This window comes from Narcine bancroftii, chromosome 12 (genome assembly GCF_036971445.1).
Source record: "Narcine bancroftii isolate sNarBan1 chromosome 12, sNarBan1.hap1, whole genome shotgun sequence".
NCBI classification, from domain to species: Eukaryota; Metazoa; Chordata; class Chondrichthyes; order Torpediniformes; family Narcinidae; genus Narcine; species Narcine bancroftii.
Genome location: NC_091480.1, coordinates 87,963,297 through 88,107,475, shown reverse-complemented (window position 1 = coordinate 88,107,475; position 144,179 = coordinate 87,963,297). Strand labels below are relative to the sequence as shown.

At 41.9% G+C, this 144,179-nt stretch overlaps 2 protein-coding genes, 1 long non-coding RNA gene and 2 other non-coding genes across 8 annotated transcripts; 2 read left to right on the top strand and 3 right to left on the bottom strand.

Annotated features, from left to right (window-relative positions):
- Positions 1–49,810: 49,810 nt before the first annotated feature.
- Positions 49,811–49,882, top strand: trnaq-uug (transfer RNA glutamine (anticodon UUG)). Its single transcript has one exon. It is a non-coding gene; the product is annotated as a tRNA-Gln (tRNA).
- Positions 49,883–51,209: 1,327 nt separating this feature from the next.
- On the bottom strand, positions 51,210–51,281 carry trnaq-uug (transfer RNA glutamine (anticodon UUG)). Its single transcript has one exon. It is a non-coding gene; the product is annotated as a tRNA-Gln (tRNA).
- A 7,446-nt stretch (positions 51,282–58,727) lies between these two features.
- On the bottom strand, positions 58,728–79,090 carry tut1 (terminal uridylyl transferase 1, U6 snRNA-specific). 2 transcript variants are annotated; one of them, XM_069904646.1, is made up of 10 exons: positions 78,870–79,090; positions 76,481–76,671; positions 74,178–74,387; positions 72,388–72,502; positions 71,110–71,240; positions 67,835–68,061; positions 66,295–66,404; positions 65,689–65,811; positions 65,048–65,140; positions 58,728–63,097 (listed from the first exon to the last, which is right to left on the bottom strand). In XM_069904646.1, the coding sequence occupies exons 1-10, from the start codon at positions 78,943–78,945 to the stop codon at positions 62,019–62,021; spliced, it is 2,355 nt and encodes a 784-aa protein (XP_069760747.1). In that variant the 5' UTR covers positions 78,946–79,090; the 3' UTR covers positions 58,728–62,018. The 2 variants fall into 2 exon arrangements, with proteins under 2 accessions (XP_069760747.1, XP_069760748.1); XM_069904647.1 differs by lacking the exon at positions 74,178–74,387.
- On the bottom strand, positions 78,973–81,485 carry LOC138746678 (protein qua-1-like). Its single transcript, XM_069904968.1, has 2 exons — positions 79,126–81,485; positions 78,973–79,027 (listed from the first exon to the last, which is right to left on the bottom strand). Exons 1-2 carry the CDS (start codon positions 81,483–81,485, stop codon positions 78,973–78,975), a joined length of 2,415 nt encoding a protein of 804 aa, XP_069761069.1.
- A 521-nt stretch (positions 81,486–82,006) lies between these two features.
- On the top strand, positions 82,007–113,842 carry LOC138747247 (uncharacterized). Of its 3 annotated transcripts, XR_011347389.1 has the most exons (5): positions 82,007–82,416; positions 87,821–87,889; positions 96,793–96,921; positions 97,643–97,800; positions 111,884–113,842. It is a non-coding gene; the product is annotated as an uncharacterized lncRNA (long non-coding RNA). The 3 variants fall into 3 exon arrangements; XR_011347390.1 differs by lacking the exon at positions 111,884–113,842 and having other exon boundaries at positions 82,007–82,424; positions 97,643–97,823; XR_011347388.1 differs by lacking the exon at positions 111,884–113,842 and having other exon boundaries at positions 82,010–82,416; positions 97,643–97,823.
- The last annotated feature ends 30,337 nt before the right edge of the window (positions 113,843–144,179 follow it).

The window sequence follows — 144,179 nt, the reverse complement described above, 5'->3', positions numbered from 1 at the left end:
ATGATAACCCTTTCATTCCTGGAATTATCCTTGTGAAGGATCTCTGAACCCTCTCCAACATCTGTTCATAAATTGCACTATGGGAGATAGTTGTGTTTGCTGGTGGAGGCCGTTATTGTTTTATTTTTAAGTAGAGGTTGGATCATAAAGGGAAAGGTTATGGGGAGAAGGCAGGAGAATGGGGGTTGAAAGGAAAAATACATCAGCCATGATTTGAATGGTGAAGCAGACTCGATGGGCTGAATGGCCAGATTCTGCTCTTCAGTCTAATAGTCCGTCATGTGTATTCTTCGGGACTCATCTGTTTCGCTCCATAGATAACAGCAATTTAATTCAATGCAGGCTTTCAACTCAGGATGAGGTTTTATCTTAAGCAAAGCAAAATCATTCCTATTGACAAATGAAGCTTTTGGCCATCAAAGTTAAGATACAGAAACAAACTGCTTTCAGAAGAAATAATCTGACACTAATCCATCAGGGGGTTGTGATTTTTCTCCTCAGAGTTTGAAAGGATTTTGTCTCGTTCTTCAATGTTTTTGCCTCTGCAAGGTTTGTGGTGGACATTGGCCTGAACGTGCAATTTGAAACTGGTGGTGTAGGTGATAAACTAATATTAGACATTAACATAGAACATTACAGTACAGGCCCTTTGGCCCACGATGTTGTGCCGACCCAAATATACCTACCCCTCCTCCAAAAAAACATGAACCCTTCCCTACACCCCCCCCCCCAAAAAAAAAAACACGAACCCTTCCCTATCTCATCTTTTTCTTTCAAACATACGCGGCTTGGTATGCATACTGTTGGTGATTTCTGGCAGCATGAATCCAAATTCCAGGGCTGGAGTACTTAACACTTTAAGTTTATGCAAACATCTGAGACCATTTTTGAGAGACAGCTACATGCCTGTTGAATTATGGTTGTTGCAGAACTCAACGTTTTCCCACAGTAAAGTTTCCTGAGGGTTTGGTTTCATTTATTTTTGCCATTTCCTCTAAGGTACAGTCAGATATTCCCGTGATTGCTCTCTGTACAAAACTTGCAGTGAATATTGCATCGATTCAACAGTAGAGAAACTCTATGTAGAATTTTTAAAATAATGATTTGCACTCCATCATAGCCTTTCTTTCTTTCCACATGGTGACTTTACCTAAAGCAGTAAACCAATTGGCTCCTGTGTGAATCAAGTCCTCCCTTTCCACAGTCATTAGCTTCCTCAATATATTTTAACTCCTTACTTTAGTATGGGCAAGCAAACTTAAATTCTTGGGAGTCACTCTCTCAGAGGATCTTTCCTGGATCAAACACACTACAGGCATCATAAAGAAACCACGTCAGCGCCTCTACTTCATCAGGACTTTGCAGAGGTTTGGTATGACACCAGAAACCCCAGCAACTTTCTACAGATGTGTGGTGGAAAGTGTACTGACCAGCTGCATCACGGCCTGGTGTGGGGACATCAATACCCCTAAATGTAAAGACCTGGAAAAGGTAACGGACACGGCCCAGGACATCACAGACAAAACCCTCTCCACATCTACAGTGAACGCTGCCATCGGAGAGCAGAAGCAATTATCATGGATCCACATCACCCATCACATGTTCTGTTCTCGCTGCTGTCATCAGGAAAGAGGTCGAGGTGCCACAAGACTCACACCACCAGGTTCAGGAACAGCTACTACCCGTCCACCATCAGACTCCTCAATGACTCATTTTTGTACTGAATTAGTTTTTATTTTTTTCCTCTCTGTATTACAGTTTGTTTACATTTCTTTATTCGTTTCCATGTGTGCATTGAGTCCAGTATTTTTTTTGCATTACCGATAAGTGGTAATTCTGCCTCACCCACACGAAAAAAAGCCCTCACAGGCATGTATGCACACTGACAGTAAATCTAAAATATGAAATCTGCAGTGTTCGCAACTCCATTTCAGGAAAGGGTCTTTCCAGGAGAATCAAATCCACAGCCAGCGAATCAGGGAACCAAGTAGGATTTACTGAAATTTGGCTTGATGTTTGCAGACCTGATTTTTAAAATTATTTTGAACAAATGAACTCAGTTTATTTGAGTTGAAATTTGTTTAGAATTTAGAATCACTGACCATGGATCAAGCAGCTATACAAAAAAAGAGATCTCCAGCAAAATTAATTAAACCAAAATACGCCCAACTAGTTTTTTTTTCAACCGCGATTTTGAAGCCAAGCTCAAGTTCCCGCAGTTCCATTACTCACAGACCAAATTAATAAGCAAACTATGTGTCGGCTCTTCTCAGACCAAAGTCAAACAGATTCATCTGAACCACCAAGATGGGAGGTAGTGAGACCAGCCTATGGAAGTACCATATACCACCAAGAAAAGGTGTAGACTAACACAACATATTACTAGCTTTCTTCCCCCCTCCCCCCCCCAACTCCCGCCCCACCCCAGGCACAACAGATGTGGAAATATATAAGGGGTAGGCTTGAAGAAATCCAGACAAAATATAAATTTTACATAAATCATAAAGAACTTGAGGATGTTAGATTTGCCTTTTCTTTTTTGTAAAGTCACATTTTAAGTAATGCTGTGGCGTTGCACGTAATCTGGAGTTGGGTAGGTGAGCATTTCTTCACAGAGACTTCACAGAAATCCCAGCCCCTATCACAGGTCATGAAAAGAGCAATTATTTACAGAATAGCAATTTCCTGTCTTTTGGGGATGGGAAAAATGTTTTTAAGCTACAAAATTTAGCTTTTTTGGCAATAAATAACGTCAGTTCCCCCAATAGGGTCACAGTTCACAGATGTGGACTATGCCCAACCCCTCAGCATTAAGACATCGTCAACTCCAGCAATAGCCATTAAAGAGAGAGATCCAGTCTTCGGGTGAATGGGTTGGGGGCAGAAAATAGTGCAGCGGGTGGGATCCAAAGCTATGAATATTACAAAGGATAGCTGTCTCCTAAAACGTGAGAGTGAAATTGGAAACCACAAATAACTTTAAAATGTAAACTACTGAACATTCACTCCACCCCAGACAAAATGAGGCCCACTTCTGTTTCCATATCGGCCTTTATGTGATTTATAACCCTCGGAACCAAACTTAAAGAAGCTGTGCACTGCTATTAAATTTAGAATGGAACAACAGACACTCAGCCAGGAACATTCCTGAGTTCTGACTCATTACAGGCACAGTTACTCCCATAAACCTCCTGAAGAATATACAAAAAAAAGTAATTGATCATTTGAAGGAATAGCTACAACACTTAGCACATAAGTCACTGAACGACTCTTCGACGTGGCAGACAGGATTTCCTTTTATAGTCTAATTATTTTCCCCATTTTCAAACTATTCAATTTCTTGAACTTTTGGTGACTGATAAGTTCTGTGGTAACTGTTCCAGATGGGAGAGGCAGACAATATAAGCAAGCCGCAGATCCCTTTGCAGCTTGCAACCCAGATGCTGTTTCGTGGAGTTGTGGCAGGAGACTTGAGGGGGGGGGGGGAAATCAATGGATTTCTCATTTCCCTTTCTATCTGGAGTCAGACACATTAAGAATTGATCGTAGTAATTAATAGATTTAATTTAACATCCAACTAGTTGGCCAACTGACATTATTAATCAGGTATACAAAACATTGCATTATCATAATATTCCCAAGATCTCCACCACCCAGGCCATGTCCTCTTCACTCTGCTACCATCAGGAAAAAGGTACAGGAGCCTGAAGACGAGCACTCAGCGGCAAAAGAACAGCTTCTTCCCCACTCCTATCAGATTTCCGAAATGCCTTATTTTGCCTTTTTTTCTTTTTCTTGCATTATTTTATTTATTTTGAAATTTGGTTTATAGAAATGTTTGCACTGCGTCGCTGCCGCAAAACAATGAATTTCGCGACATGTTCATGACAATAAATTCTGATATTTGCCTCTTTCTTCTCCTGTATGAGGCAGCTTTAAAGAAGTGTAATCTTTTTGAAAAGTCAAAATTTGCATTGACATTTTGCCAAGCATGTGAAACCTTAGGCAATTTTTAATGGTAATGAGTTGATTATCATATACCTTGTACAATGTTCAAAGTACTTGCTGCAGCCGACTTCATTAAGGATCTACAATTATATACATTAAAAGAAATGTTAAAAATACAAAAGATAAACAGATAATATCCTGTATCGTGTAAGAAAAAGACGTGTGGTGTTACATTAGTGCAGACAGTCTTTGTAGTGGTATCGGAGTATTTTATGATTAGGGTAGTAAGGGGAGGTTCAGGACCCCGATAAGTAATGGAAGGAAACCTAGAGCTGCTGGATTTCAGGCTTCTCTACCTTCTTCCCAAAGTCAGCAGCAAGGAGAGTTTGTCACCATGGAGATGGGGTCCATTATGATGGTGGCTCCCTTTTTGAGGCAACACTTCCTATATGTGTCCTCATGTACAGGAACGCTCTCTATATTAAAAGAATCATCGTTATAAATCCTAGGTGTTTCTGGACTGATGCCTTCTATTAAGGTGGCTAGGATATTTTGGCACCCACATTTTGGTGCCCAGATTTTGGCACTGGACATTTTGGCCTGCCGGCCCACTCACTGTCTGCTGCCTGATTCCGTCCAGCTGCACTGCCTGAAACCCTGGTGATGCAGAAACTCTCCCCCCACCCCCCCCCCCAGGAAAATGCTCCCCTGGCAAACAAGGGATTTTCATAGCTTATCCTGCAATATATTATTAATGACAACTACTATTGTTATCGCTATTGCCACCAGGGGAGCTGTTTCCTGGAGGGAGGGAGTTTCTGCAATGACAGGGTTTGCCGGGCTAGCACAAAACTGTGGGCACCAAAATGACTGAAGGATTACAAAAGCCTTTTTTCTTTCATTCTTTCCCAATCTTTTTATTAACACGTCACAATATACACACTCGAGGCTGTCGATTGCATCGAGTCCACGCTGCTGAAGATCCAGCTGCGCTGGGTGGGTCACGTCTCCAGAATGGAGGACCATCGCCTTCCCAAGATCGTGTTATATGGCGAGCTCTCCACTGGCCACCGTGACAGAGGTGCACCAAAGAAAAGGTACAAGGACTGCCTAAAGAAATCTCTTGGTGCCTGCCCCATTGACCACCGCCAGTGGGCTGATATCACCTCAAACCGTGCATCTTGGCGCCTCACAGTTTGGCGGGCAGCAACCTCCTTTGAAGAAGACCGCAGAGCCCACCTCACTGACAAAAGGCAAAGGAGGAAAAACCCAACACCCAACCCCAACCCACCAATTTTCCCCTGCAGCCGCTGCAACCGTGTCTGCCTGTCCCGCATCGGACTTGTCAGCCACAAACGAGCCCGCAGCTGACGTGGACTTTTATCCCCTCCATAAATCTTCGTCCGCGAAGCCAAGCCAAAGAAATATACACAGCATAAGGAGAATAAAAATAACACAATTAAATGGTCTGTCCAAGTCTACATAGTAGAAGTATCCTATACAAATTCCAAAGAGTGAAAATGTGACATATTAGAAATAACTCTCCTAACCAAGAAAACAGAGACAAATAAATAATTATAATGTTGTATATAATAATCTCCAACTAATCCACTAAAAAAAGATATAATAATTAAAAAGAAAACATCTGAGCGGCCAATCCCGAGGATCTGTCGAATAGTTTAAAACAGAGCTCCAATCCATACCTACAAATAACAAAAACAGCAAGAATTATATTGCGCCTGGAAAGGAAGAGTTAATTCATAGAATAACGCCAGTTATATCCCATGAAAGTAACCAATAAACCATGTTTCTTCAAATTTCATAGTTGCATGTAAAGTAAGACTTCTGATTTTTACTGGATTTAAGAAAGACTTAGATGAAAAAAACCATTGAAATAATGTGGGAGAATCAGTCTTTCTATTTAAGTGAAATGGCTCTTCCAGCTAATCGTGTAGAAAAAGCTATTACACAATATGCAGAAGTAGGTAAACAACCTTAATTCCAAAAAGAGCAGTTAAGAGGGGAGGTTGTAATTGAATAATCAATATAATTGATAGAGTTTTTAAAATATTTTTCCAAAATTTTTCTAACACGGGACATGACCAAAACATGCGAGTCAATGAAGCAACATCAGTATTTCATCTATCACAAATAGATCTTGAATTAGGAAAGATGCGAGTTAGTTAGTCAATCTTTTTTTACTAAAATCTCCAGGGCCAAACTCCGGGCACCAAAATGTTTGATTCCATCTGTTAAGATAGGTGTTGTATAAAGGTTCATCACAACTGTATGCATGGAGTTCAGTACAAGGCTTCTTGCATTTTGTGAAGGATGTTCATGATTTTCAATAATTTAGACTCAAAGATGCCACTAATAAGAAACTGACTGAAAGTACATAAATTGACAGTGAAAGGCAATATGGTTAATGTAGTAGTTAGCACAATGCCTGTACAGTGCTAGCAACCTGGGTTCGAATCTACCACTGTTCACCTGCAAGGCCATGGACCAAGAACTGGAAGATAGGATTAACCAAAATACATTGGATACAATAGGCTGAATATCCTCCTCTTGTGCTATAAATGTCAATGTTTTACTACTTCTGTATCCTGGGATGTGAAAAAATTGAATTTATTTAATAATTGGGAAAGAAATCCAAATTAACATGAATTAATAATGACCAACCTATTTAGAGGTTTACAGATTGAGAATTTGAAGCGTGATTAGTATAGCGGTTAGTGCAAAGCTGTTGCAGTGCCAGTGGCCAGAGTTCGAATCTGGCATTGTCTAAGGAGGTTGCACGTTCTCCCTTTGATTGAGTGGGTGTTCTGTGTTCCTCCCATCCTTCAAAATGCACCAGGGCTGAAGATCAATTGGGTATAATTGGGCAGTATGGGCTCATGGGCCGGAAGAGCCTGTTACTGTACTGCCTGTTTGAAACAAAGTGCCTTTCTTTCGCTGATAAAGAGTCCCTCATTATCTCACAGAAACAAAGGCTGATATTCCGTTGCTCTCTACCTTTGCTAGTTACAGTGAAAACTGGAATAGTCCAGTGTTGTCCTCCATCATCAATTCGAGCACCGGTGCTGTTCGTGACCACCAAACCATGAGATCATTGCTGTGGAGATAGGAGAAGGTAGAATTTGGGAGAAGTTGATGGGAATATGGGAAAAATTTTTTAAATTGGAATTAGTGTGATTGACAGTTCACACTCGGTGAACCAAATGCCTCCTTCCTTGCTGTATGACTCTTTGACTCCACAATTCTACACTTTGTTTTAATTCAGCTCACTTACAAGATCCTCATGTGATCTGGCTGACTGCCAGATACGTTCTCTAAATGTTATATCCGAATTTGTTTTTATCTGTAGCCATCGAAACAATGAGAAACGTAGTTTTATTTATCGATGATGCTGTACATTTCTATGAGGTGCCACGTCTACACAGTGCTTTGATTGGTGAAGGCAGGAAGATCACAGAAACTGTGAAGAAAAATAATGCCAGTACATGGTAAAGATATTAATGCAGACAGTTGGTTTCCAAGCGTAGTCCAGATCTGACTCGTACATGCTTTCAAAGTAGCCTGTTTAAAAGAGAGGAGGCAAAGATGATGCCAAATAACAAATTCAGCATTGAACTGGCCATTTTATTTTGCAGAATAACTAAGACCCTGCATGCATTCCATTAACTTTAAACTTTTGTGATTGGTTGTTATTTATTGGTCAAAATGAGATCTGAGGAAAACAAGTGAGGTCCAAATCTGATTTCAAGAAACATTGGAATTTCTCCCGTGCACTTTTTTTTAGGCTTCGTGCAGCACTCAATGGCAGGATCGTGCAAGTGCAGCCTTAAATTTTTGATTTTTCATCATTATGACCGTAAAAGCTAGATTTAAAAAAAACAATGGAAGAATTGCCTTTTTAAAGCAGAATTAGTGCTATAACTTAAATCTGTTCATATGTGGCCTTGCAAGCTGCAAGGCTGCAGGTGACACTAAATTTAAACAGCTACCAATCTGACCACTTTTATGGTCCTATGAATCTGGAAACAAATTTTACACATGAGGAGACTTTGAGTTTTATTTTCCATTATATATATTTGCTCCACATGTTTGCTCTCTTTTTCCAAGATAACAGGATGAACTCTTCAAAGTATCAGCCACAACAAACTACATCTCTACTTAAAAGTAGAACTTCCACATGGAGCGTGGAAGAAATTATCCGTCTGATATCCATTAATTAACCAGCTTTTCTACTTAATTGAGTAATTATGCTCATCTGTTTATAAAAACGAACCTGTTTACAGCTACTTCTCTGCATTTGCAATAACTTAGATGTAAGGGGTTGTGAATAAGAGCCTTTTTGCGATTATTGACACAGGATGGTCATTTCATTTCAGTGAACTGGGTAACATTGCAGGATTGCTGAGAGAACTTTATTTCATTTGAAGCTAAAAAACCTAACTTTGCAAGTATTTTTTTAAATTCCGTTAAGATCATTCCAAAGTTGGCTTTAAAAGCAATCCCATTCATCATTTAAATTATTTTCCCATATAGGAATATTTTTAAAAATTATAACCTTGACCTATCACAGAAATAAAGTTGTATTAGACTTTGCTTTGGGGAAGAAAAAAAAAATCATCTCCAATTCACAAATTGTGGGTGGGTTGGTTTAAGGCTCAATGTGCCTGAATCCTATTGCTAGTGAATTTAGATATTTAAATGAAGGGGACGAACTGACTAACAAGGACAAACAGCCGATCAGAGAAAAGCACGCATATTTTAGCACAGAGAAGCTTGACCCTATTCAATAGGAAATAGTGTCCCAAACACATGAAACATAGAATAGTGTGCAAGTAAGACGTTTTCAAGAACCTTCGCACAAAGGCTGAGATTTTAAACATTGTCATTAATACTACTTGGATCATCGTAGGAAAAGTTTAAAAATGGCTCAAAAACAATATAACGGATGGGAAACGATCCCTTCTTTTGCTGTTTTGCCCCTTCTTCTACAAACAGCAAAGGCTTTACGACTGTACTCTCTGGCAACCACACAGGCCAACCTTGGAGTTCCTTGATCCTCCTTCTCTACCCAAGCCAGACTGAGAATTGAAACCAAATGTGTACTTTGGCTGCATCACAGATGTGAGTTTGAAGTTTGGAGCAGGGCCTGCTGAGCAGCTCTTGGGACCTTCATACAGGGAGAAGGAAATTCATATGCTACAAATGAAATCCAGATGTTGTTTTCTTTCTCCCTCCCTCCCTTTCTTTTTCATTTACTTTTGTGAGCAGCCTTATTCCACATCACCAGCTGCTCCAGAGGAAAAAAAATCTTTATTTTAATAGAAATGGCTCGGAGTTTCCAGATCAAGCATTAATGAGTTTGTTTAAAGCTTTCGGAAGTGTCGCATCATGATTGGTGATGAAGGTCAACAGATTTTATCAGAAGTGATGTTGTCGCCATTGAAAAAAGATTTTGCACTTTTGGAAATATTTATGTGAATATAGCCAAAAATTTTTATTCAGCCATCTTCATGGTCTGAACTTGTGTTTTAACTCGGGGGAAGCAAACCTCACGATGTTCATTTTAAATTGTCTTTGTAAAATGATCGGATTTCTCACATTTGCTCTTCATCTCATTCGCTACCACCTGGTCCTTCATGACTGTTTTCAAGATAGATAACTTCACAAATTACACATTAGCAACCAAAAAAAAAACCCAGCATTCTTCTCAGTCAAAAGAAACTGAGTCAAAAGTCTGAAGCTTGGATTCATTTCCCTATCGAGGTCACCGACTTTGGCTCACTGAGTGCAGCATTGGCTGAATTGTTTAACTTCAATCATGAGACGGACCCTCCCTGGTTCAGAATTCTTCTTCCACTTCATCTACCAGTCTGATGACAAATCAGAGAAGACAAAATGCGATGTCAGCCCTGATAAATAAAATCCATAAGAAGCGCTACTATATCTCCCACAGTCTTCAAACGTGCACAGGATTAACCTCACCTTCAGCAGGGAAATAAATGAACAGAACTTGGGGTTTCTCACCTGGATTTGCTTCTGTACAAATAGTGTTCGCTTTGAGTGGGTGCTTTTGCCAAATTATACTGTCTGTTGGATTCAGTTTTGGCTTTGCAGCCTGAGGTAGAATAATTTACTTTGAGTCAGGGCAGCAGAATACTGCGCTGTGTATTTTTAAAGTTAGGACTGAAGAGGCTGAAAGTGAGGCTGCAGTCAACCCTGCAACACTTTGACAAGTTAATTTTTTTAAAGCCACACCTCCATGAGAAAGCCGGTAAATGAACCTTCGCACCCTTGAAAACTATGTCTTTAGTGCCACGAAGGAGCTGTGTCAGAAAATATGCGTTAGTGACACTAATTATTCCAGAGTAGTCACTGCCTTCAACGTGCTTGCAAGTGGCGAGGGATTGTTGGATTGATCTGCATGTAATTGGCACGGCACTTGCTGTCGGTGATTAAGTGATTTATGGCGACCTTTGCTTATCCCCAAAATTTCGATTCCACAAGCTGTGATGAAGAACTGGAAGACAGTTCAGTGAAATGGTCGGAAATGGAATCAGGATCAGGTTTTACTTTCATGAGCAAAATTTGCTGTTGTATGGTAGCATGGTGCAAAAATTGCTAGAACTTTCCATATATGCACTATTTTTTATTAAAATACATCCGTGAAAAAAAAGTGAAAAAAAAAGTAAGGTAGTGTCTGTGGTTCAATGTTAATTCAGAAATCGGAGGGCGGAGATGAAGACATTTTTTTACCATTCAGGCTCCTAATGGAAGCAGTCAGAAGATGGCATGGTCTGAGTGGTGAGGGTCCTTAAGGACAAAAGGTTCTTTCTTAAGACACTACCTGTTGTAGATGTCCTTAATGGAGTAAAGACTCCAGTATAATACCTATGAGGGTGCTGACTGAGTTCACAACTCTCGTCTTCTTTTCCTATCCGGGTACATTGGCCCCTCCATACCAGACAGTAATGCAACCAGTCAGAATGCTCTTCCCCTGTAGAAATTCTCAAGAGTCTTCAGTGGCCTACCAAATCTCCTCATAGTCCAAACAAAATACAGGAGCTGGCAAGCCTTCTTAATCATTGCATCACTATGAAGAACCCCAGGAGAGATCTTCAGAGATGTTGTCCCCCAGGAATTAAATTTCTTAACCCATAGTTTTGCTAATGTTGTTGTGACACCAATCAACCAGCTGATTTATCTCACTCCTCATATACACTTTCTCATTGCCATCCATAACTCTGCCGACAACGGTGGCATTATTGCATCTACAGTGAGATTGCATCTGCTGTGCAATGATTGAGGTGGTGGGGAAATTGCAGTGGGTCCAGACCTGATGTTAATTCTGGCCATGGCAGAGTGATGGAAGAAAATTAATGGATCTATCATGGACAATAACCATTGCAAGATTTATTTGCCTATGGGCATTTTTCTTGGTGAGAAAGCAATGTTTTAGTTATGACCTGAAGATCAGCAATCATTCAGAACTGAGTTGGAAAGTTGCAGTGATGGGTTGTGGAAAAAGTACATTGGTGAATTCTTGATTCTGTTATTGAGTCAGAGACCATCTTCTTGCAATGTAGTTTCCATGTGTCAGATCTCAGATATTCTGACCAGATTTTTTGTCAGAGTACTGTGACAAAGTACATAGATAAATTTTGGGGAGAAAAATTGGGAAAGGTTTGTTAGAGTAGGTTACATACCATCATTTTAAAACAGATCTTATTTAAATGACTGGAGCTCTGACCCATGCTAGACATATCGGCTCCACAGCTTTTGGAAGAGCTTTGAAGAGTGCTCAAGTAACTTCACTAATGGATTGTTGTTTACAAAAGGCAGCAGATGAAAGCTCTTGCTGGAGCCACAGATTGACTGGAAGAGAACTTATTGTTCTAAGAGGATCATGTGGTTTTCCAAGCAGAGAGAATCAAACAGGCTTTCTCTCAGAGAGAGAGAGAGAGACAGACAGACAGACAGACAGAGACAGAGATAATTCTACAATGTTACAGCCAGTAACAGTAGCTGGGAATGGAGCAGGACAAGCTTGCAAGCTTGTGGAAACTCCCCTTTTGGAAGACAGCATGGTCAAAGCCCTTGTGGTTCATGCAAGAGGAGAGGACTGCCTGTCTAATGTTTCACTTGGAATAAGAGAAACAAAAAGGCATTCTGTGGTGACCTGAAAGAAAGAGGTTATCATCTGGAGAATCCTGAAGGGGCATGTTTCGTCAGCAAGACACTGGAGTGGCTGATTAAAAAGGCATCAGTTGTGGATGTCCTGGAACTACAAATCTCTCTCTGAAACCCAACAAGAACCTTCCTGAACAGTAACCATTTACCTTTCAAGCACCAAAGCCTAGTGAACTTTATAAATGTTAAAATCTGTGCACAGTATAAGAATTGCCTGCAACCAGTGAACTTGGAGGAATGAGAAGTGAGATTGGACTGTGAACCAAAGAACTTTTCTGAACATTACACACACATGCACTTAGAATTAGAAAGGGTTTAAGTTAGGTTAGTTAAGTTAAAGTGTGATTCAGTTTTCATGTTTAAAGATAATTAAAAGCAACTTTTGTGTTAGTAACCATTTGTCTTGGTGAATATCTATTGCTGCTGGGTTTATGTGTCCTCTGAGCTCGTAACAGTACATACATGGCAGCACATACAGCCCTGAGGTTCCTTTTTCCTGTGGGTGCAGAAGAATTACCACTATTTGGTGGTGCAAAAAACAAACCATGCACAGCATGAACATGTAAACAAACAGGGAACTGTAAACAGAGAACAAGTGTAAATAAATTGATTGTCATGCTATTTGTCAGGAGGAGAAGACCAAGCGGAAGCAGATTTATTGAAAACTGCTGGGTAATGCAGATGGGAGATGGTTTCGAACACTAACTGTAAAGCCTACCCTGCTATTCAGATATGAAGATGGATATCAAATAAAGCAGCCTACAGTAAGTCAGTCCAAAAGCACAGTCCACAGAATTCAATCTCAAAGTTCAATGTCCAAGTTCAGTTCTTTAACTGATAACAAAGGGACATTGAATTGGGCAATGGAGAGAGAGAAATGAATGATGTTGCATTGCAGTAAACTTACCAATCCTTTTGCAGGTTTCCTCAGATGACTTCCCTTGGTTCTCGAAGTGTGGTTGTAACCATTTCACTTATGAGGCATGTGCATTTAACACAGTTCTCCAAAATCTCTAGAACAAAAGAGATTCACAGTGACCTTTTTAGTCACACTCAAATTCAGCCTTTCCCCTGAGAAAGGGGTCAGCAGGCCACAACCGTTCTCAAGCACTGAGCATGTGGAGTCTCTGTGTATCTTTCTTGTCTGCTCCATACAGAACTTTCTGCTTCACAGCTGAGTTCTCCCCCATTCTCGAAAGTTCCAAGCAATTAATACATTTCTCTTTCTCTTATCTCTGCAGAGCTCGACCTTGGTGAGTCAGCACTGAGCCGTACCACCATGTTACACAGTTCTTAGCAGAAATCCATCCTTTATAATGACAGTCCACAGTACAAAAGGTCAGTTCATGGTCCATAACACATGACTTAGACCCAATAACAACGATGGACTGGGGATATATAGTATATAGAGGTGAAAATCTATAATGATCTGTGTCTCTGCTACCCTTGAACTTCTTGGGATTGAGATAGTGACTTTGGGGGTCCAGGGTGTGAATAGAGTCCTGTCATGCATTGCACACAGTCAGTCACAAAGAACAGAAGGAATATTGCTTAGTCCATCCAATTTGCAGACGGTCCTCACATGATCCAAAATCCAAGCCCCATCCCATTATCTTTTAATGCCAGATTGATTGCATCTGGTTGGGTAATGGAAAATCCAGAAGATACACTAATAAAGTGCCCCTGATCAGTGTCTGGACTCTACATTCCAGTAACCATTTATCCCAAATGGAATTAATTACATTTTCATGTTAAGTACTATTATAATATAAAACTTAATTAGTAAAAATCAAAAATGCTTGGGGACAGGATTTAAATTTGACTCAATCAGATGTGGATTGGGACACAGTTCTTATGTTGGTTAATAGCTTGACATTGTCTATTACAATTCAAAGTTGTACATAGAGCACATATGTCTAAGACTAAATTGTCTCGCTTTTATTCCGATATGACTCCCTGGCGTGGCAGAGCGGAGAAGTGTCATTAATTCATATGCTCTGGATTTGGCCTAATCTAGAAAAATACTGGAGAGAGGTTTTCCATACTTTATCAAAAAAATTTCAATATAGATTTAACAACAACTCCTTTCAGTTGAGAACCACTGCTCTTAACTCAATTGTTGATGAAATATTTTGCTTGAGAAAAGTTGTCATTGGCCCATTCCCTTCGGAGTTATGAATCCTTGCACATAATGAGTCAATTAGGTACAATTAAGAGAGCGGTTTTCAATCCTTTCTCTTTCCACTCACATACCCTTACTAATTTAAGGTCACTTACAGCATATGGATTGCTTAAAGTGGAATGTGAGTTGGGGGGGGGACAGTATGAAAACCATTGTTTTAAATGTATCTTTCTTTGGCTTGGCTTCGCGGACGAAGATTTATGGAGGGGGTAAAAGTCCACGTCAGCTGCAGGCTCGTTTGTGGCTGACAAGTCCGATGCGGGACAGGCAGACACGGTTGCAGCGGCTGCAGGGGAAAATTGGTTGGTTGGGGTTGGGTGTTGGGTTTTTCCTCCTTTGCCTTTTGTCAGTGAGGTGGGCTCTGCGGTCTTCTTCAAAGGAGGTTGCTGCCCGCCAAACTGTGAGGCGCCAAGATGCACGGTTTGAGGCGATATCAGCCCACTGGCGGTGGTCAATGTGGCAGGCACCAAGAGATTTCTTTAGGCAGTCCTTGTACCTTTTCTTTGGTGCACCTCTGTCACGGTGGCCAGTGGAGAGCTCGCCATATAACACGATCTTGGGAAGGCGATGGTCCTCCATTCTGGAGACGTGACCCATCCAGCGCAGCTGGATCTTCAGCAGCGTGGACTCGATGCTGTCGACCTCTGCCATCTCGAGTACTTCGACGTTAGGGATGAAAGCGCTCCAATGGATGTTGAGGATGGAGCGGAGACAACGCTGGTGGAAGCGTTCTAGGAGCCGTAGGTGATGCCGGTAGAGGACCCATGATTCGGAGCCGAACAGGAGTGTGGGTATGACAACGGCTCTGTATACGCTTATCTTTGTGAGGTTTTTCAGTTGGTTGTTTTTCCAGACTCTTTTGTGTAGTCTTCCAAAGTTTGTCTATCTCATTGTCGATCCAGCTCTTCAGCGCTTGACGTCCTGCTTTGCGGAAACTGCCAAAATGTTTGGCCTGGAAGTCAGCCTGAAGAAAACTGAGGTCCTCCATCAGCCAGCTCCCCACCATGACTACCAGCCCCCCCACATCTCCATCGGGCACACAAAACTCAAAACGGTCAACCAGTTTACCTATCTCGGCTGCACCATTTAAATGTATATGATTAATTTTATTACGGAACAGGTCTGCGTTAAATGAGTTAAAAATAAATGAACATTGAAAAGTATGGAAAAGTGAACATGTTGTATAAATGTTTCCATACAACCCCAGACTTGCAAAATTTATGTTGAGGCATGATAAAATTGACCATTAATTTCATATATTTATCCAATGCAATGAAAGTCTGAACGTAATATTGGGCATTGTGGAAACAGGGGCAGCGAGATTATAGAGGCAAGTGAGGATGATGGAACTCCATCATCCTGAATCATTCGTCTTACTTCGCTCGCCGTAAACAATCTGAGTTTCCTGTTGCCTGTCATTTTGCTTCTCCACCCCACCTCCACTCTGATCCATCTCTTATTGGCCTGATAGAATGAGATCCTTCATCTATGCCATCTCTTCTGTCTGGGCAGCCTTCTCAGCAGGTTTCACTTGACCCCAAAATCTGAAAATTTTCTTGTTTAACTCAGAGAAGACGGCCGTCTAAATCCAGAATTTGAGGCAACTCTGCAGCACTTATGGAAGTCATCCATCCATAACCTTAACAGTGGGTCTCTCTCCATTAACACAGCTAGCAGTTCCTCCAGTTTTGCTTTTACATTCCTTTGTTTTGTGCTTCCATTCTCAATCAGAACTTTCACCTTCCCTTGTTCATAATCTCTGTCTCTCATTCTCAAATCACTTCATCAGTGTCTCGCCCCAATGACAATCCTGACTTCACGCTATCAGAGATATCCCCTTTATCCTATCCATCCTTGCCCTATCCTCTTTACAACTTAAAACTAACTTATGTTCTTTCTTCTCCAATTCTGACCAAGAGTCTTCACTTTAAAAGGCTGACTTGTTTCCTCTTTCAAATTATGCCTGTCCTACTGATTGCTTGCAGAATGTGGTTTTGTTTCAGATATCCAGTGCCTGCAAAAAAGTTATTAAATTAAATTTCTATCTTTATTGGAATGTAGTTAGTATGCCAATCTTGCAGTTGAAGTTTTGAACATCTGCAGTTTCTTTGATCCAGTAATGCAGCAGGCTAAAGATAGAGTGGCACAAATTCAGAAACTGCTGGAACACTTAAATTTGGCTGATTTATTTATCTGATTGGATAAAAAGCTAGTCTGGATATTGTGCCTTTGCCAAAATGCTCTTCAGAGAAAGAAGACTGCTACAACACACAAAAGTGCTGGAGAAACTCAGCAGGTCACACAGTGAAAGTAAAAGACAGTTGGGACTGAGCCTTCCATCAGAATCTGTTGATTGCCCTTTTACTTCATATGGATGCTGTGTGACCTGTTGAATTTTCCAGCACTTTTGTGTGTTGGACTCAAACCCAGCATTGGAAGATTTTCTTGCTTAACTCAGAGAAGAGCTAATCTGCTGTCGGAGTACATACATGACATCAGATACAACCCTAAGATCTTTTTCTCTTGCTGGTGAGGCAGAATTATCACTATTTGGTGGTGAAAAAAGACTATACACAGCATATACAGGCACTCCCCGACTTGCGGCCTATGCGACTTACATCCTTCCACACATACAACCGAAAATTTGTTTAAAAATAATAAAGAAAAGATATAAAATTTACACCGTTTATATTGTATTTGACAAACTATAATGGCGATACAGGGCATGTAAGAGCCAAAATGTGAGTACTTACCTCGTAATCAGCATCCCAGGGTCTGCAGGCTGGGGGTGGCCATCTTGACTCCTTGTTTGTGTGCGCGAGTCTTCAGTTGGCGCATGCATGGTTTGCATATTGGAGTTCAGTTGGCGCATGCACGAAAGTTAAAGACACAAATTCAATATCGTTAGGTCACTTAACACTCATGCATACGCCAACTAAATTCCAATACACAAACCCACAGCGCATGCACCAATCAAAGACTCATGCATGCGCATAGGAATCAAGATGGCCGTGCCTAGCCCATGGGCCCTGGGACACCAACCAACAAGGTAAGTACGCCATTCCAACATTCATCCATTCTGCGATATGATCGATCCTTCTGTCCGAATTATGGTGATAATTCAGGGAGTACCTGTACATTTAAACAAATAAAGGACTGTAAACAGATAATGAATGTAAACAAATTGCAATACAGAGAGAATAGAAAAATCAATAGAGTGCACAATTGAGAGTCCTTAAATAAGTCCCTGATTGAGTTTGTTGTTGAGGAGTCTGATGGTGGAGGGGTAGCCTCCACCTTGCCTGAAAATGTTGGTAAAACTCAGCAGGTCAGATTTTATCTGGAGCGAGAGAAAAAGGGTTAAAAATGCAGGGGTTGCAAAGTGCTAGCGAAACACTCAGCATCTATAGCAGTGGTTCTCAACCTTTCTCTTTCCACTCACGTACCATTTTAAGTATCCCCTATGCCAGAGATGCTCTGTGATTAGTAAGGGATTGCTTAAGGTGTTATATGGGTGGAAGGAAAAAGTTTGAAAACCACTGTTTTAATCGTACCTAATTGACTCGTTATGTGCACAGTTTCAGAACTCCAAAGGAAATGGACCAATGACAATTTTTCTCAAGCAAAATATTTCAGTAACAATTGAGTTTAGAGCAGGGATTCTCAACCTTCCCTTCCCACTCACATCCCACCTTAAGCGATCCCTTACTAATCACAGAGCACCGATAGCATAGGTTTTTCTTAAAGTGGGATGTGAGTGGAAAGAAAATGGTTGAGAACCACTGATCTGGAATGGAAGTCTGCAGACTTTACTGTTAACTTGTACTTTCTTTCACCTGATAGACTTTGTCCTTTTCACTTGATCTGGCCAAAATGTGTGTGTACAACCATGAAGCGTAACCACCAATTCCACCTGACCCCATCCTCCCAGCCCAAACTGCCTTAGAAAGTCACCACAATACATTTTGATTCAATCTCAACCACTACTGTAAGACACCTTCATCTTGAGAACTATGTCAGTTCAAAACCTTGGTTCACTGCTGGCTTCTCCATTTCGGAATGGGTATTTAATCTTTGCCATGTTAGCAATACTACATCCCATAGGAGGACAGATGAAATGTTTTTGGTTTCTACCAAAGAAAAGATTGGTTACTGCAAGGTGTTGAATTGTTTGTCCTCAAGCCCACTCAATGAAACCCTTGAAAGGATTGTTCATCAAAATACTGCAAGAACCTGACATCTTCTATGGTGAACCTGCACATGAGATCAAGGTCCTGCAGCCCCATCTGAAATGCATGCCATCTGAAATTTTGCATGGGGCTGGTAAAAATATTACTGGTCAAAGTGAAAGGAGGAAAGTATCAGGGAGACAACAGGGGTACATTTTTTTTTTTACACAGAGAATTGCAGGTGCCTGGAATTCCTTGCCAAGGATGGTGGTAGAGGCTGAAACATTAGGGGCATTTAAGAGACGCTTAGACAGATGAAAGAAAAATAGAGAGTTATGAGGTAGGGAGGGTTTAGGGTTTTTTTTGTAGAAATATACAGGTCGGCACAACATCGAGGGTCGAAGGGCCTGTACTGTGCTGTAATGTTCCATGTTCTATGCCAACAAGAAATTCAGAACCAATAGTGGAAATTACAGTGATGGCATGCTTAGCACAGCAGGGATAGTGAGGGAGTTAATCTCATCGCCACGAATGCAAATACTTGCTTTGGAATTCAATGGCACATCTGCAACCACTTTCTCTGAGCTGTAAATCACGGTTCCTGTCAAGTCTATGCAACTGCGTTAAAAGAAAATCAAGAACCATTCCTAAGCTTTTCATTTCTGAAGAAATCTTTCACTTAACTCTCAGTTTTTATTCTCTGTCGCAGAGTGGAATAAGTGTCCCAACATCGCCCACCTGCCTACAATGTTGACTGCCTCAGAACCAAGAGGGAGAGTTTGGCCAAGCCTCCTGATCTCACATTACAAACTTCAGGAAAGTTCAACGTAAGCCCTCGAGGGGATATTTTTTAACTTTCATTATCGTTTCTCCAGAGATGCCTCTGATCGCGGATGAATCACTGCACAAATTCCGGCCTTTGGTATTGAAAGAAACTATTCTGAGAAATAATAAAAAGTAATGTTAAACTGCAGTCACCCTTGTTGAATATGCAGCTGGGGCTACAGTAATCTGGGTCAGAACCAACAGTGACCAATCAGATCAAATCTTAAAGTATAGCCTTCTTTCATGTAGAGTCACATAGAACAGGTGAAGGCTATCCTGCCCATTCACCTGACTTCAGATCTTTTGAAATCCAGTCAGTATTATTTTCCCACTCTTTTGTAAAATCTTCCATTCCTTCCTAGTATACATGGTCTTATCTTTGAAGGCTATACATTGTGTTGCCATTTATTAGCTAAAATCTTAGCACACCAAATACCTTTATGCACAAAACCAATGCAGCCCTGCTCAGGCCCATGCTAATTTATGTGGTCTTTCTTTTAGTTTTAAGGTTATTTTATGTCATGTAATAAAACAGAAAAAATGTGATATTACATGAAATTTCCTTTAAGGCAGACAAAGATTTGCTATCACCACATACTGCCCAGCGCCTCTTCCAGCCAGAGAAAGAGAAGCAAAAGAGAGACCCCCCAGAGTCTTTAAATGTCCATGGATTCGCCTCCAGGACTCCCGCAGCCACATGGCCTTCAGTCCAAAGCATCAGCAACCCGAGCTTCGGTTGCAGACCTCCGCCACAATCAGGAACCCTCCAGCACCCTCTTGCATCTCGGCCATGACACCTGGCACCAGTCTTAAGCACAAGTCTCAAGTGTGCTGATCGGCTGCATCAGCGTCTGGTACGTGGACACCAATAGCCCTGAGCATAAAGCCCTCCAAAAGGTAGCGGACATCACAGGCAAACCCTCCCCACTACTGAGAACATCTACAGGCAACGCTGCCGTTAGAGGTCAGCAGCAATCATCAAAGATCCACACCTCCCAGCATCGACAAATTTAACAACTTGCTTGTTCATTTGTATTTGGGGTATCACTCCTTCATGTCTCAGCTTTCTTTACAGTCTTGTAAATGCTTCACTTACCAATAGTTATTTCATGAATTAGAAGAGAATCATGGACCTAATTTACTGGGACAGAAAAACAAATATGGTTTGATTATAGTAAATGTTGTGGTCCTATTGAAATAATACATAGAATTATTTTTAAAAAGTCATAGCAAAACTAATTTTTTTAATTGTGGACTGAAAAACTATAAAATGGAATCAAATTATTAAAAATGATCTGCCCCTTTAAGAGTTGTATTGCACGTGGAACTTATTCGAAGGCTATTCCAGATGGAGAATGGAAAATTACGGTAACTTCAAATGGGTTTGATTTGCAAATAAGTCCTTGCCATTTTTGAATGAGACAGAGAGATTGGGGAAAATCTGCTGTTTTTAAATCAGGGGAATTCAAAGTTGTAATTGTGAAGGACTCAATAATTTACGGAATAATTCTGAAAATTGAAACCTCTTGGGGCTATATTAGGTACTCTCAATTATGGTGCCTGATTTGAGTCAGTACGGCGTACTCTCATTAGAAACGGTTCAGTGATCAGACATTTAAAATGCTACACAAATTATAAATAATTTGTTTTGTTTATTTTTCCATAAGGTACACTTCCCAGATTTTCAGGTAACCTCTGCATATGCTGAGACCAGGGAAGCCTAGAGGAGTTTAAATTTGGTGTCTTTCGAAAGGTTTAGCAGGCAGCCAAAATGTATGTGTGCACCTAATGTCTTTTTGGGATGATTATTGCGAGCCCCCAATACTGATGGACCCTTTTCACCTCTGGCCGATCTCATTTGGTGGTTTCAGTGAGGGGGGGGTGGCGTGAGGGTGGCTAGCAAGGGGCCAAAGAGTGGGTGCGGGCATGTGCACGCACATTTCCCAATGACATTAACCTTACTTGTGTGCCTCAAGAGGTGAGAAAATCTGAATTCCCGTGCACATCTCACCTTCAGTTTGATTTAACACAATCTGAGAGATTTCAGTGAATAAGCTTTGAAATCGCCACGTCAAACAAAGCATCAAAGGGCATGGCTCCAGTCCAACATCTGTGTCAATTCAAGTTCACAATTCTGGTGGAAAATTACTTCTGCCAAATCTTTCTTGCTCCAATTTTCATTTTTTTTTTAGGTAGCTGATGCCACACAACTTCTCCAAGCAGAAAGGGAACATGAGATCTGGTTTCAGAAAAGAATTCAGTGTAAATGCTGCCTACATGTTTTCTTAACATTTTCCCCTGGCAATTGCCCCATTGTTCATCCCTTCTTCCCTAATTAGGACCTCCATGGGCATTCATTCAACTGCTTGTACAACCATGATCCAACAACACGGCATTCCACATAATTACACTGCAAACATTGGGTCCAACACCAAATGTTAAATCCTGAGGTCTTCTTTCAGTGCAAAGAGCTACACATCGGTCAGACCTTAGTAGACAGCTCTCGTCAGCCCTTGCAGGATGAAGCTAAGAGGTTTATTTGCTGCCTCCTTGATAAAGCTGTGTCAGATCACAACTATAGCTACTGTGGATATGAAAACAAACTGAATAAGGCTGTGAAACAGTCCAAAACAGCCATCCTCAACAAGGAACGTGCAGATCACAGCACTTATAAAGGGGTCATGGACTAAAATCATAAAACATTTTTAAATTAATCAGCAAGAGAGAAGTAGGGGAGAAACCAACTAAACTTGACTGCTTCATTCAGGGAAAGGGGCCCATAAACTTTCAGTAGAGTTCTAAGGGGGCCAGGGTGAAAAAAAAGGTTGAGAATGGTTGGTCTAAAAGAACCAAGTAATTTCCATCAATTTAAAGGGATAGAAATTCTATTTTACAACATGATGATTTTATGTGCTTTGTCAGAGAAATGTATCTGAGAGGCACTCAGCAGGTTCATTCTCCACAGACTCCTCCACATCAGGTGGCAGGACAAAGACCCTGACACAGAAATCCTGGAACAAACTGGGTTCTGCAGCATCTACACCCTCCTGCTGAAAGCTCACGCCAGGTGGGCTGGACATGTAGTCAAAATGCCAGACAGCCTATTGCCTAAGCAGCTGCTGTACGGAGAACTGTGTCAGGGCCAAGCGCTGAATCGGGGGGTCAGAAGAAACTTTACAAAGACTGCCTCAAAGCGTCCTTCAAAGGCCTGGGTTTCAACATCAGCACATGGGAGATGCTTGCCCTTGACCGTCCAGCTTGGCGCAGCAAGATCACCACAGGAGCCCGCGTAGCTGAGGTCAGGCGCATCATCGAGGCGTAACAAAAGCGTGCTCTGTGAAAGGCCCGAGCAGCCTCCACTGCCACATGTGTCCCACATGTGGGCGAGCCTTCAGGGCCCGGATTGGCCTCACCAGTCACCTCCGGACCCACAGCCACCAATCTTCCACTTGACTTTGAAGCCATGGTCATCTTCAACTACGAAGGACGAACAACAACAACAACAACAACTCCAACTGCAGAGTTTTTTCTTGATGATTTCTATCATTTGTAAATATATAACAAATACAAATGTGAGGACACTGTTGTGTTGCAAATCAGAGGGCACCTCATAACAGCCTTTGCATTGGGAAATTGTAGCTTTACCAGTGGTATTGGCCTTAATTTTATCAGGAGATAAAAGATTGGCTCAGCATACTTCAAAGCCTCGATCGGTCCTGCTCACAGTTGCATTAGTCTTCAGGTTCTTTTTTGAGATCTTTATTGGTGGAGATGCAGCTCACCAGTTTGCCCCAGGTGCCAAACTCCAGAGCCACAATGTCTCATGGCTGTCAGGAATTGGGATGGCAATTCCCATGTTTCTGTTCTTTCTTGTCATATTTGCCAAGGTACAGTGAAAAGCTTTATTTTGCACGCTATCCAGGCAAGTTAACCCATTTTTAAATACATAGGTGTTGCATTAATAAAACAAAAGCATGTGGTATAGTATTACAGCAAGTCAAAGAGTGCAGGGTAGAATGCTACAAAGACAAAGTTCAGGGTATTGAGAAAACTACAGTTAAAACAGTGCAAGGGCATCATCCTTTAGCAATGTGAGGTTCATTCAAGAGACTAATACCAGCTGGAAAGAAATTGTCCTTGAATCTGGAAGTTCATGTCTTCAAGCTCATGCATTTTCTGCCCAATTGATGGGTTGGGGGTGGGGGAGAAGGGAGTGTGAATAGGATGGGTCCCTTAATATATAGGCATCTTTCCAATACATTGGGAGGTAAAGACAAAATCAATGGAGGGAAGTTTTATTTGCATGATAACCGAGCTGCATTAACCCCCCACCATGACAAGAATTAACAAGTGATTATTTCCCACAGATAATCTGTGCACAATTACCCAAAGAAGACCTAAGATTTCTGGTAATATGCACAGTGCATTGCACACCATATGGGGCAGCGCAGTTAACGTAGCAGTTAGCAACGCTGTTACAATGCCAGCGACCCAGGTTAGAATCCTGCTCTACCTATAAGGAGTTTGTACATTCTCCCCATGTCTGCATGGATTTCCTCAGGGTGCTCCGGTTTCCTCCCACCCTTCAAAACGTACCGGGGGTTGTAGTTCAATTGGACGGCATGGGCTAGTGGGCTGAAAGGGTCTGTTACTGTGCTGTATGTCTGAATTTTTAAAAAAATATTACATTGAGGTGTTGAGAATCAATGATCTATGGCAGAAGGCAAAAGCACTGTTCTGAAAAATGTTCCATCTATTAGCTTTTATTCCTCAGTTAGAGTTTGCTGTACACATCAGGTCATCAATGGATATTCTACTAACTACTGGGGTTTCAAATGGATATTTATTGCTTGCACTCTGCTTATTGAAACTGTCTAATATTCCTTGCTGGGCCCAAGAAAAAGCTTTTAGCAAAGGGTAAATATTGCTTTAATATGGAGCAGATTAAATCTTTTTTGTCCCTTTATGATTTCCTTTTGTAAATACACAAGCTTTTGTCCATTTTTGTTCATCAAGGGTGGATTGTGTATTGGTGTCTGTAGCAAAAAAATATATCTGTTCTTTAAGCCAATGTCATTTGGTTTCATAGGCAATTTGTACATCTGTGTTTTGACTCAAATAGTTTGTTTTCCCTCTGCACAGTATTGGTGGTCTGAGCAGTGGAGACATCCATTCACCCACAGACCCTGCTGAGGGAGGTTGCACATGTGTCTAACCCTTTGACTATTTAGAAAGTGCACACAGCAGACCATGGTGGGCGGGGGTTGTGGGGGTCAAAGGAGGGAGGAGGGGGAGCCAAACATTGCTGGCATAAATGCATTGTGAGTATTGACAGGCTCTGCTCAATACTTAAAGACAACCAGTGAATCCACAGTATCTAAATCTGAGCCTGTGGTCATTGAATTTGAAACCCAAACATGTTTTATTTTGTTGGTGAGCCTTTCTGACTCTCTTTAGTCCCTTTTAAACTGCAAAGCGCTGTATTCCCATGGACATGACCTGTATTAGGAAGCCGGCTGGCGTGTTCACACAGAACCAAGAAAAGTTGGCTCCATGAGTCAAATACACTCCACCTACCTGGGAAGATCAAAGATCTAGCTCAAACTAGACCCCCGAATCCACCTTACGATTCTTTCATATTGCACTCAAAAAGCAGATAAAACCTGGCTTTTAGGCTCTGTGTAAAAGGGGCTTTTGGTGGACGAGTGCCTGTCCTTACCTTAGTCATTGGACTATTGGTTGTTGGTTTAATTGCCACCGTTCTCTGAAGTTCACTAATTCAGTTGAAGATGCAAAGTTTTATTTCAATTTACAGCAATAACTCATTGTCTTGAAATGTGGTCTCTTGGAGAAGTGTACAGTGATTAGTTATACAGAAAAGGTGTCACTTTAAGACTTAGGACGGAGGGAAAAGGCACGCAACTTCAAAATGGTAAAAGGTACGAAGATTCAAAACATTTCTTGAATCTAACTACTAGAAGAATCCAGCATCTGTGGTTGACATTTCAATTTAGACCCTGCATTGGCACTGAGAGTGCAAAGGTAAGAAAGTCAGTATGTAGAAGTGAGAGGGAGTGGTGACACAGAGACGAGTGACTATATTCTACATGGGTTGACTATGACTCAATGGTGTGGACACTGAATTCCCCATTTTCATCTACCCCCACCCATGTGTTTCCCCTACCCACACTCCTCGGTCCAGCCAAGGTCTTTCTCCCTTAGTTCATATTTTTCATCCCACCCCATCATTACTGAGATTTATTTCCCTCCCCATACCTGGCCCATACTTAGTTCACCTTTCCTATCCCCATCCCAACCTGATTTTTTTTAAAATTTTGACATACAGCACGGTAACAGGCCCTTTCAGGCCATGAGCCCGTGCCGCCTAATTACACCCAATTGACCTACAACACTGGTACGTTTTGAACGGTGATGGAAAAAACCAGACAACCCAGAGGAAACCCACGCAGACATGAGGAGCATGTATAAACTTCTTACAGATAATGCCGATTTCAAGCTCAGTCATTGGCGCTGTAACAGAGTTGCGCTAACTGCTATGCTAACTGTGCCATTCTTATCTAGTTCCATTATCCACAATGGACAACGCTCAGAGTCAAGATTTCATGCTAATCATCCTTCACACAAAAGATAAATTTAGGGTTGATATCGGGAAGTGTTTTGCTCAAAGAATGATCAGCATATGGAACGTGCTTCTTGGGCTGGGTAGTAGAAGCAAAAACATACAGTAAATGCTGGATTGAACTCAACCAGTCTCACAGCTTCCATAGGAGGTGAAGATATATTTACTGACCTTTTGAGCCTGAGCCCTTCTTCAAGATATTAGCAAAAGGCAAGCATCTCAATGTAGACTGAGAGAGAAAAGTTGAAGAATGAGAGGGGGAGGAATTCAGACCAACAAACAGAAGGTGTTAATTGGAAATGATAAAAGGAAAGGTGCACTATCTCTGAACTCATTATTCATGTCATCTCCCAGTTTCTGCATCCTAACCCAAATCCACAAACCCAATTGTCCCAACAGACCCATTATTTCCACGTGTCTCTACAACACTGAACTGGTATTCACTTATGTCAATTCCCTTTTTGCACTCCTGGTCCAGTCCAAACCCACCTACATCCCTGATACTTCACATGCCCACCATTATTTCAACAACTTCCAATTCTCTAAACTCAATCACTTCATGTCCACAATGAGCATTCAATCTCTCTGCACCTCCATCCCCCATACCAAAGCCCTCAAAGTCCTTTGTTTCTTTCTTGACAATAGACTCAGGCAGTCTCCCTCTACCACCACCCTCATCCTGCTTCCAGAACTTTTCCTCACCCTCAATAACCTCCTTTAACTCATCCCACTTTCTCTAAATCAAAGGGGAAGTCATTGGTATCCGCATGGGTCCTTTTAGTTGGCTATGTGGAGCAATCCATGCTAAAGGCCTACACAGTCAAGGCCCTTCAACTCTTCCTTCGCTACATCAACGACTACTTTGGTGCTGTCTCATGCATCCATGTTGAGCTCATCAACTTTATCCATTTTGCTGTCAACTTTCACCCTGATCTCAAATTCATTTAGTCCAGCTGTAGCAATGCTCTCCCTTTTCTCAATATCTCTGTCTCCATCTCAGAGGCAAACTCTCAACTGACATCTTCTGCAAACCCACCAACTCCCACAGCTACCTCGTCTACACCTCTTCATACCCAATCCCCTGTAAGGATTCTATTCCATTCTCTCAATTCCTCTGTCTTCATCACATCTGTTCCCAAGACAAGGTCTTCCATACAAATTCATCAAAGATGTCCTCCTTCTTCCACAACATGGCTTTCCCTCGACCACCATCATCTCAATACCTCCATATTCTCAATACCTGTACATCTGCCCTGGCCCCCCCTCCACTCCCACACACAAGGACAGGATTCCCCTTGTCCTCACCTACCACCACACCAGCCTCCATGTTCAACATATCCTCCTCTGCCATTTACTACATGATCCCACCACCAGACACATATTCTCCTCCCCTCTCTGCCTTCTGCAGGGACTGCTCACTCCGTGACACCCTCATCCACTCCTCCTTTCCCACTAATTAGCCCCTGTGATCGCAGGAGATATTCCATCTGCATCCCCACCTCTTCCCTCATCACTTCACTTCACTTGTGAATCTGCAGGGGTCATCTACTTCATCCAGTGCTCTCATTGTGGTCTATTCTGCATTGGAGAGTCTGGGCATAGACTGGGTGATTAATTCATTGAGCACCTCAACTCTGATCACTGCAATAGAGTGGATCTCCCAATGGCCACCTATTTTAATTCCCCATCCCATTCCCTTGCTAACTCATGCTTCGCTACACTGAGACCACCCACAAATTGGAGGAACAACACTTCAATATGGGCATCCTCCAACTGGATGGGATTAACAACAAATTCTCCTGATTCCATTAAATACCACCCCCCCCCCCATTTTCATCCCCAGTATCTTTTTCTCTAGTTTTCACTCTCTCTCCCCTTTTCCCTCTGACTCCTTTCACAGAGTCAAAATCGTTCTCACTTTTTCTCATCATATCTTTTGTCTCTCAAAGTCTTTATTGAGACACCTGCCTGCTTTTTGCTTATACCTTGAAGAAGTCTCAGGCCCGAAATGTCGGTAAAATATCTTTACCTCCTATGGACGCTGTGAGACCAGCTATGTCCTTCCTGTGTGTTTTTGCTACAATCACAGCACCTGCAGACTTCCATGTTTCATTCCTGGTAGAAGCAAAGACCCAAATCCTCTGAGAAATAAATGGAGAGCCAGGAAGAGTGCGAGGAAATAAAAATTGGAGAAGCTATTTACTCCTTTGGCTTTGTCCCACAGTTTCCTATGTTCATAGCTGATCTGCCCAGGCCTCAGTTCCCAATATCTTCAATTAGAACAGAACAGGAACAGTCCATGTGTCTATTCCAAACATGATGTCCATGTTAAATTAAAATTCTGCTGCTTGCATATGACCCATAGCTCTCTATTGCTTGAATCTAGAAGGCACTTAAATGCTATTATTATATCAGCTACGGCCACTACTCCTGGCAGTCCAGTCTAGGCACCACCACTCTCTGTCTAATAAAACTTGCCCCATACATCTCCTTTTAAAATTTCCCCCTGACCTAAAATGTCTGTGATGTTGAAATGTGTGTCCTCAAGAATGTGAATCTTCGGGGGGAGTCACGTGATGGAGTAGTGGCCGGACGGTGAACTCTAGCCCTCTCCAGAAAAGTCGGAAAAAATAAAGGAAAACACAAAGGCACAAAAATAAATATTAAAGTAAAGTGAGTATAAAGGTGGAAAGAAGATGGCGACGAAAAAAGAAAAATCGAAACCAACGGTAAGAAGAGAGGAAGAGAAGACAACGGAAGAAGAAGGAGAAGGCCTTACCTGTTCAAAGAGGCCCGCGGTGGAGAGAGAAACCCGCTCCCTCAGGTCGGTAGAAAGTGGACTACAAAAATGGCTCGCTGAGCCGAGTAAAAGTGCGCAACTGCGCATGCAAAAAAACACACCGACGGGAGGGGTGACCAGCTGGGGAGTCGATCTCCACAGCCGGCAATGACAGCTGCAGAACACCTGCAGCAAGAAGAGAACATAGAAGACAATGAAAACAAGAAAGAAGAGAAGAAAAGGACAACAAAGAAACAACAGATGGCCAACCCAGAGGAAGAAGAAGAGGAAGAGTACTGTGAAATAGAAGAAGAAGGGAAAGACAAGACAAAGGATATACTTTCTCTTATTAAAGAATACATGGATTCATTTAAAGAATGGCAAGCACAAGAATTTAATGATTTAAGAAGAAGAATAAACAGTACAGAAGAGAAAGTGAATAAAATAGATATGACCTTATCAGAAATGGGAAAAAGAATGGACAAGGTGGAAGAATGAGAAGCAGCAGTAGAAATGGAGGTAGAGGACTTAAAAAAGAAATTAGAGGAATCTAATAAAAAAGTTAAAGAGACACAAGAGCTATTAGCTCAGAAAATAGATATAATGGAAAATTATAACAGAAGAAATAACATAAAGATAGTGGGCCTTAAGGAAGATGAAGAAGGCAAGAATATGAGAGAGTTTATAAAAGATTGGATCCCCAGGATTTTAGGATGTCCAGAACTACAGCAAGAAATGGAAATAGAAAGGGCACATAGAGCAGTGGCCTTTAAACCACAACCACAACAAAAGCCAAGATCTATTTTAGTAAAATTCCTAAGATATACTACAAGAGAAAAGGTACTGGAGAAAACAATGGAGAAAGTAAGAGAGGACAACAAGCCACTGGAGTACAAAGGGCGAAAAATCTTCATTTATCCAGATATAAGTTTTGAACTCCTGAAGAAGAGAAATGAGTTCAATACAGCAAAGACGATTTTTTGGAAGAAAGGGTATAAATTTATACTAAAGCATCCAGCGGTATTGAAAATATTTATTCCAGGACAGCAAAACAGACTATTCTCGGATCCAGAGGAAGCACGAAAATTTGCAGAACAATTACAAAATAGACTGAGAGATGAAGACGTGTAACGAGAGTACAAAAGACTGCGAACTAAAAAGACTGCGAACTAAAAAGACACATAAGTTTTGAACTCCTGAAGAAGAGGAAGGAGTTCAATACAGCGAAAACGATCTTATGGAAAAAAACTATTCTCGTATCCAGAAGAAGCAAGGAAATTTGCAGAACAACTACAAAACAAGCAGAGAGATGAAGACATGTAATAAGAGTAAAAATGACCACGATTTATATGTATGTGGGTAAAGAGGTATATGTGTGTATATATATATAGTGTGCATACATGAATGCATCCGTATTTAGAGGAAAATATAGAGAGTATAGACAAGAATTAATAAGGGAAGGAAATGGAATAGAGGGAATAAGGAGGGAATTAAAAGAGTGACCTTTGTTACATATGAAAAGTGAAATCTTTTCTGGGGGGGGGCTGGGTGGGGAGGAGTTACGGTCACTGCAAAATCAGCTGACGCTTGCGAGTGAATTCGCAAATCCAAATGGAGAGGGGAGATGTGGTTGTCCGACAAGGGATAAAGGACAACTCAGGAGGGGAAGGGGAGATTGGGGCTAAAGAAGTTTTAAATAGGAGAATAAGGAAAATGTTTGATGTTTTAGGAATGTTGTCTTATAAAGTGTTCAAAACAAGAAAACAGAAATGGATAAGAAGGAAAGGTAAAGATGGAGAAACGGAAAGGGAAGATAAACAAAGTATAAAATGGCTACATTGAACTATAAGACTTTAAATATTAATGGAATACATAACCAAATTAAAAGGAAGAAACTGCTAAATTTACTGAAAAAAGTAAATGCTATATCATTTGTGCAAGAAACACATTTAACTGAATTGGAGCACAAGAAATTAAAGAGTGATTGGATAGGACACGTAACAGCAGCATCGTATAATTCAAAAGCAAGAGGAGTAGCTATATTAATTAGTAAAAATGTGCCATTTAAAATAGAAGAGTAAATAATAGATCCAGCAGGGATCGGAGTTTTGGAATCTACTCAATGTATATTCACCTAACGAAGAAGATCAAAAGTTTATGCAATATATCTTTTTGAAGATAGCAGATACGCAAGGGGACATATTAATAGGAGGGGATTTCAACCTGAATTTGGATTCAAATATGGACAAAACTGGGAAAAAAATTAACAGAAAGAACAAAGTAACCAAATTTATCATTAAATCAATGGAAGAAATGCAACTTTTGGATATATGGAGAAAACAACACCCAAAAGAAAAGGAATATTCATATTACTTGGCTAGACATAAAACATACTCAAGAATAGACCTATTTTTGTTATCAGCTCGTATGCAAGATAGAGTAAGAAAAACAGAATATAAAGCTAGAATATTATCGGACCATTCACCCTTAATATTGACAGTAAAGTTAGAGGACATCCCTCCAAGAATGTATAGATGGAGATTAAACCCCATGTTACTTAAAAGGCAGGATTTTAGAGAATTTATTGAAAGACAAATTAAAATGTATTTTGAAATAAATACGAAATCAGTGAAAGATAAGTTTATACTATGGGATGCAATGAAAGCATTCATCAGAGGGCAGATAATAGGTTATGTAACCAAGATGAAAAAGGACTATAATCAGGAAACAGAGCAGTTGGAAAGGGAAATAGTAAATATAGAAAAAGAATTAGCAATGAAGGAAGATACAACTAAAAAAAGAGAATTGGCGGATAAAAAAATAAAATATGAAACACTACAAACATATAAGGTGGAGAAGAATATAATGAAGACAAAACAGAAATATTATGAACTAGGTGAAAAAACGCACAAAATCCTAGCATGGGAGCTTAAGACAGAACAAGCTAAGAAAATGGTATTGGCATCAAGGAAAAAAAACAAACAAATTACATATAATCCAAAAGAAATTAAGGAAAACTTTAGAGAATTCTATGAACAATTATACCGAACTGAAAACGAAGGGAAAGAAGGGAAAATAGATGAATTTCTAACTAAAATTGAACTACCAAAACTACAAATAGAGGAACAAAATAAATTAACAGAGCCATTTGGAATAGTAGAAATACAAGAGATAATAAAAAAATTACCAAATAATAAGACACCAGGAGAGGATGGATTCCCAATAGAATTCTATAAAACATTTAAAGATTTATTAATTCCATCCCTCCTGGAAGTAATCAACCAGATTGATAAAACACAAAGCTTACCAGATTCATGTAAAACAGCAATAATTACAGTAATACTAAAGCAAGGGAAAGATCCACTCACACCAGCGTCATATAGACCAATATTTTTACTTAACACAGATTATAAGATAATAGCTAAACATTAGCAAACAGATTAGCAGAGTATGTACCGAAAATGGTAAATCTAGACCAAACTGGATTTATCAAAAAAAGACGCACAACAGACAATATATGTAAATTTATTAACGTAATTCATGCAGTAGAAGGGAATAAAGCGCCAACAGTAGCAGTTGCTTTAGATGCAGAGAAGGCCTTTGACAGAGTAGAATGGAATTATTTGTTCAAAGTATTGCAAAAATTCAGTTTACCGGAGAAGTATATTAATTGGATTAAAGCATTATTTAAGAGACCATTGGCGAAAGTGACAGTAAATGGGCATGTATCAAAGCAATTTAACTTAAGCAGGTCAACACGGCAGGGATGCCCACTATCACCTTTATTGTTCGCGTTAGCTATAGAACCACTATCAGAATTGATAAGAACAGAAAATAATATAAAAGGGATAAAAATAAAAGACAAGGAATATAAAATCAGTTTATTTGTGGATGATGTTATAGTATACTTAACAGAACCAGAACTATCAATAAAAGAATTATATAAGAAATTGAAGGAATATGGAGAAGTGTCGGGTTACAAGATCAACATAAATAAAAGTGAAGCAATGCTTATGAATAATGCGGATTTCTCAAATTTTAAGAAGGAATCACCATTTAGATGGCAAATGCAAGCAATAAGATACCTAGGTGTACAAATAAATAAAAATCTCAGCCAACTATATAAACTCAATTATTATCCACTAATGAAAAAATTACAAGACGATTTAGAGCATTGGAAAGATTTACCACTAACACTAATAGGAAGGATAAACTGTATTAAAATGAACATTTTTCCAAGGATATTATACCTATTTCAGGCATTGCCAATGCAACTGACAGAGAAATTCTTCAAGGAGTTAAAGAAAATAATAAGGAAATTTTTATGGAAAGGGGGGAAACCGAGGATAGCACTAGATAAATTAACAGAATGGTATAAACAAGGAGGCTTACAACTGCCAAACTTTAAAAATTATTATAGAGCCGCACAATTAAGATACCTATCAGATTTTTATCAAACAAGGGAAAAGCCAGATTGGACCAGATTAGAATTAGATAAAATAGGGGAAAAGATACCTGAACACATATTATATAAATGGGATGAAAAATTGGTACATCTCCAGTATTACATCGTCTACTCAATATTTGGAAGAAGATTCGTGTAGAAAGAAATAAAACAAATTATCAATTACCAAAACTAATATTGATGCAAAACAAGTTACTCCCTTTTACAATAGATAACCTTTCCTTTAGAGAATGGGAGAAAAAAGGGATTAAAAGAATAGAAAATTGTTTTTCAGGAAATAGATTATTATCCTTTGAGCAAATGAAAGATAAATACAATATAACTCAAGATACAGCGCTGGCATATTACCAACTGAGATCCTACTTGAAGGATAAATTAGGAAGCAGTCTGAGGTTACCAGAGGGAAGTAACTTTGAATATGTGATTACAGATACAATGATAATCAAAAGATTTATAACAAATATGTATATTAAACTGCAAGAAAAGGAGAATGAGGAAACAAATGGTAAAACTAAACAAAAATGGGAACAAGATTTAAATATAAAGATAAAAAAGGAAACATGGGAGAAGTTATGTTCTGGAACGATGAGAAATACAATAAATACGAGGTTACGTTTGATACAATATAACTGGATACACAGGCTATACATCACACCTCAAAAGTTAAATAAATGGGACCCAACAGTATCTGATAGATATTTTCGATGTAAAAAAGAAATGGGAACAACAATTCATGCAATCTGGACATGTGAGAAAGTAGAAATATTTTGGGAAGATCTAAATCAGATATTAAATAAAATAACAGAAAACAATATACCAAAGAATCCAGAGATCTTCCTCCTAAGTAACATAAAAAACAAAGAATTTGGAATTGATTTGGAGGATGCACAAAAAAGATTTGTTAAGGTAGCTCTAGCCGTAGCAAAAAAATGTATTATGTCAACCTGGAAATTGGAAGATAATTTGAAAATACAACAATGGTATATAGAAATGAATAAATGTATTCCATTAGAAAAAATAACATATAGTTTAAGAAGTAATATTGAAATATTTGAACAAATATGGGAGCCCTACATGAAACACAATAGCGAAAACCTACCGGGGACAATCACTACCTAAATTAACGGAAGGAGAAGGAAATGAAAAGAATGGACTCAGTGGAATTTCTTGTGTATTTTTATTGAATGACAACATTGTTTGACTGGTTTAATGTATCCTAGATTTTGTACTTTAAATGGACGGGAGGGGGGAGGTAGGGAGGGTGGGATGGGAGGAGGGAGGGGGGGGGGAGAAAATGGCATTGTATATGTGTGAAAAGGAAAAAGTGTGTATCATGGTTAATGTGATTTATGGTGTGAAAAATAAAAAAATTTTAAAAAAAAGAATGTGAATCTTCCAAAAAAAAATCAACTTCTCTTTAAATATCCCCAAAGATCTTCAATCTACTAGGATACATAATTCCAGAGATTCACCTCTCTCCACAGGATGAAGTTCCTACACACCTCTTTTTAAATGATCTTGAAACTTTGTACCCTCATTTGAATTCTCCTATTAGTAACATCACCCAGATTCATCTTCCTTTATGTTTCAATAAGTTTGCCGCTTAATTTCCAAATCTTCAAACATATACCCACTGGTGATAGGATTGATCACTGTGAATTAGCATAATTTTTCTATTCTGGGCTGTCTTCAATGCTTCAATTCATTACTTTGGGTTAAGATGATTTTCAATGGCACAGCACCATCTTTTGGAGAGGTGGCAATAAATTTCTCCCCCCTTGAATGACGGTAATGCATGCCTAAAACTGATCTCTGAAAACAAGAAGTAGAATACCAACGTGCTCCAAACTGAATACAAAGGAGTTTAATTAGAAGTATTTTCCATTTCTTTTTCTCCTGCCAAGTGTGGTCATGTAATATTTAAGAAAATAAATGTTATTTCAATTCATGCCAGGCAACACTTCCAGTTTCTTACAAAGGTGGCTTTGTATTCACTGTGTAAGAGCAGTGGCTTTCAAATTGCCACCTAAACATTTCTTCCCACTTATGGCTTAAGGTGGTATGTGAGTGGAAAGAAAAAGTTTGAAAACCACTATTTTAATTGTACCTAATTAACTCATTATGTGCATTATCATTGAGTTTACAAATTGTTCTGATTTCTATGTACGAGCTATTGGAAACTATTTAAGCCATTATTTTATTACATTAATGTTTAGGATCTGAGTTTTGGTGGCAAGGGCAGCATTTATTGCCTATCCCTACTTGCCCTTGAGAAGGTGGTAAGGGGCACCCTTGTGAACCACTGCTGACCTTCGAGAAAAGGTATTTCCCAGTGCCCTCTGGTGAGGAGTTGCAGGATTTTGGTCTGGCAGTGATGAAGATAATTTTCCAAATCAGGTTATGTGCAACTGCCTCTGGTGGTGTTATCACATACATGAAACCCTTTTGTTCTTAGAAGAGAAAAGCAATTAAAGAGGACTATGCTGGAGAAACTCAGCTGGTCACACTTACCTTGATGAAGGGTTCAAGCCCAAAACGTTGGTTATGTATCTTTATCTGTGCTACCTAAACTACACTGTTTGGCCTACTGAGTTTCGCCCACATTGTGTTTTTATTTCAAACACGGTGTCTGCAGACTTTTGTGTTTTACTTCTTGAGAGGACCTTGTGACAGGAGGAACAAGGAATGGTCTATTTATTATTTGCAGCAAATCAGGGAGGGAGTTGGCATGCAGGGCATCAGGAAAACAGACACAAAACAATCAAAGTTCCAAATGAATCCACGGTATCCAGTAATGTGCCAAAAATAAAATATAATTGTAATTACTGAAATTATTGACACGTTAAAGACTCTTGTAGTGGACAATTGGTTGAGGAATAAATGGAGAAGAGCATGAGAGATGTCTGGTTGTGAGACCATAGGTTTACCAAAGAGAAATAATTGATGTCATTTATTTCGCATCTACCACTGGAAAATAGTTCTACACCTCATTAATGTTCTGTCAGCTTGTACCTCCACCTGTTCGGGTACAATCAGCCAAGAAATATAAGGTGGCTTTTGGAAAATTTAATGGCCCTTGACTGTCATAAATATTCAGGATATTTTTGGTAGGAAGGAAAGGTTTAAACTTTCATTGTGGGGCTCAGAAAGAGCTTAGTGTGAATACTGTTACTTCCATGCCTTCATCTAAAGAGAAAGGGACAAGAGCTTCCTGCAAAAGCCAATGTTTAATGCTAGTAGCATGTTAATGATGCCATCATTCTCTACGGTACAAAGTTAGAGAAAGGCTTTGCCATTTTGAACAGGCAACTTAGGTTGTCAACTAAAGACAAGTTAAAAACTGCAGATGCTGAACTCCAGGAAGGGTAATGTTAAACGTTGACCTGTTGGATTTAACTACTTAACCCACATCTTATTTGTTTCCTTCAGGCAGCTGTGTTTCAAATCTTCTCTGCCATTAGATTTTCTAGTTGAGATTTGACTCGGTGAGCAGACAGGCCATTGAGAGTTGAGTTGATTTTGGATCTTTAAAATGTGAGATATGTGTTCTTGGTCACAATTTTAATTTGTCAAAAATTAGCCAGCAAAATATGTTTCCCTGCGCAGGATTTCCCCTTGAGAAGAAGCCAAGCTATTGCTCAGGAGGATTTTTTTTTATAATTTCCTCTTCAGTCAGCTTAGCACAAGAGGCGATAAGTTCCTCATTATGCATGGTTCCTAGGGGTGCAATAAAAGACAAAGAACAGGCAGTCCCCAGGTTACGAATGAGATCCATTCCTGTCTTTAAACTCGTAGGTAAGTCAGAACTTGCTGCACGTACAGCTTTTAAATCACTGAAAAGGATTCGAGCCTTTCCTTGCACTAAACTACAGGCTAACAGGCAGATCACACTGATTTTGATCTGCAATGTTAATGGCAAAGTGATCTGACTTAAAATGACAGACAGTGTTCTCCTTCCTCGAGCCGATGAACCGCTGAAGTCCGTTTGTAATTATTAGTAGGCTGTTAAACTGGACATTCGTAACCTGGGGACTGCCTGTAATATGTTTATAAACGAACTGATTTGTACTTGTTTGGTTAATGATTTAGATGTCCGTCTCAGGGTAAAGTAAAAATTGTACGTACATCAGAGAACACTCTTACCAATGAGCCACATTAAAGGCATAAAAACATAAATAAAATCCTGGTAGTTTCCTTTATCTAAGAAGTTTATTTCAATGTCACTTTCATTTTCTTCACAGATTCCTTGGTTACACTTTATTTCAAGCTATGCTAACAGGAAATTCTGATCTGTAGTCATTTCATTATAAATGACCCTTGCTTTTGAAAAGCCTGGGTGGCCTGAATTAAATTTGTTTTGCCAATAGACAGCTGGGCATAAACTAAATGCATACTTTAGTCTGGGGTCATACTATAAATATACCATATTAAGGCTGAAGTATTTAAGAGGTCATTCTTTAATATACAAGGCAACAGTAAAAACAGCCTGTGTGCAAAACAGAGCTATGACTAATTTTGCTGATCACTTTTTACTCATTTCAGCGCTGCAGTGTGATTCCAAGGTATCCTGCTTACAGTTTTAAAGGTTTCCTTAAGTATGGAACAATAGATTGAGAATGAAGATTCAACTATTTTTAATTGAAATAATAGATTTTTAAATTAGACCTCAGTTATTGCATGCATTGCAATATTTCACTGGGGTCAAAAGAGGATATCAGGTGTAGGTCCATTAACTATCCACAGTTGTAGGTGGAGTTAATTGGGGTGAATTGACTTCAATGCACTGGGTATCAGTGCTGGCCTTTCCCAGCTCATCAGAAGACCATACACCAGGATCGGTGCCAGAACGATTGTTAGAGGAGAGCATTAGGCTAACCGGGTGGGGCACAGTCCGACAGTCGTAAACACACGGGGAAGAGGGGTGATCTACCTGCCAAGCAGATGTAAACCTCCTCCATCCCTCTGACAGCAGCCAAAAGCACTGTTTTTATTGCATGGAGAGTCACTAGCAAGCATCAAGCTGGATGCTACGAATTCTTGACACATGCTAGGGATGCGGGCAGGGGCGGGGTTGACGGTGAGTGATGGCCACAAGCATATCAGGGCACAGTGCCTCGCAAGAGGGGACCATGCCTGCGAATGCCTCCCCCCACCCCCCACCCCCCCACCCTTGGCACCGACCATGCCATACACCAACATTGACCAAAGTTAGTCATTCTCTGTCTGGTCACTCTCTAACCAGATGGAATTAATGTTGACTTCTCTGGTTTCTACTAGCCTACCCCTGTTCTCTCTCTCTTCTTCATCCCTCCACATCTCCACCCCTTTCCCTCTCCATTCACAGGGCCATCCCCCTTCCCCTTGGTTGCTGGTGTGCCCTCCCTCCATTATCCATCAATTACCTCCTGCCTGTGGGACTTTGCTCCTCCCTGCCCCTCCACCCACCCCTCCACCATTTTGCTCAAGCACCTACCTACTTTTTGCTCATACCTTGATGAAGGGCTCAAATCCAAAATGTTGGTTATGTATCTTTATCTTTGCTTCACACAGTTTGACCTGCTGAGTTTCTCAAGCATTGTGCTTTTTACTTCAATCTCATTGTCTGCGAACATTTGTGTTTTACTCCACCAAAGTTAATCACATCCAACCTGTTAACCACTGGTTGAAGACAGCAACGGAGAACACCTCTGGACTCCTAAAGTTGGACACCAAAGCATGGCTGCCTGTAATATTACATATTGGGCAGCATGACACAGGGTGCAGTTTAGTAGAGCTCCAGCAATCTCTGTTCAATCCTGACTTCCAGTGCTGCCCCGTGTAGAGCTCACACATTCTCCCTGTGACCATGAGGATCTTTTTCTGGTGTTCAGTTTCTTCTCACAAGAAAAAAAAAACAAAGTTTGTGGGTTAATTGCCCATTATAATTTGCCATAGTGTGGAGATGAGTGGTAGAATCTGAGGGGAGCTGATGGGAATGCAGGGGTGAGTGTAGGATGAGTGTATCAGTGCAGACTTGGTGGGTCAAAGGGCATCTTTGTGTGCTGTCACACAATTCACACATTCTGTCACTGTCCATCTATTTACTGGAAGCTTGCAGCAATTTTTGTGAATTAAGGAAAAATCTCCCATCCACCAAAACTTCATCGATATCTATTATCGTCTTGCAAAGGTTTTCAGGACCCATGAGTTTATCTTTTGACAATCAACATCAACCTTGATGAAGTTTGGAAAACTGAATCCCAAACAAACATTTCACAAGGGAAGAGGAGGCATGGAATTGTGATAGGGGACTCTATAGTTAGGGGGACAGGTAGAAGGATCTGTGGAGGAGATCAGATATCTCGTATGGTATGTTGCCTCCCTGGTGCAAGGATATGGGATATTACAAGATGAGTCCATGGTATACTGAGGTGGGAGGGAGAACAGCCAGATGTCATGGTCCATGTGATACCTTGTACTCCTTCAGCTAGTCTCCAGCAATCCACAGCCTGGAGTGAATCCCTCGCCTGCAATTGCCAGAAGCCCACACCCTGGCGGTTCCTCAATCTCAGGTCGTCAACTGCCTGCGCCTGTGTGTGTTTCAGATGCACCATCCCTCACTGGTCTGCCACTGTGGTCACCGACCCATGTCTTCTCCTTCTCAAATGGGGTGTGATCTTCCTATTTCCTGGTGCCTTGCGCCAGTCCTCTGTTTCCTGGAGTCTGCAACCCCCGATGCTATTGCTGATCATAGGCAGTCTTCTTGGGCGCAGAATTTTTAAGTAAAACCATCGCCAGGCTCCATTAACAGCCATTTAAAGCCTGTACAGAGCCAATAGCGGTTGAGGTGGGCGGTTAGTCCCCGTAGAGCGCATCGGATGTCCCCCAAAGTTCCTCAACATGATTATCCAACTGCACGAAAACCAACAAGGTCGGGTCAGATACAGCAATGAGCTCTCTGAACCCTTCTCCATTAACAATGGCGTGAAGCAAGGCTGTGTTCTGGCACCAACCCTCTTTTCAATCTTCTTCAGCATGATGCTGAACCAAGCCATGAAAGACCCCAACAATGAAGACGCTGTTTACATCCGGTACCGCACGGATGGCAGTCTCTTCAATCTGAGGCGCCTGCAAGCTCACACCAAGACACAAGAGAAACTTGTGCGTGAACTACTCTTTGCAGACGATGCCGCTTTAGTTGCCCATTCAGAGCCAGCTCTTCAGCGCTTGACGTCCTGCTTTGCGGAAACTGCCAAAATGTTTGGCCTGGAAGTCAGCCTGAAGAAAACTGAGGTCCTCCATCAGCCAGCTCCCCACCATGATTACCAGCCCCCCCACATCTCCATCGGGCACACAAAACTCAAAACGGTCAACCAGTTTACCTATCTCGGCTGCACCATTTCATCAGATGCAAGGATCGACAATGAGATAGACAACAGACTCGCCAAGGCAAATAGAGCACCATCAGTACCGTTGCCATTATCCACATCTGTAAGGCAGGAGCATGACTTCAGCTGATTCACACGACTACCAGCCTGACAGAAAATAAACTGGTCTTTTTTTTGTCAAATCCAAAGTTGCTGAGGGCTGAATAATTTAAATCTCAAATCACATCGAATGGAAAGTAAACGCTCCAGCTACCAATGAAAGCCTGCATGACATAAGCTAGTTACTAATCTCTATTTAATCCTGTGGCAATGTTACATTACACCTTTACCTGCATGTGAACTTACACTGTGGTGTACAGTGAATGCTGGCAGTAACTAGAGAGATTCTTGGGGGCAAGGTGTTGAGGAATCGCTGGCTGTTTATAACAGCTATCACTCCATAACCTCAGCATAGCCTATGTTCTGAGTGTACAATTTTCCTAAGAACTGGTCCACTGAAACCTTACCTGTTCCAGAAAACAAAAAGCCTAATTGGCCGTCAGGAATGCTCAACTTGGATTCCATTTGGTTTCATAACCAGATGTTCATGATGGTTGCTTTGAGATGATAGAAAAGGAAACACAACGCGACCAGCTGAGGGACGCCCGACACCAGGGCTCTCAGCTGGAAGAAGAGGAAAGCGACAGGAAAGGGAGTGATAGGAAAGAAGAGCAGCAGCAGGAGACCCAACGGATGAGTAGCCCAGAAGAAGAGGACCAACAGCAAGAAGCCAAGCAAGAAGAAAAGAAGCCCAGAAAAGTGAGGCAAGCAACTCGTCAGGAAAGTCAGAAGAGGCCCAGAGACAAGGGAGATGATAGAAAAGGAATGATCTAAAAAGGATGAAAATGAGGTTTAAAACATAAACTCATGTAATAAATATATATACATTTAATACACTAATACACGATATTTTAAAAGCAAGAAAAAATTTTAATGGTAGGACGGTAGGAGTTATGCGAGTGTTTAATGCTGTTCTCCATCGCTATAGGGGATACTCTAAACTACAGGAATATTAAGGTTCGAATATTATACTTGGCAAATAAAATGACCCCTGATTTTGGGGTGACATTTTTAAGGTTCTGACTCCGGTATAAAGAAAGGAAGTGGAGCCATACTGAAAAATGACAAATTTATAACCAAATATCACACAGAGCAATTTCAAGTGGCTTGTACCTGGGGTGTAGGGGTGAAATGTATAGCTTTACCTGTGATTTGTGGAAATGATCAGTGGCCACACATTGCCCTAAAGTAAATGAATTACTTTTTTCTTTCTGCTACTGGAATGCCGCATAATTTCATTTGCTATGATTCCAAATTCAGTCTTCATTTTAATCTCTAAAATCCCTTTTTCCTGGCCTCTTTATAGTACCTCCTCTACAAATGCAATCGTATGATCAGCATTGACTCCTTTTGAAACATTTTGTTCCCAACCTTGGGCATAAACTACTTTCAGATTTTTGCATCATGAGCTCTCATGGTTTCCTGCAAGACAGCCAATTGTAAACACCCCTATAGCTGACGAATGATGTACTTTGGCTCAGTGGCAACCAAAGGATGAAAGCAGGCCTGAAGATCCATGTCTCTAACTTGTTCTTTGAAGGCTTTTCCTGTTAGTTGTTGACTTGCTACAAAATTGTTATAAAATGTAAGAGCTTGGAATAAATATGTATATGTGCATACATTTGTGCATTGGCCAAATAATTAATCACCATGTGTCACTTTGAATTTGATATGCCATTCATTCCAATTTAACAATGCTTGTAAAAGAAGCCATCATTTTAGAAATGTTCAATGTTCAATATTGAGTTTATTGTCATATACCCAAGTACAATGCACAGATGTGCTAATATTTTTACTCACTACAGACAAACAGGCACATAAGATACACCAACTAAAATAGTAAAAATTTGAACTATCACAAATGCCAAGACAGAAAAAGAGATAATAAATAGCAGAGAATAAATATTCAGTTCCAGCTAATGCAAGAAAAAAGTGACATTTCAGTAGCGACTTCAGAAAAATCAACCAACAGTTTTAAAAGTCATCTCCTCAAACACTTGGCTGTTCAATCAAGAGGTTAAATTAAAAATTACAAGAGAACAATTTATAATATTACCTAGGAAAAGAGAAATTGCATCATTTAGAAAAAAAAACTTCAGAAGAGGGATAAATGCAAAAGCATTGCCTGAAATACCAAAATAAAATAAAGATCCTGCAAGTGCACATCAGGCCAGAAAAAAAAAATTGATTTATATTTAACCTTGGAAATTTTGATGGCAACACAGTGTCAGATGCCTATTCTTACATTAATCCCACCCCAGTTCCTCAGATAGTCATTTATGTATTAAGCATAATGTCAACATCACTTGTTCAACAATAGTGCCTGAATTCACCTCAGAGCTACACCTGACCAGAAAAAAAATCTTTCAGAAAGACTTCCAGGAAGGAAGCCTGCAATCGCATCAGACACTACCCCAGGAATATCATAAAGAAAGGGACCGCCAGAAAAAGCATGTGTTTCCCCTTCACTATACCCCTTCTGGGACTTTCTGTTGGCACAAGGAAGCGACGTGAACCTGGTAGAGATAAACTCAGCCCCAATTTCCATGCAATCACTTCATGAAATACTGGTTCCTGCTAGAAGTTCCAGAGTCTTCAGAATAAATATCTCCAAGTAAATTATTGACTTGACTCTTCTACTTAAAGCTACACACTCCAGTCATTTCTTATTATATATCTTGATTGACCCTGTTTTTTATTCAATCATTCCATATGATCCTTTCAGGTAGGTTATTTCTGTTTTGCAGTAACTGAAAGAGAGATATTTGCTTGTTTTATGACCAGACTGAAAAGTTCTCTTGCATTGAGTAACCTTCCATTTTCTCATTTAAAATGACAGGCAGAAATCTTTCTGACCCTTTCACAGTGCATTTGTAAGATACTCAAAATTATCACTGTGGGATGTGAACTTCACATGTCAAATTGATTTTTGAACCTTAAAATTGAAAATGTCATCATTTTTTTTGTAAAAGACAACACCCATGGAAAAAAGGGGGAAAAAAGGAGTGCAACGGTTAGCACAACATCTTTACAGCGCCAACGATTGAGACCGGGGCTCGAATCCCAAACTGTCTGTAAGAAGTTTGTACGTTCTCCCCGTGTCTGTGTGGATTTTCCCCATGGGCTCCAGTTTCCTCCCACCATTCAAGATGTACTGGAGGTTGTGGGTTAATTGCGTGTAAATTGGGCCACACAGACTCGTGGGCCGAAATGGCCTGTTACCATAATGTAAGACTACATTTTAAATATTTATTTGTTACAAATAATAGATAGAGTGAAGCCACAACAGAGCAGTATGCCACTGGTGTCATTACCTGGACGGGAAAAGATTTACACTGCTGATGGACCAACGGGTCATTGCCTTCATGTTTAACACAAAACTGCGGGGTAAGATCAAGAATGATAAAATCCTGAGGTGGAGAATCAAACTCTCCACCTATAACTATGATATCCTGCACCAGCCAAGCAAACTCAACGATCCCAAGGATGCCCTATCTCAGGGGACGAGCGCCAGCAAGCATCTCGACCCCCTCCAGCCCTTCCACGATGATCTCTCCCACCCAGGAGTCACGAGGTTGATCCACTTCATAAAAGCACGGAACCTCCCGTACTCCATTGAGGACGTCAGGTCCGTCACCAGACACTGTCCGGTCTGCGCGGAATGTAAACCATAGTTCTTCAGGCCTGACAAGGCACACCTCATCCCTTTGAATGACTGAGTGTCGATTTCAAGGGACCATTGTCCTTGACGAATAGGAATGTCTATTTCCTTTTTTTTTAATTTTTTATTTTTCACACCATAAATCACATTAACCATGGTACACACTTTTTCCTTTTCACACATATACAGTGCCATTTTCTCCACCCCCCCCCTCCCTCCTCCCATCCCACCCTCCCTACCTCCCCCCTCCCGTCCATTTAAGGTATAAAATCTAGGATACATTAAACCAGTCAGACAATGTTGTCATTCAATAAAAATAAACAAGAAATTCCACTGAGTCCATTCTTTTCATTTCCTTTTCCTTCCGTTAACTTAGGTAATGATTGTCCCCAGTAGGTTTTCGCTATTGTATTTAATGTAAGGCTCCCATATTTGTTCGAATATTTCAATATTATTTCTTAAACTATATGTTATTTTTTCTAATGGAATACATTTATTCATTTCTATATACCATTGTTGTATTTTCAAATTATCAGGAATGTCTATTTCCTTAACGTCATAGACGAGTTCTCCAGATTCTTGTTTGCCATCCCCTGTCCCGATATGACCACTGCCAGTTATCAGGGCACTCTGCAGCATATTCACCCTCTTCGGGTACCCAGATTATATTCATAGTGATCGGGGGTTTTCATTCATGAGCGACGAGCTGCAACAGAATCTGTTGGCTAGAGGCATAGCCACTAGTATGACCATGAGCTGTAACCCCAGGGGAAACAGCCAGGTGGAGCAAGAAAACACCACCATTTGGAAGGTGATCCTCCTGGCCCTTAAATCGAAAGGCCTGGTGGAAGTCCTACCAGAACCACTCCATGCCATCTGATCTCTCCTATGCACTGCTACATGTTTTCCTTCCCCAGGAGGTCGGCGACTGGAGCCAGTCTACTGCCCTGGTTCTTATCTCCGGGACCTGTCCTGCTGAGGAAACATGCGAGGGGCCATAAGACCGACCTGTTGGTGAAAGAGGTGCAGCTCCTGCATGCTAACCCATAATACTCTTACGTCCAGTACCCCGATGGCCATGAGGACACAGGCCCTGTCCAGCATCTGGTGCATGCAGGAGACACCCACCTACCCCCGGCCCCAGCCACCACATACATACATATTCCCCCCCCTACAGGGACTTTGTGCAGGCTAGCGACCCCACCCCCCAACCCCATGCAGGACCCTCACAGCCGAACCCACCTCCACAGACAACCAAATCCCAACGCCTACGGCGACATCCTGCCTCAGGATACCTGACCAGCCACGGAGCCGACCAGTACACCCCCAGCGGAGCTGTGCAGGGCACAGAGGCAGAGGAGGCCACCCTTTAGGACTGAGTTTTGTTTGAAAGAGGGGTGACTGTGATGATATGTATATGCTGCTCTGTGCATAAGTGACTGGCCTGCCCACTGATGACTCGACCCCATGTAACCTTTCCCCTGTGTGACCTGGCCGTAAAGGTCAACCTCCCTACCCCCTTCCATTCATTCGAGCACATGGAGTTGGGCCAGCTGAAATCTAATGTGGATTAAAGCTTATTGTTCCTCACTCAGTCTTTAGAGTTAGTGATGGAGCGTATCACCTTCACTGGATCAAAGTCTGCATTAATGCAGTCAGGTATAATTTTGTGCCAGCTGTACAGAGCTGTTGTTGAATTTTTTTTCCTCCGGGCAATGAAGTATAATGAGTTAGGGATCAAATGGAATTTATGAAGGATAGAAATGTGTAACTACTGTAGTTGCAATGTCACATCTTTTTTTTATTTTTTTTTTATTTTTCACACTATAAACCATATTGACCAAGATACATACAGACATTTTTTTCTCTTGAATATATACAGTGTCATTTTCTCCCCCTTTTCCCCCCTCCCTTCCCTCACCCCCCTTCCCATTTATTTAAAGTTCAATCTATAAGATACATTAAACCCGTTAAACAATGTCGTCACTTAATAAAAATAACCAGAAATTTTTGTCTTTTACTTTCATATATTGAGTCAGTTCATTTCATTGTCTTCTCCTTCTGTCATTTTAGGGGGTGGAGGTCCATGGTAGGATTTCTCTATTGTATTTCATGTATGGCTCCCATATTTGTTCGAATATTGTAATGTTATTTCTTAAATTATATGTTATTTTCTCTAATGGAATACATTTATTCATTTCTATGTACCATGGTTGTATTCTCAAGTTGTCTTCTAATTTCCAGGTTGACATAATACATTTTTTTGCTACAGCTAAGACTATCATAACAAATCTTTTTTGTTCTCCATCCAAATCTAGTCCAAATTCTTTATTTCTTATATTACTTAGGAGGAAGATCTCTGGGTTTTTTGGTATATTGCTTTTTGTGATTTTATTTAATATCTGGTTTAGATCTTCCCAAAATTTTTTCACTTTCTCACATGTCCAAATTGCATGTACTGTTGTTCCCGTCTCCTTTTCACATCTTAAAGCCATTCTTCCAGTGATGACCATCTGATACTTTCATATTTCTTATGATCTTTGTGTCCACTCTACTGGTCATTTAGAAAACTTCGATCTAGATTGACGTAATTTTTAAAGCCCAGCCCTTATTGACTGACACAGGATGTAGGGCTGATTTCATTTTTGAACTTGTAGGAAGCATTTTAGATAACACGTGCATACAAATCCTGCTGCTGAATTTTGCTGAGTACTCTATAATTCCTTTATCTTGCTCAATCCTCCTATAATTGTTCTTTGCAAATAAAGAGTTTTAATCTTTCCTTTAAATAAGACCTTCTGGTAAGAAATGCCTTTATTACACAAGTTTTCAGAATGTTCCAGTAAAGGATCATTATAAAAGATATTCGACCAGACCAGGTCTGTAAGCTTCAAAACCTTTAGATTGCCAGGTTGGCAACGTTGTCTTTGTGAGGTGTCTCCAGTGACCATCACATCAAATTTAGGAGAGAAAAACAAGCTCTACACAACATAAGCGAAGCTCCGTAAAGTCTTAAAAAGCAAACGCAAGACTCGAACATGTAAACTATTTAAAAGAAAGACTGGCATTTCGAAATTACATCATTTCTTTTCTAAGGAACAATAAACAAAATGGAATACGATCTGGTATTTCGCTTTGCACTAAACTCCTGTTATAATACAAAACCACATCAGATTTTTGGTCAATATTGCCATCTAGTGCAAACTCAGAGTTGCTGGAGGAATGCAGCAGGTCAGTAAAGGTTCACACATGAAATGCTGCCTGGTTTTTTTTCCCCAGCTACAGATGCTGACTGACCCTGCTGAGTTTCTCTTTGTTTGATCAAGGTTCCCACGTCTGCAGCTCTATTGCCATCTGTTAGTTAAAGATGTGTGATTAGAGGAGCTTAAAAGAGAAAAAAAAAATTCAACCAATTGCAAATTCACTGGCTGGATAAGCAAACCACCATCAGAGTCTTTTCCAGACCAACAATGAAGTTGAAGTTGAATAAAGGATTAACCATCACCTAGAACAACTGATTTCAGTCGATTTTGCCATTTTGTAACCAAAAATGGAGAATACGAGAAACGGGAGCAGGATAGGCCATTGGCCTTCTTAAGGTGGCAAGGTCCGACGAAAGCGGTTTGAATCTGGCACTGTCTGTAAGATGCAAGAAGTTTGTACATTCTTCTCGTGTCTGCATGTCTTTCCTCTGGGTGCTCCCATTTCCTCCCACCGTTCAAAGCCTATCAGGGTTGTAGGTTAATTGGATGTAATTGGGCGGCACAGGCTCATGGGCCAGAAGGGGCTGTCTAAAAAAAGTCTGCCCGGCATTCCATCCAGACAGGCTGAGGAAAGGGTTAACAGAAATTGTAGGTTGAAAGTTGTTGCGTCTAGTGGGAGACTGCCAAAATGGAATGGAAGGTTTGCAGGTGGCCTCAACTTGGCAGTACATGAGACTATGGACAGACATGTCAGTGTGACCATGGGGAGTGGAATTATTGTTGCTGTGGACACAGCAACAATAATGATATCAGGCCTTGTTGCTGAGAAAATATGACTAAATAGCTGATTAAGCAAATGATCAGTCTATGCTTTCCTGGATATTACTCAATGATTTGCAGGAGAATTCCCAATGAACCACAGTTGAAATTACAGATATTGGAGGAAAGAGCAAATTAATTCATGGCTGGAGAGAAGAAGAGGGAGAATGCTTCAATTCTGAAGGGATGACAAGTTTCTAGGGCAGGTGGGACGTATAAATGACAGATTCTACCTCGGCATGCCTGGAGCCAATATTTCTACAGGTGCTGTGTTATTGGGGCTATTAAAGAGGTTTAAAATTGGTTTAGCAGGTGGATGGGAAATCTGGTTAAGCATTTGAAATGGCAAGGCAGGAGGTTAAGGGCCAGGTGCTGAAAAATGGAATGCGTATACAGGTACACAATCCTTTATCTGGACATCTAAAATCTGGAAAGTTCCAAAATCCGGCAAGTGGGGAGAGAGATGGCAGCGCGAGTCAGGCAGGCGAGGAGGAGAGACCGGCAGCGCGAGTCGGGCGGACAAGGGGGTGGGAGAGAGACGGCAGCACGACTGGAAAGGGGTAGGGGTGAATATGGCAGAACAACTCGGGTGGGCTTAAATCTGGCTTTCCGAAATCGAGAAAAATCCAAAATTTGGAACACACTGTCCCCCAAGGGTTCCAGATAGAGGATTGTGTAACTGTAGAAGGATAGTTGGTGGTGTGGCATGAGCATAATGGACTGGTGAGTCCTTTCCTGGCTGTAAAACTCCGAGACGCTAATACTGGCCACCCTTGTGTTACAGGATGTTGGATGAGATTGCTGCATTTCTAGAAAACTGTCTATATCCTGAATTTTAGACATACACAGTACAGTAGCAGGCCCTTTCTGTATATGTATTTGTCTGTATGTGTGTAATGTCCAATTGTGCATCTACATGTGTTGAACTAAGGACCAGAGAACGCTGCTTCGTCGGGTTGTACTTGTGCAATCAGATGGCAATAAACATGACTTGGCTTTCGGCCCAGTTACACCCAATTGACTTACAACCCCGGTATGTCTTGAGTGGTGGGAACACCTGGAAGAAACCACCCCAGGAAAACGTACAAACTACTCACAGACAGCGCTGGACTGGAAACCCCCTCTCTGCAGCCTAACTGTGACGCCCCCGCATCATCTGCCCATGCATCAGGAAACGTGTTTTAAAATTTGAGCTGATCTACGTACTTTTTCCGCAGTTCGGCACGGGTACCTTTTTTTTCTCATTTCTCATCTCTGAGAGTCAAGCTTGAAAGTCCGCAGACACTGTGAAGGATGAACACAACGCTGGGGCAACTCAGCAGATCAAACCAAGAGACTCAACCAGGGCTTGTGCCTTCTGCACCAGTGAATCTCTGTCCAGGTGGCTCACATTAACCAGACCCTTTGATGTTCTCCAGCAGGCTGGGAAGTATCCACTTTTGTGCTGTGGTCCCATGGTGTAATGGTTAGCACTCTGGACTTTGAATCCAGCGATCCGAGTTCAAATCTCGGTGGGACCTCGCACTGTTTTAATGCTCCCTGCCATTGACCAGTGCTTGGTCTTCCTTAACCACCTTCTTCTCAATGAAAGAGACTCGCAGGTCCATGAATGAAACTCAGCAGGTCAAGGGTGCAGGGTTGTAGGTTCATCTTTTAGAGTCTTCCTGGAATATTATGCAATTAATCCAGTCGTGCAACGTCCCAGGGAGGAAGGGAGGGATGGGATGGTGGGGGGGGAGGGAGGGGATGGGGGGAGGAGGGAGGGAGGGGATGGGGGGAGGGGGGAGGGAGGGGATGGGGGGAGGGAGGGATGGGAGGGAGGGGGGAGGGATGGGATGGGGAGGGATGGGATGGGGAGGGAAGGAGGGAGGGATGGGATGGGGAGGGAGGGATGGGGAGGGAGGGATGGGGAGGGAAGGAGGGAGGGATGGGGAGGGAAGGAGGGAGGGATGGGATGGGGAGGGAGGGAGGGATGGGGGGAGGGAGGGAGGGAGGGAGGGATGGGGTGGGGGGGTGGGAGGGAGGGAGGGATGGGATGGGGGTGGGGGGGTGGGAGGGAGGGAGGGAGGGATGGGGGGAGGGATGGGGGGAGGGAGGGAGGGATGGTGGGGAGGGAGGGAGGGGATGGGGGAGGGGGGAGGGAGGGGATGGGGGGAGGGGGGAGGGAGGGGATGGGGGGAGGGGGGAGGGAGGGGATGGGGGGAGGGGGGAGGGAGGGGATGGGGGGAGGGAGGGAGGGGGGGGGGATGGGGGGAGGAGGGAGGGAGGGGATGGGGGGAGGGAGGGAGGGGGGGGATGGGGGGAGGAGGGAGGGAGGGGATGGGGGGAGGGGGGAGGGAGGGGATGGGGGGAGGAGGGAGGGAGGGGATGGGGGAGGGGGGAGGGAGGGGATGGGGGAGGAGGGAGGTAGGGGGGATGGGAGGGGGGATGGGAGGGAAGGAGGGAGGGATGGGATGGGGAGGGAGGGAGGGAGGGAGGGAGGGATGGGGAGGGAGGGATGGGGAGGGAAGGAGGGAGGGATGGGATGGGGAGGGAGGGAGGGATGGGGTGGGGGGGTGGGAGGGAGGGAGGGATGGGATGGGGGGTGGGGGGGGTGGGAGGGAGGGATGGGGGGAGGGAGGGAGGGAGGGAGGGATGGGGTGGGGGAGTGAGGGTTGGGATGATTGGGGGGTCCCATTGATAAACTTTCCACTCACTCCAGCAGAGAGTGTCAATCAGTGCACAAGCTATTTAAAGCCAGCAATCGAAATAAAAATGCCCAAATCACAAGGACTGTTGAGGCAGAGCTTGCAGATGTGGTCAGAGATGAATCAGGGACCACTATTGGCGAGTAGAAAAAGTTTGGCGAGGTCCCACCGAGATTTGAACTCGGATCGCTGGATTCAAAGTCCAGAGTGCTAACCATTACACCATGGGACCGGCTTGTCGACAGCAGCGCAATAGGTTCCTTAATAAGGGCAGGACCGGCCCCGCTGCTTCGCGCCTGGTCGTTCTCGCTTCTCTCTCTCTCTCTCTCTCTCTGGGGTGGCGGCCAGGACCCCGCTCCGTCCCCGGCGGGCCGAGCGGTCGCGGCGCGCCGAGGGCTCGGCCATTTCCGCCTAGGGCGAGAATCTCGCGAGAGTTGCCCGCGGCGATGGCGCGGGGGGAGGCCTTGCCCAGGGATGAGGTGTCCGAGGATGGCGCCTGACTCAAAAGCTCGCGGCTCAGCCCCAGCAAACGCCCCCCCCCCCCCCAAACCACCACCAGGGGCGCTGGAGGCCGCATCCTGTGCATGAACTGCCCCCCCACACAGTGAAACAGGGTTCACAGCATCAGACCTCAATTTTAGCCACTTTCAGGTGCCGGGGCGCAGATAACGCGCCGTGAGTGCAGGTGGCCGCGGTGAAGGCGCCTTTCTGTCACCTGAACGGTGCCGGCTGAAGGAGAGCCGCGTCGACCGAAAGCCGGCTCCTGGGGCGGTGGTGGGGGGGGGGGGGGGGGACGGCGGCTCCGGCCGTGGCCCCACTGCTGCTTTCAGGTGCGACGGGATGGTCGGAGCCGGCGAATGTACCTACGGGAGGAGGGTTAGGTGCGTGCCCCTCCTAGCCGGGTTCTCCACTGAGGGGTGGAATAGGCGGCTTTACATCGGGGGCTTTTGGCCACGTGAAAGGGCCTTGTGAGGGATCTCCCCAGAACAGGATGCTTCGCCTCCCACCCCAAACGAAATTGGCTTGAAAGATCAGCAGCTGATTTTTAACTCAAGACACAAATATCAATTTAGGGGGGGGTCAATGCAATTTTATCTACCGTTTCTCTCGATTCAAATTTTAAAACTGATGAAAACAAAAATGGAGTGGATACCATTACGAGCCCAGAGGACCCCAAAACCCAGCAGCAGTAGATATTCACCAAGACAAATGGTTACTGAAACAGAAGTTGCTTTTAATTATCTTGAAACATGAAAACAGAATCACACTTTAACTTCACCTAACGTAACCCCTTTCTAATTCTAAGCGCTCGTGTATGTAATGCACGTGTAAGTTCAGGAAAGCTCTTTGGTTCACAGTCCAATCTCACTCTTCCAAGTTCACTGGTCTGCAGGCAATTCTTGTACTGTGCACAGAATTGAACATGTATAAAGTTCACCAGGCTTTGGTGCTTGAAAGGTAAAGGGTTACCTGCTCTGGAAGGTTCTTGTTGGTTTTCAGACAGAGATTTGTTGTCCCAGGGCATCCACAACTGATGTACTTCCATCAGCCACTCCAGAGTCTTGCTGACAAAACTTGTCCCTTCAGGGTTCTCCAGATGATAACCTGTTTCTTTCGGGTCACCACAGAGTGCCTTTTTGTTTCTCTTATTCCAAGTGAAACATTAGACAGCCAGTCCTCTCCTCTTACATGAACCACAAGGGCTTTGACCAGGCTGTCTTCAAAATGGGGTTTTTCCATCAGCTTGCCAGCTTGTCCTGTTCCAGTCCCAGTGCCTCTGTACTCTCTCTCTCTCACACACACACACACACACACACACACACACACACACACACAGAGTTTGACTCTCTGCTTGCAAAACCACATGACCCTCAGAGAATAACAAGTTCTCTTCCAGACAATCTGCGGCTCCAGCATGAACTTTCATCTGTTGCCTTTTGTAAACAACAATCCATTAGTGAAGTGCTTTGAGCACTCCTCAAAGCTCTTGCAATTTGAGAGTTCATATGTACAATACCTTCAATAACATTAGTTCTTCAAATGATTTGGATTTCTTTTCTTTATTCAGATAAATCTGTTAATGTCATTACAGCATCAGCGACCCTGGTACAAATCCGCCACTGTCTGTAAGGAGTTTGTACCTTCTCCCCACATCTGCGTTGGTTTTTTCCAGGTGCTCTGGTTTTCCCCCCACCATTCAAAATGTACAGGTTTTGCAAGTTAATTTGCATAGGAATTGGCTTCTACTGTGCTGTAAATAATTTTTATTAACTTTATTGGCAACTATAACCACAAAGGCACTCTTAAAATTTACACTGTGACCTCAATTGTTATTCTAATGACTAATCCTTCCATTATTCTCAAAGGGAAGAATGTGAAAATGCAGCAACAAACCTTTGATCTAATGTGAGCTCTGATCCAGCTAAAATCTTTCCCAACAAACCTGAATTCATAAAGTCAGTATTCACTGTGCAAGTATGCAACGTCGACCATTAGTCTATCCTCTGGGGAAACACTACATGCTAAACATCCATCCTAGCCTTGCCCATGTGCAACCTATTTGGATGATTAATCTATCATACTGAAATAATGCACCTACAGGAACACAATACTGATTGCAGCGAAGTCTATTATTTCCTTTCAATCTAATTTATTAGATGCTATGACATGTGGGAAATGTTGTTTATTCACCTTGGTAGCATAGTGAAAACCTGTAAGGTGTACAACACAAAAGTCTGCAGACACCGTGAATGAAGTAAAAACGTAATATGGAGAAACTCAGCAGATACTTCTGCACAGCGCAGTTAGCGTAGCGGTTAGCACAATGTTGTTACAGTACCAATGACCAGGGTCCAAATCCTCCACTCTAAGGAGTTTATATGTTCTCCCCATGTCTGTGTGGGTTTCCTCTGGGTGTTCTGGTTTTCTCATACCATTCAAAACATACTGGTTGTAGGTCAGTTGGATGTAATTGGGCGGCACGGGCTCATGGGCCATAAGGACCTGTTACTGTGCTGCATGTCTACATTTATATAGCAAAGGTAAAGATATGTTTCGGGCTTCAACCCTTCATCAAGGCATGAGCAAAATGTAGGCAGGCGCCCAAACAAAATGGTGGGAGGCAGGGGTAGGGGAAGGAGCATTATTATGGAAATATCTTCATTTTTTTAACTAAATAGTTCAAATCAAATGAGACATAAGGCGTTCGATTCTAGGCCGGAAAAAAAATTACACCTGAATTACGTTTAATTTATATTTTCTCTAAGGACCAGCACTGATGATCCATGTAAAATTTCTAATAAGTTCTTATTTTGATCTCAGTGGAAACATTTTTCATGAATTGGTATGCTTAAGACATCTTTTCTGCAACCAAACTTACATTCAAACAGAAATTCGATGTAGTATTGTTTGTTTGATTGCATTAGGGTTGATAGGAATGGGAATTGACATGAACTCCCTAACCTGATAGTAGCATTTTAGCAAAGCTCGTATTCAAGAAGCAAACCTGCTGATTGGCTGATTCTCTAAAATTAGTATTGACAATGCAGTTCTCTCATGATCTGATTTGTAGATGCCTCAACCTCTGTGAGGTTAATGGAATCAAATTAAGTTATAAACTTCCAGGTTTCTGTGGAAGGAATTTACAGGGCAATTATAATCATGAAGGAACTACTGAAGTTTACGTGGATTTTATTTCAAAGGCCAATGAATTTACAATCGAACCATTCAATGCTGGTTTCTTTTCTTTTTTTTTGTTTTAAGAATTATTCATTACAAAGTCTGAAATTCAAACCAGTAAAATGTGCTTTGACCTTCAGAGCATCCGTTTGATGTCACTTGATCTTAAGGATCCTGACAAAACAGTTTGCAGCAATAATGACATTCAAAAGAGGGAAGTGGATGAGTTTACCTTCAAGATGCAGTTCATTTTCATGTAATAAAGGCAATGCAATATTACATGGCTTTTTCGTCTGCTGTAAGGCAGAAATTACCTGAAGCACCGCTTACAGTCAGAGAAAGAGAAATAAAAGAGAGTCCCTCCCCTCAGTCATCGAGTGTCCGTGGATTCGCCTCCGGGTGCTGCCACAGCCAGAGTCCAGTCCAAACCATTAGCAGCCCAAACTCTAGATCACTCCATCACTCCATCAAACCTCCATCACTTCAGCACCCTCTCGAATCCGAGTTCTGATAACGAGTACCCCTTCAGCCAGTCTCCAGCAGTCTGCAGCCCAGATTGAATCCCTCGACTGTGGTCACCAGAACCCTGCGGCCTCCATGGGTTTCTCACCTTGACTGCAGGCCCCTAGGAAATGCAGCTTTTGATTCCTGTTTCTGAATCACACAGATCTGGGGGAAGGGGTTATGATAGAGGAAAATGTGGCATAGTAAATTCCTTAATATATGGATTCCTCATTGATGAGGATATTTTTAAAAAAAACATAATGGTTCTCAAATCAAAAAGAACAATATACTCAATCCTATGGAATTAGCCTAGATCTTAAAATTTATCTCTAGAACATAAAATGTCCAAGGGATATTCCAATGGTAGTTTTTTGCATCCAATTTATCTTGAAGAATCATTTTGCTTTAAACAGTTCACGTCTTTGTTCAGTTATTTATAACCATTTTATTCCATTTACATTTTTAAAATTATTGTCAAACCCATACTTTCAAGTAGAGGTCATCTATTTATTATCATCCTAAATGTATTTTCATTTATCATTTAGTCCTCTACAATCCAAGTTTATGATTTTGTTGCGTTCATTTTGTATTCAATGTGTATTCATAGTTCATCTTCAGTTTTTTTTAGAGTTGATCATTGAACCAGTTTCATTCTTCTTTACTTGAATCAATTTCACATGATTGAAGCCAAAATAAAATGCATACAGCCATCGATGTTTAGACTGCAGAGAATCTTGCCCAAAACATGTAAAATGCAATGCAAGCAACAAAATAAAATCTCATACCTATTGAAAAGTTAAACAGTGAATGGAATATTACAGTACAAGTCCAAAAATCCAGATGCCAGAAATTTGAACCACCTGAGAATCTGGACTTCTCAAACTTTTTAAATTTAGCTAGCTTTTGTGTGAGTGCATGCATGGTAAGCGCCACAGATGCAGGGTGGCAACAAGTGACCACGCGGAAGTCGCAGAAATATAAGACCAGACTCCAGGAGACATGTCTTCAATCATTTACTTCCTATTTCCAATGACAGTATCTGTATATCAAAACAATTCTACATGGCATCACACAAAGGTGCTTTAATATTACTGATTAGGAAACTTTCATTTGGCTCCAGTAACCATCTAGCTAAATTCTTAAAGTGAAGTTTGGCTCCAGCCTGATAACAAACTGGAAGCTTATTTCTACTTTGGAGCTCTGAGCATTTGGCACAAAATCCTTCACACTATCCATACAGAGAACTAGAAACAGCTCAGCTATGTTCAGGATTAAAACAAAGACAATATGAGTGCAGAAAATGCGTAAAACTGAGTGAGAGAAGTAATTATTTGTAAAGTGCTACAGAATTTCTTTGAAACTATGCCATTGGTGCCCTGTGGTTCGTAAGGGATTACTTAAGGTGATATGTAAGCCGGGGGTGGGGGTGGGGGAAGAGGTTGAAACAAATTGATTAAACATTTGTACCCAGGTGATACTGCCTGACCCATCGAGTTCCTCCAGCTTCTTATTGTGTGTACTTCCACTTAATTAACTGGCCATGGTGGACCAGAAGAATTGAAACAAATGCTGAATGAGGCAGTTTACCAATCCCACATTCACACTACATGATTGCGAGGTATGTCTTGTCCATAGTGTAATCATAAATACACCTTCAGTGCACCAACTGATGGCGCACAAGAGTTAAATCTGCAATTCACATAAAAGTCCAGGCCATTTGTAAATGTAAAGATACCTTCACTGAGGCATGTTGAAGAAATGGTAATTTAACATGAAAAGGTTACTGTTAAGAAAATTACTGCTCACGGTTATCCCATATTCCATCTTCTTTTATTCATACCCTGAACTAAGGCGGAAACTCAATCAACTGCTCTAATGGATCTGAAGTCACATACAGGCCAGACTGCATTTGGATGGCAGATTTCCTTCCCTGAGGGATATTAGTGAACCAGATGAGTTTTCACAACAACCTGGTGGTTTTGTGATTAATATTACTGAGACCAGTTTTAATTTCAGATTTCCTTAATTACTTGTATTTAAATTCCTTAGTTGCAATAATAGGATTCAAATTTTGATTTCTGTCGTATTATGGTGGTTACATTTTATTATGTATTAAACTCTTAAAGATTATTTTATTCAATTTGATTAACAAGATTTTATATTATGTATTCTTTTTTCACCATGCAATTCAGGAGCTTTTGCTTGATTTTCATGCTAAATAGATTGGAAACATTCTCAGTATCAAGAGCAAGAACATTTTTATGACAAAGACTTTGTTTCCTATTGGGATTTTTTTATTATTTTAAAAACAAGCCCACAACTTATGAGCACAAACACGAGGCCATGGTTGGGGGGTTGGGGTGGGGATTTCTGTCTCCATTAGGAAGCAACTGGTAAGCCTTGTAACATAAAATTTATTGTGACTTCAAATAATCCAGCTTTAGAATTTTGAAAGGATGGACGAGAATTCCTTCTCCATCCAGCAGGGTACAGATAAGGGTAGAATCCTGCCCCAAGTAATTGATAAGGTACAATTTAGCCAGGGAGTCATTCAGCAGGAGGAACTAGACCTTCACCCACAAGCCCTACTGGTGGCTACATCAATCTCGATCAGACCTTGTGCATTCATTTATACCTCTTTTCAGGCATCATTCTTGTTGCTTCCTGTCTACCCCAGAACTCAAGGAGGAAAAATACCTTCTGGCAGCTCTGTATTTGGCCTGATTGTCAGCAAGAGTCCACAAACCTCTGATATCCATAGATCTTCTTTCCATGATGGTCTCTCCTCAGATGGATCCTAGGAAACCCCTCAGCAAGGGTGAAGCAGAGCAACACCAAAATATTTAAAAGGTATTTCCAATAGCCTCATGAACAGGTGGGATTAGTTTAAATTGGCATCAAGATCAGCAGACATTGCAGGCTGAAAGATCTGTGCTGCACTGTTCTAGGGTCTCCCTTTACGCTTAGAAAATGATAATTTTTCCAAGCACATATGAAGGGATACAGACTAAATAACTTAAATCGTGGTTTCATAGAACGTACAGTATCGACCTTTCAGCCCTCGATGTTGTGCCGACCTATATATTCCTACCAAAAACATTCCAAACCCTTCCTACCTTGTAACCCTCTACTTTTCTTTCATCCATGACCCTAAGAGACTCTTAAATGTCCCCAATGTTTCAACCTTCATCACCACCCCTGGCAAGGCATTCCAGGCACCCACAACTCTCTGTGCAAAAAAAAAACTTAGCCTAATGTCACCTTAAACTTTCCTCCCTTCACTTTGTACAGATGTCATCTGGTGTTTGCTAACCTGCCCTGGATTTATGGAGCATCCAAGGAATATTTGACGGTTGAAAATTTGTTAAATTTCATTCAGGAAATTTAATTTTTAAAAAAATGCTTGTAGGCTTCAACTTCGCAATAAGTATTCCCAGCAATGATTAGATTTATCATATAATACTATTTCCTAATTTGCATTCAGGATGTAGTTACATTGCAAATTCTACATTTGGCTTTAATTGTTTGGAAAGGACATGTGTTCTCTGATGAATTCACAGATCAATTTTCCATATTTTTGGTTTCCACAGGACATTTGGCAAAAATAACTGCAACTGTAAGGTTTTGGAACCAGGAATGGTTTTACATGATTTTGATAAATTTTATATTTGGAAGAATAACTTGTCAGTCAGAAAGCAAAGTAGAATATAATCAACATAAAAAAGGCAAGTAAATTACAAGTGGCAAGTAAATTACAAGTGGCATTATTTACAGCACCTGGCATCTTTGAAATGCATGCATTTTCCATACTAGTCAAAAGAGGGTTTGAACTTGCTTAGGACTTATCTTGGTCGCAAGAAATTCTGTAGCACTTTGCAAATAATTACTTCTCATAATATAAAGGTATTGTCATGTAATACTATTTAGAATATTACATGAAATTCTTTGATTTTTTTTTCTATCGTAAAGCAGACAGTTGTCACTGCCCAGCGCCTCTAATATACTATAGCAACCAATTTGTACACAGTAAGCTCCCATTACCAACGAAGAAATAAATTTAAAAAGTTTAGGGACTTTGAATGAATTGCCCAAAATACTAGGGAATCTCTCCCAGTCAGCAAAAATGGTGTCGAGCGATATTTTTTTTTAAGATCGTTGTGAGACAGATGTTGGTGTATTGTCTCAACTAAGAGGCATTGCAGAACTGCAGCACAATTTGCTTCCTATTACCTGATTTTTTAATAAAATTACATGTAAACGATACATCCTAATCCATGATTACCCATTTAGAACTTGTGTATCCTGTTGACCATTTTTTGGGCCAATCACTTTTCTGTGACTCATTGTCACAGGCTTCATTTAATGGAAGCAGTGCTGGTTCAGGTCTGTTATCAGCAATACACTGCTCACAAGCCCTTAAGAGGTCCATGCATGAGGAATAATCGGTGCAACAAAAAAAAAATCCTCAACTGCCGCCATTTGCAGAATCCCAATCATCCTCTTGGTCTTGAATTCCACCATTTTATGGACAAATTGCCAGCAACATTAACTTAATTCTGCAATAATCTGATCTATTGTCAAAAAAAGGGAGCAGAGAAGAAAATCTCACTCCTTCTTTCATTCTTTTGTGGAAGATTTATTAGGATCAGCAAGATGGATGTAATAGTTATTTTTTGGAGTTAACAATTAGTTAATTTGAGGCACACTTTCTAAAAATATAACAAATTCCAAATCACACCAAGTTTTGAAACTACAACACACAACAAATGACACTCTTTCAAGTATCAAATAAAGTGAATGTGGGGGATTATCATATTTTATTCTAACAGCATCAGATAATTAAAACTTCCTTCTGCCCTGCAAGTTTCATTTCCCAAACTGTAATTAGGTGCCTTTTCTCTGAAAGCAATGGCCATCTTAAAAATAAAACTAATGAAAAGCAGAACTATACATTTCACGAGATGATATTGCTATATTTCATGACAAATTACCAAATTTATTAGATTAAAGCAGGACATTTGCTAACATTTGTTTTTAATTAAACTAATAATTTAATCTTTAAAGATATATTTGCACAGTGGGACCTGGAAATGATTATGCATCTTAGTGCAATGTTCAAAAGATTGAAAAGTTTTAAAGTAAAATTGCTATAGAATTCTATGAAATACATAATTGATAAATGTTTGTTTCATGCCATTTGTGATTTATGAACTGCATTAAATTTGTTCCAAATATTTTCAAAATCAGAAGCAATTGTTGAGTACAAATGTTACTGCAAACTTCAACAGTCATTACAAATCTTCAAAATATAATTGTTCAACAATTCTCCCTTCTTTCCCTCACATAATGATCACCTGATCTCCAAAGAGAAAGTCATTTTTCCATTCCCACTGCAACCTCCACTTGGAACTACTAACAGTGGACCCTTTAAACCAAACTTAATCAAATTAACACATAGGCTTTTAATGTAGGTCATACATGGCATGTTAAAGAATTAATGAAAGTGTTATATTGATACAAATTTGAGAAATGATTGGCAGAGGAAGGAATGCCAATCACTTCCTTATTCTGAAGTTTGGTCTGTATGAGCTTTCTTCTGTATTGTACCAATGAGACAATGAAAATCAAGCAATGTCTATTTATGAAATCCAAATTTTACAGGCGTTTGAAAAATGACCTTCCACACATCTTTATTGCTGCCAAAAGCAGAATCAAAAACCAAAACTGTTTGGCCAGATCAGAAAAATAGAACATAAAGTATATGATTTATCGTTAAATAAAGCTGGACTGATAGCCATGGAAATAAAGAACTTCACAAGAACAAAGGCTACAATTAAGGCAAACAATCAGTTTCCATTGGCAATTCTGATAAAACCCAAGAAATAAATGGTCTCACCTTCATCTATTTCACTAATCCCTATTAGTTCTATTACATCTGTAGATACAGTATATGTAATCCTCCAATTCTGGGCCTCAATCATTTGCAAACTATTCTATTTGCCTTACCACTGGTAGCAAACCTCTGAGATTCTGGGATTTATCCCATAAATTTTCCATCAATCTAACTCTCCTTTTTTAAGGCACCCAATAAAATCAAATGCTTTCACAGTATTTGGTCATCTGTCCTGCATCCATTTTGGTTTGGCAACATTCCTGTGAAGCACCTTGGAAAACTTTGCAATGTAAAAGGCAATTTATGAATAGAAATTGTTGTTGAGTTAAATTTAAAAACATTGCAATACCAAGACTGCTCAAAATTGTTGTGTGCTAGATTATTAACCAATATAAAATACCCCATATTGCAGCCATGAGCTTATATCCAAAAATAGACAAATTGATGTACTATTCCCACATAGAAATTTAGTCTATTCACCTTGAGATCCCAACCAAGCTCACAATTCCTGTAAGTAAAATATGTAAGTTAAAATAGATTTTTTTGCTGACATTCCTCTCACCTAGAAAAAACATCTAACCAGCTTTCTCTTCTGATAACACAAATTCAAATCTGTTCTTTGTGCAGACATGAAGTCATATATCAAAATATTTGCTGCAGAAATTTGATGCTATAGCTTCTTTGTTAAGCTCAGAAAATTTTGTTGATCCCATTTTTATCTTTCTATCACAGATGCCTGACATTCCAACTTATTGTGCAAGTCTTATTTTTACTGCTTTTTTTCTGAAAAACTTGAACTTTTGGCAAAAATTCCCTCAAGTGAAAAAACAATTAATTATTTTGCTGAAAAGTAATCAATAATGAATATACATCAAAAGTTATATCCTTAATGTTCTAGTCAGATTTCTCAATGCACTTTTCAATCATCTTGGGAATAAAGGATTCCAGAAAATGAAAGAATTCCACAAATAAAGTAGAATCTTGTATTGGAGTAACCCTGATCATAGTCCTTGTGTCTTCATTACCTCCAACAAGAAAGGCACTCAATCTAAATGTTACTAATGGAGAAGATTTATCTGAATTCTCCTCCTGCTGCAATATAGCTTCAGTAATTTTTGCTTCGGTTTCTAAGGAACTGATAATCCCACAGTTATCTGAATCAGATTCATTTGTTCTATAGCGTAGTTGACGTCTTATTTTTCTCCGTCCGATCCATATTCTATTCCAGACAGCACACTGCCAGGTCACTTCTCCCTGGTACAACGGAGCTTCTGTCCTTGATCTTTTGTTGCTGGATGTTTCTGCAATCTCTTCCTCAGGATTTGGCCTCTTCAATCCAGAGCTGATCTTCACTTCTTTATTCTTTGCTTCATCCAAGCTATTGATCTCTGCATTGTTGATCTGTGTATTATTCTCCTCAGTATATGAACAGCTACATTTAAGGATGGATTCCATCACATATAGAACAGCATGACACACTTTGTCAAACCAAACTTCTCTAAAGTCTTGTGAACCATGCAGTCTTTTCTTTGTTTGCTCAGAAAGACATAACAGCTTGAATGGGATACTTAACATATTCTCGCCATGACTCATTTCTTTGCCTGGACTGTGATCTAAAGAAGGAGAAGGAGCAGGGGAACAGTCAGTACTACTTAAAGGTTGAAGCAACCTGACGATACCCCAGGCCTTCTTTTTGGTGGATTTTCTCTGGTATTGAAGACTACGACAGTACTTGCAGGCTTCATCCAACTGCCGCTTAAACCTCTGTGCTGTTCTTTCATTGATGTTTCCAGAAACATTGTGGCTCAGTTCAAATGGATCCTGGATATTAATTGGACCAAATCTAAATTGTTTATCAGAATCAGGACCAATAAAGTCGGTTACAAGGTGGGCTTTGCCATCCCTCAATGAAATGACGGTGCCGGCATAGTCGAACGCTGCATAAAACTTGTAGAACTCTGCAAGAAGCTCACCTGTTGTTTAAAAAAAAAATTATAGGATAATTACTAATATTGTGTGCACAATTTAACCACCGTCTTCAAAAGATTCCTCTTACCAATAAAAGGTTCCAAGTTATGTGGTGGAAGTAACAGGTTTTAGTGAGTGAAGGAGGAACTAAAAGTTTCTATTTCAATTATCCACTAATAAAAACCACAGCTTGAGATATGAGAAGCACCAGAAGCAGTTGGGTGCAGTCTGAAGCTGCCCTGAAATGGATCCAAACTCCTAATCATTAAGCAGTTATAGACGTCAGAAATATGAATTCAGGGAATGCTGAAAATTTCTAATGAAAAATCAATGTTAAACAATAATTGTTTCTCCTTATGATCTGACTGCCAAACCTGATGAATATTTTTACATCATAATCCTTCCAGCTTCTGTTCCAATTCTTTTAACGTTATTATTTGAAATTTGCACTGGAGCTAAATGAATATTATTTGAACAAAGCCATAACAGCCACCTTACAGAAATAAATTTCATTCTGATTAAAAATTAAAGAGCAAGGTTAGAACATGAACTACTCCTTTATATCGAATAAAGAATGTTTCCCCATATCCGAAGTTATGAATACCGAAAAGATCCTAAAACCAAACTTGTGACATCACAAGTTGTGGGGGTCTGCCTTCTCTTGGTGCCATTTTGATAACAACATAGCTCTCATGCACTGTACAGTGTTTGGTGTTGCATTTATCTTATTTGTAAGCAGAGATCAAGTTTTTTTGGTACATATTAAACATTACTTCATGCTCGAAAAGCCTGTTGTATTTTTTTTAATTGCTGTTTAACCATTGTAAAAATATCCTGTTGAAGCTATACTGAGCAGCTTAAACCCATTGATCCAATAACTGAAAAACTTCTGGCCCCAAGTGTTTTGGATATGGAGAAGCATACTGTATCAATGTTAGAAATACTGAGCAGGACAGGTAGCATTGATGGGAACAGAAAAAACACAGTTCATGTTTCAGGCTTGAAATATTAACTCCTCCTCCATATGACACATTCTGTAATACAGTAAAACCCCTGGTATCCAGAATTGAAGCAACCGGCAGCCTCAAGCAACTGGCAAAAAAAAAATTAAGGAAAACAAATTTTAAAAATTAAAATAAATAAGAATAAAATAATAGGTAAAAATACATGTTTAAAATTGTAAATGTTTTCTGAAGTAACCTTTGGTGAAGATGCAAGCAAATATTCACCCAACAAAGTGCCATGGTCGTACTTTGCTTACAACAGCTGTTTGAATAAAGTTGTGTGAATCAGTAATGGTGAAGCCCAAGATGAGAGCTGATTAATGCCGTTTGGAGTTGGGGTGACTATCGTAAAGTGTCATCTTATCCCTGCCTAGTAAAGAGTCACCCCAGTCAGAGACTTTATCGGTAAATTTGGGGAAGGAGGTGGGTAATTGGGCAGCACGGTTGGTGAAGCAGTTAGCGCAACACCCTTACAGCGCCACTGGTCAAGACTGGGGCTCAAATCCCACACTGTCTGTAAGGAGTTTGTACGTTCTCTGTGTCTGCGTGGGTTTTCCCTGGGGGGGTTCCCATTTACTCCCACTGTTCAAAACATATTGATAGTGTCGGTTAATTGGGAGTGAACTGGGCAGCATGGATCCTTGGGCTGAAATGGCCTTTAACAGTGGTGCATGTCTAATTTTTAAAAAATTATCTATAAAGTTATTGATCGTCTTTCAAACGGCTCTCTGAAGGGCAGGAACCTACAGTTCCAGTGATGATTAAATATTTTCAAAGAATGTAACTAAAAATAAAGTAAAATGCCTTTAAGGTTTATATATTCATGCAAGAGAACTTTGTTCAGTATATGTAGAGTATTTTTTGTCTTTTAAGCTGTTTATTCTTAATGCAGATGTATTAGTTATTTTAAGTAATTTTAAAAATAAAATTTACTCAGAACTAAATACTTACATAAACCTTCAGTATTTGTAGTTGCTTCAATTTTAGAGCCATTTCTTGGAAAAGTGCAGTCCCAGCCATCAATAATACATTGGTCTTCCTCACCTTAATAAGAATTTTTCTGTTAAGTTCCACTTCACTAAAAGGTTATTCATAACCTAAATATCAATGTGATAATTATAATAATTAAAAATTATTTACTCAGTGATGCAATTTGTAAGGTGGTGTACAACACACTTTCAGAGTTAAGAACCAATTTTCCCAAAGCATTATCTCAGATTAATGATGTTCCATTCTGGTTAACCTCAACTACCATTATTTTACCAATGCCCCTTTCAACTGATTTTTTTTTCTTTCCACAAATTAAAAATGGCTATACTATTCCAGTCCTATCAAGAGATCCCACATATTTTATGGAATTAGGGGGAGATTTTGAAGATGTGCAAACGTTTCTGCAGAGATCAGCCTTTATCCACCTAAGATCTTCCTTTCAAACAATGAAAAAGCACAGCACCTCCCAGTGCTAAAAGGACAATCTCTGGAAACCAGTCTGCTATGAGTTACTGTGAAAACCATTCAATGTCCACTAATACATGGAGACATTTGTTCAAACAAATCATTCAGTAATGAAGTTTTTATTTAATGAATCCTACCTGCATGCTCTTTTAAATCATTCACAGTGGGAAGAATTGGAGTTGTTCTGTTCTGAAGGAAGAACACAACTAAGAGGGTAACTGCATAATTATTCATCAACGACCCCCCTCCAAAAGGGTTTCCTGAAGCAAAAGTGAAAAATAAATTATGTAGCTAAATAGGTCAAAACATTTTTGTCCAAGCACCAAGAAACCAGATTTTAAAAATCCTATCAACCAAACACAATTCTGCCATAACTTTCAGTACTTTGTTGTTTTTCCATGTTCATTCCTGTACTGAGCTTTTGCTACTTCACCATTTGCTTTTAATTCATGCTACTAACCATAATTGTGAATATTTGTCTATAATTTTCTATTTATTATGCTGTAGCACATTGTGGTAATTTAGCTTATACCACTGTAGTTGTGTGCCCGTGGCTTCAACAAGAACTTTCGTGCATCTGGACATTATACTTGTGTATACTACTTTAAACTCAACTCAATCTGATAAAATTCTCATTCACTCTTGCAGCTTCATTGTCAATAAATTAAGTGAATGCTTAATGATCTCAAAACTATGCACACTAGAACTGAGGCTTGGGGGGGAGGAGAGAGGAGCGATCTTACCAGCTAAGTGTTTTTGTTTTGCCCAGTGGCGAATAGTATAAACCAGAGGCCTCACTCTTGGATCCAATGAAGCACACAACTGAAGAAATGTTGTGTTACGAACAGCCAACCTATATATAAAGAAAAATTATTCTTTTTTTTTTTTGGACTTCAAGATTCTTTATTTTTTGACTGCAGCAAGAAAAGATTATGACAGTTTTTTTTTTGTTTTTTTTTAATTTTTTATTTTTCACACCATAAATCACAATAGCCATGATATACACTTTTTCTTTTCCACACATTTACAGTGACTTTTTCTCCCTCCCCCCTCCCTCCTCCCAAGCCACCCCCCCACCCCCCCCTCTCATCCATTTTAGGTATACAATCTAGGTTGCATTAATTCAGTCAGACAATGTTGTCATTCATCAAAAATACACCAGAAATTCTACTGAGTCCATTCTTTTCTTTTCTTCTCCTTCCATCAACTTAGGTAATGTTTGTTCCCGGTAGGTTTTCGCTATTGTATTTAATGTAAGGCTCCCATACTTGTTCGAATATTTCAATATTATTTCTTAAACTATATGTTATTTTTTCTAATGGAATACATTTATTCATTTCTATATACCATTGTTGTATTTTCAAATTATCTTCCAATTTCCAGGTTGACATAATACATTTTTTTGCTACGGCTAGGGCTATCTTGACAAATCTTTTTTGTGCATCTTCCAAGTCAATTCCAAATTCTTTATTTTTTATGTTACTTAGGAGAAAGATCTCTGGATTCTTTGGTATATTGTTTTCTGTTATTTTATTTAATATCTGATTGAGATCATCCCAAAATTTTTCTACTCTCTCACATGTCCAGATTGCATGAATTGTTGTTCCCCTTTCTTTTTTACATCGAAAACATCTATCAGATACTGTTGGGTCCCATTTATTTAACTTTTGCGGTGTAATGTACAGTCTGTGTAACCAATTATATTGTATCATACGCAGCCTCGTATTTATTGTATTTCTCATCGTTCCAGAACATAACTTCTCCCATGTTTCCTTTTTTATCTTTATATTTAAATCTTGTTCCCATTATGAAAAATTATTCTTCTAGTCATTTTATTTTGCTGTGTTTTATCTTTCTTGTTGATTCTTATAGAAAATCCATAGAAAACTAATTTTATAATGACTAAAATTGCCACATTTTTTAGAAAAATTCAGCAGTTTGTAGAGATTAAATGCAATTACAGCTTGTGACTTATACATGGGAAAAGAATTCCATTTTAAAAAGTACTCCAGGTCATGCTTTACAAAGAACATCCAAAGTAACTGCAAAGCTTTGCAAGTCAAAAAGAAGCATGATCAATGGTTTCCTGAAAGAAATGACACCCAATGAAGATTTTAAAAATTGAGGAGGAATTAAAGAAATCTAGATTCAGGACCCAGCTGGCCAAGAAGCCCAGGTCACACTTCACACTTAAAAATTTAAGTGGATGAACAGAACCGGTTTCTGGTGAGAGAAAAAAAAAACTTCTCAAGAATTTAAAAATTAGCTTGGTGGAAATGGTACCTATTATTAATAGAGATGTCTCCTTGCAAGCCTGATTCCTTATGAATAAATTTCACCACAGGAAGCCTGGCAGTGGTAACAGCTTGAACTTTGTGAACACCTGGAACACACTTCTGCAAAACAGTAGCCACAACTTCAAGTATTTCAGCTGCTGTTGATATTTTCAGGTCAATGTCAGACAAGATCGAATCTTCAGATTGGCTTTCAAAGTGAGCATCTTTAACTCCCTGCATGAATACAAAATGTGTTATTTTGATTGATTCTGTTACTCTCAACTTGTAGTTTCACCAGCTTGCCCCATTTTTAAAACCTTCATTATTGAAATATATTAAAATTTATCATTACGGAACAAGAGAAATCTAAAGTTAGGATTGCAAAGCAAACTAGATCCAGAAAGCATAATCTCATCACCATATATAAATACGAAGAGTATTCCTGGGTTTTGTTCTCAACAATTAAATCAAAGATTTATGGTGAAATTGCTGCCTTATTAACATTTGTCTCTCAGTGAAGCAAGGCTTTCTGAAAGTGAAAAATAATAGATTCATTTCAAAGTAACTTCACTCATCCAGTTCTAATTCAGGAGAATGTTACAAGATGGGTTTCTGCCACACTGATAGTGTAATTTTGTTTTTGTTGGACTTAAATATTTAGAACAGCAGGACTTGCTATTAAAATTCATTTTTTTCCTCAGTAGATCTGGTGATGGTCGGATGTAGACCATTTTATCTACCACGGGAACTCATCAGCATGCATCCCCCTCTGGCACGAACACTAAGGAGGAAATCTGGGAACTGTATGAGGTTATGAATGAACTGCAGTCTGCACACCCTGATGGACTGATCATTATCACTGGGGATTTCATCCGGGCGAGCCTCAAGGCAAGGCTACCTAAATTGTATGTGGGCATTGCTACGAGAGGGGCGAACACGTTGGACCTTGAATATACAAACATTTCCAACATTTATCAGATCGAGCCACTCAGACCACATCTCTGTAATGCTGATCCCAGCATACAGACCGCCCGTCAGACTCTCCAGACAAGTTTGGAAGCAGGTTAAAACCTGGCCAGCGGGAGTCATTCATGCACTTCAAGACTGCTTTGAGTGCACTGACTGGAACATGTTCAAAGAAGCAGCGACTAGTGGCGAAAGTCTGGAGGAGTATACTTCATCAGTGACCAGCTACATTAGTAAGCATTCGGATGACATCACTGCACCCAATACCATCATAACTCGCTCCAATCAAAAACCATGGACGACTGCATGTGCTGCTCAGGAACCAAAACACGGCCTTCAGGGTGGACGGCAAGGTAGCCCCAGCTATTGCAAGAGCCAAGCTGTCTCAAGCCATTAGGGAAACAAACCATGCGCATGCCCAGTGCATTCACAGTCATTTCCTGGACAGCAAGGACATGTGACACGTGTAGAAGGGCATCTAAGACATCACCAACCACAAGACTAACACCATCTGGCTGTGCTGGTGATGCCTCCCTCCCAGACGCACTGAACAACTTCTATGAGTGCTTTGAGGCAAAAAAAAAACAACGTTGCAGCGAAGAAGACCCCAAACGACGTGGTGTGTCTTGCAGTGGCCGACGTTAAGAGGGAGCTAACCGAGGTCAACCCGCGAAAATCTGCTGGACCAGATAACGTTCACAGCAGAATGTTCAAGGAGTGTGCAGCTCAGCTAGCAGATGTCCTCACTGACATCTCCCTGAGAAGCACCATAGTCCCAACGTGCTTCAAAGCTGCCACCAATGTCCCCGTGCCAAAGTTGTCTGTGTCTTGCCTCAATGACTAATGCCCTGTCACACTCACGTCCATCAACATGAAGTGCTTCCAGAGGTTCATTATGGGCACACCTAGCTCCTGCTGCCCCCATCAGACCCCCTGCGGGTCACATACAGACCCAACTGCTCCACAGACGATGCCATCACCACTGCTTTGTATGTTCAAATGCTGCTTATTGACTTCAGTTCAGCATTGAACACAATCATACCACAGTACCTGATAAGGAAGTTGAGTCTATTGGGTCTAAACACTTCCCTCAGCAATTGGGTTCTTGATTTCTTCTCGGGGATACCTCACGCAGTCTGGATCATAAATGCATCTCCAAGACCATCACACTGAGCACGAGAGCCTCCCTCCACCAGGGCTGCGTACTGAGTCCACTACTGTTCTCTCTGCTGACCCACGACTGTGCAGCTAAACACAGCTTGAACCACATCATCAAGTTCGCTGATAACACGACCGTGTTGGGCCTGATCTGTAAGAAGGATGAGTCGCGTAGAGATGAGGTGCAATCGCTAACGGACTGGTGTGCAGCCAACAACCTATATCTGAACAGTAAAAATACAAGAGATGGTCGTCGACTTCAAGAGGGACCAGGGGACACCACGCTCCACTGCCCATTGACAGCAAGAGTATCAAGTTCCTTGGAGTGCACTTGGCAGAGAACCTCACTTGGTCCCTTAACACCAGCTCCGCAGCCAAGAAAGCCCAGCAGTGCCTCTACTTCCTGCGAACGCTATGGAAGGTTCATCTCCCACCCTCCATCCTCATCACATTCTAGAGGATGTATCAAGAGCATCCTGTGCAACTGCATCACTGCCTGGTTTGGAAGCTGAACCTCCTTGGACAGCAAGACCCTGCAGAGGAGAGTGAAATCAGCAGAAAAGATCATTGGGGGCTCTCTTCCTATCATGAAGGGCATTTACAACACACGATGAAGGCAAAGGACTTCACACACCCCCTCAAGTAAACTGTTCTCCCTTCTGCCAAATGGTAGGAGATACTGCAGCACTTGGGCCCACGTCCAGATTGAGCAACAGCTTTTTCCCACCAAGCCATCAGACTCCTAACTCCCAGAACATTTGGGGATAGGGTACCATGGACTGTTAACTTTATGTCTTAATATTTTAATGTGTTTTACTTCTATCCCAACTAAAATTTATGTAAATATGCTCTGTGGTCCTGGAGAAACGCTATCTCATCTTTACCGTGCGAGCATGGTTGGAATGAAAGGTGACTTGACTTGAGAAATCATCTGAAATGCATTTTGTAAAATGTTTACTTTTTTTTCCTTTAGAACACAAGTTTCTGCAGTCATTTTTTTAAATGTCAGTTCAATTTGAGATCATCAATGCTCTTTTGGGGATACCACATTGTTTAAAATAATTCAAAATGTCATGCACACAACAGCTGGAGAAATTCTAATCTACCAGTGTTCTCGAACAATAGCCAAATTCCTCAAAGAAGAAATGTAAAATATACTTCAGTTTCAGCCGTTGCACTAGCATTTGCTTGGTAAGTCGTCGTATTTTCAAGATCCAGAAAGAGATCCATGTCACAGCCATGGATATCGAACGCATTCACTGATGACCCAAAGAGCAAGACCTTGCAGCCTAAATACAAGAACACAATTGGTCACTTGCTATTATATACTCAAGTTCTAACTACCCATCTGTTAAAAGAAAGTAATGCTTCAGAAAATCCAAAAAAGAAATTACTGAGCAAGTAAAATAAATTCTATCAATATTTGACTGAAATAATGTCTGGCAAAAAAATGTAAAACCTGGATTTTTAATCCATCTCAGACTGTTGGCGTGGAAGTCAACTGAGGATGCACATGAGCCTCAGTGTAAAAGCAGGTTTTAACCAATTTGGGGCGTCTCGTGAATCAAAATCACATGAAAATGTTCATCCAAGATTGATCCCAAGGCACAATTTTGACGGAGAGAAAAGAACTTTGGACATAGCATTACTTGATACCATCAGTATCACCAAACCTGTATTCAAACACAAGAGCCAAATCACAGGTATAGTTTCTGGGTCTGTGTGTGGCTGAGATTGTTGGCATGGCTGGAACTTACACACAAGTGACCTACAACCCCCTTCATTTTTGAAGGGTGGGAGGAAACCAGAGCATGCAGAGGAAACCCACGGGGGGGGGAATGTACAAACTCTTTAAAGACAGCGCCGGATTTGAACCTTGGTTGCCGGCACCATAACAGCATTGCACTAACCACCACGCTAACTGTTCTGCCCTTTTTCACAAATTAATTTGTTCATCATCTGCAGATTGGCAATACCACGAACTGCACGATTCTGGGCTTTTGCATCTGTTGAATGATTCAGAGATGAATTAGCATCCAGGAATCGATTAATCTGGAACCAGCCAAGATCTGGATCACTGAAGATCAAGTACAGGTCAGCAAAAATTATACCGGACACTGGACACCAATGTTGATATTGTGCAAAACATCTAAATGTTCTATTTAAATTCAGGGTGTCCTGGGTAAAGCTGTCCCCTTCCCTCTTTCACTCAAACCCTTGCCTTCCTCCCATTTCCTTTCAGCACTCGTTCCGATATCATTTCCTTCCTCCCTTCCTCATTTCTTCCACAATGTGGAGATTTGCATGTGTTGGTTTTTACACACACACACACACACATTTTGAACACACAGCAGACCATTAACGTTAGCCCGTGTTATATTTATAGTTGCACAGCTATTAATAAATATTAATCATCAAGGCAAACTGAGCACTTACTTGGGAAGAATTCTGAAAAGACCTCCTGTATCAGTGACACAATGAGTTTCCTCAGCATTCTTTCACTGTCTGTAAACTCAAACAATTCCAACAACTTCTTCAATTGTTCATCAACCTGTCACACAAGATATTGCTGTAGTTATTATTAATGAGACCATTAAACAACAGCTTCAGCTTTATTAAAAAAAAATCAAATAATATAATTTTCTGCGATGACTGAATTAAGTTTCCTTTCAGCAGGTAGAGAATAAATGGAATTGTTCTTGTGTAACATTTGCAAGGACTATATGGATCATTTCTACTTGATCCAATCCTATACTGTGACTGATCCAAAGGCTATTGCAACAGAGCCACAAGGAATTTATAAAACTTAAATGGCATTCTATCTTCTGAATTTTATTTTAATTCAAAATAAGGGATAATTATAAGATTGCCATGTTCTGTATATCAATATGTTATCCATAGAGACACGCTGATATAGAAGGCATAGCAAATTTCAAACATGTCGAATAACTATTTTTTAGCAATTTCCCTCCAGTCCATAGTTTACTTGCTGCAGTGCAATTGCTTACATGATAATTAATGTGTTCATAGTTTGCAACCTTGCTACAAAGCTATATTTGGACTGACTTGTCCTTTCTAAAACAACACCGATAAATAACTCAGGTGTCAGACATCAACTAAATTATCTGTTGATATCCCATTAAAAAACATTCCTTGAAGTAAATTATTTATGTAATTTCTGGAAGCATAGCATTTTCTCAAATGAAAAATTCTATAAAAACAACTCAATGAGTAGGAGAGCTCTATTCCCAGGAATCATCATCAAATTCACTGAATGAGGGAGAAACAAGGCCCTCGGGCAATAGCACAATACTGAATTCATCATATTATACCCGCAGAATGTCTGTGAGCAGTAAACAAACATTTTGCTCAAATGTTGTAGGGATTGGATTTAAAACAGAAATAATTCCTGTCTACTTTGATTACAAGAGCCATGGAAACATGGTAATCCAGACAAATAAAGTTGCTGAAATTGCTTAAATAAACTTTGCTCCCAAATATCTGTGCCAATCAGTAAAGCTCAGTCACCAGCTCGGTTGCAGTCTTCTGCTGGAAAATTTAGCTCCTTGCACATCAGCAAAATGCCTCCCTCAGTGTGACTGACTGGGTATACTGACAGAACACCTTTGATAGCCAGTGAAGCCCTACCATGAGGCTCACCAACTGTCAGTTACTGAATGATTGTGAATGTCATTGCGAACACACCTTAAGGTAGTTCAACCAACTAATTGAAGAGATCAAATAAATAACTCATCTCCAGTGACTGATGCCTCTCATCTATTTTAGTGGAATCACTTAATTTATCCCAGGTTTTTAAATCAGCAGACATTTCCTAGCATGAGAAGTGGGAAATTTATAGAAGTTGATGGATTCTATATAAAATTCACCACCGCAGTGCAGGTGTCACAGAACCTGGGATTGCTGAGAGAAAGGCTGTGCTGCTACATACAATTGGGAGCATTATCAAATAAAATTTTCTAGAAACTAAAAAATTTCCATTTGAAATACCATTTTAAGTGCATTTTCTTCCTTTCAACCAAGCAACTATTCAGGAAACCCGTTTTTACCCACTCACTTTCAGATGAGATGAAGCTTTAAACCATGCCTTTCAAATTTCCTTCCTTTCAACAGCCTGGTCAGGTCATGAACAATGGGGGTCATGCAATGTACAACAATTCAAGCTGCAGCACTTAACCCCAAAGACTTACTGCATCTGCAAAACTTACGTCAACCACTTGACAGAGAGCCCAAGACAATTCTTCAAAATCTATAAACTGCTTTTCTCCAGGATCCTGCTTTTTCTTTGGAATATACTTAAATTCCTTATACTCTCTGTGCTTCACTCGTAGTTTCTGACCATTCATGGAATGTTGTGGAAGAGAGAGAATTTTTTCCACTTCTTTATTACTTTCCATCTCAACAATTGCATATAATCCCTGGCAATGAAAACATGGTGAATAAATCACAAACATTTCTAATTGGTTTACATGAGAACACAAGACAAAAGAGCAGGAGTTGGCCATCTGGCCTCCGGAGCCTGCTCTACCATTAAGGTCGTGGCTGATCTGGCTATCTTCCTTTTACCCCATAACCCTCAATTTCCGCATCATGCAAAAATCTGAAGTAAAACACAAGTCTGCAGTCACCACGATTGAAGTCAAAACACAATGCTGGAGAAATTCAGCAGTGCTTTGCTATATAAAATACACTGCTGAGTTTCTGCAGCATTGTGTTCTGACTCCACGCAAAAATCTTAAATATTTTTGCTGAGGTGACCTCCACTGCTTCCTTGGGCAGAGAATTCTACAGATTCACCACTTGCTGGGAAAAAGCATTTCCTCTTCATCTCCATCCTAAATTTACTACGTCCCCTAGATCTAGTCTCACCTACCCATGGGAACAACTATCTAATTTAGCCCTTTTATAACCTAGGGTCCCTTTTCATTCTTCTGAATTTAGTTCCCAGGCGAGTAAATTTCTATGGAATCAACCTTGGTGAAGTCTACCACTGAGTACAAAAAAGGAAAGATTAGTACGGTCATGCTGCAACAGAAGGTAATTTTTGGTTGAGGATAAAGAAGTTGTATCTGAATCAATGGTGTGGAAGGCAGCATCATTGGACCAATTCTAACACCTCCCTCAGATTCTTGACTGATTTTTCTCCCTATATCCAGTATAATCCCACTAACATTTACCACAGTTCAAACCCTCTGCCTTTTTGAATTGTTTCTAGATTTGTGGTTCTGATTGTATAATTTTTATAAAAGTAAAACCACAACACTGGACAAACTCAGCAGGTCAAACTGTGTACAGTGCTTTATATTGCAAGATTAAAGAAGCATAGCCAAGGTTTCAGGCTTGAGCCCTTCTTCAAGGTAGGACTAAAATGTAGGCATGGTTTGGGCACCTGGCCAGATTTTGATGAAGGGCTCAAGCCCGAAACCTTGGTTATGTTTCTTCATCGGCTAGACAGTGGTTGATCTGCTGAGTTTTACTTCAATCACGATAAAGACTTTTGTGTTTTACTATGTAATTTTCACCTTAGACATTCAAATCTCCACTGCCCTGTCACCCACCGAGACAATCCAAAGCCTTCCAGTTTTTCTTTGCATGTAGGTCAAGTCACTCCTACCCCACCAGAATTCTTCTCCACTTGCCTGAACTTAATATCAGATTGAGCATATTATTTTGCAACTTATTAATTTCCTCCAAATAAAAACCACGGCTGTGGACAATATAGGATGGGTAAGACAGTCTTGATTGGTCCTTGGTGGGCACTTCCTCTTCCTTTTCTCAGTTTATGCTGATGACTGTTGTTCTTTCCCCAAGGTTCATCAATTAGGCTGCTAAATATCACCTTTAGTTCCCAGCCACAGCCCAGGACATCACAGGCAAACCCTCCCCACCATCGAGAACACCTGCAAGGAACACCGCCGTCGGAGAGCAGCAGCCGTCCTCAAGGATGCCCACCATCCTGGACACGTTATGATCTCATTTCTGCCATCAGGAAAGAGGTAGAGATGCCACAGGTCTCACACCACCAGGTTCAGGAAAAGCTGTTACCCCTCCACCGTCTGACTCCACAACAAACTTAACCAAGGACTAATACAAGGACTCTTACTTTTGCACCTTTTTTCCTCTCTGTATTGCACAGTTTATTGACCAGAAGCCCACTGATTTCAAATATATTTTCTCCATTTCCACTGAATCTGAAACTGCTCAACCAGGAGAATTTTTTTTTTTTAACATTTCCTCTTTTAATAAAAAAAAAGGTTTTCAGGAACCTTCCTCATTATTCATTCTTTATGTTGATCATGACAATAATACTAAAACATCCACATTTTTTCAATTATTTGCAGCACAATGCACGTTTCAATGTAACATACAGATGTATTGCCAATAATTAATGTTACTCTAGTAGCAGAAAAACTGTATTAAGATTTTAAAATTTAAGTTGCACTCATTTTCCCTCCAAATTTTGAATCTGTAGTCAGCATAAAATCATACTAAAATCTGGGCTCTGACTTACTTTATCTTTGTCCATTATCACATTTGCAACCGTACCAAACTTCTGAAAGTAATCGGTGATCTCCAAATTGGACATGCCTTTTTGGAAACCACTCACAAACACACTCCTCTCTTGCTGCAACTTCCTGGTCCTCCTCACACTCAAAAGCTTTTGGTGTTTCTTTCCTTTAATGTGATCATTTAAGGTGGGACCTGTAAACATAAGAGTTCAGAAACTGTGAAAAGGGAACAAACGTGTCACTTCTGCATTGCCTGAAGTTATTCAAAATTAAAATAAAACAAAATTATTTTGTGTTTCTTTTGACATAAATGGATTCTAGAATTCAATCAGCACTTTTCCTTCTGGCACAATCTTTTGTTCATAGAGCAAGGGAATCTGCAATATGACCACCAAAATGGCATATTTTGCCCAGGGGAGGGGAGCGGCATGGGGAGACGCAGCCTTAGTTCAAGGTGGGGGCTGGGAAAACCATCTGGTCGGGGTGGGGGGGGGGGGTGACACCCTCAGGTCAGGGGGGGAAAGGGGAAAAACACCCTCAGGTCAGGGGGGGAGGGGAAAAACACCCTCAGGTCAGGGGGGGAGGGGAAAAACACCCTCAGGTCAGGGGGGAGGGGAGGGGAAAAACACCCTCAGGTCAGGGGGGAGGGGAAAAACACCCTCAGGTCATGGGGGGAGGGGAGGGGAAAAACACCCTCAGGTCAGGGGGGGAGGGGAGGGGAAAAACACCCTCAGGTCAGGGGGGGAGGGGAAAAACACCCTCAGGTCAGGGGGGGGAGGGGAAAAACACCCTCAGGTCAGGGGGGTGAGGGGAGGGGAAAAACACCCTCAGGTCAGGGGGGAGGGGAGGGGAAAAACACCCTCAGGTCAGGGGGGAGGGGAAAAACACCCTCAGGTCATGGGGGGAGGGGAGGGGAAAATCACCCTCAGGTCAGGGGGAGGGGAAAAACACCCTCAGGTCAGGGGGGAGGGGAGGGGAAAAACACCCTCAGGTCAGGGGGGGAGGGGAAAATCACCCTCAGGTCAGGGGGGGAGGGGAAAAACACCCTCAGGTCAGGGGGGGAGGGGAAAATCACCCTCAGGTCAGGGGGGGAGGGGAAAAACACCCTCAGGTCAGGGGGGGAGGGGAAAATCACCCTCAGGTCAGGGGGGAGGGGAAAAACACCCTCAGGTCAGGGGGGAGGGGAGGGGAAAAACACCCTCAGGTCGGGGGGGAGGGGAGGGGAAAAACACCCTCAGGTCGGGGGGGAGGGGAGGGGAAAAACACCCTCAGGTCAGGGGGAGGGGAGGGGAAAAACACCCTCAGGTCAGGGGGGAGGGGAAAAACACCCACAGGTCATGGGGGGAGGGGAGGGGAAAAACACCCTCAGGTCAGGGGGGGAGGGGAGGGGAAAAAAACCCTCAGGTCAGGGGGGAGGGGAAAAACACCCTCAGGTCAGGGGGGAGGGGAAAAACACCCTCAGGTCAGGGGGGAGGGGAAAAACACCCTCAGGTCAGGGGGGAGGGGAGGGGAAAAACACTCTCAGGTCAGGGGGGAGGGGAAAAACACCCTCAGGTCATGGGGGGAGGGGAGGGGAAAAACACCCTCAGGTCAGGGGGGGAGCGGAAAATCACCCTCAGGTCAGGGGGGGAGGGGAAAAACACCCTCAGGTCAGGGGGGGGGGAAATCACCCTCAGGTCAGGGGGGGAGGGGAAAAACACCCTCAGGTCAGGGGGGAGGGGAAAAACACCCTCAGGTCAGGGGGGGAGGGGAAAAACACCCTCAGGTCAGGGGGGAGGGGAAAAACACCCTCAGGTCATCGGGGGAGGGGAGGGGAAAAACACCCTCAGGCCAGGGGGGGAGGGGAAAATCACCCTCAGGTCAGGGGGGGAGGGGAAAATCACCCTCAGGTCAGGGGGGAGGGGAAAAACACCCTCAGGTCAGGGGGGAGGGGAGGGGAAAAACACCCTCAGGTCAGGGGGAGGGGAAAATCACCCTCAGGTCAGGGGGGGAGGGGAAAATCACCCTCAGGTCAGGGGGGGAGGGGAAAAACACCCTCAGGTCAGGGGGGGAGGGGAAAACACCCTCAGGTCAGGGGGGAGGGGAAAAACACCCTCAGGTCAGGGGGGAGGGGAAAAACACCCTCAGGTCAGGGGGGGAGGGGAAAAACACCCTCAGGTCAGGGGGGGAGGGGAAAAACACCCTCAGGTCAGGGGGGGAGGGGAAAAACACCCTCAGGTCAGGGGGGAGGGGAAAAACACCCTCAGGTCAGGGGGGGAGGGGAAAAACACTCTCAGGTCAGGGGGGGAGGGGAAAAACACCCTCAGGTCAGGATGGGGGTCGCTGCCGTTTCTCCAGCCTCTCGCCCCTTCCCCCTGAGCGGAGACGGTCCCCGGGGCCGAGCGGACGTACTGTTGGGCAGACGGACATCACACAGCGAACAGTGGAAGCCACCTCGACCGAGCGGCGAGATGTCCGACTCGCTCATCCCGGCGCCCCTTCAAGTCGCTGCCCGTCAGGCGGCGGCCTCTCCACGCCGTCCCAACACAAAACGGTCCGCTCCCCTCTTCCTTCCCCGAGTCCCCACGCAGAACGTCCGTCTCCCTCTTCCTTCCCCGAGTCCCCACGCTGAACGGTCCGTCCCCCTCTTTCTTCCCCGAGTCCCCACGCTGAACGGTCCGCTCCCCTCTTCCTTCCCGAGGCCCCACGCTGAACGGTCCGTCCCCCTCTTCCTTCCCCGAGGCCCCACGCTGAACGGTCCGTCCCCCTCTTCCTTCCCCGAGTCCCCACGCTGAACGGTCCGTCCCCCTCTTCCTTCCCCGAGTCCCCACGCTGAACGTCCGCCCCCCTCTTCCTTCCCCGAGTCCCCACGCTGAACGGTCCGTCCCCCTCTTCCTTCCCCGAGTCCCCACGCAGAACGTCCGTCTCCCTCTTCCTTCCCCGAGTCCCCACGCTGAACGGTCCGTCTCCCTCTTCCTTCCCCGAGTCCCCACGCTGAACGGTCCGTCCCCCTCTTTCTTCCCCGAGTCCCCACGCTGAACGGTCCGCCCCCCTCTTCCTTCCCCGAGTCCCCACGCTGAACGGTCCGTCTCCCTCTTCCTTCCCCGAGTCCCCACGCAGAACGTCCGTCTCCCTCTTCCTTCCCCGAGTCCCTACGCTGAACGGTCCGTCCCCCTCTTCCTTCCCCGAGGCCCCACGCCGAACGGTCCGTCCCCCTCTTCCTTCCCCGAGTCTCCACGCTGAACGGTCCGTCCCCCTCTTCTTTCCCCGAGTCCCCACGCTGAACGGTCCGTCCCCCTCTTCCTTCCCCGAGGCCCCACGCCGAACGGTCCGTCCCCCTCTTCCTTCCCCGAGGCCCCACGCCGAACGGTCCGTCCCTCTCTTCCTTCCCCGAGTCCTAACGCGGGTGTTCGTCCCCTTCTTCCTTCCCCGAGGCCCCACGTCGATCGGTCCGTCCCCCTCTTCCTTCCCCGAGTCCCCACGCTGAACAGTCCGTCCCCCTCTTCCTTCCCCGAGTCCCCACGCTGAACGGTCCGTCCCCCTCTTCCTTCCCCGAGTCCCCACGCAGAACGTCCGTCTCCCTCTTCCTTCCCCGAGTCCCCACGCTGAACGTCCGCCCCCCTCTTCCTTCCCCGAGGCCCCACACTGAACAGTCCGTCCCCCTCTTCCTTCCCCGAGTCCCCACGCTGAACGGTCCGTCCCCTTCTTCCTTCCCCGAGTCCCCACGCTGAACGTCCGCCCCCCTCTTCCTTCCCCGAGGCCCCACACTGAACGGTCCGCTCCCCTCTTCCTTCCCCGAGTCCCCACGCTGAACGTCCGCCCCCCTCTTCCTTCCCCGAGTCCCCACGCTGAACGGTCCGTCCCCTTCTTCCTTCCCCGAGGCCCCATGTCGAAGGGTCCGTCCCCCTCTTCCTTCCCCGAGTCCCCACGCTGAACGGTCCGTCCCCCTCTTCCTTCCCCGAGTCCCCACGCTGAACGGTCCGTCCCCCTCTTCCTTCCCCGAGTCCCCACGCTGAACGGTCCGTCCCCCTCTTTCTTCCCCGAGTCCCCACGCTGAACGGTCCGCCCCCCTCTTCCTTCCCCGAGTCCCCACGCTGAACGGTCCGTCTCCCTCTTCCTTCCCCGAGTCCCCACGCTGAACGGTCCGTCCCCCTCTTCCTTCCCCGAGGCCCCACGCCGAACGGTCCGTCCCCCTCTTCCTTCCCCGAGGCCCCACGCCGAACGGTCCGTCCCTCTCTTCCTTCCCCGAGTCCTAACGCGGGTGTTCGTCCCCTTCTTCCTTCCCCGAGGCCCCACGTCGATCGGTCCGTCCCCATCTTCCTTCCCCGAGTCCCCACGCTGAACAGTCCGTCCCCCTCTTCCTTCCCCGAGTCCCCACGCTGAACGGTCCGTCCCCCTCTTCCTTCCCCGAGTCCCCACGCAGAACGTCCGTCTCCCTCTTCCTTCCCCGAGTCCCCACGCTGAACGTCCGCCCCCCTCTTCCTTCCCCGAGGCCCCACACTGAACAGTCCGTCCCCCTCTTCCTTCCCCGAGTCCCCACGCTGAACGGTCCGTCCCCTTCTTCCTTCCCCGAGTCCCCACGCTGAACGTCCGCCCCCCTCTTCCTTCCCCGAGGCCCCACACTGAACGGTCCGCTCCCCTCTTCCTTCCCCGAGTCCCCACGCTGAACGTCCGCCCCCCTCTTCCTTCCCCGAGTCCCCACGCTGAACGGTCCGTCCCCTTCTTCCTTCCCCGAGGCCCCATGTCGAAGGGTCCGTCCCCCTCTTCCTTCCCCGAGTCCCCACGCTGAACGGTCCGTCCCCCTCTTCCTTCCCCGAGTCCCCACGCTGAACGGTCCGTCCCCCTCTTCCTTCCCCGAGTCCCCACGCTGAACGGTCCGTCCCCCTCTTCCTTCCCCGAGTCCCCACGCTGAACGGTCCGTCCCCCTCTTCCTTCCCCGAGTCCCCACGCTGAACGGTCCGTCCCCCTCTTCCTTCCCCGAGTCCTAACGCGGGTGTTCGTCCCCTTCTTCCTTCCCCGAGGCCCCATGTCGAACGGTCCGTCCCCCTCTTCCTTCCCGAGTCCCCACGCTGAACGGTCCGTCCCCCTCTTCCTTCCCCGAGTCCCCACGCAGAACGTCCGTCTCCCTCTTCCTTCCCCGAGTCCCCACGCTGAACGGTCCGTCCCCCTCTTTCTTCCCCGAGTCCCCACGCTGAACGGTCCGTCCCCCTCTTCCTTCCCCGAGTCCTAACGCGGGTGTTCGTCCCCTTCTTCCTTCCCCGAGGCCCCATGTCGAACGGTCCGTCCCCCTCTTCCTTCCCGAGTCCCCACGCTGAACGGTCCGTCCCCCTCTTCCTTCCCCGAGTCCTAACGCGGGTGTTCGTCCCCTTCTTCCTTCCCCGAGGCCCCATGTCGAACGGTCCGTCCCCCTCTTCCTTCCCCGAGTCCCCACGCTGAACGTCCGCCCCCCTCTTCCTTCCCCGAGTCCCCACGCTGAACGGTCCGTCCCCCTCTTCCTTCCCCGAGTCCCCACGCTGAACGGTCCGTCCCCCTCTTCCTTCCCCGAGTCCCCACGCTGAACGGTCCGTCCCCCTCTTCCTTCTCCGAGTCCCCACGCTGAACGGTCCGTCCCCCTCTTCCTTCCCCGAGTCCTAACGCGGGTGTTCGTCCCCTTCTTCCTTCCCCGAGGCCCCATGTCGAACGGTCCGTCCCCCTCTTCCTTCCCCGAGTCCCCACGCTGAACGGTCCGTCCCCTTTATCCTTCCCCGAGTTCCAGCTCCCCGTCAGATGTTCCGCCACTGTTGGCCGTCGAAGAGCTGGGAGCCTGTGCCTCTATTTTTCGACGAAAGCCATCAGTGTCCCATTCGTGAAGAGTCAGGCAAGGCTGTTGTCCCTTCTGCTTCTCTGTGCTAAGTTCCAGTTGCATTGTGGCCAGTGAATGAGTACCTTCATCCGACGAGGCTTCCAACCCAGGACTAAAGTGAGCAGGTTAAGCTCAAAGTTTAACATCAAGTTCTCTGGATTCTGTTAGCCTCCATCTCCCTCCTTACCAAACCCTTTTTCTCCTTTCTTCTAGCTCTGGCTCTCATAAAACATTACACACACCCTCGATGTCCTGCTGATCTATATTACTACCACAAAAAAACCTAATCCCTTCCCTCCTTGTAACCCTCAAATTTTCTTTCATTTATATGCCTGTCTTCAGTGGCCCTAATGTTCCAACCTCCACCACCATCCCTGGCAAGGCATTAACAGGCACCCACAACTCAGTGGAAAAAAAAACTTACCCCTGATGTCTCCCCTAAACATTTCTCCCTTCACTTTGTAGAGATCTCTCTTCGTGTTTGCCCTGGGAAAACAAAAGGCATCGCCTGTCCACCGCTCAGAATCTCGTAGACCAAACATCTCCCTTCTCACTTCCCTATTCTTGTCCTGTGCTTTGGTACCTCCACACTAGACAGTGAAGCAAACAGTCAGAATGCTCTCCACGATACACCTGTAGAAATTTGCAGGAGTCTTTGGTGACATACCCAGTCTCCTCAAACTCCTAATGAAATATCAGAATCATAGATGGCAGCGAGAAAGCTCACAAGAGTGAGATCAATCAGCTAGTTGAGTGGTGTCACAACATCAACCTTGCCCTCTTGCATACTTCCTCATTGTTGTGGTGTCATCAGCAAATTTGTGGAAGGCATTTGAATTGTGCCTCGCCACACAGTTACGCATCCTTGAGGTGTACACGTGTTGATTGTCAGTGAGGAGACGACATTACCGATTTGTATTGATTGCAATCTTCTGATCCAGCTGCAGAGTGAGGAGCGGAGGCCCAGTTTTTGAAGCTTGCTGACCAGCGCTGAGAGTGTTGATCACTGAGGTGAAGTTGATGAACAGGAGACTGATGTATGTGTTGCTGCAGTCTAGGTGATCCAGGGCTGAGTGGAAAGCCAATGAGATTGCATCTGCTGTGGAGCGATTGTAGCAGTAGGCGAATTGCAGTGGATCCAGGTCTTTTCTTAGATAAAAGTTAATTCTGGCCAACGCCAACCTCTCAAAGCATTTAATCACAGGAGGTATGACTGCTATTGGGAAATAATCGTTGAGGCAGATCAATGTTCTTTTTGGGCAGCAGTATGATTAATGCCCTTTTGAAGCAGGTGGGAACCTTCAACTGCAGCAGTGATAGATTGAACACTCCAGCTTCTTGGTTGACACAGATTTTCATTACCCTGCCAGTTACGCCATCACCTTGCAAGGGTTCACCCTCTTGAAAGATGCTCTGACATTGGCCTCTGAAACAGATATCACAGGGTCGCCAGCCTCTGCAGGGATTCTCACTGGTACATTTGATCATCAGGGAGTGAAGCATCACAGCTATTTATGACGATAGGTTTCACCTTGTTGGAAGTAATAGTGTGCAATCCCTGCCAAAGCTGGCGAGTATCTGATTCTCTTAACTGGGATGCTTTCCTTCTATGCATCTCTGTTCTAAGCAGACACCCTTCAATTCTGAAGTTGTGCCCTCTTGTCCTAGACTCTCCCACCTTTCTACAACTATAACCCTTTCATTCCCAGAATCATCTTAGTGAACCGTCTTTGAACCCCTCCAACGTCAGAACAAATGAGGAGCCCAAAACTGCTCACTGTATTCCAAGAGAGGTCATATCAGTGCTTGATAAAGCCTCAACACGGCTTCCCTGCTCTTATATTCTATTCCTCTTGAAATGAATGTCAGTATTGCATTTGCTTTCTTCACCACAGTCTCAACATGCAAGTTTACTGTCAGGCTGTCCCATACAAGGGAGCTGGAAAGGGTGCAGATGAGATTCGCAAAGATGTTCCCGGGACTGCAGGCAATGAGTTATGAGAGACTAGATAGGTTGGGACTTCTCTCCCCATAGGAATCTAAAATATTGTGGGGCAGAGTATTTATTCCAAGGTAGTTGAGTCTCAAATCAAAGGGCAAAGGTGTAAAGTGAAAGAGGAAAGATTTAAAGGGGTTCTGAGGCGCAACTTTTTTCATAGTTGGTGGGTGCATGGAATGAGCTGCCAGAAGATGCCAGAAGACAGGAACACAAGGAAGAAAAGTTTTGAGCAATGGTTTTCAAACTGCCTCCCTAAACTCATATTTCACCTTAAGCGATCTGTATGCCATAGGTGCTCTGTGATTACTAAGGGATTGCTTAAGGTGGTATATGAGTGGGAAGGGAAGGTTGAGAACCATTGCTCTAGACCCAATTATTACTGAAATATTTTGCTTGAGAAAAATTATCAGTGGCCCATTTCCTTTGGAGTTCTGAAACCATGCACGTAACGAGTCAATTAGGTACAATTAAAATTTGGTTTTAAAATCTTTCTCTTTCCACTTACATACCACCTTAAGCAACCTTACTTCTCCATGCCCATGGGAAAAAGCTGATCCTCAGCCTGGTGATGCTGGCTCTGATCCTCCTCTATCTTTTGCCCAAGGGGAGGAGCTGAAAGATGCTGTGCACTGGGTGGAAGGGATCCTCAATGATTTTGCGCACCCTCTTCAGATATCGATTCCGGAGTAACACATTGAAGGGGAAAGGTAGACTCCAGTGATCCTCTCGGCCACTCATCGTCCTGTGGATTGACCTCTGATCCATTTCTCTGCAGCAACTGTACCACACTGTTATGCAGCTGGCCAGGATGGCTATGATAGAGCTCCTATAGAAGATAATCATATTGGTGGCCGTTAGCCTTCCTGCTTCAGTCTTCTCAGGAAGTACAGTTTCTGTTGTGTCTTCCAGACAAGTGAGGAGATATATGTGCACAGTAGGTTACTAGTTAAGTGATTGCAAGGAACTCTCCACTCTTTCCACTGCAGAGTTCTAAAGTGATCTACAGGAATGTCTGAGGTAGGATCAAGCCCCCTTTCCTGCCTTCAAATTCACCAGCATATTGTTCCCCACCCATTCCACTCAGTTCCTGCCTCCACACAGAACTGAGTGCGAAAGAAGCAGGAGGACAGAATGGGAGACAAAAGAATGTAGGAGAGCTATGAATGGGGTACAGAGTGAAGGCATTAGGGGAGAGAAATTGGGAAGGAGAAAGAAGGGAATGTTAGCAAGAGAGGAGGATTTAAAAGGAAATGGAGGGTTAGGATGTAGGCATGTTGAGAAAGAGGATGGATTAAGAGATTGTGATGAGAGGAAGTTATAGAAGGTAAGAGAGTTAGGGTTGGAGGAATTAAAGTGAGGAAAAAGTGGGTTCGGGCGTGGGAAGTTGTGAGACGAGAAGAAATGGGGAGAGAGGAGAGGTCGAAAAGAAAGCAGGAGTGCAGAGGAATGAGAGAAAGGAGAGTTCTGCTTCTGATGCCCTGTACCAATTTGCTAACTCCCCCCAACCCCTCGTAGTCCGCTGTCAAGCCTGGGTGCTGCCATTTTTTCACAGACCTACATGGTTTCAAATGTGTTTAACAGGTCATTTTAAGCCTGTAAGGAGCCGCCAGCATCACGTGGCAATAGGTCTCTGTGGAGAAGTGCTCCCCAGCCTCCCAGGTCCACAGTAGTGGTCCCATTTACAGTAGTTCCAGCAGCACCCCAATTTTCAAGGGGATTTCCCCCACTGATGCTGTTCAATCCACTGAGTTTTGCCAGCAAATTGTGTTGTACTCCATAAACGTCACACAGACCATCTCTGATTCACCTCAGAAAGCCGCCGTAGAGATAAATCATCCCCCACCCCGAAGGACTGCCAAAGGAAAAAGGACAGTGTTTCAGCTGCAGACAATATGCTCAGTATCCAAACTTTCTCCTGGGAAATATCATTTTAAACCAAAGACTATAGTTCGTGCCCTTCTTCAAGTAAGGATAAAGAGTCATCCATATCAAATTGTTATTGTCATCTGATTGTATAAGTGCAGCCTGACAAAACAGCATTCTCTGGTCCTCAGTGCAAAATAGTCAATACACCTAGTCATAACACACAGACAGACAAATGATATAATTGCAGGACAACTATTCATCTATACCATTAAATATTGCTTCATAACTATTAGAGTCTTGGATGGTTAGTGTGAGCAGTTCCTTTGGTTATTCAGCATTCTCACTCCCCATGGAAAGAAGCTGCTCTTCAGCCTGGTGGTGCTGGCTCTGAGACTCCTGTATCTCTTTCCCATGGGAGCAGCTGAAAGATGGAAGGGATCCTCAATCATTTTGTTTGCCCTCTTCAAACAACAATCCTGGTAGATCACGTCGATGGTGGGAGGGAGGTGGGGGGGAGGTGGTGAGCAATTCCGTTGATCCTCTCTGCCATTCTTATGGTCCTGTTGATTGACCTCTGATCCATACGGCAGCAAATGTACAACTCGGTGATGCAGCGAGTTAGGACACTCTCACTAGAGCTCCTATTAGAAGGGTGACAACATGGTGGCCAGTAGCCTTGCCCACTTCAATCTTCTCAGGAAGTGCAGTTCCTGTTGTGCCTTCCTGACAAGTGAGGAGATGTTGAGTGTCCATGATAGGTCACTAGTTAAGTGAACTCCAAGGAACTTGGTGTTCTCCACACTCTCTGCAACATAGTTGTGATGTGTAGTGGAGGGCAGTCATTCCTCGTCCTCCTGAAGTCCACAAATCAAATCTCCTTCATCTTGTCCATGTTGATACTCAGGTTGTGACTCTCGCGTCATTTCACGAGATTTTCCACATCTCTCTAGAGTGATTTATCATTGTTGCTGATAAGTACTGTTGTGTCATCTGCAAACTTGATAACACTGTTGGAGTTGGATCCAACAAGGGTCAGTAGCGTGAGTAGGAGTGGGATGAGCGCACAGCATTGAGATGCGCCAGTTGTCAGTGTGATATTCTGCTGCTGTCCAAGACGGTCTGGGGTCTTTCCGTTAGGAAGTCCAGGAAGATATCACTGTGCTCATCCGAAACATGTTCAGTAGCTTTCTGTTTTGGATGAATGCTTGCAGACACCCCTCATATGGAGAAAACACAAGCATATTCCTGCAGAAAACTGACAATAAATTCTTCTGCTTGCCCCTGAGGAAGATGGTAGTGGCAGAGAAAAAAAAGGGAGACAAATGCCATAAACCATTCATGTTGTTCTCTTTGTGCCCCAGGCTTACATATGTGCAATTTATAAGTAGTTTCTTTATTTTTATGATTGATATTTTGCTAAATAATTGGAAGTTGGATTCATATACAATTGTTCAGGATAAAATTGGGTACCACACTCTAATTCATCATTTACTAAAACCTACCCAACACACCATGAAAGAATCTGAATCTCCTTACGTAGTCATTTGCAAACTCTAACTGACTTCCTAGAATAATTATCATTAGTTCTAGAATGAATGGACTTTATGGCTTGTGTGGGCTAAATTTATTTTGTTCAATTGTTTTTTTTTGTCCCAGGGGAAGATGCTGACATTTGAGTCATCCTGTCTCTGTGAATGTTTGAAAACTGAGTCACCAAATAACCAGGTATGAATCATACATCTCCGAGAAAAGTTACAGCCTCTGGGGTTCAATAGCAACAATACTATAGTGAAGAATAATTGTAGAGCCTTGTTCTTGCTGCAGATAATCTTTGAACCATTAAGTACAATCATCTATTTCAATTTCTGCAGCAAGCCTCCATTGTTGAAAAAGCCACAGCCACCTCCAATAACAGGTTTTCCTGAATTCCAGAGCACTTGATTGCAGTTTGTAACTGAAGCACTGAGAAAGTATCAATTGTACCAATGGTCAACAATTTACATGGCAATTTCACTGTATTCTGCCACTAAATTTATTTATCCGCAAGTACATCTTTATATTCCTAGAAGAATTGGAATATTTTGTCTGCAATAACTGTTTATCCTTTTCATGAATATATTGTCTTATATATAACGTGTCTACAAGCTGATCAGGTTCTCCCATGGTACAGATGATATTCTTTCTTTCGCAAATTATATGTTTTCACTACTTTGGTATGACACTCCAGATTGTGAATGAATCTTCACTCGAGTGAACGTTACAATGGATTGAAGGCAACTAAATGCAACCATATATATTCCTCAGTTTCCAAGCAAGTTGGTTCAGTGTGTTTCATGTTTAGTTTGAGCTCTACATTCAACTGGCTGCCTGCATTCAGAATTGAAATCAATATTCAGGAGATTTGCATGCCACTGTTAGAGATCAGTATTATATGCCCAACACTTGTTACATCCTTTCCTACGGATTTTAATCGATGGAACTTGATGGTTTTTTGACATACACATGGTAACATTAAAGGACTTTAAATTAGAAAATTGCTAACTACAGTAATACCTCTGGTATCCGGAATTCAAGCAACTGGCAGCCTCAAGCAAGTGGCAAAAAAAAATCGAGGGAAATAAATTTAAAATAAAATAATAGGTAAAAATATGCAAGTTTAAAATTGTTAAAAGTAATTGTTCTCTGAAGTGACACATAAACCTTTGGTGAAGATGGGAGCAGTCAGCAGAGTGCCTTCGTTGTGTTTTGCTCATAAAACCTATTGAATAAAGTTTGCATAAATTGGTGTCGCCCAGGATGAAGAGTTGGTTGATGCTACTCGCTGTTGGAGTGACTCTCTTAAAGCATCTCCTGATCCCTGCTTACTAAGAGTCAGAGGTTTCATCTATAAACTTGGGAGAGAGTGGGCGTTAATTATAATTCATCTTTCATGCGGCTCCATGGAGGGGGAGGAACCTGCAGATGCAGCGACGGTTAAAGAATGTGACTGAAAATAAAGTAAAATCCTTTTGGTTTAGAAATTCATGCAAGTGAAGTTTGTTCAGTATTAATACAGTATAGTATTTTTGTATTTTAAACTGTTATTCTTAATGTAGGTGAATTAGTTAGGTATTGTAAAAGTAAGTTTCATGCAACTGGAAAATACATTTATCCGGCATCTACTAATCCCCAAAGGTGCCAGATACCAAGGGTGTAAATTGTTTCAAAAACATGATACTAACAATTTAGCGATGTATTTATCTGAAGCTTACCAAAATCTCAAACAGGTCTACATCGATGTGTAATTCAAAGATAAATAAAGGTGTATCATTTAATTTTGAAGGAATGTTGAACATATTAACATAAGTCAGTTGGGTTTGAAAGCACATTAAATATAATGTGGTGAACTGGTTTTGCATTGGAGGTATTAGGACAGGAACATTGTGGGAATCAAAACTTTGAAATGCATGGTTGGATGGAGGATGGGCGTAGTTGGCAGGTGGAAATTAGGAATTAATGACCACGGTTACATTTGGATAATTCGGGACCAGGTTTCATGTAGAGTGAGGGACCTGTGGGGAGTGGGGGGGGAGTCAATGGTGGTGGGGAGAGGTTGAATTTGACCACTGGCTCCAGAAAAGAATCTGGGGTTGTCAACCAGTGTTAAATTGTGGCAATCAGAAATCATTATATGGGATATTAGGGGATTTATATTACATTATAGGGATTAAGGACAAGCAAAGATTATTGCAAAGATTACAAATTACAGGTGAGCAGCAGTCAAGAGACGAGGTAAATAAATAACTGGCAAATATTCCAGTTTTATATTGCATTGGAAGGACCATGTAGCCTCATGAGTGGTAATGACAGATACTGCCCAGTTCAGGTGGAACCAAAATGCTCCAGGGGAAATAATAAATGCAGAATAATAGCAAAATGTATACATCTCAACAGCGCAGGACTCTTATCATACAGTATCCACCCTCCCCACTATTGAGTACATCTACGGGGAACACTGCTGTTGGAGAGCAGCAGCAATCATCAAAGACCTACACCACCCAGAACACGCTCTGTTCTCACTGCTGCCAATCAGGAAAGGGGTATAGATGCCACTAGACTTGCTACCCTTCCACCATCAATGACAAATTCAATTAAAAGACTCATTTAAGGACTCTTACTTGTGCACTTTATTGATTTTTGTTTTATTCTCTCTGTGTTGCACAGTCAGTTTGTTTACATTCATTATTTATTTACATGTTTGTGCTGCGTACAGTTTTTTTTGCACTACCAATTAGTGGTTGTTTTTTCACCCCCCTGCAGGGGAAAAAAAGAATCTCAGGGTTGTATGTGATGTCATGTATGTACTCTGACAATAGATCTGAAATCTGAAAATCTGAAATAATTTGAAATGCTTCCATGGTCAGGAGTTGTGAATATTTTTAATGAGTTGAACAAATCTTGAAAATCAAATTTCCTCAGTGTGTCATTTACTGGCTGCTATTAATATTGCTCTCAAGTAACTTGAAACTAAAAGAATTTTAACCATTAATTTGAGAGGAAATTAAAATATAAAGATAATACATTCCAATCTTGGTTAGTGGTATCAATTAAAGCATTAGAAATATAGAATTTACAATATAATATGTTCAGCAGAATCTGAAATGATTGAATACTCAAACTGGAATCTTAGACAGGCATGGAGGTGCTTGAACGCCATCACATTTTGGGAGATTAAATAAGCAGTACCATTATCCAGACAAGCTATATATCTCCTGCACTCGCTTTGAAACGGAAAACAATGAAGACCATTGCAAACCCCTTCCCTCCTGGTGACTTTGTGCTCCCATACTCTGAGGCTGACGTGTTCAGAAAGGTGAATCCTTGAAAAGCATCTTGGCCAGAAAGTGTATCTGGTTGGGTCCTTAAAAAAAAATTGGTGTGAACCCAACTGGCTGGAGATTTGGAGAACATTTATAATCTCACACTCCTGTGGACAGAGATCCCCAAGAAGAATAAGATGATGGGCCGTAACAACTATTATCCATAGGAACTTAGGTCTATCATGATGACATGCTTTGAGAGGTGAGTTATGGAGCAAATCAACTCCTAGCTCATAAAGAGCCTGGACCTACTTTAATTCACCTATTCCACAACAGGCGCTTTCCCATATTAAGCTCCATTTGATGTTTTTCTCCCCCCCCTCCCCAATTACTCAATCCATCCATCTCCCATTGCACTATCACAAGGTCCTCAGCTAAACAAAGCATTTACATCACTGACACATTTGGAAACCTTGCATATTGTTCACTTGAAGGAGCACGTACTTGTTCACATTGTTGGGATGGAGGTGGAATGGACAAGTTTCCGGAAGGTAACTTATCAGAAGACGTCTCCTTGAGCCAGCACATTGAAGCAGCCATGAAGAAGCAACACTAACAATTTGAATTTCTAAGGAGAATTGACATGTCATTAAATACTCCAACAAACTTCCTCAAGTGCACTCTGGATAGTATACCAGTTGCATCACAGTTTGGTTTGGTAATTCATGTTCCCAGGAATGCAGAAGGCTGCAGAGGGCAGCAAACATTACCAGGCTCATGATAGGCTCTGACCTCCAAGCTATTGAAGATGTCCATGTGAGGCTCTGCCTAAAGAAGGCAGCCAGCATCATCAAGGACTCTCATCACCCTGGGCAAAAGAAGGTACAGAGCCCTGAAGACCAGCACTTCTAGGTTGAAGAACTGTTTTTTTCCCAATGGGTTTCATGCTCTTGAACTTCCCCTTGTTGCACCCATCATGGTCAGCTCCGACATCATAAGAGCAACATTGCAATGCTACTTTTTTTGCACTCTATAGTAACTGAATATTTATTTGCTTTTGTGTTTATTTAATGTAACTTTTGCCATTATAGCAGCACGGTTAGCTCGAGGTTAGTGCACCACTGCCATAGCACCAGAGATCGAGACCAGGGTTTTAATCCCATGCTGTCTGTAAGGAGTTTGTGCATTCTTCCCATGTCTGCAAGGGTTTTCCCAGGGGCTCCAGTTTCCTCCCACCCTTCAAAACATGCCAGAGGTGTAAGTCAATTGCATGTAATTTGAGGCTCATGGGCTGAAAGAAAGAATTACCGTGCTGTATGTATGCATGTCATTGTTTTAAGGTATCTGTTTGGCTGCAGCAATTAAGAATTTTGGTGCTTAGAGGAGCAAAGTTTTGTGCAAAGATAGGAAATTTTTGACTGGTTAGCCTAACTTAGCAAGATTCTAGAGTCCATTATCAAGGTTGAGGTTTCAGGGTACTTGAAAGCACAAGATAAAATAGGCCAAAGTCAGCATGGTTTCCTTCAGGGGAGATCATACCGGACATTGTTTGAGGAAGTAAAGAGCAACACAGGCCTTTAACCTGGTGCCATAAATGAGGCTGCTAAACAAGATAGGGGTGTATGGTATTACAAGAAAGATACTAGAATGGATGGAAGATTGGCTGACTGCCAGAAGGCATAGAATGGGAATAAAGGGGGCATTTTGCTGGTGACCAGTTGTGTTCTGAAGGAGTTGATGTTGGGTCTGCTATTTCTCACATTGCATGTAAAGATTTTGATGATGAATTGATAGCTTTGTGGCTAAGTTTGCGGATTACTGTATATGTAAATGGGTGGAGGGTGGGTGGTATTGAGGAACTAGGGCATCTGTAGAGGGATTGAGTAGGTTGGGCGAGGAAGTTGCAGATGTGTACGGTCATGCTCTTTGATAGAAGGAATAAATAATTCAGAAAGTGGAGGTCCAAAAAGACTTACAAGATCGCGTAGGATTCCTTCAAGGTTAACTTGGTAGCAAGGAAGGCAAATGCAACCTTAGCATTCATTTCAAGACGGCTAATAGAAAGGATGTAATGGCAAGGCTTAAAAAGTCATTGGTTGGACCACATTTGGAGTATTGCAGGCAATTCTGGTCCCCACAGTTGAGGAAGAGTGTACTGGCTTTAGAGAGAATTCGGAAGAGATTTACAAGAATGATGCTGTGGATGAGAGGTTTAACATATGAGGAGCATTTGATAACTCTCAGGCCATACTTGCTGGAGTTTAGATTGGGGGGTTGTGTCTCTTTAAAATATACTGAGTATTCAAAGGGCTAAATAGAGTTGACTTGGAGAAGATACAAGTATTTCCAATCGTGGGAGTTCTGAGGAACAGAATGAAAGGACAGAAATGAGAAGTTTCTTCAGCCAGAGGACAATGAATCTGCAGAATTCTTTGCCACAGACAGCTATGAAGTCCGAGTCATTTGGTATATTTAAAGTAGAGGTTGTTAAGCACATGATTAGTAAGGGTGTTGTGTTATGGAGGAGGCAGGGGAAGGAACAGTCCACCAGCCATGATTTGAATGGTGGAGCAGACTCGATGGATGCCAAAGAGTTCATGAGGCTTGAAAGTTCATCTTTACCACTGAACATTGTTTCAGTATTGCATAATTGATGGGGTTAAAATAGTGAATGTCATTTATGACATTTGTCGTCTGCTTTGTTTCAACCCTCCTGCTCTGCTCGGGCAACGATGCAGCGTACTGCACTGAGATTACACCTGTTGACCCGTTTGGTAAAGATTATGGATGACATGCTATGATAAGGCGGAAATGTTTACTGCAGGCAACCAAATTAAGGAATAATTCTCCACAAATTGAAATATATTCATGAGACATGGAGGCCAAAAAAATCCTTGTTTCCCTTTCCAAGAAAGGAAATGTGAACTAGCTAATCAGTCGTTAGTGGGTGGCGAAAAAAATCAGGAATTTGATTCTTTACCAAAAAAAATCACCCAATTAACATTTTTCCCCCCCATATCATTTCCCCAAAACTTACAAACTATCCATATACCTCTGAGGTAAAGTCAATGAAACTGTTAGAGCTTCAAATGCAAGGGATATTTGCAGATATAGAGCTCCTATGAAGCTGGCCTCAACACTCCATCATGTTAAAGGGAAGTGCGAATAGGCACTTACACTTCTAGATCATTAATGGAATTTGGCAACACTTGCATAAAGCATCCTTGTCTCAACTGAACCATTTTATATCAGAGCAAGAGAAGTTTATTGATTGGATTACGACAACTCTTCATTAATTATCAATTCTTTTATACAAAAGTGGGAAGCTGCTGTTCTGTTTGTTGTTTAATAGACTTATGTCTAATGTTTATTTGTGATGTTTTGCAGTATTTTTAAACTGAGTGAAAACAACTAAATCTTTTCTCTAGTAAATAATGAACAATTTATTTAATGCTGTAGTGGTTTAGATAATCAAATGTGATTGACCAAGGTTACTGACATCAAACTACTGTTAGAGGTTAACATATTGTGCTGTTAGATTGAGCGTTGACGCAGGAATGATAGATTGTGGGTGGTGAAAAATGGAAATGCTCTTCTGAGGAATAAAACTGACTTGTGATATTGCTCAGGAGTTGCAGTGAAATATTGAATCAATGCTGAGACAGAGTGAAAGTCTTTACTGATAAAGTGTTCAGTGAAACAAACTGAACTTTATCTGTATCTATTTTGATAGATGTACTGAGATATGGCCAATGAACTGTAATGCATAAGTAATGGGCAAAGAATTTGCAGGTCAGGTAGTTGAGTGTGAGTGTGTTAAATCCCCATTATCCAGAATTCAAGCAACCAGCCAAAAAAATTGTGCAAAAATAAATATGTAAAAAAATACAAAGCTTTAAAATTTGCGTCCCCTAGCAGTCAGTTCACTAATCACACAACATGCAATCCCAAGCAACTGGAAAATTCACTTATCCGGCATCTAACAATCCCCTTCGGTGCTAGATACTGGTGGTTTTACTGTCTTCACCTTGGCAGAGATTGAAAACTGATGGCAGAGGAAGGTAGCAAATCAGGAAAGCGTTGTACAAAAGAAACATCATAGGTAAAAGAATCAGTTACCTTCACTGATTTTGTCCACCTAAATCCCCTCAGAATTTAGTGCCCCACCAGGGTCTTAATTGAGGCAAATGAAATCACTGAGCAAATATAGGAAGAAATGGTCAACTTAATTCAATTATTTATCCCTTGCAAAAGCTGAATTCGTTTCTCATTTTTTGGGAGTTTGTCAGGTTAATCTTGATGTTACTTATCCTTAGAAAAGTACACAGGCCTCTTATAGGTTTGCATAATTTTCAATTGCATAAAAATCATGTTAAAATCCAACCTGTCTGATTTTTGCCTCCAGAGAGTGTGCAACAATTCAAGTCAGGACAATTCAAGTCAGGAGTAAAACACAAAAGTCTCCAGACACCATGGTTGAAGTAAAAACACAATGCTGGAGTAACTCAGCAGGTCAAACAATGTACTTCATGTAGCCAACGTTTCAGGCCTGAGCCCTTCATCGAGGAATGAGCAAAATGTAGGCAGTCACCTGAACAAAATGGTTGGCAGGCGTTGCGGGCCATGGGGAGGAACACAGTCGCACAAGAAGGAGGCAATGGATGGATAAGGGAGAGAGGGCACACCAGCAAACAAGGGGAGGGGGAAGGGGATGGAGAACTGGAAGAAAGAAGACAGAGGGGTGGGGAAGAAAGGGAGAACAAGAAGGTCAGCAGAAAACGGAGGTCGATGTTAATGCCATCCAGTTGGTGATTGCCCATTCAAATTAGACAACCTGTGCAAAGATTAGATTCTACACTTAAACCAACTGCTCTGATAATTCCATTGAAATGAGACATTCTGCCCTGTCAAATTTTGATAAGTCAAGCAACTGTGCTATTTAAACAATAATCCAATGTTTTAATTGTCACGATGAGTCACATTTAAAATTTTAAAGGGTGAAAAACCATCTTGTTCAAAGGATAATATTATTTTTGGAAGGCCACAAGGTGGCAACAACAGCTTAATGGTGCATTCATGGTAACAACCATTTAACACCCATGAATGGAATTATTTTTCTTTCTTCCTTAATTTTAGTCGGGAATACTAACCATGGGCAGAAATATCTTAGCCTTTAAATTCAATATTGCAGTGTTGTTTACTGTCAACACTATGCACATAAAAGATAAATTTTGTTTTCCTGGGTGAATTACAATTGTGTGAGGGTTCTGGGTCATTTGTCCTGTGTCAGAAATTCACCTGAGCATTTCCAATTGCAAATCGGGTGAGCATGTAAGACTTGCCTTCAATGCCATCATCCCCTATTTTTTTTTGATAAAATATTATCAGGGTACTGAAGCATGCCTTTCATTCAGTTCAAGCAGAATAACCAGGTATTCTTGCTGATGAAGGACTGAAGCCCGAAACTTATCATTGCTATATAAAGGGCACTGTTTGACCTGCTGAGTTTCTCCAACATCGTGTTTTTCCTTTTTATATTATTGCTGTTATCTTCTCTGAGCAGTGCATTAAAGATGCCAGTGCTGGCAGATTGTTCCCTGCAATTTATTTTCTCACCTGACACACTTCCATCACCACTCTCCCACCATGAGCCCGACCCCTATTTTCAGTGCAATTTAGCAACTCATTTATGTGATAAATAATGCTAAAAATCATTTCTATTGCCGCATCTCAATGATAAATTGACCACGTGCTTAGGCTTTGACTACAGTGATTGTTATTTATTGAACAGAAAATATTTATTTTTATTTAATTTTGTAATTTTAACAGTACAAGAAGGCCCTTCTGGCCAATGAAGCCCATGCCGCCCAATTCCATCCAAATAACCTACCAATCCCATATATTTTTGGAGGGTGAGAGGAAACCAGAGCACCCGAAGAAAACTCACGCACGTCACGGGTAGGATGTACAAACTCTTTATAGAGAACGGTGGATTCAAACCTGGGTCATGGTATTGTGCTAACCGCTATATATCAGATAATATTTAAAATTATATTTTTTAACTGTAAGTGCAAGTGCAAGTCACATTGTTTAGCTGTAAAGTGGTAAAGATTATTGTTCGGAAGTGCAAAGAATTAGTATTACCATCAAATTGATCACCTACCTTTGATTTCTGTCAAAACACAGTCCTTTCTTCAGTCTGGCACCAAAAGCACCGTGTTTCCATGGAAACTCACTTTCATTTAACACTTGCACGAGGAAATTGAGCTGTATTATGTGGATGGTGAGACTGAAATAAAACCATGTACCTTGGATTTTTGTCAAAAATTATCTCAGGCACAAATATAATTGTTTTGAATGAATAAAAATTATGAACCCAGTTTGAATTATGATTCACAAGAAAATACAAAAAAACATGGAACTCATTAGCAGAAATCATTATGGGAGAACCGTCACAGGAGATCAACAATAATTGCAAACTTTCTGCACTTCAGTTTTGAATTTGTCGGAATTAATAATTAGGTTGTTGTGTCTGGAGAGTCTTATCACTCTTTGATGATCTACTGAAGATATATTCAGTATCTTAGACTTACGTTGGTACAACATTAAAAGTTTAATTCACCTGAGATTTAATTATATTCATTACATTTTTCAATTTCTCTCATTGACTTACTGCCAGATTAATTCTTGAACTTGCGCTTGAACACAATGTGGCACCAAACAGATTTATTCCCAACCTCCTCTTCAGAAAAAGGAAATGAAAGAAACCAGAGAACCCGATGGACTGGGGAGTGGATTTATTTTTGGAAATCAAAGTGGTCGATATTAACACTTTGGGTAATAAAATTGGATTAATAATATAGAGTTTTGTTTGAATGTCTTTGATGAATGGAAGGGATCATCACATAGTTTTGTTGTCCTAATTTAGCAGCGGTTGGTTCAGGGGAAGGCAGCAATTGAAAAGAAACATTCACAGTTCTGATGTTCTTAGATATTAACTGTTTTCTTCTCCACAAATGTTGCCTGACATGGTAAGTTCTGCTTTAATGCTTAAAATTTTAAAAATTTAGACCTACAAGCACAGTAACAGCCCACAAGCCTGTGTTGCCCACTTGACCTACAATCCCTGGTACATTTTGAACGGTGGTTGGGAACCGGAGCATCCGGAGAAAACCCCTGAAGACACGGGGAGAGCGTACAAACTTCTCAGTTCGGGATTTTAACCCCGGTCCTCTGATGCTATAACTGCATTGTGCAAACCACTGTGCCACCCTGCTTGAATGGATATTGGTTTCCGTAGTCTTTTGGGGAAAAAAACATTTGTGGCATGATTTTCTATCAAATAGTCCCAGCTTTAAGGATGAAAGTACAACTCTACCTATAATTTTGATGTGGTTTTAAATTCACTGATTTTCCAAATGACCTGAAGTCAGGTCGCTCTCTCAATCATGCCCTATTTTATATAAAATATTCCTTTGTGAGAAATGTGAAACACGAAAGTCTGCAGCCACTGTGACTGAAATGAAAACACAATGCTGGAGAAACTCAGCAGGTCAGAGAGTACACTGTATAGAGCAAAGATAAAGACATTTAACCAATGTTTTGGGCCTGAGCCCTTCATCAAGGTATGAGCAAAATGTAGACCAGCACCTGAACAAAATGGTAGAGGGGGAGCACTAGTCCAAAGGCAATGTGGGGGGGGGGTTAGGGCACAACAGCAAATGGGGAGGGGAGATGACTCTGCGAATGGAGCGGGAAGGGGTGGAGAGCTGGAGGAAAGGAGGCAAGAGGGATAGGGAAGAGAGGAGGAACAGGGAGTGGTCTGGCAGAAACCGGAGAAGTCGATGTTAATGCCATCCAGGTTGGAGAGACATAACAATTTAAGCCTACAGCTGAGCACTAAATTCTACACCAAGAACCGGTGAATCAGCTTTGCCAGTTTGCAACATAATGTCATCTCTGAAGTGCCCCTCCATCTTACTGGGCATTACACTCACAGCTCTTGATAACAATTATATTACCCACTGAGAAAGCCTTCAGATGTTCAATATATACATGAATGTAACTGGAATGTTAGTTCATAATTTAATTTTCACTTGGTTTTCTACGTTAAGATATCATGAAGTCATAAAACTTACCACATTTAGACAGAAATGCACAGCTTGATTTTTCATGTCAATAAGTGGGTGGAAAAAGAGGTCTTGTTTACTGGAGTTGACAAATTATTTTGACTTGCTGATATTTTAATTACAAAGTTGCTAGAAGTCAGCGTAGCACAAAGCACACTTCCTGTAATCACATCATGACATGCTGTGAAAGGAAGGTTGTTTGTTTTTCATGAGAAGGTCATTTAAATTAAAAGTGCTTTGAACCAAGTGTGAGTGCAATAGAAGCCAGAATTTCAGGAGATAAAATGCCAGCCGGTCAGCAGCATCAGAGATGTTTCTTAGATAGAATTTGCACGATTTTACCAGTCTGAAGAATGTCTGACATCTCATCATTGGCCATTCACGCACGAATGACCAAAACTCAAAATTTCCATCTCCTGACACAGGTTTAGACAGCATACCGGTCGGTAGTGCAGTAATTAAAGAGGCAGGACTTGCAATGCACCTCATCAATATGTCCTATTCATTAGCCTGTTGTTCACGGAGTTAACGGCAGGCATTCTGGGAAATTTACTAGGGGGTTGAGGAGGTAAAATATCAGAACAGGAAAATAGCGATAATTTCCTGGAATGCAGCGGCTGTGTGAAAAAAAAGAGTGTCAATGCAGTGGTAAATGGAGTATCCCAGTTCATTGGCATAACGACGGCTGACTAATGGAGTTAGAGACTGTCCCGCAGAGAGTGGATTTCTTTCAATATGCGTTGTACTGATATTGAAAGTGAAGGACGTCCTGCAGGCTGAAGGTTGAATACTGTGAATGGTACATGAAATGGAACAATTAACAACTGGTACAGAGTACATGTATGAGAGTTTATTGTCATATATCCCCCACCACCCTTCCACCTCCCCAATCGGTTCCATCTAATCCAATTTGTCCTTTATTTTATCACCATAGAAACATAGAAGATAGGAGCAGGAGTAGGTCATTCGACCCTTCGAGCCTGCTCCACCATTCAATGAGATCATGGCTGATCTTAAAGTTCAGTACCCCGTCCCTGCCTTTTCTCCGTAACCCCAAATTCCCTTATACTGAAAAAATATATCTAATTCCCTCTTAAATATATTCAATGAACCTGCTTCTACTGCCCTCTGTGGCAATGAATTCCACAGATTCACCACCCTCTGGGTAAAGAAATGCCTCCTCATCTCATTCCTAAATGGTCTGCCTATTATCCTCGAACCATGGCCCTGGGTTCTGGACTCCCCCACCATTGGAAACATCCCATCTGCATCCATTCTGTCCAGTCCTGCCAGAATTTTATATGTCTCTATGAGATCCCCTCTCAATCTTCTAAACTCCAGCGAGTACAATCCCAAATTGCGCAATCTTTCCTCATAAGTCATTCCTACCATTCCAGGTATCAGCCTGGTGAATCGCCTCTGCACTTCCTCCATTGTAAGAACATTCTTCCTCAGATAAGGTGACCAAAACTGCACACAATACTCCAGGTGTGGTCTCACCAAGGCTCTGTACAGCTGCAGTAAGGTATCCTTATTCCTATACTCAAACCCTCTTGATATGAAGGCCAACATACCATTTGCCTTTTTAACCGCCTGCTGTACCTGCATGCTCGCCTTCAGTGACTGGTGCACAAGAACCCCTAGGTCTCTCTCCACTTCCCCATTTCCCAATCTATTGCCATTCAAATAGTAATCTGCCCTCCGGTTTGTATTACCAAAGTGGATAACCTCACATTTATCCACATTGTAGTACATTTGCCATGTATCTGCCCAGTCCCCCAATTTATCCAAATCACACTGGAGCTTCCTGACCCCCTCTTCAGTGCACACAACCCCTCCTAGCTTAGTGTCGTCTGCAAATTTGGAGATATTACATCCAATCCTCTCATCCAGATCATTAATGTAAATTGTGAACAGCTGGGGTCCCAGTACAGATCCCTGTGGCACCCCACTGGTCACCGCCTGCCACTCAGAAAATGAGCCATTTATCCCAACTCTCTGTCTTCTATCTGCCAGCCAGTTCTCAATCCACATCAATACCTTGCCCCCAATCCCATGAGCCTTGATTTTCCATGCCAGTCGTTTATGTGGGACCTTATCGAAGGCCTTTTGGAAGTCCAGGTACACCACATCCACTGGCTCTCCCCCATCTATTTTACCTGTCACCATCTCAAAGAATTCCAATAGATTTGTCAAGCACGATTTACCCTTTGTAAATCCATGTTGACTCTGTCCGATCCCTTCTCTGCTAGTCATGTGCTCCGCTATTACATCCTTAATAATAGATTCCATCATTTTGCCCACTACTGATGTAAGGCTCACCGGCCTATAATTCCCCGCTTTTTCTCTACCCCCCTTTTTAAATAGTGGGGTAACATTAGCTACCCTCTAATCCATGGGTACTGATCCTGAGTCTATCGAGTTCTTCTGGAAAATAATTATTAAAGCATCTGCTATCTGAATGTCCACTTCCTTAAGTACCCTAGGATGTAGATTATCAGGCCCTTGGGATTGATTGGCCTTCAATCCCTTCAATTTCCCCAAGACCATGTCCTTAGAGATACTGATTTCTTTCAGTTCCTCCCTTGCATTAGTCTCTATGTTTCCCAACATCCTTGGGAGGTTATTTGTATCCTCTCTTGTAAAAACAGAACTAAAGTAAGAATTTAATTGGTCTGCCATTTCCTTATTCCCCATTATATATTCCCCTGATTCCGACTGCAAGGGACCTAGTCTGGATCTCTGGATTTCACCAATCTTTTCCTCTTGACATATCTATAAAAGCTTTTGCAGTTGGTTTTTATATTTGCCGCAAGCTTACTTTCGTAATTTATTTTTGCCCTCTTGATTAATCCCTTTGTCCTCCTTTGGTGCATCTTGAACTGTTCCCAGTCTTCGGATTTGGTACTTTTTTTGGCCAATTGATATGCTCTCTCTTTGGACCTAATGCTGTCTCTAATTTCCCTTGTTATCTACGGTTGAGTCACTTTTTTGGTTTATTTTTATGCCAAACCGGTATAAACGATTTCTGCAGTTCTTCCATTAGATCTGTGAAGGCTTTCCATTGTCTATCCACCATCAACCCCCCCCCCCCCCCCCCCATAAACACCATCCAATCAATCTTACTCAACTCCCGTCTCATACCATCATAATTCCCTTTATTTAAATTCAGGACCTTAGTCTCGGTTTTAATTTCTTCACTCTCCATGTCGAATGAGAATTCGATTATATTGTGATCGCTCCTACCCAAAGGGCCTCATACAACAAGATTGCTTATTAGCCCCTTTTCAATAGATAATACCCAGTCTAAAATGGCCTGCTCCCGAGTTGGTTCCTCGACATATTGGTCTAGATAACCATCCCGTAAACATTCAAGGAATTCCTCCTCCTCAGTATTTTTACTAATTTGGCTAGTCCAATCTATATGTAAATTAAAGTCTCCCATGATGACAGCTGTTCCCTTATTGCACGCTTCTCTAATTTCTCTTTTAATGCCTTCCCTCACCTCTACATTACTATTTGGAGGCCTATATACCACCCCCACTAACGTTTTCCGCCCTTGCTAATCCTCAGTTCTACCCATATAGATTCCGCATCTTCCGAGTTAATATCCTTCCTGTCAATCGTGTCGGTCCCTTCTCTCACCATCAAAGCTAACCCACCCCCTTTTCTTTCTTGCCGATCCCTCCTAAATATTGTATACCCCGGGATGTTGTTCCCAGGCTTGCCCACCTTGCAGCCATATTTCTGTAATCCCAATCAAATCATATTTTTTTGTCTCAATTTCCACAGCCAATTCATCTACCTTGTTCCGAATGCTTCTTGCATTAAGATATAAAGCCTTCAGATTTGCTTTTTTCACCCTCCTTGCTCTTTCAGATTTTTTACTTTTGCTGCCTAACCTAACTTTTCCTATTTTATCTTTCCTGTCCTTTGCCCTATCATACAGGTTCCCACCCCCCTGCCAAATTAGTTTAAGCCGCACCCGACAGCTGTACCAAACCTAGCTGCCAATATATTGACCCCTTTTGGGTTTAGGTGTAACCCATCCTTCTTGTAAAGGTCATGCCTTCCCCAAAAGAGATCCCAATGGTCCAAGAAGCCAAAACCCTGTATTTTACACCAGCCCCTCAGCCACACTTTCATTTGTCTTAACCTTCCATTTTTGTCCTCAGTTGCACAGGTAGCAACCCAGAGATCACCACCCTGGCAGTTCTGTTTCTTAGCTTCTGTCCTTGCTCACTGTAATCCTTTTTCAGTACCTCCTCCCTCTTTTTATCGATGTCATTGGTACCCACATGTACCAAGACATCAGGCTGCTCGCCCTCTCCTTTTAGAACACTCTGGACCCGATTTGAGATATCCCGTACCCTTGCACCAGGGACGCAAACCATGTGGGTATACCTATCTGGCTCACAGAATCTCTTGTCTGTACCTCCGACAATGGACTCCCCAATGACCACTGCATTCCTCCTTACCTTTTGTACCACCGTGCCAGGCTCAGTGCCAGTGACCTGGTCACTGCGGCCAGCTTCTGTCAGGTCATCTCCCTTAACTGCATCCAACACAATATACCTGTTGCTGAGAGGGGTAGTCACACGTGTGCTCTCCATTTTCCAGGCATTTTTCTTCCCTCCCCTGACAGTTACCCACTTACCTGACACATCTGGCCTTGGGGTAACGATCTCCCTGAAAGTTGAATCTATTAACTCCTCACTCTCCCTTACCAGCCGCAGGTCCTCAAGCTGCAGCTCCAGATCCCCAACTCGGTCCTTAAGGAACTGCATCTCAGTGCACCTGACGCAGACATTTATGCACCTCAGTGCACCATTATGACCTTCTCTATTTATCAGATTCCACCAATGAAAGCCTTTGTTTACACACCACCTTCTATCTTGTTATCTCCAACTTCACCCTGTTCAACTCACCTTCTTCCACCAAGCGCCCTCTTTTTCTTGCCTTTCTCCTCCCTTTGCCTTGCACATGCCAATCAGTGGCCTCCACCACTCCATCTGGCTTCCTTCACCCTTTCTTGTTTCACTAACCACCTACTGGCTCCTGTCTAATACCTCCCACCCTGTCGGTCCCCATTACGCCAGTTATCTCCTTTGTGCACTCTCAGATATGATAAAGGATTCAGATCCAAAGTGTTGACTATTCTTTTGCTCCCTTTGGTGCTCCTCCAACAGATTATTTTTGGCCCCAAATCTATCCATAAGTCGCATCACGTCTGAAACTCCATGCAGAGTCGGCATCAGAACAAATCTAATCAGAGGGCATTAGGGTAACCCTGGCAGGGGGAGGGGCACTGATTTTTTGGGGGGCATCAGACCAGGTGGTTGTGGGGGCATCACAATAACTCATGTTTGGGGGGAATGACCCACAAATGCCCCCCCCCCCCCCCCCATGACGCCGACCCTGACTCTAGGACAGGTTGAGATTTAGATTAAATGCTGGCATCTCTGTTAAGACACAGGCAACAAAATTCAGCCCCATACCTTTCCATACACATTTAAATCCTAAATTCATTGGACATTAAAAAACTAATCCCTTCACTTCTTTCACACCACACACAAATAATTGTCTCTCACTCTTGTTGGGACACATTTGACTCATGATGCCCAACAATAGCAGCTGGCGACTAGTGGAGTAAAAGATTATTCTATCAGGTCTAAGCCATTATTATGCAGGTTGTTCAAGAACCAAAATCCAGCAATATTGCACTTTAAACAGCTTAACTGATCATTAAAGTACTCCACTGGGTTTTAAACAATAAAATTTGGAAAAGGTTTGAAACTTCAGATGCAAACAAAGTTAAGCATATGCTTTTGTTCACACATCATACTTTATTGCGAGAGTGGGAGTTAAGTTTAACACTGGTGTCCTGCTGATTGCAAACAAACCTCCCTGAGTATTCCTGCATTTTTAATGCCCATTTTTTTCCCATCACACCTCAATTTGAATAGCTAAAATGGGAGCAGACTGCAGTATTGCAAAAGAAATACCACATTTCACCACTTCAATTGCTCGAGCTTCATTTTTGCCAGCTCACTCTGTGTCATCTGAGCTCTTCGTCACTTCATTGACCTTTTGAAAAAGTTTTTTTTTCCAGCCAAGACTTGCACTCATAAAACGCAGCCCACACCAGATCAAACTGCAAAAAATATAAGCCTGGAAAATTTGCTGACCTCCAGCAACTTTGAACCATTGACAGCAATAATAATAACTTCATGTCACAAAATGTACCTTTTTTTCCCCACAGGAACATTAATGAACCAATTGAAATTGTCATATTTCCATACAACATAAAAGAAGTCCATTTGACTCATTGAGTGCATTTCACTGTATGTCAGTACATCCAACAAGATTAAAGAAGCAACAATTCTATTTTCCCACTACTTTTGCCTGTAATCCATCCTCACTTTTCTATGAACTATTCTGGGATTCTACTGCTCACCTCTGAATTGTTGGCATATTTCCATGCCGTAGGTCCTTGGGAACAGCAGCACCCAAAGCAAACATATGAGATCACAAGAAGGTACAAGCATTCTGGCTGGTTGCATCTCTGTTTAATAGGGAGATGCCAATGCTCAGGGCAAGAAAAAACTGCAGAGGGTTGCTCATGTGGCATGCAACATCACGAGCCCAAGTAATTACTCCATCGAGGACCTTGACAAGAGGTGTCTTAAGAAAGCAGCCTCTATTCTCAAGGACCCCCACCAACCAATTGTTGAGACTGAAAGGCTGCAGTTCCCCTGGTCAGAAGTACAATAAACCTCCTGTTTATCTGCAATTCAAGCAACCAGCAGCCTCAAGCAACCGGCAAGAAAAATCACGGAAAATAAATTAGAAGAAAATACAGAAGTTCACCAATCATTTTGCAACACACAATTTCAGGCAAACCAGGCAATTCACTTATCTAGCATCTACCAGTCCCCATAGGTATCGGATACCAGGGGTTTCACTGTACTGTTCCTTAAGCTTACATTTGCTCTTCATAGGAATAGCATAAGAGGTCAAGGACAGAGCTCAGATTGGACTGGAGTGGAAGAAATAAAGGGGCATATTTCTCTCCACAGATGTTGCCTGACCGGTTATATATTTTCAATAAAATGATTTTTTTTAATTTATGGAATGTAACAATATTTTTTACTTTTTCCAACCCCCTCAAGGCACTGTCTGGCCTTTCCTTGGTCTTAAATTGTTGAATTAGTGAAGGTGACTTTGGAATGAATGAACTTCCTCTTCTGTCCCTCCTGAGAGCAGTAAACATTTCCTTCCATCTCAGGTAACACACAGGCCGGGAACACCCCAGGAGCACATGGTGTTACTCCAGGCATTTATTTTTCTCCCAGCAGTCAAAGCTGCACCATTCACAGCAGTTGCATCAAATTTTAATTCTGTACTTCTAACGCAGACTTCAGCAAGCTAAAGCTGTTTAGTAATAGGCAGTTTTATTGTGTAGCTGAACTGGGAATCTGAACTCTTCGATTTTATTGCACTATTTTTTTGAACTCTTAATGAGGTAGAAGACTGAAAATGTAAAGAACAATTTGGAAACTTGAGTTTCATCTCAATTTACTGCTAGTTTCACACATTTCCCTCTCATCAGGCCTGAAGGGCATTCCAATGAATTTTTGTTTACAAATCAGACTGTTTAGAAACAAGATGGTTTTTAACTCAGGAGTTAACAAGCAGAAGCCTGAGAGAAAACATATTTCTCTTCAAAGACAAAAAAAAGTTTTTAAAGTTTATGCAAATCTTAATAGATTCAAATTGATTATAAAACACTTTTGTAAAGTTATTATCTGAGCCATTACATTTGTAATTTAAGCAACTTTGGGACAACCTTACAATTTACTACATATCTTTAGAACTATCTTAAAACTTACCACTTATTTTGGTCATGTTTTAAAAATACAGGTTCAACACTCAGATGCGTGAGATGTAGATTATTCAATATTCCTTTATTGTCATGTAATAAAGACAGTGCAATATTACATGACATTTGCTTTCATCTGCCATAAGGCAGAGAGATTCGCCATCGGCAGAAATTGCCTGAAGTGCATCTTCCAGTCAGAGAAAGAGAAGCAAAAGAGAGATTATGATCTGCTAAACAGTAGTTCTCAACCTTTCTTTCACTCACATTCCAATTTAAGTAACCCCTATGCCATCGGTGCTCTGTGATTAGTAAGGGGCTGCTTAAGGTGGGATGTGGGTGGGAAGGCAAGGTTGAGCATCCCTGCTCTTGACCCAATTGTTACTGAAATATTTTGCTTGAGAAAAATTGTCATTGGACCATTTCCTTTAGAGTTCTAAAACTGTGCACATAATGAGTCAATTAGGGATGATTTAAACAGTGGTTTTCAACCTTTTTCTTTCCACCCACATAACACCTTAAGCACTCCCTTACTAATCACAGAACACCTATGGCATAGGGAATACTTAAAGTGGTATGTTAGTGGAAAGAAAAAGGTTGGAAACCATTGAGCAGCTAAGGAAAATAACCTTCAATTTGGAAGGATATTATTTATGTTATTATTTAATAGATCATATCTAAAAGTATAAACGTATGAAAAAGTATAAAAGATGCATTAATGGGCAAGATCCATCTGGATTTCTCTCCTTTTGTTTATCTTTCATTGTTCAAGCAATAAATCTATGGGTTTGCAGCTATTCTCAATGGGGGCCATACAACCCACTCCCCTGACCCCCCCCCCCCCCCCCGAGGCAAGCAGAACACTGAAGGGGGGCACTGACTGAAATATTATTTTTTTTTTAATTTAATGTAATCGGTATGAGAGAAGTATGGAGAAACCAACTAAATCTGACTGCTTCACAGGGAAGGGGGTCCATAAACTTTGAGCCATATCCCAAGGGGGGGCTAGAGCCAAAAAAAAAATTGAGAATGGCTGGGCTCGAGAGTTCCGTCCAAAAAAGGTGTCAACAGTCACAGAGCACCTTAACTGTTTCTGGTGTGATTTTCGTCCTCATTAGGCTTGGAACTGGTACCAGGCAATCACAGAAATAAAAATGATCGTCAATCATACCAAAGGCTCATACTTGTGCACACCTCACCTAACCTCGCCTCACATAACTCAAGTGGACAAACAAAAATTTACACCACACCATTTCTGGAAGTGGGCCTGCAAAATTAAGTTGCCAGAAGAAATACTGTAAAGCAGGAAGATCAAAAAACACTGGTCAACAAATGTTTTCAAAAGGTTTGCTTCCTGAAACAAAATTGGGGTTTATAATAGATGAACACAAAGCTAATTTCAGATTTTCTGTATCACGTAGGAAGTTGGAGAAGCAACGCATTAACTTTTATTGAATCTCGTTCATTTAATCGCATCATTGATGCTGACACATCGCATTGGTTCAACTGATCTAAAAATGTTTTTCCGCTGATTTTCATTTGTACTCAGTATCTGATGCCTCTCATGTCAGTGTCCAGCATTGAAGGATTCCAGTTGCCCTGATACTGCTTTTCCTTGGTGGCAATGAGATGGTCAAATCTTTCACCATGTTCATCACTGACTGCACCAATAAAGTCCAAGTACGAAAGAAGAAAATGGATTTTCAATAACATGTTGCAGTTCATGGTTTCTATGCATGATGTAGACTTAAAATATGACACAAAAAATCACAAAAATAGGATATATCTGAAAAAAAACATATCTTAGGAAATTATTAAGGAGATTTTCATGATCAACCGCCCAAAATCCATAAAATACACCCAAAAATATCCAGGAAGCAAAATAAATTCATTGTCCAGTGAAATTAATAAAACAACAGAAGAACAACACCTGACTAAAGATTATCCTTGTGACATCAAGATGCCGCAGAAGTGTCCATAAGGGGAATTACCCTTCAGTGAATCCCTGCAATTTTTGGGAGCCTTACTCTACATTTTTTTGTTTGTACATGTAAATTACACCATGATCCAAAAATACCTACCCATTCTCCTAATATGCCATATTTTCAATCATATAATGCACATGTTAATCTCCCATAACTAACAACCAATCAACTTCTCCCAGAAGTGTCAATCGCCCATTATATAGATGATATCCTGAAACACCTTAACAAGCTTTGAAGATGAATCAATTCAATAGATCAAAGACAGGTTTCAGAGTTAAGCAGGAGATTTTAATTCTAATATTATCTCAGATCAGAGGCACTTGATTTGTCAATCTTCTCCCTCAGGGACAGGACTGGGCAATTAACATTGATAAGGTGCAGTGCCCTAGCCAGAATGTCCTGTTTATAGGAATACCATGGCATTCGATACAAAAAGATATTCCCAAGATCAAAATTTCCCACAGCCATTATAAATTGTGCACATTCTTTCATTGCTGCTATTATCTTCTCCTGGTCACTATAATATTCCCATGGTCAATATTAATTGCGTCTTTCCCACGACTGCTATAAATTGTGCGTGTTCTATCATTGCCGCTGTTAGATTCTCATGCTCGCTATAATATTCCCAAGCTCACTATAAATTGCCTGCACATATTTCCCATGGCCATTATAAAATGTGTGTGTTCTTTCAATGCCGCTATTATATTCCCAAGCCTGCTATAAATTGCCGGTTCAACTTTCCAATGCCCACTATTAATTGTGTGCATTCTTTCAGCAATATTCTCGTAGAGCACGCACATGTATATAATGCGCAGGGGTGCCTGGTTTTTAAAATAAGCATATAACGTGTGTTATATGCATAAAAATATGGTACTTTGAGCATTGATATCACTTTGCAGGGAACCTTTGTGGGCAATATAAATAATTTCTTCTTCAACTCCGAGCACTGAAGTAGTAAATGACTAGGATTTATTTGTATGGTGCAAGACCAAGTATGGATAGTTTGAGGGAGTTGAGAGTTGAGGGCAGTGTTTCAATGTGGTTGGCTTCTGTCTTTTTAAACTAAGTTCAAGAATGGAAGCATCAAGGCTACTAACTGAGACTGTGTTGATTGGAAGGATGGAAACAGTATTGGTGAGGAGCTTGTAGCTTGAAAACAAAACCACTGGATTCAGAATTCCCATTACTGAAAAGTTTTGATAAAATATATTTGAGCCTATCAAGTGCATTGACTGGTGGTGTTGTCTGTCTGTAAGAAGAACCAGAGTATGATCAAAAGAGTAGGAAAAGAGATATTGTCGAGAGTTATCCAAATGAGGAGTTTGGGAACAAGATGGCGGAGACTGAAGAAGATGATATGCCTGAAATAATGGAGATGGACATCATAACCATATAAAAGATCAATTTTAAAAAATCAACAATTAAGCACATCTGTCCTGGTGTTAGTAAACTTTGGCTTACCTGAGGGATCTCAAATAGCCAGCTTCAATCCAAGAATAATATAGATTGGAAACAAATAAATCTGAAGAATCATGGAATGTGAATTGTTCAGTGACAAATTGCATGAAGATTTTTAATTCACCTGCTGAATTAGCAGCATTTCATGACTATTTACAAATAATGCTTCTCTGGTTCTGTCAGGCTGATTGGTTCATTTATTTATTTGGGTGACTGGATGCTGAACATTTTTTAAACTATCATAAAAATTACATTTATAATGATCTGGTTTGGTTAGCTATTATAAATACATATCACTGAACGTGGCAACCCATTGTGCCGTTGGACCCGCATGCTACTCAAAAGAAGACACGCATACATAGTGTAGACAGGTTAAGCTCTGAGTTTTATTAGGGCTCAGGTCCAACTTTTATACTTGCACTGTTCCCACCATGGCCCCCCTTGGCTGACGTCACAACAAAAGCGGGATTCCTGGGCGCGGGTACTTTCCTGCATGACAATGCCCTTTTTTCCCATGCATTGTCCCTGTCTGTTGGCTGCGCAATGAGGCCAGTGCCATTTTGGGCTCGCTGGCCTTCAAGCTGCCCTTGCCATTCACCTGCTTGTTGGGGCCAGTGCTGCTGAGCGGGCTGCTGGCCTTTGGTTGCACTCGCCGCTTGGAGCACTGGCTCAATATGTAATCAATATCAGTAATTACATTCTAGAACACACTACTACTTTTAACATCAACTGCCACTCATTTAAGTTTTATCAGGCTAAAATGATATTAATATAGTTTTGTGGAGAACAAACTGTAAAACAGACCTCAAATGCAATTGTGTCTTCTAGCTCTACAGCAAAGGACTATGGCCAATACTTGCCTCATAAGGGAACCTTATCCAGTTTAACTTTTCCCTTTCTCCAATATCTTCAGATTGTGATCAGAGTGCATCAATATGTAATGCACACACACAAAAAAAAACAAGTACAGAATGTAATGTACTCATCAAAATATCCTTCCAGGTTTAATAGCTCAAGCAATCGTTACCAGGCAGGGATTGCCACCTCATTTCACAAGTTGGAGGTCAATCTGACCCGAGGAGAGGCTCACTGGAAGAAACATAGTGGAGGAGATCTGTTATCAACAGCACTGAAAATCTTGTCCTGAGAGTACAATCAAATAATTAAAACATCAGCATAATTTTCACCTACAAGTAGAAACAAGAATTGATTTGTGGTTCATGATATCTCAGTACACAATGTAAGCGTTCCAATGCCTCACCCGACATGAGATTGTCAATGCACAACAATTCTATATCAGAGTTATTAAACTAATGGAATGAGTCTCATAGAAGAAAAAAAAATGGTTTAATTTGTCAAAAAACAAAAACCTGTGGATGCCGAACATCCTGAAAGGGTATTGACCTGAAATATTAAACTTTTTTCACACTTTACAGATGTTATCTAAACTGTTGATTTTTTTTCCCTAGCATCTTGAACAAATGACAACAAAACCCAGAGAGCAGTTAAGCAACTCCAACTGTACTTATAGGGATAGGACCCTACACAAGAACCAGCATCATTAAGGCACTCTTTGAAGAAATTACACATGTCTGACCAATGATCCCTATTGGGTTACTCATTAACTTTGTTGGCAAAACTGAGACTTGTCTGATTTATACTCTGAGATTGTCACTGAGTGCAATTTATTTTGCTTTTGGGTTCGGAAATCAGAAATCTGACTGCATCTGGAACTTTGTTTATGAAAATTGTAATTGCTTAGACAGAAGGTCTTGCCTGGAGGGATTGATAAGAGATTTTGCAATACAGAAACTGTCTTCACTATCTCTGAACATATGGGCATTTTTGGAAATTGTAATTAAGTATGTCAGTTTCGTGGAGGTACAGAAACCTTGAAACTCTGCAGTACCTGGAGAGGAGAATTAAACATGGCAAGCCCACAGCCGGTGGCATCGTATGCAATAGGATGGGCTGAAACTGTTGTCCATTCATGTTCTATTCCTCGTAACTACCAACCCTGTACCGTGAATTAAATTTACCTTCTCTAAAGTATATACTTCTGACACTGACAATGACTTTATTCTCCGGTGAACCAGTTATCTTGATTCATCCTGCTACTGTAACTAAGATTGCAAGATCACTGGCCCAGCCCTAGCCTAAAGCAGTGGTTCTCAACCTTTTTTGGTCTAAGGCCCATCTGGCTTCCAGACAAACATGCCATGGCCCACTAGTAGCAATGACTGAGCAATATTTTCAAGTCAAAGGCAGCTCTGTAAGAAACACATCTTGATCTACTGGTAATTTAAAGTATTTTATTTAACTTTTTTAAAGATATAAAAGACCCTGCAAGCATACACTGAGCATAAAATCTCCCAATCAAAATCAAGGCTCAAGTCACCTTAATGAGACGCCTGTTCCTGAAGTTTCTTCACCAGTTTCCACATCCTTGGTTCTGTTGTAGGTAATTACACACCTGAGATCTGCCTCCCCTTCAAAGCTGTTTCAATCTTATGGTGAAAAATCTCTGATACCTTTTTACTGTGGCCCACCATTGGCCATGATCCACTCACTGGTTGATAACCACTGGACGACACTCAAACTGCTTTTCAAGGATGTCTCACCCTGAACTCCCTTCTGGCTTTCTTGAAGCTGTGTGCCAAAACCTTGATGGCCTCAGCAAACCCTTGCAACCATGTTTTTTTTTTCTTTTGCCTATCAGTGCAAGTGTGATACTGCAACTCCTTAAATTTGAGGAAAAAAGTGGTTTTAACTTCCCAAAATGTGTGTTCCATATATTCCAAGGACTCCACATTTAGAAATATCAGCTTTCGATTCACTGCAGTGATGGCTCCACGGCACTGGGTCTTTTTGTCATCTTCTTGGCCTGCAAGTATTGCATTCATTGACCCAAAGTGTGGCTCAGTTCATCTTCTTGGCCTGCAAGTATTGCATTCATTGGCCCAAAGTGTGGCTCAGTTCATCTTCTTGGCCTGCAAGTATTGCATTCATTGGCCCAAAGTGTGGCTCAGTTCATCTTCTTGGCCTGCAAGTATTGCATTCATTGGCCCAAAGTGTGGCTCAGTTCATCTTCTTGGCCTGCAAGTATTGCATTCATTGGCCCAAAGTGTGGCTCAGTTCCTCTCAGTTCAACCTCTTTGTTGACCTTTTAGCCCAGTCTTTGCATTCTTCTTCTGATGGGCTAGCACCAAACTCCATCTTAATTGCTTCTTGTGCTTTTTCTCACCTTCTCAAATAGTGGACAGTTGCCATCTCGCAAAGTAAATTTCAGATTTACTGTCACAGTAAATACATGACATCAGATACAACCGTGAGATTATTTTTTCTGAGGATTGAGGCAAAATTATGACTCATTGGTAGTGCAAAAAACTGAAATCTGCACATTTGTAAACAAATAAAGAAATGTAAGCAAACTGACTGTGCAACCTAGAAAACAATTAATAAACTGCAAAAGTTAGAGTCCTTAAATGAGTCTCTGATTGAGTTTGTCATTGAGAAGTCTGATGGCGGAGGGGTAGCAGCTATTCCTGAAGCTGGTAGTGTGACACCGATACCTCTTTCCTGATGGTAGAGGCGAGGACAGAGCGTGTGCTGGGTGATGATTGCTGCTGCTCTCCGATGACAGCATTCCCTGGACAGGTAGACCCCGACTTGCAATGGTGGGGTTGATATTTGACAAAACAAAAGCGAGATTTGCCAAAAAACACGAGATTTCGCCAAAATAAAGCAAGATTTCTCAGAAAAAAAAAGTGAGATTTCTGAAAAAATGCGAGAACAGTACCATCATAACTTTGACATTATGTATGTCAGGACATCGTAAATATGAGTCCATCTGTAGATGTTCTCAATGGTGAGGAGGGTTTTCCCTGTGATGTCCAGGGCCATGTCCACTACCTTTTTGCAGGGCTTTCCACTCAGAGGTATTGGTATCCCCATACCAGACCATGATGCAGCCAGTCAGCACACTTTCCACCACACATCTGTAGAAAATCTATTTTTCTTTCTCCATGATCACCCTGTTGGTCTGAATTCTGCAGATGCTGTGATTGGCAATGTCTTTGACCTCTGAACATTCTGCCATTTCTAAGCGTATCCTGCTTTCTTTACTTGGTGTGACCTTAACGTGATTCATGTATTAAGTATTCTCTAAAGTAGTCTAACAAGTTACTAAAAGTGAGAAGTAAGTAATAGGCCTTACCAAAAATGATCAGATAGTTAAAAATAAATTTAATAAATAAATTAATAACTGCGGCACTGTTGCATTGCATAGATCTTAACCTGGTTGTAATTCCACCAATCCATTGTGTTATGGTAAACTGCAGCCCAGCCATTAAATTCATTTGAACAGCTTTTATCCAAGCTCACGTCCCATCTATGTTTATAACACAGTGGAAATTTTATTGCATCGCAATAAAAGCAGCAATTTAATTATTTATGGGTAAGAAACAAGATACCAAACAGTCAATTAATTTATCAATACTGCCAAAGTGACTGTTACCCCATGTTGATGAAGCCCTATGCCATTGGATTAATGATTAATAAATTAGAGTCATTTAAATCTTGTCAAATTAAGTTAGTATCTCTCATGTAAAGTACCTGTGTGCATGCAGATCTCACAGTTCATTACCTGCAATTTCCTCAGAGATCGAAAGAAGATCTTGGCATTTCAGCTCTGATGGTAAACATTCAATATTGATGTAATGCCACCATAATAAAGTTCAACATTCAGTAGATGTAAAGATAACATAATGTGCACAAAGTCAAGATTCTTGGTAGGTTCCACCACTTTAATCCTGACAAAGGAGCTTTTTAGAGCTTCAGAAAATAACAGTCTCTCAATTTGCAAATGTTTCTGGGAATTTCTCTTTACCTTGTGATGAATGGAATAGACTCGATAGGCCCAATGGCCTGCTTCTGCTCCTTTAACTGGTGAACTTGTTCCAAGGTGAACGGTGAAAAGCATGGAGTCACTGGTATAATTTAAAAACACTAGAAGAACTCAACTGGTCTTGCAATGTCCATGTTTTGGGCCTGAACCCTTCTTCGGGCAAAAAGAAAGCAGGTGTCTCAATGAAGACTGAGGGAGAAAGGTGGAAGAATGGGAGGAGGACTCCAGATCAATTTAAAAAAAGTGTTAATTAGATAAGAGGAAAGGTGAGAATTAATTTTATCTCTGTGAAAAGAGAGAAGGAAAAGGGAAAAGAGAGAGAGAGCAAGAACCAGAGGAAAGGAGACGGGACAAAAATTGGGGAAGGGGGCATGTTTAATAGAAACCGGAGAAGTCAATATTAGTGTCATGATTTCCCATTTCATATATTTCCATATTTAGAAGGAGGCCATTTTAACTGTATTACTTTGACCTCCACTTATGCAACCAGCCTTATTTAATTAAAATGCCTCGTAAGCTGATGACTATTCACTTCTATGAGGATGATGTGGAGGGCATTGAGCAATATTATAAATTATAGGAAATATGTGGCACAGAAACAGCTATTTGGTCCATTATATTGAAAATTCCATTTCCTAGCATTCAGTCCTTAATCCCATAGATCACAACTTCATTAAATACTCTTTTTTAAACTGTTAGGGTACATTCCAAAGGCAGATTCTCACTGGACTTGTGCTTGAGGAAGGGTCATGTGACCAAAGTATCACATCTTGCTAACTGTAGTAGGATAGCCCGTCCAACCTGATCCCATCGACTGACCAATACCATTGTAAGAAATGATCACAAGTCATAACCCATAATAACTACTGTGTCCTAGTTTTGAGGAAGTTTAATTTATGTTAACTGTTTCTTCAGGCTTCATGCATTCCTTGTTATTTATTATGCGTTTACTTATGACTCAATCTCGCACCAACCCTCTTCAATCTTCTTCAGCATGATGCTGAAACAAGCCATGAAAGACATCAACAATGAAGACGCTGTTTACATCCGGTACCGCACGGATGGCAGTCTCTTCAATCTGAGGCGCCTGCACGCTCACACCAAGACACAAGAGCAACTTGTCCGTGAACTACTCTTTGCAGACGATGCCGCTTTAGTCGCCCATTCAGAGCCAGCTCTCCAGCGCTTGACGTCCTGTTTTGCAGAAACTGCCAAAATGTTTGGCCTGGAAGTCAACCTGAAGAAATCTGAGGTCCTCCATCAGCCAGCTCCCCACCATGACTACCAGCCGCCACCCCCCCCCCCCCCCACATCTCCATCGGGCAGATACAAACTCAAAACGGTCAACCAGTTTACCTATCTCGGCTGCACCATTTCATCGGATGCAAGGATCGACAACGAGATAGACAACAGACTCGCCAAGGCAAATAGCGCCTTTGGAAGACTACACAAAAGAGTCTGGAAAAAGAACCAACTGGAAAACCTCACAAAGATTAGCATATACAGAGCCGTTGTCATACCCACACTCCTGTTCGGCTCCGAATCATGGGTCCTCTACCGGCATCACCTACAGCTCCTAGAACGCTTCCACCAGCGTTGTCTCCGCTCCATCCTCAATATTCATTGGAGCGACTTCATCTCCAACATCGAAGTACTCGAGATGGCAGAGGCCGACAGCATCGAATCCATGCTGCTGAAGATCCAACTGCGCTGGGTAGGTCATGTCTCCAGAATGGAGGACCATCGCCTTCCCAAGATCGTGTTCTATGGCAAGCTCTCCACTGGCCACCGAGACAGAGGTGCACCAAAGAAGAGGTACAAGGACTGCCTAAAGAAATCTCTTGGTGCCTGCCACATTGACCACCGCCAGTGGGCTGATATCGCCTCAAACCGTGCATCTTGGCGCCTCACAGTTCGGCAGACAGCAACCTCCTTTGAAGAAGACCGCAGAGCCCACCTCACTGACAAAAGACAAAGGAGGAAAAACCCAACACCCAACCCCAACCCACCAATTTTCCACTGCAACTGCTGCAACTGTGTCTGCCTGTCCCGCATCGGACTTGTCAGCCACAAACGAGCCTGCAGCTGACGTGGACATTACTCCTCCATAAATCTTCATCTGCGAAGCCAAGCCAAAGAAGAAGAAGAAGATTTATGACATATAAAGTCAGAATAATTGTGAATGATGAGACAGTATTTGTAAAATGTTGCTGAATTGGTTATCATTTTAGTTCTAACACTAAAAGAATTTGTTCCCTCCCCGTAAAAATGTTCTTCCTCACCCAGGAACAGGAGCAATGACATTGACAATTTGCAAGGGGCTTCCACAGAAGTTAATTTAGGAACAGGCAAAACCCCAGGACACACATCTCTTTAAGCCAAAAAAGCTGATCTTTAAATGGACAACAGAGTGTTTTACAGCGGAAGTATTACGACATTAAATGTACATTGTGGTTCATTATATTTTGAAATACTTGCTTTATTTCATATCTGAGTGTTCTTGGAGCTTAAATTCTGTTGCTTTTATTTTTGGACTTTTCAACGAAGTGTGATGCCTGGTGTGATCTGAATGGAACAAGAGGAAATAAACACAACACATAGCAAATGATACTGTAATCTTTCAATGTACCTGAGATATTCCTCTCATATAAATATTTTTGATTTCATTCACCATTAGTACCATTTTATTCTGACCAAGTAGAATTTTGTGATTTGGTGTAGAAGTTCATTGTAAATTGTGGAAAATTTCCACAATTTCTGAATCCCTATCAAACAACAGGATAACTATTTCATTTTGTGTAAACAATTGCTCATTCTCTCTGATATGCACATATACAAGCTGAAAATTCACTGGAGAAACCAGATTATATTATTGAACTTTTATTTATGTGGACTGCCACCTTTTGGAACATAGTCCTCACCTTGGCAAGCCTTTACAGGATCAGTGTGAAGGCATATTTACCAAAATGTAAATCTCAACCTCCCTAATTTACTATCAGCAGTAAATTACCAAGTTCTCTTTGGCTTGGCTTCGCGGACGAAGATTTATGGAGGGGGTAAAAAGTCCACGTCAGCTGCAGGCTCGTTTGTGGCTGACAAGTCCGATGCGGGACAGGCAGACACGATTGCAGCGGTTGCAAGGGAAAATTGGTTGGTTGGGGTTGGGTGTTGGGTTTTTCCTCCTTTGCCTTTTGTCAGTGAGGTGGGCTCTGCGGTCTTCTTCAAAGGAGGTTGCTGCCCGCCAAACTGTGAGGCGCCAAGATGCACGGTTTGAGGCGTTATCAGCCCACTGGCGGTGGTCAATGTGGCAGGCACCAAGAGATTTCTTTAGGCAGTCCTTGTACCTTTTCTTTGGTGCACCTCTGTCACGGTGGCCAGTGGAGAGCTCGCCATATAACACGATCTTGGGAAGGCGATGGTCCTCCATTCTGGAGACGTGACCCATCCAGCGCAGCTGGATCTTCAGCAGCGTGGACTCGATGCTGTCGACCTCTGCCATCTCGAGTACTTCGACGTTAGGGGTGTAAGCGCTCCAATGGCAAGTAATTAACTAGGAAATGGCAAGCATGGCTGAGATAAAACTACATCTTAAATGTCAACTCAGTTGGCAGCCTTCTTGCCTTTTGAAGGCCGTGGGTTCAAGCACACTATGGACTTGAAGTTGTAACCTAAGCTGACACTTCAGGGCAGTGCTTAGAGGAAGCTGCACTTCTGGAGGTAATACTTTCAGATAGCCAAAGCAATGTCTGTCTGTTCAGTCAAATGTGAAAGATCATGTGACAACTCAATAAACACAAGGTGTTCCAACAGATCTTTTTTTCCTACAGCCAACATCACCATTAACAAATTATTTGGTCATTTATTCTCTGTGACATCTTGCTGTCTTCTTATTTGGGTGGGATCTACTGTGATGAAGTGCTTTGAGAGGCTGATAATGAAGAACCTGGACTGACTTCAGTCGATCCATTATCAGAACAGGTCAATGGCAGGTGTAATCTCACTGCCCTTCCCTTTGAAATAGATAACCTAGATCACAGGAACACTTATGCCGGGTTTCGCATCATGTGGTTTTATCTGCACGTGTTACAACCACGCGCTGTTGTTTCCATTGATGCTGGTGTTTTTATAGTCGCTGCTTTTGTCACATTTTCTGGTGTTTTAGCTACAATACTGTGCTCATTAGTATTGGTGAACCCATAACTTTTTTTTTGAGATTGAAGCCGTAAATTAAAGGAAAAGAAGTAGAACATCAAACAAGACTTTGATATGGTGAGGCGGGCGGGGAACAGGGTGACACCATGAGTTACCGCACTGCGTGACACCAACCCTAGTGACGACACTGGCGATGGAGATGATGGTCTGCAGTTGCAATGCTTCTGTTAGTTCGCTTATCCTCCCAGAGTATTTCAGAGCGGTGCCTGTTGTGATAGATCAATGCAATAAATCAATGCTGCCCAGGAGGCCATGAGATTTGTACCAAGTTTGTGGTATTAATCTCCAAGCATTCCTTTAGTCAGACAGCCAAACGCTGTGCTGGAACATTGCAGATGATGCTGAATTTTATCATCAATGTTTGCCTTCGTGAAGAAATGAATGCCCAAGACTTCTTATTTGTCGGAGGTTAGGACAGGTGGGGGACACAAGTTCTTTTTTTTGGTAGCTGTTCATTTCTCCATTACACTTCAATGAAGGAAGCAACAGTGGCATGGGGGCCTGGCCTCTGAATGTTTACATCTGCATGTGACATCTGCTTTTTGCAGCTGGATGACTTAAACTTTGATGAATTTGGCCTGAGGTCAAAGCAATAAACTACTTGAATTGTTGGAATATTTGTTGGCAAAGTCATTTTGCAACTGGTCCCATGATTCGCCTGGAGACTTGGCTAAGACTCCGCACAGCACAGGTGGTGGAACCCGGTGTGACATGTGTGGCAGATCCCATCTTCCACATGGAGGCTGTAACTCCAGGACTTTGGAGTGGGATTGCAACAACAAAGAAACACACAAACCAGATGCATTCACATTTCATTTTATTCACCACAATTAAATATAGAGTGTCAAACGTGTGCATCTACAATCCCTTCTCAGTTTATTTAAAAGGCCATTAACTTCTACATCTTTCCCAATTCACAGTGGGTCCACCATTCCAGAGCATTTACCATATATACTCATGTCATTGTCAAGTTTTTGGACCAATTTTTCAGGTCAAATTTTGGGGGGGTCGACTTTTAAATGGGTCATACTTTTGACTGCAGTAAGTACCTGCGTCATTCAAGGCATCAGGAGCTCGGATACCCAGGACCGGGTGATAATTCTGTGTTCGGGACATCGGGAGCTCGGATGGATGGGCAGCCAGAGTGAAGTTCTACCGTCAGGAGCTCGGAGGGGCAGCGGTCGAGGTGAGGATTTGTGGTAGGGGTGTCGGGAGCTCAGATGGGCAGGCAGCCAAGGCAAGGGTTAGCAGTTGGGATTTCCAGAGCTTGGATGGGCAGGCGGTTTGGGCCAAAATTGGGGGGGGGAGGGTCAACTATTGCACAGGATCAACTATTACATGAGTATATACAGTATATTTCATAAACATTATATTATGTCTCAATTTGAAATGGCCTGAGTAGAGGAATTAATGTGAAATGTGTAGCTTTATATACCTAATATTTTATCCAAAGTTTGTAGTATTTACAGCAGGTTGCAGATGAACTATATTTCCTTTCTCTTATTATGCTTCACTCAGTGGTACAATATTGCTGTAAACATTGGTGTTAAAAATCTGCAGGTTTCACAAGACAGTTAATGGTTGTGCTGTCCTGGACCTGCCCATTCTGCCAAAATACCCACCTAAACACTTAGCATCTGGCATTATTGTCAGAACACAAACTTTAACTAAATGGGGGTAAAGTTTCATGTGAAAGACTTCCTGTGAAGCTCTTTCTGTATGTTAATGAGAAGTTGTTTCTGGGCAGTCATGCAGTGAAAGTGATTAGAATGGAAGACCAGATTGCACATGCAAATTCTGCCAGCGTGAAACAATACCTGAAGAACTGGAAATAGATACCTGGCATCATTATCCAAAGATTGAGAATATTCCCAATGTATTCTGCGTATAAACTAAATCTATCCTGTTTTACATTCGGGCATGCCAACATAAAGGGAATATATTCTTGTTAGAGTTAGATATTGCCACTCTTTCAAAAGGAAATAACTCTTAACTACTACAGAAGCAGGAAAAAATTGCAACTAATAGAAGGTAGTCCTCTCCCCAGTACAAGTAAGGAGAGCTCACATCATTATATAATGTATGGTAGCTTTAGAAAATGCACAGCATATAAGGTGGGATTTTTCTTGAGAATGCATCCAGATGTATTGGGCTCCAACGCTGCTGTTGGAAGGCAGCAGCAATCATCAGGGATCCACACCACTCAGAACCCGCCCTGTTCTCGCTGCTGCCGTCATGAAAGAGGTAGAGGTGTCCCAAGACTCGCACCACCAGGTTCAAGAGCAGCTGCTACCCCTCCTCTTTAACAACAAACTCCATCAGGGACTTATTTAAGGACTCTTACTTTTGCACTTAATTGATTTTTTTTCTCCCTCTGCATTGCACAGTTTGTTTATATTTCTTTATTTGTTTACATGTGTACGTTGAGTCCAGTTTTTTTTTGCACTGCCAGTAAGTGGTAATTCTGCCTCGCCCACAAGAGAAAGAATCTCAGGGTTGTATGTGATGTCATGCATATACTCTGACAATAAATCTGAACTTTGAAATCCAATCTTCCCTGGGAATGTTAGAATATGGAATGGGACAGAATCATAAAGAATCCTAGCTGATGTTGCCGTGGCAATGCATGAAAGGAGGTGGCGTAGGAACGGCAAATCATTGTTCCTCCATATAAATGTATGAAATGAAATGCAGGTAGTTCCTTTTGATATATCTTTCAATCACTAATTTATCTTTGAAAATCAGAATGGAGAATTCTGTTGGTTAAAAATAAAATGAAAGCAGCAAGTAACTCAGTTTTACCCAGGAGCCAACTAGTGATAATTTATTAAATGTATCCTGTGGTTCATTCTGATAGAGTGGAGGGAGAATGTCTCAAACTAGATAATAGACTAGATGTGGGATGAACACATTCTCTGGTTTCATCTGACACTCCTAAACTTTCCAATCGGCAGCCTTTGAATCCTACTTCTATCTCATGTAGGATGTGGTAAAATATTAGTATAGTGACTAGACCAGTAATCTTCGGGACTGAGTTCAAATTTTGTCACAAGCTGGAAAAATTGGTTTAATGCAAAGCTAATAACAACAGACAGAGCATGCCTATGGCGTACCTGGCGGGGTACTGAGGATCTGTGCCAACCAGCTAGCCAGAGTGTTCGTGGACATTTTCAATCTCCCACTGATGCAATCGGGGGCTCCTACCTGCTTCAAAGGGGCATCAAAAAGAGCAGAGTGACTACTGCCTAGTAGCACTCACATCAACTGTGATGAAATAGAACCATAGAACACTACAGCACAGAAAACAGGCCATTCAGCCCTTTTCATCTGTGCTGACCAGCTAGTCCCAATAACTTGCTCCTATTCCATAACCCTCCAGACCGCTCCCATCCATTTATCTATCCAATTTATTCTTATAACTCAAGATTGAGTCTGCACCCACCACATTAGATGACAGCCCAATCCACTCCCACCACTCTCTGAGTGAAGAAGTTCCCCTAAACCTTTCCCCTTTCAACCTAAAGCCATGTCCTCTCATATTTACCTCTCCTAATCTAAGTGGAAAGACTCTACTTGCATTGACTCTGTCTATACCCCTCATAATTTTGTAAACCTCTTTCAAATCTCCCCTTATTCTTCTTTGTTCCAAGGAATAAAGTCCTAATCTGTTTAATCTTTCCCTGTTACTCAACTCCTGAAGACCCAGCAACATCCTAGGAAATCTCCTTTACACTCTTTCAATCTTACTGATATCCTTCCTGTAGCTTGGTGACCAGAATTGCGCAAAAGTTTAGCCTTAACAATGTCTTGTATAACTTCAACATAACATCTCAAATCCTATACTCAATACTTTGATTTATAAACCCCAAGATGCCAAAAGCATTCTTTATAACCCCGTCCACCTGCGATGCCACCTTTAGGGAACAATGTACCTGTATCCCCAGGTCTCTTTGTCCTCCTCATTCCTCAGTGTTCTACCATTTTACAGTGTATGTCCTTTCTTGATTTGCACTTCCAAAATGCAATACCTCACACTTGTCTGCATTAAACTCCATCATCCATTTATTGGCCCATTCTCCTAGTTGGTCCAGATACCTCTGCAAGCTTCAAAAATCTTCCTCACTGTCCACTACGCCTCCTATCTTTGTGTTATCAGCAAACTTGCTGATCCAATTTATCACATTATCATCCAGATCATTGATATAGACAACAAACAACAATGGTACCAACACAGAACTCTGAGGCACACCACTAGTCACAGGCTTCCAGTCTGAAAAGCAACCATCCACTACCACTCTCTGTTTTCTCCCACACAGCCAATTTCAAATCCAGCTTACAACCCCTCTCTGTATACTTTGTGTCTTAACTAACCTTCTGAACTAACCTTCCATGTGGGACCTTGAGAGGTTGGTTATGGCCAGAATTAACTCATACTAAAGATCATTGCACTTTGCCTACCATCATAACCACTTCACAGCAGATGCAATCTCACTGGCTCTCCACTCAGCTCTGGATCACTGACTCAATAGAAACACGTATATCAGGCTACTCTTTATTGATGACAGGTCAGCTTTCAACACCATCATACTGTTAGTGCTGGTCAACAAGATCAAAAACCTGGGCCTCCGCAACTCCTCTATAGCTGGATCCTTGACTTTCTCATTGGAAGAAACCAAATTGGAAACAATGTCTCCTCCTCACTGACAATCAACACAGGCGCTCCTCAAGGATGTGTGCTTATCCCACTGCCCTACTCGCTCTACACCCATAACTGCGTGGCTACGCACAATTCAAATGGCATCTGCAAATATGCAGATGGTACCAAGATGGTCAGCAGAATCACAGATGGCAATGAGTTTGTGTACAGGAGGGAGGTAGTTGAGTACTGTCACTACATCAAATGTGCACAAGAGAATGGCTAGTTCAGTCAAAGAGTTACCACTGTACGACTGTTGGAATGGCCTCCACTTGGGCTCTCTCATTTTAAAATTCTATATGATTGATTCCTGATGGATTATCCAACATCTGTCCAGCTTCAAATTTTAACAAAATTAACTTGGAATGATTCTCTGTTTAATACTATTGCAGGCCCACCTGCCACATTCGGATGTGACTTATATAGGTGAGACATAGAAGGATATGATCTTTATCATTCAGGTGCCTTGCTGTTCGGCGTGGGCAATCATGTCTATCCCTCCGTCACAATCTCTGACCCTCTGAATTGTAGTTGTTGCCTCTCCTGTTCTTCAGTGAAGACTTCATCTTTGAGCTGAGACTGTAATCAATGTTTAGTTCATAATTTGCTTTTCCTGTGACCTTCTTCGGTTCTAGTGTCCACACTGAATGGGTAACCCTAGCCATTGAACAGCAGATTCATCTGCTCAGTGTTTTTAGTTTTACAACCATAAATTCCAATTTATAGAATCTGCTTGTAAAAACCATCCACCATGGCTTTACGTGACCCTGATTTCCCATGCGTGACCTGTAGGCTATCGGATGGAAGGAGTGTCTGACACTTCCTTTTTCTGAGCAATTGCACAGCATCGACCCCATGATATGATCTTACTGCAGATAAATGCAATCAGTGTAGATGGGCAGAAAGGTTGGCAGAGATGGGGCCAGTTTCTGTGTTGGGCAATTCGATAACTCTACTGTCCCATCACCTTAACAATCAGCATGAGGTATCCTATCCAAGTCATCCAAATCCTGAGATCATTTGTTTAAAAATGTGTTTAATATCCTCAGTAAAAGAGTACAGATGATAAAATCTGAGCTATTTTCTTTGTAGCATTGTCAGTGTTCCTTATTTCAATTGGCTGATTTTATAAATAAACAGGAAATAGAACACAAGAGTGATGCTAATTTGTATGAGAATGTCCTGACTGATGCAAAATGCCAAACAACAAATGTGTCTGCTCTACCTGGCTTTTTGCAGCAGATGCCACATTCTGTCAATGCAGCACATATCATGGACAGTCATTAGATAGGTTAAAGGTGGCAACTCACTTCAGCTACACGCCCAACTCTGACACAGACACAATAAATTAACAGTCTCTGATTAGCTTCAATGATTTCTTCCTGGAGACCAGCCCAACCCCAGAATAATTTCAAGAGCAGAATCAACTTATGCATTCATCACAACAAATGGGGAGTTTACATTAAACTGTGGAAACTCAACAGATCTGATCAAGGGTCAAGTCATAAGTTATTGATAATTAGATCATTAATTAATCAGGCTCCACCCAGAAAAAAGCCCCAGGGCATCCATTTCTTATCCATCCTGTCTCTGGCCATGCAAGAGATTCTGAAATCCTTCCAGTGGGACCTTGGATAGAATGATGCTCAAGCTGATTTAGAAAATGCCTCAAACAGAATCTTTGCAGATGTTAATAAAGGCCTAATGTTTGCTTCCTCATTATAACTTTCTGAAACTCTATTGTTGTCTGGCAATCTGAAGAGCGACTTATAAAGCCAGCTGCAAGAGGTACAGCTCAAAGAAGTCATAGTTTTCGATTCCAAACAAAAACTGGAGCCGAGAACCAACACTGTGGTGATGTCTGGTGATGGGAAGGTTTGGAGTCACTTAAGTTTTCTAATGTTGCATTATAAACTTAACAGCTGACTGGCCATGTAAAAACAGGTGCAGGGAGCTGAGTTAACAGCTCAATTAGCTGAGAGAGCAAGATGGAGAAAAGCAGCAACTCCCAAAAGGCTGTTGTTTTAATTTAAAAGGATGGAAATTTCATAATCTAGCAACAAAAAAAAAACAATGATTCCCAGAGCTGGAAGGAATTATCACCTTTCAAACAATTCATAAAGTTAACTTCCTCAATGGAACATTGGGACCAAGTGAGGAAGATGCTTCCTGATACCTGTCAATATATAAAGTCTTTTGTTTTGGTCCTTCTTTCGTAATCATTCTGACTGCCCATTATGGGCATCAATGGAGCTGAATTCCCCCCAAAATGTGTCTAATTTGGGTCTCCTTGGCTTTTCAGTTCTATTTTTAACTGTTAATAGATAATCCTATTGTTATTTTTTTTTGTATAAGTTCTTTATTAAAATCAATAAAAATATTTTAAAAAGAAAGAATATACAGGGATGGAGGAATATGTATCAAGTGCAGACAGATGAGATTTACTTTTATTTGAAACTAAGTTCGGTCCAGACATTGACGACTGAAAAGTCAATTCCTGTGTTGTGTTATTTGATGTTTTATGTTTTATATCAAATCATTTCCTCTCATGACAGGCCTCAGAATTTTAGGAACCTGGTGTCAGGCATGCAAACTGACTGAGTGTGACAAGACCCAGTCCTGGGCATGTTGGCCTGGAAGTGTTCAGTTACCCGTCAAGTGAATTTGGTGGATTTTGCAGACTGTGCTGAGAATATTCTTTGAGTGTCTTAATAGGCATTTCTGGTCTCAGAAGCATATAGGAAGAAAAAGGTCACTGGTACCCAATGGACCATGAGCTTCATGCCAATTCTGAGTCTTGATCTTCAAAAAGCCCTTTCCCCCAATTAACAAAATGTTGTACATGTGCATGTACAACATGAATATATTTCATCAACAATGTCTGCCTTCAACAAGATATGGCTCTCAAAAAGTGAGGTAGCACATTTTCTAAAGTTTTGCCATGCATTTGTTGTCAGAAAACAGTGAGTGTGTAACAGAGGTAGCTCGGTAGAGGACCTCTCTCATACGGGGATTGAATGCAAGGCACATCCCTCTCTCATACGGGGATTGAATGCAAGGCACATCCTCCTGTCTGATTCAGTCAAGAGACAATGATAGATTGGAGCTCATCAAGATACTGGCTTATGAATCTCTGAACAGAGATGAGAAGAGATTTCCTCCCCCAGATGTCAGTGAAGTTTTGGAATTCTTTACCCAGGAGGATGTGGAGATTGGGTTACTGATTATATTCAAGGCAGAGAAGGATATACTGTAGCAGTTGAAGAGAACTGAGAATGATGGGATTGATGCAGGAACGAAGCTGAGTGAAAAGATCTTATCGAACCACAGACCAAACACTGGAGGCCCCAAAGGCCTACTCATGTTTTATTTATCTCAGGCGTGCACGAGAATGCTTTAAAAAGGCAAAAGGAAAATAAATGGGTAGAGAAAAGAAGAACATAAATGGGTAGAGAAAAGAAGAAAGTTCTACACCTGGCCATTCCAGACAACAGGAAAATGGTCATTGAAAGTCAAGGTAACAGGGTTGGGGAATGAATGCTTAAATTCAAGAGCATAGTCACGTATGTGGAGTCAAAAGAGGTCCCTGAGGGAGGTTGAATGAAGTTATAGGGACATTTGAAGATAAACTGTTAAAAGATTAAACACTCTATTTAAATAATTTGTCATTACAATCACAAATGACTTATTGGTTTCCCTATCATTATTAAGGTGACAAGATCACTTTTCTCCACGTGAAAAAACACATTAGTGAAACGTTGGTGAGGTATCTTCACCTTTGCTACATAAAGGCACTATTTGACCTGTTGAGTTTCTCCAGCATTTGTGTGTTTTTTCACATAACCACGGTGTCAACAGAATCCTGTGTTTTACCTTTCTCCACCAGTGTGTTGACTTTAATATTTATAATTAAAAATGCAGCTTGCATTAAGAGAATGAGCCTTATATGAAATAATATCTCCACTTTTACATATGCTGTGAGTTAGGGAACATACCACTGATGTGTGACTTTTTTTTAACTTCAAAGCAAAGCTTTGGTGTCCAGAGTGGAATGATGTGTTAGTGGTAGTAAGATCAACAGGTAAGCCTACTGGTCCGTTATTTAGCTTAATCAATCCATAGAAATTCAACATGATCCACACTTAACCAACTATTAACCTTGTCTGCATCCAGTGCACGATATTCAATGCGCAATAATTTTAAGTTTTACAATTGGAGACATACAGCACAATTAGCTCACGACCCAAATACCAAAATTAACCTACAACTCCCATATCTTTTTGAAAAGGAGGGAGGAATCTGGAGCACCCAGAGGAAACCCATGAAGACACAGAGAGAATGTACTCCAGATTCGAACCTGGCTTGCTGGCGCTGTAAGAGCATTGCACTAACCGGGCTAGAAATCCAGTTCATGTTTCAGTTCTTTGAGCTTTCATCAGAACTAGAAAAAGATAGAAACACAGGATTCTAGTTAATATCTAAAATGAAGCACAATTGAAATGTGTGCCTTAAACTTAAGTACTAATTCAAGAATTCCCAAAGATATGAAGGTGCCTTTGTTAAAACAATATTTCTTTCTGTCATCTTTCCAGAGTTATCTCTAACTCTGGAAAAACAGCAGAAAATGGGCCCTTCAACCCAGCAAGTCTGCGCTGACCACAACCACCACTCCACTCTAATAGAACCATAGAATATTACAGCACAGAAACAGGCCTCTTTGGGCCTACTAGTCTGTGCTGAACCATTTTTTTCCCTAGTTCCACTGACCTGCATCCATACCTCTCCCATTCTGTCCAAATTCCTCCTAAGTGTTAAAGTTGAGCCCCCGTTCCTCACTTCAGCTGGAAGTCTGTTCCACATCCCACCATTCCCTGTGTGAAGAAGTTCCCCCTCATGCTGCCCCTAAACTTTTCCCCTTTCACTCTTAACCTATGTCCTCTGGTTTGTATCTCACCTACCCTCAGTGGAAAAAGCCTATCTACATTTACACTGTAATTTTAAATACCTCTGTCAAATCTCCACTCATTCTTCTACACTCCAGGGAATAAAGTCCTAACCTGTTTAACCTTTCCCAAAGATTCAGTTCCTGAAATCCGGGCAACATCCTAGTAAATCTTCCCTGTTCTCTTTTCATTTTATTGATATATTCCCTCAGCATTGGCGCTGGAACGAATGTTGGGGGGGGCATTAGTGTGTTAGAGGGGTGAGCACAGTGCCACACTCGTGAACTCACTCAGTGGCAGGGACTGCCCCTCCAAACTAGGTGCCAAGAGCGCTGCATTTATGGCGTCAAGTGTCACTAGCTGCTAGTGAGGCTGGGGGCATGCTAATGATGCCAGTGTGGCTGGGGGCAGGTCTGACAGCGAGCAATGGCCGCGACCACATGGGGGCACAGTACCTCACTTTGGGGGGGGGGGGAAATGCCCATGGATGCCTCCACTTGGTGCTGACCCTGTCCTCCTGTGGTTAGGTGACCAAAACTACACATGATACTCCAAATTTGGCCTCACCAATGTCTTACCATAGCATCCCAATCCTATACTCAATGATTTGATTTATGAAAGCTAATATGCCAAAAGCAGTCTTTGCAATCCTATCCACCGGTGACACCACTTTCAGGGAAATATATATCTGTATTCCCAGATTCCTCTGTCCTACCGCACTCTTCAGTGCCCTACCATTTACTGCGTATGTCCTTTCTTGGTTTGTCCTTCCAAAATGCAATACCTCTCAATGGTCTGCATTAAATTCCCACTTGAATATTTCAGCCCATATTTCCAGCTGGGGTCCAGATCCCTCTGCAAGCTTTGCGAAGCTTCTTCGCTGCCCACAATGCTTCCAATCTCAGTGTCGTCTGCAAACTTTGTGCTCCAATTTAACAGATTATCGTCGAGATCATTGATATAGATGAAAAACTACAATGGTCCCAGCACCGGTCCCTGAGGCCCACCACTAGTCACAGGCCTCCAGTCTGAGAAGCAATCATCCACCATTACTCTTACACTTAATCTTACATTAGCCCCACTGTTTTATTTTCTCCACATTCTCATAGCTCCCCACAGATTCTACTTAAATACACACTAAGTACACATATAAAAGATTAATTATTTTTTTCATTCCATTGAAGCTTGCTGATCTTCTAAGAGTTCCCAGCATTTTTTTTGGTTTGATTTTTGTAATAGACGACACTAGTAAGACCACATGAGGAGTACTGTGTACAATGTTTGTCTCTTTTTTCAAGAAGGGATATTAATGCATTAGAAGCTGTTCAGAGATTATTGCCTTAAATGGATGAACTGTCAAAGAAGGAAATGTTAGGCTGGCATTTAGCAGAGTGAGAGATAAATTGATTGAAACTTATAACACCATCAGAAGCCTTGATGGGATTGATGGTAATGAGAGCATTTCATCTTGTGACAGAACCAAGAGCAAGGTGAAGGTTTATAGAGCGTAGCGCACAGGCGCTTAGGCTCTCAATGTTGTGCTGACCGAAATATTCCTCAAAAAAAAATGTACTAGACCCTCCCTACCCTGTAACCCTCTATTTGTTTCCATCCATGTGTCTGTCTAGGAGTCCCTTAAATGCCCCTAATGTTTCACCCTCCACCTCCATCCCTGGCAAGGCATTCCAGTCACCCACAACTCTCTGCATAAAAAACTTACCTTTGATGTCTCCCCTAAACTTCTCTCCCTTCACATTGTACTCACATCCTCTGGTGTTTTCTACCCCTGCCCTGGGAAACAGGCACTGGCTGTCCACCCTCCCTATGCCTCTCATAATCTTATAGACCTCAATTAAGTCTCCTGCCATCCTTCTACGCTCCAAAGTAGAAAGTCCCAGCTCTGCTAACCTGACCTCATAAAGCTTATTTTCCAATCCAGGCAACATCCTGGTAAATCTGTTCTGCCCCCTCTCCGTAGCTTCTACATCCTTCCTGTAATGAACTGACCAAAACTGAACACAATACTCTGTGTGGTCTCACCGAAGATTTGTAGAGTTGCAACATGACCTCTCTAGTTTTGAACTCAATCCCCCATAATCATGTTTTTAGAACTCGCTTTCTCAAAGGATGTCAGGAAAAAGTCTTTGAATATTTTTAAAGCAGAAATAGATGGATTCTTGCTAAACAGTAGGACAAAATGTAAATTCAGGAATGCAGAGTTAAGATTACAATAAGCTCAGCCATGATCTCAATAGATGAAAGGCCAAGTGACTGCCACTTCTAGTTTGTTTTTAGATTATATTTACTCTGTCCAATGCATGCTAACATGAATAGAGGATAAAAGAGGGAAAAGAGAGGGGTCAGATGAATTACTAGCCACTTTCAGGTGCTCGGACGCAGATAATGCACCGGCAGACACGGCTGGAGGAGTGCAGCTGGGACGTTCAGGTGGCCACGGAGAAGACGCCTTTCTGTAACATGAACGTGCCAGCTGAAGGAGAGCCGCGTCCGAGTGAACCCCAGCTCCTGTGGACTGTGGCCGTAGTCCCACTGCTGCTTTCAGGTGCAACGGGGGATTCTCGGAGCCGGAGATTATACCTACTGTAGGAGGGTTAGTTACGTGCTCCTCCTGGCCGGGTTCTCCACTTTAACTTTTCTACCTGCATAGGGGTAGAATATGTGGCTTTACATCGGGGTTTTTTGGCCACCTGAAAGTGTCTACTGAATCACCACAAATAGCACCAAATGTTATGCAATTTTATTTTGTCAATTTGTATGCTTTGTCCCACACTTTCTGTAATTTCTTAACTGTCTCCTCTAATCTTTCAACTAATCTTGGTTTAGTGACCATGCAATGATGTCAGTGAATGAGTTCTATACGAGTCAGTCAGTGCTTGTAATTGTAGTGGATTTCATTTTATCACAAAGCTCATACCAGGGTGGCTCAAACATTTCATATCGATTTATGTGAAAAAAGAATGGAAAATCTATTTTGGAATTATTTGTAGTCATTAAGGCTTGAAAATAAGATATCCTGCAGTCATTCATCTACATGTTCAAACACTCACTGACACTTGAACTTAAAATATAATGAAATGTAATCAACCTTCAATCTTGTGATGTTGTTAGAAAATAAGATATCCCGTTGTCAGTCATCGGCATTTTCAAAGTATTCTGTGACACTTGAACTTAAAATATAATGAAATGTAATCAGTCTGCAATCTTGTGATGTTGGAAGTACAAAATTACTCTACAAGAGTTCAGTTTTCATGCAATCATTTTAATTTATGCCCGAACTTCAAATAAGCCATTCTGGCAGGTGAGGTCTCCTGCTGGCAACGTGCTCTTGTTAAAAGAGGTCCACAGTGGACTTCCAATTGTACTGCAATTACAAAGGCAAAATACTGCATTCAAATTTTTACCCTTGCAAACTATGATGTAATTTTTTTGGTTTGCAATTCATTGTATGAATTCAAATTATATTGTTTTAAAAGCATGTGCTTAAACACAACTCTTTTAATGCTTATTGAAAATCTAACATACAATATTGACAGTAAATGAGCAACAATATCTCTGTACTGTCAACTCTAGTCCCCTTATCTAGTGCCAGAGAGGATAATTTAGATAATTTTGTTCTGTTGTAAAATGGGCAGTCGTATGCGAATATCATTGTTGATTTTTAAATTGGAAATGTAACCTTGACTGTCACTTCATAATCACTTGTAAATTTATCCCTGAAAATTCTGAGACGCATTATTTGTTCATTGCATCCTAATACCAAGTGACGTTGAATATTTTGATCATATGAATGGGTGGCTGCAGAGGTGTATCAATCAAGTTTTCCTCGAACTAAAGCCATTGTTCCTCCCTTCTATATAATCCCCCTGTTTGGACCACAGTAGTTAGCCTCATCAGATACAACAATGAGTTGCACTACAGTGTAGAGAAGGAAAGTTTTGTGAAATGGTGCAAGAGTAACAGCTTGAGTCTCAATGATCAAGACAAAGGAGATAATTGTAGACTTCAAGAGGACCAGGAATGACCACTCTCCACTACACATCAACAATTTGGTAACGGAGAGAGTAGAGAGCAACAAATTCCTTGGAGCTCACTTAACTAGTGACCTATCAGAGACAGACAACTTGTCAGGAAGGCACAACAGCGACTGCACTTCCTAAGAGGACAGAAGTGGGGCATGGCTACTGGCCAACATCATGTCAATCTTTTATGGGAGCTCTATCGAGATCATCCTGGCTTGCTGCATCACAGTGTGGAACAGTTGCTGAAGATAAATGGATTGGAGGTCAATCCACAGGACCACAAAAGTGACAGAGAGGATCACTGGAGGGTCCCCTCCCCCACTCCATTAACGTGAACTACCGGGTTCGTTGTCTGAAGAGGGCATGCAAAAATCATTGATGCCCCTTCCAGCCTGCACACACTATCTTTCAGCTTCTCCTGTCAGGAAAGAGTATCAGAGCCACCCCCACCAAGCTGAAGAGCAGCTTTTGCCCACAGGCAGTGGGAACGCTGAAAGACCGAAGGAACTGCTCACACTAACCATCTGAGACTCACATATCTACAAAACAATATTTATTTATTTGTATATATGAATACTTGTTCTATATATGTATTGTTTGGCTGTATGTGTCTTATGTCTGGTTGTGTGTCTGCGTGTTTTGCACTGAGGACTAGAGAACGTTGTTTCATCGGGTGGTACTTGTGCAATCAGATGACAATAAAGTTGATTTGACTTGATACATCATGCAAAATTAAAATGTTTTAGATTTCCTATTCTTCTTCGTCAAGAGTGCACATGTGATGTATTTATACCAGATTGGCATGAGCTTTGTAATAAATATTCAATCCAGACCAAAATAAAAGTGTGGTCTGATTCATGTCGACCTATCGAGAAGCAGATTTGAGTTATTACCATCATCAGGTTATTGGAAAAACTGGAATATAGTCAGAAGTTTTTCAAAAGCTCATTTAAAATTGGAACCAGATGAACAGATGCAGTGGGCCTATTGCCCACGAGGGAAGAAGTACAAATATAATATGACGTTGGTGGGCCCTTGAGAATTTTGCTTAGTCTCTTCTTTCAGCTTATTGATTAAATGACTCACACACAAACTAGAAATATGTGGAAAATAACAGCCTCCTTGAGGGTACAACAAGATCTTTCAGATGCCTGTTGATGTTATGTAATCTACTGTTACATTGTGTAACAGGGTTAATTCTGAACACCACAAACATAATGTTCCAATCCATATTTCCTTTATGTTGATAATGCCTTTAACCACCATTTAAAATGCCATCTTTTTTTTTGCATTTCTGGTTGTTTTTACCAGCATCCCCTTCCACCCACTTCCAATGTCTTCAACTACATCATTGGTCAAAGGTAAAATAAAAGATAAAGGTTCCATTATTGCCATGTAATACTACATTTAGAATATAACATACATGAAATTCTTTAACTTTGTAAGGAGAGTTGCCACTTTGTCCAGCGCCCCTCACAGAAATGAGGCCCCAGCGAGGAACAAACTCATGATCCCTGGTTTACAAGCCCAGTGCTCTAATCACTGACGTATTGGAGCCTCTATAACATTCATAACATTAAAAATTATTTCAGTACAAGTTCAATCCTCCTGATTAATCATATCTCCTGAACTTTGAAATGTGGTAGAATTAAAACAAAAAAAAACTAAACAAAATGGTGCTGAAAAAGACATTATGAAGATGTAAAATTCATAAGATTACTAACCTGCCTCAAATGCTGTGGAGAAACTGATGATCAGATTCAGAATCAGAATCAGGATTTATTGCCATGAACAAGTCATGAAATTCAGTGTTTTGCGGCAGCGTCATAGAACAAACATACATATTATAACCATCTTACAACATTACTATAAAAAATAAAATACAATAAAATTGGTTCAATGATCATTCAGGAATCTGATGGCAGTGGGGAAGAAGCTGTCCTTGTGCCACTGAGAGCTCGTCTTTAGGCTCCTGTACCTTTTCCCCAATGGTAGCAGAGTGAAGAGGGCATGGCCTGGGTGGTGGGAGTCTTTGAGGATAGAAGCTGCTTTTTTTAATTCACAGCCTCATGTAGATGTCCTCGAAGGAGTGCCTGTGATGTCGCAGGCCTAGCTAATAACCCTCTGGAGTTTATTCTTGTCCTGAGAATTGGCTCCTCCATACCAGGCAGTGATGAAACCAGCCAGAATGCTCTCCATGGTACACCTGTAGAGGTTTACTAGAGTCTTCAGTGACATATCAAGCCACCTCAGACACCTCACCAAGTGGTGAGCCTTCTTTGTGATTGCAAAGATTTTCAGAGATGTTGACACTCGGGAAATTGAAGTCTTGGCCCTCTCCAATGTTGAGCCCTCAACAAAGACGGGGTCATGTTTCCCCGACTTTCTCCTGAAGTCTACAATCATCTCACTGGTTTTGTTGACATTGAGTGCAAGGTTATTGTCATTACATCATTCAACGAGCTGATCTATCTCCCTCCTGTATGCTTCCTCATTGCCACTTGTGATTCTACCAACAACTGTGGTGTCATCGGCAGATTTGTAGATGGCATTGGAATTGTGCCTGGCCACACAGTTGTGGGTGCATAACAAGTAGAGGAGTGGGCTAAGCATGCATCCTTGGAGTGCGCTGGAGGAGATATTGTTTCCAATTCATACAGTCTATGATTTTTTCATTGAGAAAGTCAAGGATCCCGTTGCAGAGGGGGCTACAGAGGCCTAGAGTTTGTAACTTCTTGACTGGCTCTGAGTGAATAATGGTATTGAAGGCCGACCTGTAGTCAATAAAGAGCAGCCGTATGTATGGTATCTATAACATTAAAACAACAAAAATTTAGGAGGAACCTGGAAGGTCTTGCAGCATCCATAGGAAGTAAAAATACATAACCAACATTTTGGGCCTGAGCCCTTTGTCAAGGTATGAGCAAAACCTGGATAAAAAGGCTGGGAAAAGGGGGGGGGGAAAGGGCAGGAGGAGTAGCACAGATCAAAAGATAAAGGGTGATAATTAGACATGGGCAGGAGAGGAAAGGTGAGAATTGATTGGGGGAGGAGGTGATCCTGTGAATGCAGAGCTGGGGAGGGGGGGTGCGAGGAAGGAGACAGAGGGAAAGGAAGAGAGAGAAGGCTCTTCTATAGTGGAAAAAAAAGCAATTGTAAAGACAGATATTCTCTATTTTTAAATTGCTTCACTTACTTCCATAAATGGTCTGAAGGAGGATTGGCTGATCCAACTTGCTCCACGTTCCCTCCACCTAGGGGGGTAGTGTCAGAGGGGGGGGAGTGAAGTGACTCCACCTGCGCCATAGAAGCATTGCCGCTGAATGCAGCTCCAAAGGGGAGGGCTGATGATGTCGCAATGTACTTTGCGCAGGAGATCTGCCTGAGTGCTAAGTCTGCTTTCACAGATCTCCACTAGTGCTCTTACCTGCTCTTCGGTCACCATTTTCAGTATAGGCCGCTTTCCCTTCTCGGCGCACAAGTTTGACGTCACGGTGGCGGGTGGCGCTGCTGCAATACTTGCTTTGCCTCCTTCAGCTTCAGAAGCTGGCTGGCGAATCACCCCTGCTTGACAGCACTATGCAGATCCGCATTCTCAGACGGCTGCTTAAAAGGTAAATTTGGCTTTTTTTTTAAATGTGAGCAGGCAATTACGTGGGTTTTGAGCATAAAAACGCCTAGAGAGAGAGAGAGAGAGAGCTAGAGGAAAGGAGGAATAGGGATAGAGAAGGGGAGACACAGGGGTGGGGGGAGGGGAACTATTGAAAACTGGAGAGGACGACAAGTCGATGTTAATGCCATCTTCTTTGACGTTGTTCCTTCAAATTGCAGGTGGTCTCAGTCTGGTAGTGCATGAGACGACAGACATACATGTCGGCAAGGTGGGATGGTAGGTGAGGACGAGGGGAAGCTTATCCTTGTTGTGCCTAGGGGCTGAGGGGGCAAGGGCAGATGTGTGGGTAATGGAGGGTATGGGGGTGAGGGCCAAATTGATGGCTGTACAGGGGAAGCCACGTATTTCAAAGAAGAAAAATATCTCGGATTCCTCATTCTGTGTATAGATGTGACAGAGAAGTTGGAAGAAGGCGGACATTTTTGATGCATTTGCATGGAAGACCTTGTCTTGGGAACAGATGAGTGAATGGAATGGGATCTTGACAGGGTATAAAAGAGGTGTAATCAAGGTAGCCGTGGGAGTTAGTGGGTTAGCAGAAGATGTCTGTTGAGACTTTGTCTCCCAAGGTGGAGGCAGAGAGATCGAGTAAAGGGAGAGGATTGTTCGAGATAGATGAAGTGTATTTGAGGTGAGAGTGTAAGTTAGCAGGTAAGTGGATAAAGTGGATGAGCTCATCATGGGTGCTTGAGGGAGCATCAAAGTAGTCATTCCATTTTGCCTCATGATTGTTGGTCATATCTCTCGCAATCTCGCCCCAGATATTTCCCCTCTCTTTTTGAGAACGTTATTAACACCTCTCTGATTATATTTCAAGTTCTCTCACTGTGTTGGAGGCATCGATTGACTACACTTTCAAATATTTTTCCTTGGTCTTTTCCATTATGTGCCCAGTATAGCACTGAACGGGCATTATATTTGAATCTTGAAATTTATTCCAATTCCATTTCATTGGTGGCAAGCTTTAGAACTAAATACATCTCACAAATATTTATTATGTTGTTGGTTTTGTGCAAAGGCAGAAATAAACTTTGGCCCCTATAATTTGAGCGGTTTTTATAATTATTATAACAACATGAAATTTAAAAAACGGTCAGTTTCAAGACAGATATCTTCATCAGGTCCTGAGTTTCAGTCTGAAATGTCGACTATTTTTCCACCCATTGATGCTGCTTGGCCTGTTGAGTTTTTCCAGCAGATTATATTTAGCTTCAAATTGAAGTATCTAAAATCTCCTGTGTGTCTCCTTGCACAACCATTCTCCTGAATCTATGCACACAGTCCTCCAGCCCAGATTGTTACAGAGGATTTGACATGTGCTTATTTTCCGTTCAGTAGCTGAAAAAAATAACCATCTTGTTCTGAACTTAATAAAGCCAAAGAACTGAATTCAGATTGTGTTACACAGAATGGTCGATCCCCTGAAAATACAGCCGGCACAGAGCCTGAATTTACACCCGTACGTGGCATGAAATTCCCAGGCAAATCTCCCACTGCTCGCAGTTAATTAGATGCAGGCAAGTTTCACTATGAGCTGTTAGCTTCTCAGAGCCATAATTGCAGGTGTGTTCACTTTCACAGAGATCTTGTATTTGGCAACTCAACTGTGAAGCTATAATTTTTATTAAAAATTATTATTTTCCTCAAAGGAACTTCCAGTACATGCCTGACAATGTTGAAAATTTGTGTTCTTCCACTCCATCTTGCACTACACTTATTTTAAAAGGGACATGTTCCCCAGTGTGAGTGCAATAATTGGGTTTATGTGAATACTTCCCTTCTCATTAAATTGACCACACATGAAATGGACTCCTAAATACAAAATCATTAAATCAGAAACTGCTTACAGCACCAAAGGAAGCCATTTAGCCAACCATTTTCAAAGCAATCCTACACTCTTTTCAGTTATGAAAATTATTTACCTTCAATACTAATCCAGTTCACATAGAAAAATACCCTTATACTGAAGAAATAGATCTAATTCCCTCTTAAATATATTTAATGAACTTGCCTCCACTGCCCTCTGTGGCAATGAATTCCACAGATTCACCACCCTCTGGGTAAAGAAATTCCTCCTCATCTCGGTCCTAAATGGTTTGCCTATTATCCTCAAACCATGGCCCCGGGTTCTGGATTTTCCCATGATTGGAAACATCCCATCTGCATCCATTCTGTCCAGTCCTGCCACAATTTTATATGTCTCTATGAGATCCTCTCTCAATCTTCACATTTGAAAGTAACCTCAAAAATATTATTGCATAACCCCTTGGATTTCAAGCTCAGTTCTCATACCTTAAATTTGCTCTCATCTTGCAATCTCCTAAATTATTTGTTTCAAGAAAATGTCATTTTCAACTATTTTCCTTTTGACATTTTGAATTTCCCCTGAATGTCAGTTGATAAGGTTGTTCAACCATTACACCAGTTATGTGGCTTGTTACATGTTGAGAAGTGTTAAAAAATTATTTTTGCAGGTACATTGAGTTTAGCTGACGATCTTTTTTATTGCTGCTCACACGTTCTTGTGCTCAGAAATCGCACACGTGAAAGCTGAAATTTACCATAATTGTACCAATAGTTCACTAAATTGTAGAACAACATGCTCCTTGTCACCTCTGGAGCTTTTGTTTTAACTCCATTCCCTCCTGTGTTCCCAAATAAATTGTACATTGGACGTGTGAAATTGTCTTCTCTCTCAACCATTCTTTTATACATGGTCTGTTCTTACTTCTCACAAGCAGAAAATTATTTCTCTCTTAAGGATTAAAAGGATTAAACCTTCTATACAACCTTCCTGAACATGACTAGTGCCCAAGACATTATCCTGACTAGAACCAAAATATTAGCCATTCCAAACCAGTAAAACATAAGCATGTACATAGTCATCTAGTCAACTAAAGCTCTTAATGAAATTTAATTCTTCCCTTATTACCTCAGTGGAAATAAAATATTTATATATTGTGACAGATTATGTTGTGTTTATATTGTAGAAAGATATGTTTTTGGGAGATAAATTGGGGCAGGTTTTTTAATGTAGGCCATACACAAACACTTCAAAACAGATCTCATTTAAAATACTGGAGCTCTACTCAAGCCAGACAGGCAGCTCCTGGGGGCCTTTGCAAAAACTCTGGGGAGTACCCAAGAGACTTCACTAATGGATTGCTGTTTTGAAAAGCATCAGATTAAAGAGATCAGAGGAGTAGTTCGGAGCCACAGGCTGTCTGGAATCCAGCTTGCTGTTCTAAGAGGGTAATGTGGGTTTGCAAGCAGAGAGAGTCAAACAGGCTTTTTTCTCTGAGGGAGAGAGAGAGAGAGATCAGTTCTACAGTTTTACTGTCAGCAGCAACAGCTGGGACTGGAACAGGACAAGCTGGCAAGCTTGTGGAAAACCCCCATTTTGAAGATGGGTTGTGAATGTTTAGTTCAGCCTGGTCAAAGCCCTTGTGCTTCATACAAGAGGAGAGGACTGGCTGCCTAATGTTTCACTTGAAATAAGGGAAACAAAAAGGAACTCTGTGGTGACCTGAAAGAAAAAGATTATCATCTGGAAAACCCTGATGGAGCAAGACACTGGCATGGTTGGAAAAGGGATCCATTTGTGTGTCCAGGAACGACAAGTCTCTCTCTGAAAACTGACAAGAACCTTTCAAGCTCTAAAGCCTGGTGAACTTCATAAATGTTAAATTCTGTGCACAGTATAAGAATTGCCTGCAACCAATAAACTTGGAGGCTTGAGAAGTGAGATTGGACTGTGAATCAAAGAACTTTTCTGAACTTACACACGCATTACATACATGTGCACTTAGAATTAGAAGGGGGTTAAGTTAGGTGAGTTAATAGTGATAAGATAAAGTTTGATCCTGTTTTCATGTTTAAACATCATTAAAAGCAACTTTTGTTTAAGTAACCATTTGTCTTGGTGAATATCTATTGTGGCTGGGTTTTGGGGTCCTCTGGACTTGTAACAATATTCTTTTGGATTCTATGAAAGTTTAATTTTTTTGTTTATTAATTTTTTGGGGGATGAACACCAGTGAGATATTTCCAGGAAAGAGTAATGTGTAATTTAGAGGGGAACTGCAGATGGAAGCTTTCTCGTCTATCTGTCCCAGTCATGAATTAGGGAGGTTCTGTCAGAATAGTTTGATGAGTAACCTCATTACTACTTCATATTTCAGATTTTAGATTTATTGTCAGAGTGCATACATGACATCACATATCACCCTGAGATTCTTTTTCCTGTGGGCGAGGCAGAATTACCACTTCTTGGTGATTATTATTGCAGATACTTTTGTACAGAAGAACCATGGTGTGCATTTGGCAGTGGGAATTATACTTAGGCTGGTGGATTGGGTAATAATTAAGTAAACTGCTTTGTTACAAGTGAGTATGTTGGAATTCTTTCATCCAGTCTTACTGTTCACACAGCTAAATTAATGTCTTCAAGATGATGGAAAGGACTTGGCAAGATACTATTCACAGTATTTTAAGCTCCTGACATGTTCTATTTATTTGGCTATTCTAGTGGAATTTCTGGTTAATGGTGACTTATAGCACATTGATGTGAAGGATTCAGTGACAGTGAGGCCATTAAATGCCAAGAGTAAATTAGATTCTCTTTCTTTCAAAATTGGTAATTGCTGGCATTTCTGTGGCACAGACATTCCTTGCCACGTATCAGAACACAACTGGATATGGTCTATGTCTTGCCACAGGCATGGACTAGTTCTTTTGAAGAAGACTTCCAAAAGCTGCGGAGCCCTGTGCTATCATCAGCGAGCATTGAAGGAAGGTCACTTGAAGATGTTCAAGCTAAAATCCTGAAAAACTCCTTCAGTGATCTCCCGAGACTGGGATAATTAACCTCAAGTGTCTTCCTTTGGTGTGTGGTAAATTTTGCTTCACCAAAGGGACAAAGCTTTTCCGATGCACAGGAAACTGATATACAGTGGAGAACAAACTGATTTCCCTTTTTTTTTACCAAAATAGAAACATCTGGTATCATTTTGCTTGATGTCTCTGGTGTAGTGTTATGGGTTCTTTGAATGAGAGTTGCACATGTGCAGTAATGAGTAAGTGATTTTTTTAATTAACACATTCAACTCCCCATGCTTACACTCTCTATCACTGCTAACCTTCAATTCCCAATTTATTCATACCCAGCAGGCACCTTCTCATGTTGTGCAAGTCAAGTCCTTTGCACAAAAATGACTGCAAGGAAAATCAAAGTTATGAAAAGTAATTCAGCTCACTCAAACCCACTGCTTATGCATCCTAGCTTTCTCATCTAAAGATTGCTACAGCTGAGAAGTGCTGCAGCTCCAGTGACCTCTGTACCCAACTTCTCTCAATTCTCTTGGGTCAGCACCATTGAATATTTTCAACGTGCACCCGCTGCCAAAGATGCATGATTTTAAGACCAGTGGAAGGTGTGGGAGGAGGTTTCCATTCTGATTAGTCCCTGAGAGATGCAGCATAGCATAGTTCCATAAAACATGAAATCTTTGAAAAATTAAAAAATTTTTTAAAAACCCTGAAATCTTTAAGGGCGTGCCCATTGCTTGACGTTTTCGCATTCCACTGAAATGAACCACATCGGAATCCTTCCTATTGACCTCAGTGTTCACTGCCTAGAGACTGGATAATTTGTAAAATGGAGCATTACATCTGACCGTACTTAACCTACATACTAACGCCGCCTAAGGCAAATAATATTATTGCGATCTTTGTGCTAATGTGCAGGACCATTTGGAATCCCCATTTCTGGCAAATTTCTACAGTGTGCCGACCAGCTGCATTACAGTCTGGTATGGGGACGTCAATACCCCTGCAAAAAGTAGTGGACACAACCCAGGACATCACAGGCCAAACCCTCCCCACCATCGAGAACATCTGCGGGGAACGCTGCCATCGGAGAGCAGCTGCCATTATCAAGGATCCACACCACCCAGCACCCGCTCTGTACTCACTGCTGCCATTAGGAAAGAGGTATAGGTTCCACAAGATTCGCACTGCCAGGTTCAGGAACAGCTGCTACACTTCCACCATCAGACTCTTCAACAACAACCTCATTCAAGGATTTGTTTAAGGACTGTAAAACACAAAAATCTGTAGACACTGTGGTTGAAGTAAAAACACACAATGAAGGAGAAACTCAGCAGGGCAAACAGTGTCCTCTATAGAGCAAATGACATTTCGGACTTGAGCCCTTCATCTACCCTCCCCAACCCCCCCCTCCCCCTGACAACACCAACAACCCCTCCACCTCGCCCGTCCGACCTCCCTACCTTCCATCTCCACCCTCTGACCTCCCCAACCCTCTAACCCTCCCCTCTCATAATCTTACACCAACACCCTCCACAACACCAATTCTCACTCTGACCCCTGCTTGGTCTTTATTATCCCCTCTCTAAGATGGAGCACTCCGTCCTCAGCAGAGGCCTCACCTTCATCCCTCAACCCTCTACTACCCCCTCTGACCTCCCCCACCTTCCATCTCCACCATCTAACCTCCCCAACCCGCTAAATTCCGCGCCCCCCCCCCCACAACACCATTCACACCACCAATTCCCACCTTGACCCCTGTTTGGTCTTTATTAACCTTCTGACCTTCCCTTCTCTCTCAGCTGAGGTCTCACCTTCATCCCCTCCACCCACACCATAATGGATTCCACGCTCACTACAATCCCAAACCTTCAGTCGCCTCTTGCCTCCAGGCTTACTTCCATGACCATGACTCCCCTTCTCCTGCTTTCCTCCTCCTGGACACCTTGTCCTGACCAGCTGCCTCCGCTGGATCTTTTTATTTCCAACTACCGCTGAGACATCAACTGTCTCAACTTCACCACCCCCTTTTATATTCTAATCTTACTTCTTCCATACACTCTCCCCTCCACTCTCTCCACAACAATCCCAATGTCACTATCAAACCTGCAGATAAAGGTGGTGCTGTTGTGGTCTGGTACACTGACCTCTACCTTGTTGAGGCCAGATGACAGCCCTTAGACACCTCCTCCTATCTATCCTTCCCATAGGATGCCACCACGGCATATCAAGCCACTATCTCTAACACCATCTACAATTTCATCACCTCTAGTCACCTCCATCCCACGGCCACCAACCTTATTGTCTCCCATCCCCACACTGCTCATTTCTGCCTTTTATCCAAGGTACACAAACCTAACCATCCAGGTAGACCCATTTTTCTGCTTGCTCTTGCCCCACCAAACTAGTTTCATCTGACCTTGACTCTTATCTTTTTTCCCCGGTCCAATCCCTCCCCACCTTCATCC

Bases quoted from the DNA above. Each gene is read 5' to 3' on its own strand.
- tut1 (XM_069904646.1), bottom strand. From the start codon at position 78,945: ATGAGCGAGTCGGACATCTCGCCGCTCGGTCGAGGTGGCTTCCACTGT. The intron at 71,241-72,387 runs GTAAGTGCTCAG...TCTTGTATTTAG, and splicing joins CTTTTCAGAATTCTTCCCAA to GCTGCAAGGTCTTGCTCTTT. The intron at 65,812-66,294 runs GTAAGATCGCTC...CTTTTGCTTCAG, and splicing joins AAAACAAAAACACTTAGCTG to GAAACCCTTTTGGAGGGGGG.
- LOC138746678 (XM_069904968.1), bottom strand. From the start codon at position 81,485: ATGGGGCCTCGGGGAAGGAAGAAGGGGACGAACACCCGCGTTAGGACT. The intron at 79,028-79,125 runs GTGGGGACTCGG...GACTCGGGGAAG, and splicing joins AGGGGAGCGGACCGTTCAGC to GAAGAGGGGAGCGGACCGTT.